The sequence below is a fragment of the Oryza glaberrima genome, chromosome 6 (assembly GCF_000147395.1).
Source record: "Oryza glaberrima chromosome 6, OglaRS2, whole genome shotgun sequence".
NCBI lineage: Eukaryota > Viridiplantae > Streptophyta > Magnoliopsida > Poales > Poaceae > Oryza > Oryza glaberrima.
This window is the reverse complement of record NC_068331.1, coordinates 28552007-28687521: the sequence shown is the minus strand read 5'-3', so window position 1 is coordinate 28687521 and position 135515 is coordinate 28552007. Positions and strand designations below refer to the sequence as shown.

Here is a 135515-nt window from a genome sequence, read left to right as displayed (position 1 = left end):
GCGGCCTGCGTGGCAGAGGGCTGCGCAGCGGGCGGCGGCGGGCGGTCTGTTTTATTGATTTCTATGTGAATTTCTTGATTTGTAGGTGATGTATATGGATTTATAAATTTGTGATGTGAATTTAACTATGTTCATTCTGTGAATTTATGGATGATTTTGTGAATGTAAATAATTTTTTTTGTTGAGTTCGGTTTAAAATCAATATGCAAAAAGCAGAAAACAATGGAAAAAAAACTTTTTAGTCCCGATTGAAAACACCAACCGGACCAAAGATCTATATTTAGTCCCAGGTGAAATTAGTCGCAGTTATTTCACCTGGGACTAAAGATACTCATCTTTAGTTCCAGATTCACGGTCCCGGTTTACAACCTGGGACTAAAGGAGTTACAAACTGGGACTGAAAAGGGTTTCTCCACCCGTGTATATAGGCCCATAGTATACATAATACATATAGTACTACCAGCACAACGTAAATTAATCAGAAAATTGCAATGATGTATATATCTAGAGTGACCTGTCCACATGTACCACATGTAAGATATTAAATCCATCGCCAGTTTATTGCCCAAGCATTTTAAAAAGAGAATATGTTTTTATAGGACCGTATTCTATACACACCAACTAACAAGCATACACGTATTTCCAACAGCAGTATTGCATATATCTATAAAGTATCAACTTCAAATTCATTATAATTTAGCTATAAAAAGTGATAGTTTTAAAACTATATGTCATAATTGTCATTTTTAGGCCAAAATTTCCATATGGGTGTAATATTATTGAAAATATGTGCACTACTTTTTTTTTATAAACTTGGGTGAACTTTGTTAGTTGGTGTGTACGAAGTGTGTACGGTAAGATCGTGTGTTCATAGTATATGTTCCTTCTTTTTTAATAAGTACATGTTTATAATTTCTTAGAAAAAAAATACTTCTCAGTTTGATAGATCCAATAATGATGCTATTTTTATCCATACTAGCATAAATTTTGACATGACATTTTTTTATGCGATCGACTACTAGCATAAAAAGAATACTTCTCAATTTGATAGATCCAATAATGACACTGTTTATAACTACAGCATAAATAATGACACTGTTTACTGTGGCATCGCGTGTTTTAGTAGCCAGTACATTGCATTGTCGGCAACTGGGGTACACATATGTACGCGCAGTTGCTCACACAGTGAGATCGATATCCTTGTGGGCACATGCACTGTGCAAACCCAGATCTTGGATGTACACGTAGGGTTCACTCCTTTAAAAATCTATTTTTGCATGATTTTCGTAGACGGCCAAGTTGAGCCATCCGCCTGAAATACACATTTTCGACGAAAAAAAATTCCACAGACGTCGTTTCTCAGCGGCGACAGCTTCCCAGACTCAACTCCAATTCTCATTCACAGTAATTCACAAATCCAAACACACAGAATCCCAAAGTTCCCAAATCCACAGCACAATATATAGCATACATATCTACGTTCGCAGTTCGCATATGAGCCTCTTAAGTAATCGTATATGATAATGGATCTTCATAAGCGGTCGACCATCAAATATTCAAATCCTCTCACACACCCCTATGCAGGCGGGTTTTTAAAGTTAAATATGATCAAACTGTATAGTGAAATGGGTCCTATGGTCGAAAATCGTTTTTCTAATAATGGTTTTCTATACAGCAACTCAAGGGGGGCATTAATACACACTCGAAGAACTGAATAATTTGTCATAAACTTCAGAATAAAATACTTGTAAACTTCTCAGAAAATAAGTAAAATTTGTGCTTAAAAGAACCATGGCTAATTTACATATTAGATATAGGCAGTTCGATCAATGAAGGTTTCAAATTGCTGCTGTTTTTAAGTAAAAGCTGCTGCTAGCTAGCGTGTGAAAACTACAAAATCCAAATTAACATATTCTCTCTTCCCCACAAAAAAGAAAAAAAATTCTTTTTAACAGAATGCACCTAATTAAGTACTACCGGTAAAAAACACAATAAGATACAGAGATGACGTCGTGAGTGCGCTACTTCATCCCTTAAAAATTAAATTTTAGTTCATATATATGTATTAAACACGAGATTATGCTAGCTTTTTAATAGAATTTAGTGATCATCATGTATTTATTGCCATTTGAGCCCTGTTTTTGTAGCATGCGTTTTAGTAGGAAAAAGAACTAACTACTTTAATTCGATGATGGCTAAAACCCTTCAACCAGTGAGTTAGGCAACCAGCTACGCCATCAATTTTGACCATATTTAAAGAATATCACAATCAACTATTGCTTGAAATGGCCGTTGATAATTAGTTTTACTGTGCAACTCCCCAAATTAAAGTTTCTGTTTGAGTATCTGACAGCAGAGGTCATATATATGCGGTCAAACGACACTTTTTTTTTTGGGTAAAAGTTGTCTCAACAGAGAGGTTCTAATTATCATCTTGTGAAATCTCCTTTTATCTTAAGCTAAAATATCTAGTAGGAGTACGTAGTACTGAACAGCTAGGCTGGCGTAAAACTTTCTTATCATTTTCTTTGTCTGAAAAAACATAAATAAATTAATATGCTTATGTTTTAATATGTGGGATCAATGAGAACTATGATTTGACCCACCCATTACGCACACCCCGTGAACTGAATAAATAAAGATCAGAACGTACGAGTGGTGCGTGAATTATTCACGTATATGAATTAAAAATCACGTCACGTGCAATCTGCCTCTCAAAATAACATAAAGAAATATCACATGCAATAAGTGATGGATCACGTAGTTAAATCGGTTATAAATTCAGTTGTATATATGTTTACATTTACAGTAGTCAATTTACATTTAAAAAAACATCTGAAGAAATTAATGATCACTAGAAAAAATAAATTCCATAAGAATATAGAAAATAATAATTATAAAGTTCTGAGACTTAATTACCGTGTATATAATTTTTTTAGAAAAAAAATATATATCTTTGAGAGATCACATCCACTATTGTCCCATAAAAGAAAGCATGGCCAATTCATATATCCACAGTGCCAAGCACTAAGTTTTCCATTTACATCAGAGCCAGCCAGTTATGGTGAGGGGGCCACCGTCCTAATGCTTCTTGTGGGCCCCATCACATTTATTTTAATTATCAATTTTCTTTTCCAAAATGGATCACTACAAATTAAATGTCATAGCAGTATCATGGTGTGATTGATGCCTAACAAGAGAATCAGGAGGGTGCACAAGTCATTCATAACCATAGTGTGTAGATATACTATACTGGAATAAATACATGGGTGTTGACAACTTGGACTATGCAATTGTTTTTAATTTTGGTTGTGCTTATGTTGGAGTAATCAATTTTCTACGGCACCTAAATCAACATGAAATACATCTAATTTATTACTAGTTCACATTTAATATGTATATAAATATCGAGTTTTAAATTCAGCCCACCAAAAAACTGACAAATTGTTTGCTTTTTATTTAGCACCATAAATGTGCACTAGAAAATCATATCCCTTGCAATCCAGAATAGCACATTTTTAATAGGATCTGCCGGGAATCTATTGTTGGTCTCTCCATGACTCCACTTTTAAATGGATCTGCCGGGAATTTATCGTTGGTCTCTCCATGACTCCGTTTATACGTGCGTGTGTTATAGTAAGGTACCTTTATGGGGGGACATTTAACTTTTTACCTATTTTAAGATGTGACAATTAATTATTTACCACTCGCTTTCTATAACATATGGATCTAATGATAAATTCTTTATCATCACTCGTATGCATGTCAGATAATTAATTATTCCATTTATAGGTGTGTGAGGTGCGGTGTGCATGTGTATTTGTTGACGTCTCTTTCTCCCATGCCATCACATAAAAAAAGGAATAGCGCAATTTTATTTTGTAGCCATTCCATGGTTAGACTGCAGCATGTATTGTTGTTTTTTAAAAAATGAAAAGAAAAAGGAAAAAAAAAGAGAGCTCCGGCCCTTTTTGTGTGGGGGGTAAATGGAGGCCGGCCCGGCCCATTTCAAACTAAATGTGGCCCATTAACCAAAACATTATCCACCTCGCCCACTTCACTTCCCCCTCCCATCTCCCATGGCAACCACGGCGGCGGCGTCGCCGCCGGCGATCGCGACCGCGCTCTCCGCCCTGCTGCGGCGACAGAGGAGGAGAAGCAGCCGTTGCGTGGGGGCATCGCACGCCAGATGCCTCGCCGCCGACGCGAATGCTGAGGCGGTGGCGCCGAGCCGGAGGGGAGGCCACGGTGGGACGCGCCTTGAGGAGGCCGTGCCGGCCGGCGAGGGGCGCTCGAGGATCGACGCGTGGATCTCCGCGAGGCTCGGGGGCGGAGGCGTCAGCCGCGCGCGTATCCAGGCGAGCATCCGCGCCGGCCTCGTCGTCGTCAATGGCCGTCCCGTCTCCAAGGTGACACGATTTCCCCGAAACCTCATTTGCTTCCAGTTAAGCTTTCATCTTTCTATTAGTTCAACAATAAGCGATGTCTTGAGCAAATTACAATTTATAGTTGCTAACTTGCTGTCTTAACTCAACCTAAGTTTGTGTTCTCATTCTGAAGACCGTACAGTAAAGATGTTTTTTTAGAGCAAAGATCACTATATTGTTAGGTTAGTTACAAGTAAATTTCACTTTTGGCCATCTTTTCTTACCGATGTTTCGCTTTGGACCACTCTTTAACCGATATTTTCACATTGGGCCGTGTAATCTTTGCATTTGTTTCACTTTAGAGCACCTCGACTCTCTTCTCAAGCATATGAATGACCTTGAGTACGCCGGCTCCTGTTCGTCAATAAACTCGCTGAGCTGTATGTAGTCCATTTCTTTGACAATTGGCATACAACAAATTAGATGTAGATGGATAAAAGAGTTGAGGGTAGTCAAAAGTGCCACAAAGGTAAAATTATCCGGTCCAAAATAAAAACATTTGTTGAAGGATGGTCCAAAGCGAAACACCAGCAATTAAAGGTGGCCCAAAGTAAATTTCCTAGAGTTATTGTTCTCTATCTCCCGTAGAGTAAAGATTTGTACAGAACATGGCACAAATCTTTCCAATTGCAAATATCAGACCATGAAGTAGTAGCAGTTGTAACTACATGTCAATAACTATCTGTTTGGTTCTCATTGATAGTATTCTTAAGCCGATTTTCTATTCATTGCGAAATGTAGGTTTCACATATGGTAAAAGGTGGAGACATTGTCAGCTGCACGGTGTCAGAGCTGCAGCCACTGAGAGCAGAGCCAGAGGACATCCCACTGGACATTGTTTATGAGGATGACCATCTTCTCGTTGTGAACAAACCGGCTCATATGGTATGCGCCATTTTTTTCTAACATTTGATTTTTGCCATATTTGCAGAATTTCAGTGATACTGGAGCAAGCTTTGGTTTCCTGGTTCTTATTTTCTCTGGATGCCAAAGCAACGCTTGTCTGAATAGGTTTTTTAAAGACTCTAAAGGACATTAAACTCTTTCATTCTAATGAATTGCTCAGTCGAAATAAAACTGAGTGGAGCCACACCACCAAAAAAAACATTCAAAAGCACTGCCACAAGGGCTAGAGGTTGCACATTCTATCTCACCAATCACCATTTCTAAACAAAACAAGCCATTAAGGTGACAGCTTCTGCTAGTTTGTTGCTTGATGTCTTCGGCATTTTGTTTGCTTTGCTCCGAGCATCAATCAGAAGCTGTACTTTACACGACTCTGGAGCCCTCTAGTCTGCTTTCTTCTATGAGAAACAGTCTTACCATTCCAGCAATTGCAGGTCCCACAAGTCACAGCTGCAAATATTTAGAGTTGTATATTCTAGTCTTGTATATTTGCTGATAATATGCCTTTACAACCAATAAGAGATTTTTTTGGGGTTGCTCCTACATCCTGTCTTTCTTTATCGATGCATTTTCACTTTAATCCTTAAACTCTTGTTTTGAATTTTCAATTCATGGTCGAAACAGTTGTTCCTGCATGGTGATACTTGTTTGTTGTGACTTTTAGGTTGTTCACCCAGCACCAGGAAATGCAAATGGCACCTTAGTCAATGCTATACTTCACCACTGCAAGATTTCAACATTTACCTGTTTAGCACGTAATTCAATTGATGATGAATGCCCTGATTCTTCAGATGATGATATTGATGTGTTTGACGTCGATCAATTTACTACTGGCGAAGTAAGTTCAGAAGTCCGTGAAGCTCTTGTGCGTCCTGGTATCGTGCATAGGCTTGATAAGGGTACAAGTGGACTACTTGTTGTAGCCAAGGTACTGACTGGTTCGTTCTAACCCAAAACAGAACACTCTTTTCCTTTTGTAAACTAGCACATAATTTATGGAATTTCAAGGGTTACTGCATTGAATGTAGATTCTTTTATTGCTACCAAGTTAGCATTAAGATCTTTTGTACTCTCCCCTTGTTAACAGGATGAGCATTCTCATGCACAATTAGCAGAACAATTCAAGCTGCATACAATACGCAGAGTGTACATCAGTCTTACTTGTGGTGCACCGAATCCGAATTCTGGCAGGATTGAAGTTCCTATAGCTCGTGATCCTAACAACCGGATCCGTATGATTGCCACTCCTGGATCAGGCCATAGATATGCACGAAATGCCGCTAGTAGGTGATTTATGCTTTTCACTTTTCCCTTTTAATTTGCTTGAATATAATTAATCTCAAGAACTGACTAAGCTAAATAGCTAACTAATCAAGCATCAAACTTTAGAAGTTATGCCACTAGGAGCAGTGTTATTTACATGGAGATGTCTATTATGTTGAGCTGTGTATGGATTACAGGAAACATAAAGGTTCAACTTTTCTTTGCCCCACAGTTAATGCTAGGACTAAGGAATGATAAAGGGAAAATTGGGTCAAAACAGTTCAAATATAGCAGATGTGTTAACTCCAGTCATAACCACCTGAATTTCGAAAAAGAAAAAGAAAAAAAAAGAGAGGGGGTTCCTTGTATACACTAGCTTTACTGGTTACAGCCTGAATTTGAAAAAATATGAATTTCAACTGGTCACAGAAATTAGGTTAGCACTTCATACTGGTAGGTGATTATATTTGTAGATATGGCGACAATCTTATTTTTATACAAGAGCTTGGCTTTTAAGTAAAAATCTGTCAAGTAGCTATGTTAGTTCTTAGTAGATGGCCTTCTAATCTCAAGAGATTCTACAGGTATAAAGTAAGAGAGGTCTTTGCTGGTGGTGGATCAGCACTAGTAGAGTGGAGATTGGAGACAGGACGAACTCACCAGGTTATTAGACCCCCCACAATATCCCAGTTCTTTAAGAAAGGATGCACCAATCCTTAGTAAAATACTTTCATATTATTTTATTTTATTAAGAAAATTTGCATCTTGCATAGGTAGTGCTTGGTTACATATCTATTGTATGGCTTGAAATAGAGGTACAAAGGATTATGAGCAACAGTTGAAATTTGATCTATATATGCTATAGTACTCCTTAATATTGGAAAATTCTATTCAAGGATACCTTTTTTTATCTTATTGATGAACATGCAACTTTAAATTTTTAGATTCGAGCACATGCAAAGTACCTAGGGATTCCCCTTCTTGGGGATGAAACATACGGAGGTACCAAAAGCATGGCATTGTCACTTTTGAGACCCAGAACTCCTTCAAGATATCATTGTGATCTTTCAAATATGATATCAAAGATAGACAGGCCATGTCTCCATGCCGCGTTGCTTGGGTAGGTATTATCCCAAATGCATTTCAATTCATATTTCTCTGCCATTTGAGTGTGACATTGTTCCTTTTTCAGATTTAAGCATCCTCACTCAGGAAAGATCCTTGAATTCTCATGCCCCCCACCAGATGATTTTACTGAGGTACTCAATGAACTTCATCAGGTTACACTGGCAAGTAATGGTAATAGTGGTGGCGGTGTTGCCCGCATTTGTGATTAGTGCAAGGCAGAAATCCACGAAAATGTTGCCGAGGAAATGGTATGCCTGCCTTTTTATCTGACTTCTGCACTCTGATCAAGGGGCAAGACTGCAGATACAGAATTGGAACTGATTATAAAGCTAGCTTCCCTTGTTTCATACTCCGAAGGGAGGGGCCAAAATGTTCTTAATCAGTAGGTCCTTGTGCTCTCCATATCTTCAACGAGTGACCAGGACTACACCAAGATGATGAACAAGTTAAAGTTAACAAGGAAGATGCTTTGAGGATTTTTTTTTTCTTTTACAAGACCAAGAAACAGAGCTTTAGCACTCGGTGTACACCTGATGTAGGAAAAGAATGTGATTCCTAAAAGTATTCTAGCACAGTTCGCTCTGTTGAATGTACAGATAACTAAAAAACGCCAAAACAAATCTGCTGTGCGGAAGGAAGAATGTTATCTGCCCTTTTGCTTTGTTTAAACCTTACCTTTATATACTATAATTTCCTACTTGACTGAACGGCCAAATCAGGCCGTAAGTCTGTAACTCAGGCCTGTGTTGGTCGCTGGGCTCAGAATTTTGCTGAGGAGCTCGAACAAGTGATTGAATACTCATGATAGCATATGCAATTGCCAGAATTTCTTATGCTGCAGTTTACATGTACCCCTCAAGTTGATATATCTTACTCATACAAGTTAATGGGCAGATCTGCATCTAGCTGGAGAAATACAGTGTGTTCAGCCTTTGAGCAAACTATTGTACGAGCAGCTAATTTCTTACAAATTCTAAGCATCATGAATCCAACGATAGGACGATCACATCTTTTCCAGATCAACCTTTTCCATTACAATTGGATGATCACTTCTGCTTCTTAGGTTTCTTTGGTGGGTTCTTAGCAGGTGCGTCTCCTTCATCATCAGATAATCCCTCGATGGGTTCATCAGGGACATCAGCGGGAGCATTATGCTTGGTGATGTAGCCCTTCAAGATCTCCATGCTCTTCTCCTTCATAGCAGCCAGCTGCTCCGATAGAATACCGGACTCTGAACTGATTGCAAATGATTCTGTTCCAAGAACCAAGCTGGCTTTCACTCTTGAATCAAGACCTGCTGCAGCAGCTGTTTGGTCTTCCATCGACTCTTGAACCTGCCAACATAATTCGCAGCTGAATGTGAGAACAGGTTTTGCTGGAATTTGTATGTGTAATATAGATAGGGAAATCAACGCAACAATTGGAAGGTGTGAAACCAGCACCAGTGGCAAAAGAAGGGTTGAACATAATTAAGTGCTTGAGAGCAGCAAGTACTAAGCATTTTGTGAAGATATGTAGAATCAGACGTTTCTATTTACGATCCTAGTACAAGCAGACCATTGTCCATGGAATTTAAAAACACACGAGTTAAAGTTCTGATGTTTTGCAGCTATAGTTAAATGAGTTCTATCTTGCCTATCAGTTCTAGTGCAAAGAAGGTGATTGCCTTTCTTAGTTGTTCTTCTTACACACTTCTTGGCAGGTAAAATGTCCGATAAAGATTCACCAAACTTGATCTAGAGTGATGCAGAGCTATGACCCATTGACCTCTCACATTACGACCAAATCTTCCCAAAAGAACACACTGTTGTTGCATTCTATACAGTTACACAGAAGCCTTAAGCTTGCACAAACAGGACAAGAGTAGTAAAATTCTTTGCAGAAGCTGCAGTTTGCCATAACTAAATCAAATCAACCAGAGGAACGAACCCTATACATCACAAGAAACAAATATTTTTTTCTTGCGATTTCACAAGAAACAATTGGGCACCACATGAATCAAAAAGGTTAGCTGCTCATACGCTAATTCATATTCGACCAACCAACCAAGTGCTGACCACCAAGATTAATTCTACCGAACCAGAGTAATAGGGAGAGTAGGATACCTTGAATCGTCGGGACGGCGGCGGCGACGCAGAGGAGAGGCGAACGAGACGAGCGCGCGGCGGCGGCGGCCGGCTTTGTGCTAGGGCACAGCTCGGTCTGTCTCTGCTTTGATTCTCGTGCTGGGCCGGCCCGTGTTTCGGCCCGCTAAGTGAATGGGCCTCACCTCATCTTGGTCATCGTCGTCATCGGCCATGGCGAATTGAGTTGGCGACAAGATGCAAAGCAAAAAAAAGTTAAAAGAAGAGGGAGGAGTTGACATTGACAAGGAGCCCTCTTCTTCTTCTTCCTCTGCATCCTGCCTAACAATGAAATGCAGAGCAAAGCGAAGGATTCAGACAAGACTCGCATCGATTCTGTGTCACCCATGGAATCACTAGTAGTAGTAGCTAGGCTTTCTTTCCATTCCATTCACCACCCCCAGGTCAGGTCAGGTCGGGCATGGATGGACGCCATTTTCTTGCAATTAAACATCTAACTTAGTGTGATTCTATTCCTCCACTAATTTAACCAGGCCGGCACCATGCATGATAAAAAGAATTTTAAAGCAACTGAAGGTTCGCTCGTGGTGAGATATCGAGCCTTTTCGTGTACTGGCTGCAGCTCTATCTTTCTTGTCCTGTGGATCGATCTTGCACACACTGATTGACACTTGTAGGGGCTGGAGTAGCTAGAACATCTCCTAACACTACTTGTTAAATGACAAAACACAAAAAAAAGAGCAGGTTAATGGAATATATATGTTCTTGATGGTAAATTCTCTCTCTCTTTTCTCAGTTTCTGTTGTGAGATGCTGCTGTACGTGCAGCCAATCCTTATCATCAACCTACACCTCTCTAGTCTCTACTCTCTACCACTGCCATTAGAACTACTGCTTTCTTTCTTTCTTTCTTTCCTCCACTGATCTGATTATTGAATGATTAATCATGCAGGTAAGTCTAGTTTAGTGGGCGGTAGCATTATGCTGTCGACCGTGTGTGGATGCCCTGACATGTCATGAAGCTGGACTTTGTGCTCTTCACTGATAATTGATTCCATAGTGAAGTGGAGTAGTAGTAGATTCTAATTACTTGTAGTTTGTTGTTTTCTCTTCGCTTTATCTCTGTATTAGTCCACTTTATTGTTGATACTACTGGTAGTAAACTCAAGTGTCAACGCCAACAAAATTGTAATGTTGGCAGACAGGTTAGGCAGCATCAGGTGCCAGCCAACAGAGACTAGCTACTAGTCGATATGTGCCCTATTTTGTCATTAAGACTTGTCGCTGTTACTGCCGATGCCATAGACCAAAACGCCTTGAACAACAAGAGAGCTGAACAAGCCATTGCTTTTTTTGTAACAGGAATTTTGAAGGATTGGATTTTCAATAATATAAGATTTAATATTTTGAAAAAAAATTCTTTACGTCTAGGATCTCTCTTTTGATTTATGTTTTCCTAAAATTCTAATTCTAATGTTTTCTCGCGTTCTATCCAAACAGTCGTTCATGTAGGTTTTTCGGTATTTTCTATCCATCGGATTTAAAAATGTCAAGACGCTCGAGGTCTACGTTTCGTTTCATGTTTTGAAAATACTGGGTTGCAAAAATATAAAAATACACAACTGCACTTAGGGTGTGTTTAGTTCCTAAAAAAAGTTGAAAGTTTAAAAAAAGTTATGAGTTTGAAAAAAAAAAGTTGAAAGTTTATATGTGTAGAAAAGTTTTTGATGTGATATGATGTGATGGAAAGTTGAAAATACGGGAAAACTAAACACGGGCTTGTATTGGAATAGGGGAGATATATAGTACTTCACTTGACTTGTCCAAAAGCATTCAAATGCCCAAGCAAATCTTCCAGCAGAGATCGAGCACCCTGACGAGTGATGAGCAGAGTGTACTGGAGAGGCTTTTGTGTGAGCTTCTTGCTTTGGCTTTACGCGAAGACTTGAGCATCAATCAGTTGATGGGCAGATGCTAGACGACCAGAGGCAGGCGAGTAGCAGCAGCCGTAGCACAGCACAGCACAGCACAGCTGCTGCCTGTTAGCTGTAGCAGTAGCACACATGAACACTGGCTGCAGCTGCAGATGGTGCTGTACTACTACTAGTTCACGCTAAAATTAAAAGTTTGGTTGAAATTGAAATAATGTTATAGAAAAATTAAAAATTTATATGTGTAGAAAAGTTTTAATGTGATAGAAAAATTAGAAGTTTGAAGAAAAAATTTGGAACTAAACCAGGTCTTGCTTGGAAAGAAGACCACTTGATTAGCCTTGCTTCCCTTCCCTTTCTGCTGATGCTTGGAGTAGGCTACAGTTCCAGTGCCAGTGGCAAAGCAAACCATGCATTGAGTTCAGATATAAGGGCCCTTTGAATGGCACGATTGAAAAAACTTATGAACGAAAAAAAAACATACAATTTTGATAGGAAAATAGAGGATCGTAAAACGCAGGAGGAAAAACACATCAATAATCGTTTGATTGAACTGCAAGAAAAACATAGGAATTGAATAAGAGAGATAGACTCAAAGAAAAGTTACCAAGAGGTTGAAGCTCTTGCTAAATTTTCTCCAAAATCTCTATAGAATTACTCATTCCATAGGAATTTCAAAGGATTGGATATGATTTAATCCTTTTGTTTTAAAGGGCTTCAAAGAAAATTTTCCTATAGAATTGAAATCCTCCAAAATTTCCATATTTTTCCTCATCTTAAATTGTGTCCTACTAGTACCTTTTCAATGGATCACAATCCAAACTTGTCCGGATATGTCCATTTCAATATGTGTGGAGTTGTAATTCAATACTACTCCAGGGAGTTGGATTACAGTTCTAGAAGAAAAAGAAAAGGAAAGCGGTTTCAGAATTGTTTTGGACAGCAGAAAATCGCCATTGACAGTGCAGTGCAGTGAGATGAGATCCGGATCACACGAGTTGCAGGGAGTTGTACGTAGTACCGTGTCAGTTAAGCTGGACCGCTGACGGATTGGTGCTGGTACGTTGCTGGCCGTTGGATGATCCACAAGCTAGACAAGCCACAACTTTTGTGGCAGGGCGACAGAAAGGCTTGCCAGTACCAAGAAGCACATTCAATTTTAAAAACTATTTTTTCTTTTAAAAACTGTAGTATGCATCTTTATAAAAAGATAACTACAGTAGCATATAAATTTATAAAAAGCTGTAATTTTTATTTCTCAGATAAGTTCATGCCTAAGTTACCAACCCAACCTAACAAATACCCAAGTCGTTGTAAAACGAGCCCACATGTCATCTACACGTAGGGGATAAAATTTTTTGCTATTAATGCAGTTTTGTGAAACACCTAGTTAAATTTGTACTCCATAGCAAAGTTAGGGTTCCATTGAAACACGTGATTATAAAACACATAGAAACAGAAAAAAGAACACGTAAATACGATTGAATTGCTCGTGTAAAGTTCGTAGGATGGCATTGCGAACTCGCTTGCTAGGGGAGAGCCAATTCCCGCGCTTTTGAAGACAACAATCCATTCTTTTTAAACCTGTATATTTAAGTAAAATTAGTGAAAAATAAGTCCTCCCACATTTCATTTTAATTTAAAAATGAACTAACCAACACCATATATTAGTGAAGGAGGAAGTATACTTTTAATTCTTTTGATCTGGTTATTATGGTTGCTCGATGAATTGGTTGGCTCGTTCCAACTCGAAGGAAAAAAGAAAACAGTTTAGAGTGAGTTGGTATTTTTTTTTCTATGGGTTGGATATGAAAATTTGGGGTGTGTTTAATTCACGTTAAAATTAGAAGTTTGGTTGAAATTAGAACGGTGTGACAGAAAAGTTAAAAGTTTATATGTGTAAGAAAGTTTTGATGTGATAGAAAAGTTAGAAATTTTTTTTAAAAAATTGGAAACTAAACCAGGTTTCCTACGATCGACTCCTGTAGTCGGTAATCCCCAGGATCTTCAATCCTTTTTGTCTTTCCTCAAATTAAAAAAAAGACCCTGATAGTTTTGACCAAACAATTTCGGTTTAGCTAAAAATTTGCTCAAAATCAAACGAAAGTTTAATGAAGTTTGATTAAAATTGAAAGTTTATGTGTGTAGGAAAGTTTTGATGTGATGAAAAATTTGAAAGTCTGAAGAAAAAGTTGGAAACTAGACCCTGTTTAGATGGGACTAAAATTTTTAAGTCCCTATCACATCGGATGTTTGGATACTAATTATAAATATTAAACGTAGACTATTAATAAAACCCATCTATAATCTTGGACTAATTCGCGAGACAAATCTATTGAGCCTAATTAATCCATAGTTAGCCTATGTGATGCTACAGTAAACATTCTCTAATTATAGATTAATTAAGCTTAAAAAATTTGTCTCGCAAATTAGCTTTTATTTACGTAATTAGTTTTGTAAACAGTCTATATTTAATACTCTAAATTAGTGTCTAAATATAGGGATTAAAGTTAAGTCTCTGGATCCAAACACCACCTAAGACCCTGTTTAGATGGGACTAAAACTTTTAAGTACCTATCACATCGGATGTTTGGACACTAATTATAAATATTAAATGTAGATTATTAATAAAACCCATCTATAACCTTGGACTAATTTACGAGACGAATCTATTGAGCCTAATTAATCCATAATTAGCCTATGTGATGCTACAGTAAATATTATATAATTATAGATTAATTAGACTTAAAATATTTGTCTCGCAAATTAGCTTTCGTCTATATTTAACACTATGAATTAGTGTCTAAATATAGAGACTAAAGTTAAATCCCTGGATCTAAACACCACCTAACTAAGGGCGAAGATGATCTCCGTGCTAGACTAATACTAGGCCAAGTTTAGATCCAAAGTTTTTCTTCAAACTTTCAACTTTTCTATCACATAAAAACTTACCTACACACATAAACTTCCAACTTTTTCATCACATTGTTTCAATTTCAAGCAAACTTTTAATTTTGGTGTGAACTATACACCCCTAGTTCAAACGTACTCCTGGTAAACAGCAGAAAGGCTAGTAGCCGCCCCTGGTGGCAGCAGCCCAGTAGCCCGCGATCAATCAATGGAGGAAGGGAAGAAGGGAAGGCTCTGTGTGTGTGTGTGCGCGCGCGCGCGCCACACACGTCTCCGGCCATCTCGTCCCGTCCCATCGTCTCCGCGCCCGGCCTGTCAGTCTCCGCCTCGTCGTCGTCGTCCTCTGGTATCTGTACATGCCGCATTGACCACGCCAACCTAACGCCGTCAGTGACTCCCACAGCCTCTGCTTCTGCTTCTGTTCCATTCCTTGCAGCCTGCAGGCCGCGCGCCCGCCTTCCTTTTATTCCCGCCACCACCCCGCCTCCTCCCCCTCCCCCTCTCACCATCGCATTTCACAATGCCTCCTACTCTCCTCTTCCTCCTCCTCCTCCTCCCACCCTCCCTCGCCTCCCCCGACCGCGACATCTACGCGCTCGCCAAGCTCAAGGCGGCGCTCGTCCCATCCCCCTCCGCCACCGCCCCACCGCCGCTCGCCGACTGGGACCCGGCCGCGACCTCCCCCGCGCACTGCACCTTCTCCGGCGTCACCTGCGACGGCCGCTCCCGCGTCGTCGCCATCAACCTCACCGCCCTCCCGCTCCACTCCGGCTACCTCCCGCCCGAGATCGCCCTCCTTGACTCCCTCGCCAACCTCACCATCGCCGCCTGCTGCCTCCCCGGCCACGTCCCCCTCGAGCTCCCCACCCTCCCCTCTCTCCGCCACCTCAACCTCTCCAACAACAACCTCTCCGGCCACTTCCCCGTCCCCGACTCCGGCGATGGCGCCTCCCCCTACTTCCCCTCGCTCGAGCTCATCGACGCTTACAACAACAACCTCTCAGGGTTGCTTCCTCCCTTCTCCGCTTCACACGCTCGCCTCCGCTACCTCCACCTCGGCGGCAACTACTTCACCGGCGCAATCCCGGACAGCTATGGCGACCTCGCCGCGCTCGAGTACCTTGGACTCAACGGCAACACGCTCTCCGGCCATGTCCCCGTCTCCCTCTCCCGCCTCACCCGCCTCCGCGAGATGTACATCGGATACTACAACCAGTACGACGGCGGCGTCCCGCCGGAGTTCGGCGACCTCGGCGCGCTCGTCCGCCTCGACATGAGCAGCTGCAACCTCACCGGCCCCGTCCCGCCGGAGCTCGGCCGACTCCAGCGCCTCGACACGCTCTTCCTGCAGTGGAACCGCCTCTCCGGCGAGATACCGCCGCAGCTCGGCGATCTCAGCAGCCTCGCGTCGCTCGACCTCTCCGTCAACGACCTCGCCGGCGAGATCCCTCCCAGCCTCGCCAACCTCTCCAACCTCAAGCTCCTCAACCTCTTCCGGAACCACCTCCGCGGCAGCATACCGGACTTCGTCGCCGGCTTCGCGCAGCTCGAGGTGCTGCAGCTATGGGACAACAACCTCACCGGCAACATCCCCGCCGGGCTCGGGAAGAACGGCCGCCTCAAGACGCTCGACCTGGCCACCAACCACCTCACCGGCCCCATCCCGGCGGACCTCTGCACCGGCCGGCGGCTGGAGATGCTCGTGCTCATGGAGAACGGCCTGTTCGGCCCCATCCCGGACTCGCTCGGCGACTGCAAGACGCTCACGCGCGTCCGCCTCGCCAAGAACTTCTTGACCGGCCCGGTTCCCGCCGGGCTCTTCAACCTCCCGCAGGCCAACATGGTGGAGCTCACCGACAACCTGCTCACCGGCGAGCTCCCGGACGTGATCGGCGGCGACAAGATCGGCATGCTGCTGCTGGGGAACAATGGGATCGGTGGCCGCATCCCTCCGGCCATCGGCAACCTCCCAGCGCTGCAGACGCTGTCGCTGGAGTCCAACAACTTCTCCGGAGCGCTGCCGCCGGAGATCGGCAATCTCAAGAACCTGTCCAGGCTCAACGTCAGCGGCAACGCGCTCACCGGCGCCATTCCAGACGAGCTCATCCGCTGCGCCTCCCTCGCCGCCGTCGACCTCAGCCGTAACGGCCTCTCTGGCGAGATACCGGAGAGCATCACGTCGCTAAAGATACTGTGCACGCTGAACGTGTCCAGGAACAGGCTCACCGGCGAGCTCCCGCCGGAGATGTCCAACATGACGAGCCTCACGACGCTCGACGTGTCGTACAACAGCCTCTCGGGCCCCGTGCCGATGCAGGGGCAGTTCTTGGTGTTCAACGAGAGCTCGTTCGTCGGCAACCCGGGGCTGTGCGGCGGCCCCGTGGCCGACGCGTGCCCTCCGTCCATGGCCGGCGGCGGCGGCGGCGCGGGGTCCCAGCTGCGGCTGCGGTGGGACTCGAAGAAGATGCTGGTGGCGCTGGTGGCGGCGTTCGCGGCGGTGGCGGTGGCGTTCCTGGGCGCGAGGAAGGGGTGCTCGGCGTGGCGGTCGGCGGCGCGGCGGCGGTCGGGGGCGTGGAAGATGACGGCGTTCCAGAAGCTGGAGTTCTCGGCGGAGGACGTGGTGGAGTGCGTGAAGGAGGACAACATCATCGGGAAGGGCGGCGCGGGGATCGTGTACCACGGCGTGACGCGTGGGACGGAGCTGGCGATCAAGCGGCTGGTGGGGCGCGGCGGCGGCGAGCACGACCGGGGGTTCTCGGCGGAGGTGACGACGCTGGGGAGGATCAGGCACCGGAACATCGTGAGGCTGCTGGGGTTCGTGTCGAACAGGGAGACGAACCTGCTGCTGTACGAGTACATGCCGAATGGGTCGCTGGGGGAGATGCTCCATGGCGGGAAGGGGGGGCACCTCGGGTGGGAGGCGAGGGCGCGGGTGGCGGCGGAGGCGGCGTGCGGCCTCTGCTACCTCCACCATGACTGCGCCCCGAGGATCATCCACCGCGACGTCAAGTCCAACAACATCCTCCTCGACTCCGCCTTCGAGGCGCACGTCGCCGACTTCGGCCTCGCCAAGTTCCTCGGCGGCGCCACCTCCGAGTGCATGTCCGCCATTGCTGGCTCCTATGGCTACATCGCGCCAGGTAACCACCCAAAATAATTTCTCCATATTATTTTTAGCCTATTTCTTACTACTATTCTTTTTCAATGCGAACCACTACAGTACTGTAGTACTAAATTTACCGAAATGAATCTGTTTGAAAAATATTGAATTCCAAGACCCAACAAGTTTATCCTGATCCATGTGTTGAAAGAACAAACTTTTTTTTCTGATCCATGTGTTGAATGAACAAACCTTTTTCTGTTTAACCATGACAAGGAACAAACTTTATATCTGGACCATGACAAAGAACAAACTTTTAATGTGCTTAAAATAAAGAATGGTTCTAACTATAACTAATATAATTGAAATGATCTGATACGATTATACGAAGTGTCATTGAAAAATTGTAAACTTTACGTCGAGGCAATAATAGAGGGGGCCCCTGCATGGAGATGCAGCCACGTTCCATCCACTGGAACTGCACTAGTACTGTACTGCAGCTTGTGCTTTCCTCTGAGCACAATCCTTGTTGCCTTGTGCACGGTCAACTGGGGAGAGGACAAATGTTACCTTTGGGCCAAAGTGTGAACATTTTTTTTTTCTGCAGACAGCAAACAAAAGTTACAGCTACAGTTCTTGCCGTTGCATGGCTGTAGCAGTGATTGTGATTAATGGTCAGTTCAGTTTTCTGCTCTGTTTCTTTGGATTCTACAGAAGCAGATCTTGCAGCCATATGTATGGTCAATGGCAGGCAAGGCAATTTGGCTACCTTTGGATTAATGGATAGTCTCCTGCCTTTGGAGTACTAGCATTCATATTGTGTCGTCTTGTTGCCTCGTGTGTGGCACACTGGCACTCTCTTGGATAATTGGAGGAGATACTGTTTTACTGTAGCTGTATCACGTTCGTATCTTGGCTGTATCTCCATGGTAGATCTGCTCCTTATTGACTTGTCAGTCCACTCTTAAATGGTGTAGTTGGTGAAGTACGTAGCTTCAGGATAACCTGTCTTTCAAACGATTCGAGTGTGATGCACTACCCTGAAAAATGAAAATTCTGTCTAGTGGCTGTGGTTACATTCAGTTATGCAAATGTGCAGCTCTAATGGCTGTAGTTACATTCAGTTATGCGCGTTGGGAAAGGATCGGTACACTAATATCTTTTTGATTGATAATCTAACAATGGTATGTTAGGTATCATCTAACTGATTCATCAATCCTATGTACTATTTGTGTTTGCAGAGTACGCATACACGCTGCGAGTGGACGAGAAGAGCGACGTGTATAGCTTCGGTGTGGTGCTACTGGAGCTCATCACCGGACGCCGCCCCGTGGGCGGGTTCGGTGACGGCGTGGACATCGTGCACTGGGTCCGCAAGGTGACCGCCGAGCTGCCGGACAACTCCGACACGGCGGCCGTCCTCGCCGTGGCCGACCGCCGCCTGACGCCGGAGCCGGTGGCGCTGATGGTGAACCTGTACAAGGTGGCCATGGCGTGCGTGGAGGAGGCGAGCACGGCCCGGCCCACCATGCGCGAGGTCGTCCACATGCTCTCCAACCCAAACTCGGCCCAGCCCAATAGTGGTGACCTCCTCGTCACCTTCTGAACCCCAAACTTAACGGTATTGTTTGCTGTTAATGTGTGCGCTTAATTAGCGGCTAATTAATTTTGGCTTAGCTGGTACTTTTGCCGCGTGTGGTTGACGTGTACAATAACAGGCGGATTACTACTGCTTTTCTGCTATGCGTAATAGCTAAATGAATATGTGCATATTAGTAAAGTTGAAGTTGAAATGTCTTATCTACAGGGCTAATGATCTGAACTAGCAGTTCTATTCGTTATTTCATTGTCATGTTTTTTTTTCTGTCTATTTTTCCATATCTAGGATCGAAGAATTTGACGCTAAATATGAGATGGGAATCCTAAAAGGGGAACGAATTTAGGTATGATAGTGCGATATGTGTAAATCAGTATACGTATCCGTCAGTGCAGAATCGAATCCAAAGCATGCGAAAGAAAGAACACACAACACCTAACCTGCCTTTGAGCCTTTATTCTTCTTTTCATTACTCATCTTGGATTTGACTCAGGAGGATATATTCCTGAGTCACTGCATTTTGTTTGCTGCTCATGCAAGTAGATGGCACATATTCCTTGCATGCAGATGCAGGATAGATATGGTAGACCCTGCTTTGAGCATTGCATTGCTGAAAGGCCTTTGTTTTCTCAGATAGTTGCTTGTGAAAGTTGATTAGTGGATGTAGATATATGTAAAGCTGCAGGAATCAGAATATGAGAGAATGTGAATAGGTGATGATGATGTGAAGTTGGGCTGGGCATCAACTACATCAGGGCAAGTAAAAGTCCTAGCGGATATTGAGCTGCGCCTTGTTCATTTCCCAGACAAAAAAATGGGCTTGAGCCCTAAGGGCATGTACAATGGTTATCAATAGTGGTCTCTTAGTGTTGCTAATTAGGAATACTTGTTGACATGGAGGAAAGCGAAAGAGGATAGACAAAACATCGTTATTATGCATAACAACGGCTTAACAACGACTCTTAATCACTATAATATGGAAATATGGTTGCATGGGGGTAAAAAAAAAGGAAAGAATATTAATGAACGGAATATTTTTGAGTTAATGATTAGAGCCTTTATCGTCTTAACTATTGTAAAGACATGGTCTCTAAATAATCATGTATTATTCAAGAGACTATACTCGTCTCTACCATTGAATATGCCCTAAGGTTATCTCCTTAATCCCTTATAAATCCATCTAAGAATTCATGGAAAGTCTGAAGATTCAACAAATTCTATTAATTAAGCGGTAGACTTTGTTGGTTGAGCCTTACTATTTGTAAATTTTTAGCTCCGTCACTGTCAATAATCTGTTTCAAATTCAGTCTAAGATTCTAACAAATTGGTGGGCGACTGGCATGAGAATATGCAAAAAGCTAGATTTTCAGTCCTCCGGTTCTAAAGGGTAGCTTATTTTCTGAATTTAAACTATATGGAAGCTGAAAATTACATTAAAAAAGCTACTCCCTTCATCTTAAAATATAGTAAATTTTGCTTGGATGAAACGTATTACTGTAAATCTAGACATGATATATCCAGATTTATATTATTAGGATGCATTTCATCCAACTAAAAGTTGTTACACGTAGTAATCATATTCCAAATGAAGCCTACTACTAGATCATTAACCAGATTACTTACCGCTTTGGGCATGGATGGATTGGATGCTGTTGCTATGGCCGCGAGGTTGCTTACTCATGGAGGAAAGCTGCTGTGGATAGGACGGCCAATATGGGCCCACACGTCAGAAAGATAAATAGCGTAGCTTCTCGTCAGCTCCCTCCACCGATATCGGCATCGGGTAGCGTGACCTCCTCGTGGGCCGGTTACTCTTCACCTAAAGCTACCCACCGACAGGTGGGTCCAGGAAAACATGGTCCACCAGTTAACACTTTCAACGGACCCCACAAGTCATTGACGAGAAGCATCGCCATAAATGGGAAAACTAACCACCCAATTAGTTAAACACAGCCATGCGGGACCCACCTCCCCCAACCGCGTGGGTCCCACCGGGCTCCGTCGCCACGTACGCGGCCGGCTCGCCCTATACAAGCGCCACGTCGCCGGCGAGCCGCCGCCCCTCCACCGTCCCCGGCGGCGTATATTCCTCCCCGTGGCGCGCTCCCATGGCTTCCTACTGCTACTACGGCAACACCTCCAACCCTAACCCTAACCCTAACCCTAGCCCGGCTCCCTCCGCTCCGCCGCTCTACCCCACGCTCAGCATGGCCGATCTCGCGCCCGTCCAGATAGGCCCCTCCTCCCCCTCGTCGCCGATGTCCCCGGCGTCTCCGGCCACCCCCTTCGACGCCTACGCCAATGCCCCGCCACCGTCGGAGGACGTCCTGCTCCGGATCCCGGGGGCGCAGCTCCACCTCATCGACCGCCACCGCAGCTACCCGCTCGCCGCCGGCGACCTCTCGCTGCTCCGCATCCGCTCCGGCGACACCTCCCTCGCCGCCATCGCGCTCCTCCACCCCATCCAGTGGCCGCTCGCGCGCGACGTCGCCTCGGTGAAGCTCGACCCCTGCCACTACTCCTTCTCCCTCACCGTGCCGCCCTCCGCCGACGACCCCAACCCCGGCCCTCTCCATTACGGCCTCACGCTCTCCCACCCCGACCCGCGCCTCGATGGCATCCTCGCCACGTACACCAGCTTCTCCGTCCAGTCCGTGGTCGGCGGCGAGGCGTTGGCGAGCAAGGTTCGCGACGAGGTGGAGGCGGCGGCGTACTGGACGGCGGTGGCGCCCAATGTGGAGGAGTACGGCGGGAAGGTGGCAAATGCGATCGCGACGGGGGCCGGGCACCTGGCCAAGGGGATTCTGTGGTGCAGTGAACTGACGGTGGACAGGCTCCGGTGGGGAAACGAGGTCCTCAAGAGGAGGATGCAGCCCGGCGACGCCGACGCCGAGGTCAGCCCCGAGATGTTGAGGCGGATCAAAAGGTAGTAACTCTATCTCACATTTTAGTTGTAATTGTGATTTGAATTAACCGATGTCAACCAAATTTATCCAGTATGATTTGGGATTTAGTTATCAGGGCATGAATGCAGTTTCAGGCTTTCAGTTCTCCATGGTTCATTAGTTTACAACTTTACATTGCTAAAGTGTGATAGTATTACCATTTCTGTATGTCTATCCAAAAAGGATGATACAATGTGCCTTCATTGTGTTTCTCTTTTATTTAAAGATTTTTGCTGGGTTACAAAACCATTTAAATAAATAGGTATGCTCCCTGCTTATTATTATTGCCATCACACCGACATCATGTTAGATTTGGATGGTTTTAGTGTCTATGAGAATAGACGTTGCAGGGAGATATTGTGTTAAATCAAGCATTAACAATTTTCCGCTTCAAGGAATTCATGCTTGTGATTGTTGCCAGGGTCAAGATGGTGACAAAAATGTCTGAGAAAGTGGCAACTGGAATACTATCCGGAGTTGTAAAGGTTACTGGCTATTTTACAAACTCAATAGCTAACTCAAAAGCTGGCAAGAAGTTCTTTAATTTGTTACCTGGAGAGATTGTTCTTGCTTCGCTTGATGGATTCGGTATGATTCTTTAACTTTTCTATTGTATCTGGTTAGTGTTACATAATGGGTCTGCTTGGCATTATTGTTTTTTTTAATGGTATAATGAGTGTTGATATGTTTGCTTTATTCAGACATGAAACCTGGTTTCATAATTTAATAAATTTATGTTATTCTTAAACTCACCTAGACAACACCTGTGTCATGACTCATGAGCAGATTTTTTTTCTGTTTCTAATTTGAATATCCCTGTGGGTTGCATTATATAAGTCATAATTATCTGACGTAGGTCAGGCTTTGCTTGGGTTTTTTGGTCGCATATATCCTGTGAATTTGCATAACTTGATGGATACAAATTTTTGCCAAATCTGAAGTTAGCATAAGAAGCATGTACTCTGGTGACTTAAATTTGGAATGAAATAATGGCTTGCAATTCTTTTTCTTGGCTCTCCATTTCCTCTGTTTAATTTGGCATGCTCCTTCTGGATCAGCTCATATTAAATCAGCTGCTGCCACTTTGTACTTCCAACCACTGATTATGCTATTTTTCATTTCTAATGCTGGTTGACCTTAGCTCAACATGTTAGATACATTTAGGGACATATTCTGTTTGCCGCCATGCTTTCCGATGAAATAGTACTTTATATCTCTTATGCGATATATCTACTTCAGTATAACAGTTAACAAAATATACAGATTTACCCGAACACATTCTTTGAAGCAGTAATTTCTTATGGTAATTTGGCTCGTTGGAGCTAATCACTTAGGATTATGGTAACATTGTCTTTCTTACATATCGTTAATTCATGCCAACAGGGAAGATTTGCGACGCAGTCGAAGTGGCTGGAACGAATGTTCTGTCCACATCATCAACTGTGACTACCGGTCTTGTATCCCACAAGTACGAGTTATTCTCCTTTCCACTCATTTCTCCTCTCTTTATATGTAGATTTCTACTACTTCTTACGTGTCCTACATCCATATCTGAAGCACATCATATGCACATCCTTTTTCTCTAATTCTTCCTTATGTAGTGGAATTGATCAAATGATCAATAGAGATTCTTCTTAAGCTCTTACATTGGGTCTGCTCTGCAGATATGGGGAGAAAGCTGCGGCTGCGACCAATGAAGGGATGGATGCAGCAGGCCACGCAATCGGGACAGCATGGGCAGTGTTCAAGATTCGGCAGGCCTTGAACCCGAAGAGCGTCCTAAAGCCAACCTCACTCGCCAAGTCTACCATCAAAGCAGCAGCTGCTGACTATCGTGCAAAGCAAAAGAAATAGTTCGTCCTCAACGATCAACCCAGTGTTGGAACGTTCCTGACTAATAGAAGCTCTGCCCCAATCCATCCCAGCTAGTTTTAGCAGATGTCTTCTCTTGTTTTCTTTTTTTCACGAGTCATGGGTGTGCTGCACTACTGCTACTGTTGCTTGTAATATATGTGCTGAAAAACCAAAAGCAACTCCTGAACGCTGATGATGTACTACCACTTTTGTGCTGAATGATGCAATGTACGGAAATCTGTGGTGTTGCAAAATTTGTTTCCGCGTCCTGAGGTGGAGTAAATCTTTCAGAGCTGTCTGCTACTCTGCTGTGCTTGCTTTGTTTGGTTATATAGATTGTGATGGTTAATATAGGCTATTAGTTCTTTTTTCCTTGACGACAATCGTGTGCTCTTATGCAGATACGCAATACTAGCCCCATGATTGGGGTTTAGGTGGTTGTCTTGGCTATCGTATTGAAGAAAGATTAACAAAAAAAAAAAACAAACAGTTCGATTGAAAAACAGAAAAGGTAGGAGAAAGGCAAGACAAAGAGTTCAATTGAAACACAAATAGAAAAGTAGGAGAAAGGTAAAGCAAAGAGTTCAGTCGAAAAACAGAGGAAAAGCAAAGGCATTTTTTTTTCAGAACAAAGGGTTCAATCGAAAAACAGAGAAAGTTGAATAGAAAAACAGAAGAAGAAAGGCAATTTTTCCAGGGGTGGACATTTCTTCCCTTTTCCACATCAAGCCATTAATCTCTCTTTCCATTACCATTCATTTTTCCACATCAAGCCATTAAGAGCAGGTACAATAACTAGCGATAAACCTGCCACATCAACTTTTACAGTGAGTTGGAGGTGAGAGAGTATATCACCGGGCGACTATTTAAGCGCTAGCTGCACTCGCGCTCCAACACAGACATGAGCAATTCAACCAATTAACTGCCATGCACTGCAACTTGTGTCAGGAGAGAGAGTACGGAACAAGGAGAAAAACAATAGTTTAACTAACAATGCATTTGCATTGATTAAACAATGATTTTTGCTAATATGAAAATTTTTGGAGTAAGCGGTGGGTTGTACTACTAACTTGCTATAATCTCTCTTTCCATTACCATGGCGAACTCTTGACGAGAAGGGCACCATCGTGATCAATCATCTGTCTGGTGGGCCCACCACCATAGACTCGGGAGGCCCAAGTTGATCCCAAGCCGCACGATCAAAGCCGATGCGCGTCATGATTGGATTTTTGCCCTTTGCCCCCTCGCTCCTCGTGGTGGGGTGCACATGACACGACTGCTTCCGCGTTTCTTCTCGGCGACGCACCCCACACACACACACACACACCTCCATTCGCTCCCCGCCACACAACACGAGAAACCCCCCACCCTTCGCTCGCCGCCTCCGCCGCCTCCTTCCGCCGCCTCGAACCGGACCAACCAACGACGGCTCGCTTCCCTCCGAGGCGGTAGGCCACCTCCTCCCGGCGGCTCCCCCATCTGGCCGCCCGGCGCCGAGCTGGGGATCCATCCGCCCGCGATTCCTCTCGCCGGTAACGACTCCCTATCTTCGCTGCTTGGATTTGCGAACGACAGAATCGAATCCAGATAGATCTCTCTCGGTTGAATCCCCGTCGCGTTTTAGTCATCATCATTCGTATCGTAGGTAGGGAGGATTTAGGAGGAGTAGGGGTTCCGAGTCAACAATTTTTGGTGTGTAATCGTGGTGGCTTTGTGACCAGGTTTGCTCTCCATTGCCAGCTGCCGGTGGCCATGGATGACGGGGACCTCGATTTCTCCAACCCGGACACATTCCTCTGCCCGGCCGTCGGTGGTGCTGACCCCGACGGCAGCTGCTCCATGGACAGCTATTTCGACGACATCCTCAAGGATACGGAGCACCATGCATGCACCCACACCCACACCTGCAACCCGCCTGTGCATGACCTCTCACACACCCACACCTGCGTCCATGTCCACACCAAGATCGTATCCGCCCCATCCGACACTCCGTCGGATGCTGCCGAGACCGCCGAGTCCCCGACGGAGAACAATGCCTCCAAGAAGCGGCCGTCGGGTAACCGTGCCGCTGTGAGGAAGTACAGGGAGAAGAAGAAAGCTCACACTGCCTCGCTGGAGGAGGAGGTTGTTCATTTGAGGGCTCTAAACCAGCAGCTCATGAAGAAGCTCCAGAACCATGCCACGCTCGAGGCAGAGGTATCCAGGCTGCGGTGCCTGCTCGTTGATATTAGAGGAAGGATTGAAGGGGAGATTGGGGCTTTTCCTTATCAGAGGCCAGTGAAGAACATCGATTTGGTTTCTAGTGTTGATCAGGGAAGTTATCTTGGTGGTGCCCAGGTTATGAACTCCTGTGACTTTCGATGTGCCGACCAGATGTATTGCAGTCCAGGGATGCAGGTGAGAACAATGGGCGAGGATGGCGCTGTGAGTGGTCAGGTGTTGGGGCAAGGTGCCTGTGATATTGCCAGTATCCAATGCCAAGGTGCAAAATCTGGATCTGCAAAGCTCCCAGTCTGTGGGGCTATGGGTACGATGCCTGTCGGCTGTATGCCAAATTCTGAAAAGAAATGAAGGTCAGTTATGTTTCCTTTCTGTTTTTGCCAATTTCATGTACTGCTTCTAACTATATATATCTAACATACTAAATGCTAGCTGCTACCTTTTGCCTTCGTTTCAGCATGGTTAAATCCTAGTATAGATGTAGACTAGCTATATCTGTCTAAAACACTAATTTGGCTACCAGCTACTGCTATTCAGTATGGCAACCTCATAATCTTCTGTTATCTATGGCGTTCTAAAAAAGAGTATGACTAGCTTGGTTAGTTCTCTTTTCCTTGATTTACAAACTAAATGCTTGTAAGAAGAGTCAACGTAGGATAAAATTTCATGCTCCAGAGCATGGTTATTACGGCATCCCTAAGGCAGTAAGGCGCTGCCAGGGTGTAAGGCGTCCACTCCGCCTTACGAGAAAGCTAGAGGAGAAAGGGCAAAAACAAGTGATAAACCCATCCTAGAGAAGCGGCGGCAGCAATAATCCGTAGTCATGAAGAGCGGAGGCAGCAGGGGAAGGGAGGGGAAGGGGGAGGAACAAAAAGATCTGACTAGGATATCACCGTTGCCGTCGTCCCCAACTGCTGGCGTTGCCCAGATCCAGCACGAGCAATGACAAGGAGCGGCAGCAGCAAGGGAAGAGAGAGTGGATGGAGGGGATAGAGGCGGCAGCCGGGGCAAGGGAGCGGAGGCGAGCAAGCGGCGGAGAAACAGGTGACGACGGGATTGGGGATTGGGATGGGTAGATAAAATATCTGTTGCCATATTCCATTTTAGTCCTTGGAATATGTAAATGTCATGAAAAAGCCTTCCATTTTAGTCCTGGACTCTGCAATTATTATGAAAAAGTCCTTTATTTCCTTTTTTTTTTTTCACTGCGTAAGGTGTGACCTTAAGGCATAAGGCGTGATGAGGGTTCCTTAGGTTTCCTTTAGCGCCTTAATAACCATGCTCCAGAGCCATTATTCTGAAGTTTAGTTCATCCGTTACAGTCTATTATCTTGTATTGGTATTTTGATGTAGTGAAATGACAGCTGATCTGGACTGAAATGTTTTGTTTTTTTTCTTGGGGAGAGGGGAGGGGGTGGGTGGGGTGGTTGTTTCATCTTGTCGAGACAATGATAGAATGCTAAACACATGTTCTTTTTGCTGGATATCTATGACCTCTTTGAATGCACTATATATCTGACTGATAAAAAAATCAATAATCAATAGCCTATGCACTGTATAGCATATTTTTCTGGTGAAAGAAACATGTTGATTTTGTTCTGCTGCTAAGCAAGTAGCAATGTGTTACTTGTGCGCTTATGCTTCATCAAATTAATGATTTATAAAAAAAACACTTCGTACAAACACCATATGCTTCCTCTACATCATTGATATTGTACCTATTACCTAAGCATTCAAGATGCTACCTGCATGCTTTGTTGATTGCATAGTATATTCTCCAGAAATGATAATTTGGAATCAGGACGTACATCATCTAGACATTTACTTTACCAGTGTGTGCCTGATTCATGGTTTTTTAGCCTGATACCCACGAAAATAGGTCCATGCAATACTACCTCCAGTTCTGTTGTTAGGAGAGATCATTGTTCATAGAAGCATAATGTTAGCACCACTAACTTTTGGAGAATATGGAGAATCCCTTTTCACGTTCTTCATTTCTATGAAGAGCTAATTCTGATAATGTGATTGTCACTTCAACCATTATTCATATACGACAGGAAGTGCTTTTAGCTTTTTAGGTAGTGGCAAGCTATTCCATGATATATGTCAACCTGTTTTTGTGGAGTTTTACCTCCACAATTTGTGAATGAATGTAACTCTTGCTCATCTCTGGTCATGAAACTGAAATCAAGAAAACTGTGATTGCTAATTTTCTCTTGATAGTCCTTGGTTGTATGTATATCCATACTTGTTTCACAGGGTTGTGTTGTGCACAGCCAGTTTTATTTATTGTCCTTTTGTGGTAATTTATCTTACTAACCTCAGGAGCTTATATTTTTAGTAATGGTGAGAAATTAAGGTTCAGAACTCAGAGTAACACATGCTACTTTCTCTTTTCAGGATCCCCATCGCCAAGACTTCAAGTCAGGGCATTCAAGAAACATCGCATAAATTGCTAGCGTCTATCTCTAGGAATGTGTGTGATTCTGTCGCCGATGATGCTTCCACAGTGCCTGAGGCGATTTAAGTTCGTTAGCTATGAAGCTATCAGTATGTCCTCTAGTTTGCTTAGCTTTCCCTCCGTTTTTTTCTTGATGTTGGAAATGGACAATATTGCTGCTAGTGACTCCCAAATGCTCCCTGATAAAAAACTTAAAGATTCAGCATCATTGTTTTATGCCAGGATACATGTCCAGATTTGGCTAGGCCTCAAGTTTTGATGTGAATCTCTTGTAAATACATCATGTATGAAATCTTTGTAGTAACATGGATTCAATCATTGTTTGGATGTTCCATCGATTTTTTAATTAATCAATATGTTGCGTTACTTGGGTCTAGTCGTATGCATATGCAGGAGCATCAGTTTGAGCCAGGAAATATTGTACATTTTTTGGTACACAGTCGCAATATGGACTTAAACTAAGTTTAATAGTATAGCCAACTACTAGCTTTAAAATTTGACATCTCATTTGTAGCTAATCCAATAGCCTAATGTATACTACATCATTAATATTTTGGTCACCTCATGTACAAACACTATTTTGGAGTCTTTGCTGCAGCAAATCTATAGGCAGCAAATCTATAGACCGTTTTCATCTCTTTTTCTCCTTTACACGTGCTTATAGCTTTCGGATAGGTGTTCTATCCAGTATCCACTGAATAATTCAGATCAAATGAAACATAAATTAAACTGTTTCATCTGGAACTTTTGACAAATTTTCTACAAAATTCATGTGTCCAAATGGGTAGCAGTTCTATACTCAAAAGCTTGTTGCATTTACTGGAACTATTTCTCATGAACTTTTCATCACAATCTTCAGGCTTTTGATTGCTGTAAATCTAATTGGAGAGGCCTCTCCAATTATTCTTAACCAGAGACACCCACGTGCTAGTACTTTAGAAGTTTTGGTTGCTATTAATCCATTGAGCAAGTAGGGGAAATATCCCTATCATCTATGCTTCAAATAAAATTTTCTCTTAAATTACTCATCCAATTTACAATCCGATTACACCGTTGTGTTCATAATAATTAAATCTTTACAACAAGATCTCACATAATTATATTTTGATGAAAAATCACAAATTACTTTTATGATATGTCTAAATTATTTTTAGATTTCACTAAGTTACTTCTTATACATATAAAAGTAAATTCAGTAAAGCCTAAAACTAATTTACATATATATTGTATAAATAACTTATAAAAAAGAAAGTAACTTTAATTATATATAGTTACTTTTATATTTGATTAAAATACTTCCTATGCATTCATAATGCTATGAGGTGATTACTTTTATTATTATTTTAGTTAATTCCATAATTTGTGCTGGTTAATTTAATTTCTAGATATAGTCATGTTTTTATCTCTACAACGGATTTACTTCAAATGACATGCTAAAGTTACCTTCGTTTTGTTCTAAGTTACTTCTATAATATATGTAACTTACTTTTAGGTTTTACTGAATTTACTTTTATGTATCTAGAAAGTAACTTAGTGAAATCTAAAAGTAATTTAGACATATCATAAAAGTAATTTATGATTTTTCATCAAAATATAATCATGTGAGATATTGTTGTAAAGATTTAATTGTTACGAACACAACGGTGTAATCGGATCGTAGATCGGATGAGTAGTTTAAAAGAAAATTGTATTTGAAGTATAGGTGGATGATGTCTCTTATAGATGAAGTGGTAGACAAACCAGTTACCATTAGCTGTGGAACTGCAGATGCATAGTACACTTCACTGTCCATTTAGTCCTGAGTTTCGAAGCTTGTGAGGCCCAACAATGTGAAAAGCCCAGCGAGAAAATAGCGTCCAAAGCACGGCCTGACCAGTCATAGGTCAACAGCCGTTGACTGACAGGTGGGGCCCGGACCCGCACGTTATACTTTCTGGCCCCACCTTGAGCTAATTACTTCATCCACTAAGCACGCCCGCACCGAACTTTCTAGCACATCCAGAGCCTCATCGACGTCGATGTCCCGGCCACGCACCAATCATATCCCGCCACGTGTCCGGCCCTTCAGGCACGCACGGGATCCCAGCCCTCCGAACCCCAGGTTCCCCGCATCGGACGGCAGAGACCACCCCCTCGCTCTCGCTCCACGTCAAGCTCGCCGCGCCGCCCAGTAAAATACTGCCACGTGGAGGACGCGCCACCCGAGCCGTCCGATCTTCCACGTGGCGCGATCGCCCCCGCGTGGACCGGGCGCACGGGGTCTCCGGGTGTGAGCGATTTAAAGAAGAGGGCATTCGCCTCCTTCTTCCTCCTCGAGTCGAGCCGCGGCGAGGCGACGAACTCATCACCTCCACTCTCTGCTGCAACACGAGTGAATCGGAGGCGGCACGATGCGCAAGTGGGCGCTCTCCTCCGCGCTCCTCCTCCTCCTCCTCCTCCTCACCACACTCCCCGATCCAGGCATGTCTCTGTCTGCCCCCGCCGCCGGAGGCGTTGTCTGATTTTTCGCGATTTTTTGGGTGTTTTTCTGTGGGAGTATAGTGAATTTTAGGTTGGAACTCTGTGATCCGTTAGCTCCGGAGGCGACCAGTACAGATTCGATCTCACTTGGTCACCCTTTGATTGACTCTGCTGTGATTATTTGGTGCCACTACTTCGAGTAAGGGAGTGAGATGTGATGACTGATGAATTGGTAGTTTTTTTTTTTTGAAATAGTGCTCATAGTTGTCTGATCCGTTTGTGTGGACATGACTTGTGCTTTGTGCGATCTCTGGTGGTGATTCTAGTCTGATTTTTTTTTTAGATCTCGCTTGTTGGGTTCGCGGCCACTTCGATCTGTTGTAATGGTAGGGTTTATTGCGATTTCGAGATTTAGCTAGTTCTAGATCCGTAATCTGCTATTGCGCACCGTAATTTTGTCCGCAATAGGGCTCATTATATGCGGGGTTTAAATAGGGTTTAGTCCTGAGAGTAATAATACATCTGTATCAAGTCAGTTCAGTGTAAATCTAGTGCTGATTGTTGTTGATCTAGCGCCCCCAACTTACTGATCTTAGTGATTTTTAAAGGCTTCTCAAGTCTAATTCACACACATTGCTCTACCGCAAGTCAACACATGATTCAAATTATTATTCGGTGCTGACCCTTCCTGTCTGCAGCTAAGAAGCTCCAAGTCAATGCTGATGACAGCACTGATGAGTTAGTTGATCTGCCGAAGGTAGAGGAGAAGATTGGTGGTGTTCCCCATGGCCTGTCCACGGACTCTGAGGTTGTTCAGAGGTGCGCACGATCTTCTGATCAATGCTGATCGTTTCCATCTTATTGTGTTGTTGATATCTGTATGAGCAATATGGAATGTGTGCAGGGAGGCTGAGTCAATCTCGAGGAAGACCCTCAGGAGCTCAGCGGAGAAATTTGAGTTCCAGGCTGAGGTGTCCAGACTCATGGACATCATCATCAACTCACTCTACAGCAACAAGGACATTTTCCTGAGGGAGCTCATCTCCAATGCTTCTGATGTATGTAGTTGTATTGCATTTTGACTCCCTTTTTTTAAGGTTATTAGTAGATGCTAGGAATTTAATGTGTGCTTTTTTTTTATGTGTAGGCTTTGGACAAGATTAGGTTCCTGGCTCTCACTGATAAGGAGGTTTTGGGCGAAGGTGACACTGCTAAGCTTGAAATCCAGGTATATTAAACTTCGTAGCTGATAGTCTTTTTTGTGTGGTATATCTTGCTTTGGAAATTGACTTCATGGCATCTGCTGTGGGCACGTGTAGATTAAGCTGGATAAGGAGAAGAAGATTCTCTCCATTCGGGATAGGGGTATTGGTATGACCAAGGAAGATCTCATTAAGAACCTTGGGACCATTGCCAAATCTGGAACTTCAGGTATTACTCCTTTGTACTGATTTCTCTTAAAGTTATGTGTATTCTCTTGCTAAAACTTTAGTATTATCTATTTGTTTGTAAAGAGAATTTTACCAAGTGCCATTTAACTTAAACTTGAGTGATACCAATTCCTTGAAATTTTTGCAGCTTTTGTGGAAAAGATGCAGACTGGGGGTGACCTCAATCTCATTGGGCAATTCGGTGTTGGTTTCTATTCAGTATACTTGGTTGCTGACTATGTTGAAGTGATCAGCAAGCACAATGACGACAAACAGTAAGACACCACTGAAATACAGCGGCTACATATTGTGTTTTTGGTTCATCTTCTTTTCCTTCACTGGCATGACAACCTACTTCATGTTCTGCTGTTGCACTTTTTCTCTGATAGGCACGTCTGGGAGTCCAAAGCTGATGGATCATTCGCTATCTCTGAGGATACATGGAATGAACCCCTGGGCCGTGGAACTGAAATAAGACTGCACCTCCGAGATGAAGCCAAGGAGTACGTGGAAGAAGACAAGCTAAAGGTATTACCATCATTACTGTCAATTGGCTTCATGCTGTGACATCAAATATGCGATATGCACATGATAGTGGTACTTGGTGTCTGCATTGTCTCTGTGCTTTATGCTTGTCACCTCGGAATGTGGATGTAGCTTTGCTGCAAGCTTCGGATAGGAATTGTCATTTCGCTTGTTTGCATATATGGCTTATGGTTAGGGTTGTTCAACAGCTTTTTTAGCATGAATTGCTGCCTTTGGTTGAAACCTAGTCTGTATAACTAGTAGGGACAAGAGACCTTTTCATTAGCCCTGAATGTCATTGCTTACAAGGAAGTTTAGCATTACCTTTTTGTAAATTCATTTCGCTGCATAGTCTGGCAAATTTCTGTTGAATAGCTGCTATTGAGACATTATACAAAGAAAATAACTTACTATCTTGAACATTTCATGGTCTTGCAGGATTTGGTGAAGAAGTACTCTGAGTTCATCAATTTCCCCATTTACTTGTGGGCAACCAAGGAGGTTGATGTGGAAGTGCCAGCTGATGAGGATGAGTCAAGTGAATCAAGTGAAGAAGAGGAATCATGTAAGTTTTCAGTCTATGTTTTTATATCTTTTAGATGATACGTAAGTTATTTGCACATAAGTGCTAACATATTAGCTTTTCTTGGCAGCCCCTGAGTCTACAGAGGAAGAAGAGACAGAAGAGAGTGAAGAGAAGAAGCCCAAGACAAAGACAGTAAAGGAAACCACTACTGAGTGGGAGCTTCTGAATGATGTGAAGGCTATATGGCTTCGTAGCCCTAAGGAGGTTACTGAAGAAGAATACACAAAGTTTTACCACTCACTTGCTAAGGTACACAGACTGCAGTGATGAATTTACAGGAGCATAACATTTTATGTAAGCCTTGCAGAAGAAAGCAAGTAACCTCATTTAATATCAAATTATTTTGTAGGACTTTGGTGATGACAAGCCCTTGTCTTGGAGCCACTTCACTGCTGAGGGAGATGTTGAGTTCAAAGCTTTGCTCTTTGTTCCTCCCAAGGCTCCACATGATCTCTATGAGAGTTACTACAACTCTAACAAGTCAAACCTTAAGTTGTATGTTAGAAGGGTTTTCATCTCTGATGAATTTGATGAGCTTCTTCCGAAGTATCTCAGCTTTTTGAAGGTACTAGATTACTATTTCATGAACGACACGGTATTCCATTCATTGACTTATGCAGCCTAAACCTATAAGCTATTATCTGTAGGGTCTCGTCGACTCGGACACATTGCCTCTCAATGTATCACGAGAAATGCTCCAACAACATAGCAGCCTGAAGACCATCAAGAAGAAACTAATCCGCAAAGCTCTTGACATGATTAGAAAACTTGCTGAGGAAGATCCTGATGAGTACAGCAACAAAGATAAGACAGGTAACAAGTTCTCTGTGGATCACAGGTCATATACTGTTATTTATGATGTAATTCTCACATAATCTTCTGTACTCAGATGAAGAAAAAAGTGCAATGGAGGAGAAAAAGGGCCAGTATGCCAAGTTCTGGAATGAGTTTGGAAAATCAGTCAAGTTGGGCATCATTGAAGACGCAACTAACAGGAACCGTCTTGCAAAGCTTCTGAGATTTGAAAGGTTTGTCTTCTATTCTAATGTCCACTAATTGCTGTAGTTATATATGCGAGGGATAATAGAACTGAGTTTTTATCTGTTTCAGTACCAAGTCGGAAGGCAAACTTGCCTCTCTTGATGAGTACATTTCAAGGATGAAGCCAGGGCAGAAGGACATCTTTTACATTACCGGAAGCAGCAAGGAACAATTAGAGAAATCACCGTTCCTTGAGAGGCTAACCAAAAAGAACTACGAGGTGTGTTACAGAGAGGCCTCATTTTTTTACAGTATCTTATGTCATGCATTCTATGTTTTTTTTTTTGAAAAGAATGTATTCTATGGTTTCTCCTTATGGTTTTTAATATTACACATTCATCGCATTGTTGTACTGTGGTATTTCTACTCATGTCTATTTACTCCCTCAAAAATAAGTAGGTTGATTTCTGGAATTGTTAGGCTTAGTGTTAGATTTACCCATTCAAGATTGCATAGGTCTATATGCCAAAGATTTTTGACTCAGGAATCATGAATCTAATGGACCATAACCCTGCACCGAGGTCACTGTACTATGTTTCAATACGTGTAATGGTACATATTATTTCTGATGTACCTTAGTTTTACCATCCTCTATATCGTTGATAAACCTCCACACTCCTCCGCTTTTAACCTAAAAATTGCTATGTAGTATGAATGAGGGTAAAATCACAGGTTTGCAGAACTTCATTCAGAAGCCGGGTACTGCACCACATTCATTGCTTTTTTATGAGCTCTTCCAATAGAATTACTCTGGATCCTTGGAGCTTAACTAATACTTTTGTTATCTTTTGTTGCAGGTTATCTACTTCACTGACCCTGTTGACGAGTACTTGATGCAATACCTCATGGACTACGAGGACAAGAAGTTCCAGAACGTCTCCAAGGAGGGTCTCAAACTCGGCAAGGACTCTAAGCTCAAGGACCTCAAGGAGTCCTTCAAGGAGCTGACCGACTGGTGGAAGAAGGCTCTTGACACCGAGAGCGTGGACTCGGTGAAGATCAGCAACCGGCTGAGCGACACCCCCTGCGTGGTGGTGACATCCAAGTACGGGTGGAGCGCCAACATGGAGAAGATCATGCAGTCACAGACCCTCTCGGATGCCAGCAAGCAGGCGTACATGCGCGGCAAGAGGGTACTCGAGATCAACCCCAGGCACCCCATCATCAAGGAACTCCGTGACAAGGTCGCCCAGGACAGCGAGGTACTGAAGCTTATTAGATCGACCAAAACCTCACTAATATTTATCATTTCTTTGCTTCCAAATACGTCGAAAAAAAAAACTTATGGTTTTGTGCAATCTTGATGCAGAGCGAGAGCTTGAAGCAGACGGCGAAGCTGGTGTACCAGACGGCCCTCATGGAGAGCGGCTTCAACCTTCCTGATCCCAAGGACTTCGCCTCCAGCATCTACAGGTCGGTGCAGAAGAGCCTTGACCTGAGCCCCGACGCGGCCGTGGAAGAGGAAGAGGAGGTCGAGGAGGCCGAGGTTGAAGAGAAGGAATCATCCAACATCAAGGAGGAGGCGGAGCCGTCGTCGTATGATAAGGACGAGCTGTAGTGATGTGTCGCCACCAACTGTTGTTTTTTTATCTAGCTCTTGTGTTAGGTTGTTTAAAAATGTGATGGTTTCGAGGGACGTCCATTTTTCCATGCGAAAATGCATAGTACCATGATACGGGGATTTTGTCGATGTACGTAGTTTGTGATACTCTAGTTCAAATTAATGGCCGTCTAATTTCGATCATCCAGAGCTGCCATGTTCATTAGTTTAACCGTTGTGCCCTGTCCATGTCGGGAATACTACCTTATTTCATGACGTGATTATTCAGGGAACGGACTTGGAAGTAGCAATAAATTTTGATGGTACCTCTGATCCGGTTTGGCGTCGGAGTCGGAACAGAATCAAAGGGCTGATTTCATTGGAGCCAAAATAAACGTTACTAAATTATAGTAAATTGATAATATTATCAAAATTTTAGCAGGATTTCTGATGTATTTAGCAAAGTTTGATAACAAACTAAATATAAATATATTTTTTAACAACTTAAAAAAAAAATGGCATCAATCTCAGAGGAGCACAGTATCCTGAGTCACGCGTTACAGTAGAAAAGGCGTAGTATTGAAATATACTGTAGAAAAGGCGTAGTATTGAAATATACTGTTCAAAGTTACTGTTTGGATATTATTGTAACATAATGTAGCAATCGATCTCGTTTGTTCGCTGCAGATCGAACGGCTAAAAATATCCCAAGTTGAAGCACCACCGCAGCATCAGCGGTGTACTCAGACTTAGGCGGTCAGGTTGTCACCATCTTTACGGATACAAGATCTCCCCGAGATAACTCCATTTGCTTTAACGTCCAGTTCTTGCCCTAAAGATTAATGTTTCATGCCTATAGTGTTTGCCGCCGCATGAAACTGGGAAACAGAAAATACGATACTTTGCTGTATTTATCTTTGCAAAATATGTTGGCTAGGAGCTTTAAGGCTCAGTTCAGCACCCCAGGTTCCCAACCCAAATATCCTGCACGGAAAACGGAGCAATCCATTAGCACGTGATTAATTAAGTATTAGCTATTTTTTTTTCAAAAATAGATTAATTTGATTTTTTAAGCAACTTTCGTATATAAATTTTTTTGCAAAAAACACACTGTTTAGTAGTTTGAAAAACGTGCGCACGGAAAATGAGAGAGAGGGGTTGGGAACCTAGGTGCCGAACACACCCTTAGATATTGCCTGAAGCCTACTTCCTTTTATGCGTGTGTGTTTTGGGCACTTTGTTATCTGACAGCTTCAAACTAGGGTTCAACCCTTCAAAATACTAGGTGAAACCCCGCGCATTGCTGCGAGAATTCAGTATGATAACAATAAAAAAAATAACGTGTAAGATAGCTAGATAACATCAGATTAAGTAAATTAATGTGATTTATGATAATTTAAATTTAAATAGTATGTAGAATGGTAATTCATACGTAAAAAGTAAGGTGGTATGACTTTATGGAAGAAGAAAAGTAGGGAGATAGTTTGGACCGCAGATTAATCATCTAAAGGCTAAAAATAATTGATGTGATATGACTTAATTAGAGAAAAAAAGGAGAGAGATAATTTGGATCATAGATTAATCATTTAAGCACTAACTAAGTGAGGATGAATTATATAAGTATATAGGATATCATAAAACATAATAAAGATATACATTGAAACATTATGTGAATTATGTTGGATGATAATTTAATATGTTTGTATTTGAAAAGCTTTTAAATTATAAAAACTATGAAGATATAGCATGTTTGCATGATGTTTAAATGTGATGATTGTTAGTGGATGATGATGTGGCATCTTGTTAATTAGTGAATGATGATGTGGCATCTTGTCAGTGGATGATGATGTGGCATCTTTGCATGTTAAGCTTAAGGAGTTAGTGGGGGATAACTTTATAGTAAGACAGGATGCCTATCGAGCCATCGCGAACCCGAGCGGCCTACCTCTATGCTCGGGTCACCGACATGTGGGACCCACTTGTCAGCTCCATCTCCTTCCGACCTGTCCGTCCCATCTATCTACTCTACTAGCTTGCCATCATTCATGGCGGACATGCGCTAGTTTCTTCTCGCTGGTAGCGCATTGAAGCCTCTCCGCAGGTAACAGAGATGCTACTAGATGGATTTCTTGATTGCCGATCGAATCTCTATCCTTCCCGATCGATTCGAGTTGGGTTCAAAATATGATAAACCCTATCCCTTGTTAAGTTGTTGTTACACTCTATCTAGGTTTCTCCCTTCCCCGTCTCTCCTCTACTGCTACTGCTAACCTGCGTCTCCCTCGCTCCCCCTGCAGCGTATGGAATGGAGTATCCGACGACCACCAAGGTGAGGAGGTTGGAGCACCACCGCAGTGTCAGCGACTCACTCAGGCCGCCGCCATCTTTCCAGATACAAGACCTCCCTGAGGTAAAACTCTAAATTGGGGTGCCGGGGGAGACGATCTGGCACAGGCGTGGTGTCCGTCAGGGGGATCCTATCTCCCCTATGATCTTCATCCTCGCCATGGATTCTCTGAGCTCCCTCTTTGTTAAGGCGGAAGAGTTGGGGCTCCTCCAGCCGCTGGGGATCCCTCACCGGGTCTCCCTCTACGCTGATGACGTGGTCGCTTTCGTCAGGCCGACGGTTGCCGATTTGGAGGCCGCCACAACAGTGCCGTGCATCTTTGGCGAAGCTTCCGGTCTCCACACGAACTTCAACAAATGTTCGGTGCTTCCGATCAGGTGCTCGGATGATGACCTCTCCTTGATTCAATCGGCGCTTCCATGTCCGCTATCTTCGTTTCCTTGCACATACCTCGGCCTGCCTCTTTCCATCTTCCGCCTCAAGAAGGAGGACCTGCAGCCGTTTGTCGACAAGATCGCTCGCCGGCTCCCGCACTAGCAATATGATCTTATGTCTCCAACTGGTCGCATCACCATGGTCAATTCGGTCTTAAGCTCGATTCCAATCTATTTGCTGATTGCCCTTGATGCACCCAAGTGGGTAATTAAAGGAATTGACAAGATAAGGAGGGGTTTTCTTTGGGCCGGCAAAGTCAGTACCCATGGTGGCAAGTGTCGGGTCGCATGGGGTGGTGTTTGTGCTCCAAAATGCTACGGCGGGTTGGGGGTATAGGATTTGGATCGCATGGGCATCGCCTTAAGATCGAGATGGGTCTGGTTGCAGCGCACTTCGCCGGATAAGCCATGGCACGGCCTCAACATCCCGGTTTCCTTGAACGAGCGAAACTTTGCGACGGCTTCAACAGTCTGCGTTCTGGGCAATGGGGAGTCCATTCTTTTTTGGGAAGACATTTGGCTAGAGGGTTCCTCCATTCGCTGCATCGCTCCGGCTGTTTGGGCGGCTGTCCCGGCACGTCTTCGCCGTCGCAAGACGGTCGCCGAGGCCCTTCAAGACAGGAGATGGATTAGAGACTGCACAGGGGCGCTGGGTTTGCAGGCTATTCTTGAGTACCTTCAGCTCTGGAGCATCCTGAGGTCCTCTGTGCGGCTCTCTGACCACCCCGACTCTTTTATTTGGAAGTGGGAAGCATCGGGAGTCTACTCTTCGCGTTCGGCATACCGGGCACTCTTTCTAGGTAGGGTTCCTTTCCAATCCGAACCCATCTGGAAGACCTTCGCCCCCCCCCTGAGATGCCGGTTCTTTGCCTGGTTGGTCACAAAAAGGCGCTACTGGACGGCGGACCGCCTGCGTTCTAGGGGGTTGTCTCACCCGGATAGATGTGTCCTTTGTGATCAACATGAAGAGACTATTGATCACATCTTGGTCGCTTGCCCAGAGTCTCGCCAACTTTGGTGGGTTGTCCTTTCCAGCATTGGTCTACCGCAGTGTCTCCCCTTGAATGAAGACTCCTTCTATCTCTGGCTTTGCAACTCCCGCCTTAAAGTGGGAGCGGCTAGCAGAAGGGGATTTGACACAATTGCAACTCTAACTGCATGGACAATCTGGAAAGAGAGAAACAATAGGGTTTTCAACTCTCAGCAAAGGCCCTGGTCAGAGATAGCCCGAGCTATGGCGGCGGAAGCAACTCTCTGGCGGTTGGCACATGCGGCGCTACCGGTGCTAATCATTTAGGTCTTGGTTTAGGTCGTTTCCATATGCTGGCGTGAGAATAGGCTTAAGATCTTTGGGTCCTTCTCCTATCTTCCCGTCCCCCTCTTATTTTCTTGTTTGGGTTCGTGTAAATACTCTTTATTTCTCTTGATACAAAGATGCGCATCTTGCGTATTCCCAAAAAAAACTCTAAATTTCCCTGACTTCTCTCTATCCGGGGTAAAAAAAAAAGTTCATTTTTTCCCCTATCATCTATCAACACCTGCCATGCCTTGCCTGCCTGTGTGATTTTTCACATAGATGAAACATTGGGCCTTATTGCACGGACGAGTTCTATTATTATAGAATCAAAGCACCTACAAATTGATTGAGCATGCCTTCGTTTGTTTTCTCTTGTAATGACAGGATATTCAGCAGCTTATAGTATCTTTTATGCCACTCAGAGATGCGGCTAGAGCGAGCCTTGTGTCAAGAAACTGGAGAATGCTCTGGACATGCCACCCTAATCTGTGCTTTGATGGCACCAAGCAGGAGCCTACTGATGAGGGTACTCTCAAAATTGACCGATGGTACTTCTCTAAGACAGTAAATCATGTTGTCCGACGCCACAAGGGAATAGGGTTAAATAAGTTCAGCATCAACTGTGACCTCAACAAGGATGAATTCAAACATATCGATGGCAAAGGTTATAGATGTTAACCTACAATCTCGGCACAGAAACAGATGGCCAACACGGAAACATCTGCTAGAAGATGTTTACCACTTCTCACTTGATGCTTTGGATGCTAAGCATGACCCTGCTCTTGAGTCTTTGTTCCTAGCTGTTGTATCAATAGAGGTACATCCAAATATTTCTGGTTTTACCATGCTCAAAAGGCTCGCGCTGCAGTATGTAAAATTAGTGGGGGATCTTCCAGACTTGCTGTCACGATGTTCTCTTCTTGAGGACTTGGATATCAGTGTGTGCACTGGCGTGGGTGATTTGGTAATACCATGCCAACTTGACAAGCTTCAACATCTGCGGATTTGGGGTACGGAGGTGCAGATGATTGAATTTCATGTTTCCTGTCTTACGCGTTTTGGGTATAGAGGGGAGGCAATCTCAATCATGCTTCATGGTTGCCCAAAATCAGTGAAGGCAACAATCGTATTTCTTGAACATAATCAACTTGACCATGTGTTCACTGTGCTTCCAAGTGCTTTACCTGTCAAGGAGCTTAGCTTGGATTTACATATGTACGACTATGACCTAGGACAGGTTTGTCCCTTTGTTCCAAGGAATTCATCTTTTGGTTTGCCTTTTTGTATATTTGTTTGCTTGCTTGGTAGACTGCCTTACCATTTGTTTGGTTGTCTTTCAGGTTCATACATTGACAAGACCACGCAACATGTTTATGCATTTGAGGCATCTGAAGTGTGAGGTATATGTCTTAACTAGTGCTCCGAATACTTATAAGGGAGTTGTTCAATTGGCGCACTACTTGGAATTCACTCCTCTACTGGAGGTGCTAGAATGGCATGTGAGTATTGATCCATTTTACCCAGTCATATTAAGTGCGCTATAATTCCTTTGCCTTCACTCATTTTCATTTGAGATTATGTACACCTGTTAAAATTTTTAGTGCGGTTTCAATTGCATTCAATCTATCTATGATATACTAAATGTTTTTTAAACCTATAATAATCAATGTTTGAAGAAAAACAAAAATGAATTGTGTTTTTCTGTCGTTCTTTTCCTTCATTGCACTAGAACCAGTGGGAATTAGATCAAGCTTTCATTGTTTGTTAGAGGAATAAAAACAAGAATCCAACTAAATGGAAATTCTTTTGGTAAATGTGTGACTTTTGATGCGTTAGATACTTTTAGGTAGTATTTTTCGTGTGATGCATAGATTAAACAGCTAGAGCTTTCATGTTTTTGTGCTTAGAGTTTACAATTATGCAGATGTATTATTACAAGAAGTACAAATGTCGGGTTCGCAAGACCAAGGTAGCAAGGGAGGACTATCGCTTGAGCCGCCATGATCACCTCAAGACGGTCTACATGAGCGGGTTTCGGTGTTACCGTCCTCAGGAGGAGCTGGTCTATTTCATCCTTGAGAATGCCGTTGCCCTGGAGTTTATGTCCATTGAACCCCACACAATATTGGCTGATGATGATCACTGTGATTTTTCCGACATTGCTGAAGACAAGAAGATCAGAAAGTGCGCACGCCGGACGTCAGCGTGCTTCGGTAAACAAGTACAGGTCAAGAAGAAGAAGCTCGCCCAGTATTTTACAATGTAATTTGCTTTAGTTTTTGAAATTTGTGAACATTTTCAGAAATAGTTTGATCTGGATCCGCATTTTCAGAAACAGTATGTTTTATATATTTGCGAATCTTGAAGCATTGTGCATTATAGTTTTAGCAGTGGATGAACCTGCTGCCTGCTCTGAAAGAATGAAGTTCTCCTCCAAGAAAAACTGGCAAAAATATGCTGCTAAATCTATAATCATGAATGGGATACATCACGCAAATACAATGTTTGAATTGACATCACCAAGATAGCGTCGATATCACTGAGCTGATGATCATCAGGAGGATCACAAGCGAATTCCTGCTCATCGTCAAGCTCTCTGCATTTCCAGTGAACGCCATTGTTGAGTAGGTAGGTGGCAAGCCTACTGCCTCAGGATTTCCACCAGATTTTAGGCTGCATCAGGTTGCAATCATCGCAACATTAGCAAATAAAAATGTACTTAGTTTTATATTAATTAACCATAATTGTAAACAGAAACTTTCTAAAAATTAATTGTAAACAGAAAAAAAAAATTTGGCGCCATTGTTGTAGCCAAAAACGATATATAAACTAGCCAATTCTGCAGACGACGCCCGAGTTTTCTTTCCCACAGAGACAGAGAGAGACACTCTGTTTTGTTCATACTAAACTTGTTCAAGTGATGCGTGGTGCATGCCAGCACTGGCTGTCACGTTCAAGTGATCGATGCACCAAAATGATTGAACTAAAAAATTATATCAGCAACTTGTGCTGCAAAACCAATCAGGAACAACACGGTTAAGATGGACGCAATGTCCCGATTGAACCTTATTTGGTTTAAAATTTTTGTCACGACCCTAGGCGTCTATGTCATCCAAATTATGTAATCTCGAGAAAAAGTTAATCAAGGCTTGATTAAATATCTGATCATTTTCAGGTTGTGATTTGTCATTCGAGTTCCTGTGGAGTCACAGAAACTAAAACTTATTACCAATGCCAACTAACCGAAGACACAGACGAACAATTTTTTTCTAATACCCAAAGCGTGTTTCTTTGATTAAAATTAGAAAAGCAGACAAAAAATATAGCCAGCAAATTTTTATCAGTGGATCAAGACATCAATTTTATAGTTATTAGAGTGAGAACCGAGAGGTCTCCCACCTCTAATCTCATGTACGTGTTAGATGGCGCATTCATAGAAGTGGTGTGTGCACGTATACGATTTCCGTGTAATCGAAAAGAAAAAAAAAATAAGCCTAGAAACGAGACGCCGAAGTCAACCTAGTCAAAAGCTTGGTGAGGATCCTCTACCATAATATCACTGTCAATGACAACACTGATATATCGGTCTCACCCTACTATTATCTTACACGTCAGTGTCTGTAGTAGTAGTGCCATTATGATAGAGGGTGTGGACCGTATAGGCTATGCCAAATGGCATGCACATGTACACGACGTGCCATTGTATAGGGCCAATGTGAAATTGAAAAAAAAAAGCACGCATGCATGCATGCCAAGACGTGCGTGCAGAAATATTTTGTGATCAATTTACCTGGACATGCCGGGGCAGAAGACGACGTCGTAGCCGCCGCCGGCGGCCGCGCAGGTGAACGTCGACGTCGCGTCGTCGTACGCGTAGCTGTAGGCTCGCGGGCACGCGCCCTTGAAGAACCTCGAGTACGCCGTCGCCGCGCACGTCGCCGGCGACCCGTGCGCGCCGCTGCAGCAGTACTCCGCCGTCCCGAACGCCTCGCACGCGCTCTTGCACGCCGCCACCGCCCTCCTCGCTGCCGACGCGGCCACCACCTGCAGCTCCGCCGGGCACGACTTGTTCAGGTCCATCACGCACCCCGTCACCTGGCAGCTGCTCCCGTTATTACTCGCCGCGCCGCTGCTCGCCGGCGGCGCCACAAGCATCGGCAGGTTGTACCCGTCCACGAGGCTGACGTCGTAGAAGTCATCGCCGCCGCCGCCGCCGCTGCCGCCGGCGAGAGTGAACTCCGCCAGCGTGGCCGGCGGGGCGGCTCCGCGGCCGGAGCACTCGACGGCGCCCGAGCCGCAGTCGCCGGTGGCGCAGGTGAACTTGCTGGAGGAGTCTTGGCCGCAGAGCGTGCGGCCCCAGATGCGGCCGGACCAGGCGGCGGCGACGGAGACGGCGAGCGTCTGGCCCGGGGAGAGGGCGAAGCCGGTGGTGGACGGCGGCGCGACGCCGGCGTTGGAGAGGATGCCCGGCCACACCGTGTAGCCGCACCGGTTGCTTATGGTGAACGTCGCAGCCTGTGCTCCTGGTAATATATTGATCACAATTGAGTTCATCTTGATCAGTGATTTCTTGCTTAATCAAACAACATTTCGAGCACTGAATTAGAGAAATTACAAGCAAATCATGTGAACAATTAAGCTTAAAAACAGATAGCTGCGTCGTCCACTGAATTAAATTACAAATGTGCATATGCTTGATGATTTTGTTTTTGAGCTAAGCTTACCTTGGAGCAAGGAGAGGAAGAGTAGTAGGGAGAGAAAATGGAGAAGTGCTCCCATGGATGAGAAGAGACAGAGGAGATAGTGAACAAATCAAATGCAAAAATTTTGATTGTTCATGTCATGATCAGCTAGATAACCAAGCTAGCTTCTACTGGGCTTCACTATTTTATATCATTTTTCTAAGGAAAATAGTTCGTCAAATGAATGGATGGGTCTTTCCGAGAAACCTACAAGTTGTTGTATAAAGAAATTAAAGAGTCAACATGCGTGTGATGCGTTGCAGAATCAATCAGAGAATCAGAGAGGTTAAGACATTAAACAGATAGTACAAGAAAGGTTTAGTTGCGAGTAGGTGAGCAGCAAAAATTGTTGTATACTCGATCGTTTATACGCGAGCAGTAGTTGTGCTCTGTCAGAGATGGAGATGTCAATGCTATTCTGTTTTGACTTATGATCTGTTGCGTCAAAAAAAACTTATGATCTGTATATGTGAGGTGAGCCGTTCATCAGACCTCACCTATATCTGTATAGTAGCTAGCTGTATAGTGTATATACAGTAGCTATAAACAACTGGGCTTATATAATTCAAGATGATTTCAAGTACTATCATGTTTGTTGTACTGCAGAATAATATTGTTCAGAACTCAGAATAATAGCATGCATATGGTCTGAATTAAAAAAGAAACTCTGAATCCGATCGATCTATATGCACGTGGCATCATGTGATTGGCTGTTGCTGACTTGCTGCGATGATGCGTTGTGATGCTGTCCTGTATCTTGGCATGGCAACGGCTACTGCTGGCGAATGAAACCGAAAAATTTGGTGCAAGAGATTTCAATTTGGTGTCATGAAAGAAATTCATGCTAAGGCCTGAATCCTGGTGGGCCGAATTGTAGGCCTCCCAAACAAGCCCGAGACTGCATCGCCTTCTGTTCTGTGCTAACAGACATCATCTGTGGATAGCACTAGCAGAATCATCACAAAATGGTTGTATTGGGATGCATTTATCCCATCTTATGGTTCACAGGAAAAATTGTCCTCCCAGTTAATCGTAATTTGCAGGTGTTCTTTACACAATCCTTTTGATCCTAAAGATGATTTCAAGTGAACAAAATCCCTTTTTATAATCTGGTCATACTCTGTTAAGTAGTAGGCGTATACTGCTTCTTCTTCAGCAGTTCAGTTCAAGTCATGTTTTTTTAATTTTTTGGAAACTAGGTCATGTCTATATTTTATCTTATTCAAAGTGCAGAATGGACAGCGTATCCTGTCTCTGACACTAGAAGTGATGCAAAAACTAGAAATGCTTATTCAGGTAACTGCAAAAATTAAAAAACTTGAATCACCAAAGATACACATTCGAGTGTTCTTCAAATTAGTACTCAACGATGATGATTTGAAAAGGAAAGAGAAGAAACAATAGTCTCTTGATCATTTACAGTTGAGAGAGACAGAGCTAAAACCTATTATATAAACAAGCTAATCAGCACACAAAAGAGTTCTCTAAAATTGCCTCTCTTCGTGTTACAGCATATACACAGGATTGTAGGAGAAGAACCATGCATTAGCGGTGTTATCCCCACGAAACGCCGGTGATCACCGCAGTACTCGCCGGCGCGGCAACACTTTGCTCCGCCGCCGCCGCCGCCGCCGCCGGCGGGATGGGGGTATGCTTGATAATACCGAATACTTGAGGGTCCCATAGGAAAACATCCGCACTGCGCCTCTCTTTTTGGCTCAATCTGCGCCGCACAAGTCGATCGAACGGCCGAGATGGTCGCGGGAGGACCTTGTTGACAATAGATGGTAAATGGAGGGCTCCTCTGCAAATATCTCGCTCCGCTTCCTCTTTTCCTCTTCGATCTGGGCCTTCTATGATGGATCCGACGGCCGACAGAATCCCACGTCACTCGCCGGCAAACCGCCGTGCCCGACGGAGCTCCGGCGGCGGAGAGCGCGGCGCAGTAGGGCAGGGAGCACCGGAGTTGTGCTTCTGCCCTACCAGCACTGGTCCGTCTCCCACGTCCGCCGCCGGAACGACGACGCAGGCGCCCGCCGGAACGCCGACGCCGCCGGGCCGGCCATGGCGCGGTCGTACCGCGCGCGCTCGTCGGGGTTGGCGAGCGTGGCGTACGCGGCGTGGAGCCGTATGAAGTCCTCGTCCCCCGCGGCGCCGGCGCCGGCGCCGGCGTCCGGGTGCACCTCCCTCGCCAGACGCCGGTACGCCGCCTTGATCTCCCCCCTGCTCGCGCCCGCCCCGACCCCGAGCACCTCGTAGTGCGTCCTCGCCGCCGGCGCCGCCACCGCCAGCGCCGCGGACGCGCGCACCCCACACCGCCCGCCGCCGCCGCCGCCACGCCGAGCTCCGGTGACGCATCCCCAAGGCGCCGCCGTGGATGCAAACGAAGCCATGTTTCCTTTCCTCTGTTCACTTCTTGAATTTCTTGAATAATTCGGAATGCGTCGTCGTCGTCGAGTCGATGAGATCAGAAAAGAAAAGAAAGGTGAATTATTTATAGGGAGTTTAGGGGGTGAGGAATTTTAGTGGTGCCACTTGGACGTTGAGTTCTTGATCTTATCTCTAGAAGAAATCATTTTTTTTTATTTTCTTAGAGGATTATGTGATTGTTTGCTGAGTCAGAGAGTAGTATGTGCATGTCCTTTTCTCCTTCTCCATGGCTGTTGCTTTCACAGTTTGGCGCCATGGTGGAGACCAACCTTCCTTCTTCCACGGTGAATGGTATCCATGGTGATCCATCCGTCCGATCCGAAATCGACGGTCAGGATCGTAGCCTCATAGTTTTCCCCAGTAATTTTCGCAGAGGCCAGCTGATCTCATGAGAGGCCAATGTGCTGTGGTGGATCAGATCATTGCTGGAGAAGGTGATGTTTTTGGAATGATTTTGGGGGAGGGTGATTTTCTTCTTCTTTGTGGTTATCTGGATCCAGTGCTTTTCGCCCACTAACCGGTTGAAAGTTATGTTTGTGATGACAAAGACATGACATTTTTTCTAGATTAATTTTACATTTTTTTTCTATTTGGACACAGGGACCATTTTTCTTGTTTATATATGCTTGCATAGCTATACCTCCATTAAAAAATTCATAGCTAAAAGCTACTTGTATATTTTAAAACAGATGTACTGCTATTGTCTTATTTAGAGAAATATAGAACCCCTATCGGATATGCTGCATGTTAATGTATTATAACTTGTTTAGAGCTGTCTGGGGTTATGCACTATGCATGCACATGCCTGACCTTGTACAATCCCATTAGTGTATCTTAGATTCTAGAAGGCTGGCATCTGCACCGACAAGATTCACATACAATATTTTCATTCTAGAACCCAATTGACATAGATGTATCATCATCATCATATACAGCATGGGGATCAATCGACAAGGGCCAGGTTGGAGAAAAGTTGCTGTCAATTATCCTTTTCCTCTAGAACAACTCTAGGACACTATTCATCTTACGGCTTTGGCATATTGGTCTCTTGGAAAGGAGAAATCCAAACGGGGTACTAAACCTGTGGGCTGTGGCCGTATTAATTAATTCGGCGGGCGGGTCGACGGCGACGGCGAGCGGCGGAGGAGGCGGTGGTCGGGTCTCTCTCGCCGCGTACAGGTGGGTGGTGGACATGGACGTCGCTGGAATGAGCTTGTGCGAGAAATGCTGCTGCTATATCTGCATCTGGATAAGATTGCTGAGAGACTGGAGAAAGATAATCTTGCTGGATAAACTTGTTGGACCCGGCTGCAATTTGTGGCCAAGACCTCTTCTCAGTTGTCAGCTTCATCGTTTCTATTTTGTTTGCTCTACAGCTATTATTAAGCAGTAAAAAAGATTTATACGAAACAACTACTGAAAATAGTTTATGAGTAAAATTTTTATGTTTGTTTTTATCGATCTAAAAGTCACTGTAAAAAATAAACTAAGATTAAAAAAACCCCTTAGAATCAACTTAAAACTAAGTTTAATTTAAATTTTAGTTGGAGTAATCTAAAAGATAAATGATGGGAGGCCAGCTGCTACAAAGTTCGGCCTGTTTGGTGGAGCTTAATATTCTGAGAAGCAGTTGTTGAGAAGCTAGCTGGTGAGAATCTGAAGAAGTTGGAAAACCTAGCTTTTGGCTTCTAATTCATTTTCTAGATTCTACAACTACATATTCTAAGAATCTGGGTAAAAAGCTGGACTGTTTGGGGGAGCTTCTGGTAACTGGAGATTCTATGAGAAGCTGCAGCTGCCAGAAGTGTTAGATGGATCTCCCTCCCCAACCCAACGGCTCAAGGTGGCCTTCACCTGCGTCCTGATCAGGGGCGCCCAGCCCAATGGCTGGTGGGCCCCCGTCATCCTGCGCCATATAAAGAGGGATGGAGGCCGGGGCGGCACACGACACGAGGTTCGCTGCCGCCGCCATCTCCACCCACAAACCCTAACTGATCGAGAGGGGGCGCAGCCAGTGACGGGAAGTCTCACCGCCGTACCACGTCTCGTCGTTGACTACGACCGCCACTGCCACGACCGCCATCACCGTCGAGCACACCGTTGCCGCCGCCCACGTCTAGCACGCGACAACAACGATGATGTCCGGCGCCCCTTCATCCTCCAACACCTCAACCGGTCGGTCTCTAAACCCTCTCGTTTCATCTCTATAATGTTGTTCATCCACCCAAGAGTACTACCCGACTAGATCTAAACCTAGGTGATCCTAGAGAGAACCCTAACAAGAAGCTCCCCCAAACAGGAGTTTGATAAGTAACACTATAGGAGGGGTCGGAGATCGGCTTGGCGTAGAGAGGCGCAGCCGATGGCAGCGGAGGCCGGCTCGGCGCGGGCGGCGGAGATGGAGACCGGCTTGGCGCGAGAGGTGCGGCCGATGGAGGGAGGCCGGACTGGTGCGAGAGGCGCGTCCGGTGGAGGAGGCCGGCTTGGCGCGAGAGGCGCGGCAGGCGGTGGAGGAGGCGACCTCGGTGCGAGGAGGAGCTGCCGGTGGGTGTGGTGCGGTCTTCGACGCACGAAGGCTGGCCGGCGGGGGCTGCCGGTGCAGGGGTCCCACATGTTGGCAGAGCTTGAGCGGTGGTGGAGCATCGGAGCGTTAGTCGTGGATTTGCAGGTGGTGAGCAGCGGTGAAAACCTAGCCCGGCCTTGACTGGACCGACATCGATGTTCCCCCTCCTGAGGGCGTTGTCGTGCTGTCTCACCCCTCAAGGGTGCTTGCCGGGCGTAAGCCCAGTCTTGGCTCCTTTGAGCCCCGACGGACGGCGGCGGTGGTTTTTCCGTCGCTTCTCTTCTTGAAGACGTCGTTTTGTCATCCCCTCGGGGGCGATCTCGTCTGTGTTCCTTTTGTTGGTCTAGTGGCGGTCGGTCATGCTTAGCGGCGGCCGGTCCGGTGATAGTTTTCTCCCGGACTTGTGTGTTGGCGCTGTCGGTGTGTGGGTGGTGGTTTTCTTTTTCTTGTTCCTGGTTACAACCCTCCACGGTTGTAATCTTGTAATTTTTTCCTGCTCTATCAATAGAACTTCGCAACGTCTCGTGCGAGTCGTTAAAAAAAAAAACACTATGATGTAGAATTTTGTGCTGAAACTTCCCCTTCACATTGCACAAATTGTAAGGCAAAAGGAGAGATGGGAACGAGGCATAGAGCATCACTTGTGATCTTGCTATATTTCCACTCAAACTCAGGGCTGTACTACTAAGCTATGTATATATGTACATGTAAGAGAATATATAGGTAGACCACACACATTTACAAGATATATATACGATCAATCAACCGTAGGAACACCAAAAGAATACCTATTTTTGTGCAGCATATACCTAACAAAATGTGGGGGATGTTGGGTGGTAAGAAGTCAGTCTATCTAACCCATCTATTACATCCAGGTCCATCGTCTTGTCAAGTTCTGAAGCTGAGTTCCTACCGAATTCCCTCGCCGGCGAGCTGCCATGGCTCCGGCATGAATCCCAGGTTCGATGTGCCTTCTTCCCTCTATTGGGTGGAGGCTCGCAGCTCTTGCTCCTACCGTAGCCCGTCCTCTTGAAGCTCAGGTGGTCCAGCGTCTCGCGTTCGGACTCCGACAACGGGCTCGAATATGTGGCGTTGTTCACTGGAGATGTGTTGAGCTTGGATTCAGGTTGAAGATCCATTCCCTTGCGGGATCGGGACGGGTCGTGCTTTGAGGACTTGCTCCCATAGCCTCTGTTCTTCACCTGGACAACTAAATGGTGGAGCAGCACCACCAGATCGAGCATGTATTGCTCCGTCTTTGCCTTATCGGCGTAATGAAGTGTCTGGACACGGGTGATACTGAGCTGGGAGCCTGATTTCTTGTTCATTTCGCAACTAGAAAATAGCAGTATGTTAGGTTATGTTGCAAGGAGCAATACTTGGTACTATTTTATCTCATGTTATATTATCAATGGAAATTCCAAGGTATATGATAAGCAAATCACGATTTGATACTAACCCAAGGTTTGCCCATTCGCCGACCCATCCAAAACCTTGATGTGCTCTGGTAAAAGTATGAAAACACAAAGGAATGAATTTTAGGGAGAAAATAACCCTAAGCTCAGAAGTCAGTAGGACTTTGCAACAAGTTCCGCCCACCTTATTGTATTTTCAGCAATCGGTAGAATCCAGCGAAGAGTTTTCTGCATTTCAGCTTTAATTTGAGCTACAGTACGCTGCACATAATGAAAACAGCATACATTTATCAGTTTGCGGGCTTTGGAGACAACTGGAAATATAAAGTCCTCAACTTTGTTAACATGATATATACAGAATTATTATCATATTAAGATTTCAATCTACATGGACTATTTTACTTTCACCTTTTTCAGGAGCAAAATATGCTTATGGAAACTAGCATGTAACAAGATCTTATTAGTGTTGAGCTAGTCATATCTAAATACTACTACTGCTTCCATGTGCATAAAGAATATAGGAAATGAACCGTTTTACCACCACAGGGCTGAAGAGAACACAAACCTCTTCTTGGGCATTAACTGATTGCAATCGCGATCTGAGAGCTGACTTCACTGTTACTGGCAGACCATGATACAGATTGTCCCTAGCACTAGGAGGAAGAGAGAGTGGTCTAGAAACCTGCATAATTACACATTGTTTTGAGAACTTTGACTCTATATAATCAATCAAGTATCAGCTGTAGTGGAGATTAAGGATTAAACATCTAGACTTTGGTAATACAACCTATGCACTATGGTGTTGGAACTAGTACTCAGTAGCTAAGAAACTAATAGATACTTTATACTGACCAAACATAAAATATTCATTACAACTGACTGTTGTAGTTAACTTAAGGAAAATGAATAAATGAATGATTCATCAACATAATCAAAACTTTATGCAAATGCTGAATATTAAGATTATATATAGCAAGCATGTGAGCTATGGAAGTGGGGCATATCCAGCAGACACAGTAGACTATGAGAGCACTGAGTCTTAAGATCAGATATAGCAAACGTGTAGACGGTGAAAGTGGTACATCCAGAAGGGACGAAAAACATGGGTATGGATCATCAAAAGTCAAAACAACTTACAATATTTTCAATTTGATTGATTATGTTCGCATAATGTAAGGCTAGACCGCAGGAACCTAGTCTTTTGTTTTGAGCTTGCTCTGAATTGAAAAGGTCAGCACCTACAGAAACTTTTTTAATTAGAGAGGTGTTAGCATATCGTCGCACAAATTTTAAGCTACTGCAAACCATCCAGCTGAGTATCACCTACCAGCTTCACTGAATGAATCCCGAATTTGCTTATGTAAAAATACGACAATATCAACAAGCTTCTCCACAATCTGGATAGACAATGACAGAATTCAGTGTTAGCATTCTTCAAAATGAAAATGTGTGGATATTATGAGCAGAGTATTCATCAAATCTCGATTGCTTAGCACTGGGACATAATCCAATAAATGCAAACACGTGGTATGAAGTAATGAAGCAACAGAGCAAAATGTGGCTTAAGGAATACCGTCTCTAAAGTTCGAGACCACAAAGACTTCTTCTTGAGAGTTTTCACAAGCTTTCTCTGGCGCTTTAGTTCACTATGCAAGATCATAACACTCTCTGCCAAGAACAAGAAGATTGAAAACAATAAGCATCACCATTTTCTATACTTTGAACAACATTGTGTGAAAGAAGCAAGCATAAAAAAGAAGACACACAAGGAAAACCACTTTGTGACCGAATAGGTTACATGATACGTCTGTCCATTTTAAGTATTTTAAAGAGCAATCTACAGCACGTCACTAATTAAGGTGAGTTAATGGAAAACCCTCTTGCTTAAATTCTAGCATCTATCAACAATATATTTTCTTAAAAATGACATCAGTATAACTGTACCACGTCTGGCTGCTGGCACTGACTCTTCTTCATGAAATTTTCTTTGAAAATCCTGCTCAAACCTGTCCAGCGCATGCAATTCATGATAGAGTTCCTGCAATTACAAAACAAGCCCATCAGCATATCCTTCCAACCAGCACCTCAAAACTGTGGTTCTATGTTATGCAACGAGACTTAGTTCTTCATGATAAGATATTAAGGCCTAATGAAAAATTCTTGAATCCTGATTCCTACAGCAGTTTAACCATTCAATAATTTGAAGGGAGAATAATAATAATAAATTAATGAATCCTACATCTTGACTCCATAAAAGTTATAAGTATTATCAATTACATACGGCAAAATACAGAAATTATCAAGTGATACATACAGAAGTATTTTGAGCCAAATTGATCAATTGCTGGATAGTAGTTTCCATATGCTCTTTTGAATGATCCTGAGGCGCAAAATCTGTCGTTAATCTGCACATCAGAATTCACAGCAACAGCATAGTGTTAAGTACAGGAAGTGCTGATATGATTGTAAATAGCATCTTAAATGAAAAGCATACTTCTCAGATTCTTACTTGTCGAAATAGCGTCCTAAGTTATGCCATGTTGGGTCTTTACACAGGTTACCAAATCGAATTACTTCTCTTGAAAAGATGTCAAGTTCATCCCTGTAGAATCCCATCAAATCCATGTCAGCCAATCGCATTAACAACAAAAAAAAAAGGAACGATAGGACAACTTCCTTCTTGAACCAATCATACCTTTTGTCAACATAAGCAGTATACAATAGTTCACTGGAATTTGAGGAGACCAATATTTGCACTCCATCTGAATGCAATATTTCTTCCTTCAATTCCTTTATACTCGTGTCGGAGCAAGATCTCCACAAATTGGAAGCTTTAGCTATTGTGTTTGCGACTTCAAATGCTAAAATACAGACTCTATTGCCTCGATTTGTTCCCCCAGAGAGGAATCCACTGCCATGATTTAAATTTGTCATGCTACTCCCGAGGGTATCTAACACCTCGACAGCAGCAATGCTGGCTCTTCCTAAAAGTGTACCTGTTTCTGGTACCTGTCACAACTTAGTATGTCAGAGTTAATATGAAAGGAAAAGACTACTCTTATCTTCTAATGATATAGTCTCCGCTTTTGCTGCCTTCAATTTCCAATAGAAAGACAACTAGTTATAGCACAAACAAAGCAAAAGGAAGAGCGAGAGAAACGTATTATCCCCTCTAAGAAGAATAATATCAGATGTTTCGTCGTAACAAAGAACCTAAGAAAGAAGGTATATTTATTTGAACTAGCAGTGCTTTTCCTGTCAATCTTATTGCAAAATTATGAAACAAGCCAATTTGAAGTGCAAGCTTTTCGATGAAAACATAGACTCAATGAATGAAACGGGTGAAATGAAATAAAATGGGGAGGTCACTCCTCTAAGGCTATTCCGTAGTCCTTTCACTTTGGGGGAGATGGCCTCCTTTCATTTTTCTGATGATATATAGACGATCACCCCTGATGCGCATTGGCCAGATCAAAGTAGGCTGCGCATTGGTGTATTTCTTAACCCGATACTTTAGTAACCATCTGTCTATATCTTTTTCCATCTCCAGGATGACTGCCGAATCACTGGGTGCCTGAATTATAACACTAGTAACACGCTGAGAGTACATAAACAAAGTCAGCTTCTTTCCAGTTATACAGTCTGTACTTTGTCTCACTTATTAGCTCCTGCACATTTAGTGTTTTCTTCCAAGTAGAAGCTAAGCAGATCACTCATGTCTTTGCAAGAAGAAAAGTGAAGGATGTAATTTCCCAAACTCCATGGTTGGCATGGAAAAGTGGTCAGCAGGAAGGAACAAAAGCAGAAGCTCATGGTTGGGTCGCTGGCTTGACCAGTCCAAGAAGTAGACTCAGGCTGACAGCAACGTGAACGTTAAATAAGCACGGCAGTTCTTCACTTATCTGAGCAAAAGGACGGAATCCTCCTCCTATAGGACAATAGTGCTTACAATATGATAAACCAAGGGCCGCCAAGATTGACTCTGCTGCATCCTACACGGACTTGATGAATTTTTGTGTGTGTAAGCTGTTGGTTTTCACTTGCTGTATGTATTGTTGTGTCCCTCTCTTTCCCCTGATCCGCTTAAAGAATTCATGCAAAGATGCAGTGCAGATTCCCCACGGTTTGTGAAATTCTGCATCCTCAGACCACTGCCAATCTAGTTTGATTTGAGTTAATCAAAGCGGAGACTGAAATACGAGAGAGCAGCTTCAGATGAAGTCCCCATGGAAGCCTTGACAGCGAAAGGCAGCTCAATTAAAGCTTCACAGTGATGCTCAGTTTGACGGCTTCTCTGAATTTCTGAACACGGCGGCGAGAGAAGAAACGCAGCAAAAAATAACATCAAATCAATAATACCCCCAACTTGTGATTTTGAGGAATTGGACGTGGAAGGCGGATTGAGATTTCGAACCCAAACAAAGCGCTCCGTTTGCGGCAACGCGTGTTTGGTGCATCAAGTCGTGGAGAATTCTCACCGGCTGGCTACCTAACTAAGCAGAAACAAATCGCGAAGTAGAGAGCAGCACATGCAGCTGTCCGATGGAAGTTGCAGGCAAGCAGGGCGGAGAGTTGAGCTGAAGCACATCTCGATGGATCGATGGAGCTCGAAAATTCCAACACATGCAGCACATGATGCATAGAAAATTACGGTGGTGGTAGTAGTAGTAGTAGTAGAGTACCTTGTGGGAGGTGAGTAGCTTGGGCGGCGGGATGGCGAGCTCGCCGGAGTCGAAGTCGCCAGGGCCGTAGCGACCCCGGCGCGCCTCGTAGGCGGCGGCGAGCGGCTGCACCGAGCGCGGCGCGGCGTCATCCCGAAACCGCCTGGAGCACACGCACCCCATAGCTCTAGCTTAGACGTACAGGTGCTACTAGTAGTATCTCAGCACGTATCAGCCTCGTCGGCGGAGCAGCAAGGTTAGGTTTCGCAGGTGGCGGAGGTTGGAGTGAGGGAGACGACGGTGGTGGTGGTGGGAATGGATCGGATCGGCGCGCGAGATTGGAATTGGAAGGGAAGAGCAAGAGGAGGAAGAGGAGGGAAGGAAGACCGAGAGACGAGTGAGTCGAGGAGACTAGTTGTGTTCTGTCGTCCTGACCATGCTGGTGGTGCTCGTCGTGTTGCGTTCGCATCCTTTGACTTGTTCTCTCTCCTGCGCCCACGCCACGCTCACGTACGCCACGCGCCTCCCCCCCACCCCCCCTTCTGTGTCTCTCTGTGCAAGGCCTATTCGGTTCTCCACTTCTCCACCACAGTTTACCGGGGAAACTATTTTCATCATCTCCTTAGATTACATGTCACTTAAATAGTTATAAAAAAATTAAAAAAAATTAAGAAGATATATTAACATGCGATATATCACTCTACAAACATGCATATTCAAATTTAGCTTCTACATCTCGCAACGAAAAAAATTTGCATGTTTGTAGAGTGATATATCACATGTTAATACATCTTCTCAATTTTTTTCAAATTTTTTCATAACCATTTGAGTGATGTGCAAACAACAAGAGGATATCCTCTCGAGGGGTGAAAATCCACTCCCCAGTTTACCACTGCACTAAAAATTATGGGGCTCTTTGGTTCTCTACCTTACTTCCTCCGTCCCATAAAAAACCAACCAGTACCGGATGTAACATATCATATCCAGATTCGTAGTACTAGAATATGTCACATCCGGTCCTAGATTCGTTTTTATGGGACGGAGAGAGTACCTACCAAATTCTTGGCATGTTTTGGTATTACCAATTTTTTTGGTAAGGTAGAGATTTATTATACATGTTTGGATTGCTACTAATATGTTGCCAAATGTTGATGATACAGAGAAGAAGGCTCTAGATTAGTGCCAAATTGATCATAGGCATAGCCAAACAATTTGGTTTCAATCCAAACCTATACTATTACTATTCAAGGTACCAATAAATTGGCAGGGCACATTTTGGCATCAATCCAAAATGGTCATATATCAGATTTACTCCTTCAGTAAAAAAAGTCTAACCTAAAATATCAAATTCGTTGTAATAGGATATGTCATATCCTATATTAGGTTGGATTTTTTTTAAGGAGAAAGTATCTACTTACTACTACTATTTTTGTTTTATATTATAAGTTGATGTTAAACTTCTTTGGATTTAACCAAAATTTTAAAAATATAGTAATATTTTTAATTAAAATAAACATAGACATATTATCAAAATGTATATTTAATGTTAGATTTGATGAAGTTAATATGATGTTTTAGATGTTACTATTTTTTTTTACAAACTTGATTAGAAAAATCAAAACAACTTGTAATATGAAAATGAATGGGGTAAATTAAGTCGATTAATTTCTTGACCATCATTTAGAAACTTCAAAATATTAATAGTAACCAATCTTTTGTTTCAAAAGCTTAATATCGGCCTGTAGCCTAGTGGTTACAAGAGCCTCAGTAGCACCTGAGGTCCTGGGTTCGACTCCCCGTGGGAGCGAATTTTCCAGGATTTATCGGCGTTGTGCTTTCAGTGGTAGGCGACGTACCCGTCGACAGCGAGGCGGCTGTGGTGACTTCGTCAATCTCTCCAGGATTTGCCGGCCCAGTCTTCGAAGATGCTCGTATGGGTAGGGTTTGCGTGCGTGTGTTCATAGGGGTGAGTGCACGTGCGTTGTGAGTGTCTGCGTTGTACTGTGTAATTCTAAAAAAAAAAGAGCTTAATATATAATTTGTTCTCATAGAATAAAAATTCTCTAAGAGATATTTTTACTACTACTGCATACTCCTTCCATTCAAAATTAAAAGAATCAATTTTTATTATAAATTTACACATAGTCTATATTTAGATTTGTTGTTGAAATTATTTTTTTTTTGATGAAGGGTGTACTGTTACAGATACAGCAAGATTAAAAAGTCTTGCTGTGAGTAATACTGTTGCTGAATGTTTTTCCTCTGTTATTATTAATTTATATTATTATTGTCGATGGTAGGATTAGACCACGTATGCTAAATTGCTGGGTTTAGTCTCCGAACGAAATGGTAGTTATGTGTGCATAGTTGAAAATTGGATTTGGCTTCTTCAAAACCGAAACACGCTTAATTTTGACCTTAATGCAGGTACCATCAATGGAAAAAGCGCACGTGTCCTTTGATCACAAACAAAAGTCATTGTTCTCCTACTATAAATAGGACTGCATATGCTTGTCAAATGTGTAAAGTATATACTATCGGTTTAGCTTTCTAAAATCTCATTAATACTATGATATTATCATTGTTATTACTTCCTCCATTTCACAATATAAGTCATTTTAGCATTTTTCACATTCATCTTGATGTTTTTTTTTTAGAAATCATTTTGATGTTAATAAATCTATATAAATATATATAATGTGGAAAATGCTAAAATGACTCACATTGTGAAACGGAGGAAGTATTATTTTAACCATCAACCCAACAGTACTCTCTCATTCTTCTGGTTTACTCTTCCTCATAAATTTTTCTCCCCATATTAATGAAAGCTATAGAAATTTTTAAATCCTTACCTTTTTTTTTTCTTTATGCCGAAGAGAGTATATACTGCAGAGTAGGAGTATGTCATGTTCTTTTTATTATGATTTTTGTTCTTAATTTAGTGTGAAATTTATTATACCCTCCGTCCCAGAATACAACAATCTAAAACCGGATGTGACTACGCTATATTATAAGACGGAGGGAGGCGTTCCATCCAGTTATTGGTTGCTATATCATATGACAGAGGGAGTAGAACAGTAAATTGATACGGATGAAGTAGCTGGCAAGCATGTATAGGAGTAACTAATTGCAATCAAAGCGTTTGTGCTTACCAACCAGTATTAGGCCCTGTTTTTTTCAGCTTGGGATTATTATAATCTAGATTACTGAGTCAGATTAGTATAAGCTAGATTGTTATAATCTGTAGTAGAATAAGCAGTTAATTGTTTCTTTCCTACATTATTAGAGCCTAGATTATTGGGTTTGCAAGTCTAAAGAGGGAGTGGGTGGCATGGTGGGTAATTTTTCACCCAATAATCTAGAAAAAGGTCATCTAAATGAGCTTATCAGATTATAATAAGCTGTGCTCCAGATTATAATAAGCTACTTCAATAAGTTGTCTGTTTCTTTCAGCTTACTCCCAATAATCTGGATTATAATAATCCTAAGTTGAAAGAAACAGTGCCTTAGAAGCCATTATATTATTCAGCACATATTAGAAATCGATCATGACAAGTGAATATATATTTGAACCAGCTCGGTCAGTGTCATTAGTCGCACGGCAAACGGAAGTTTAAACGAACAGAGATTATAACTAGCTAGGTCTAGGTGGGCACATGGACGATGTTCTTAATTAGGTCATTAGGTGAATCATCTCAAGAAGTTAAGTTAAGTCTGTTTATTTAATCCGGTCAAGGATTGCAACCGTAATAATGTGTTGACTACTCGTACATCCAGCTGCTAGCTTGCAAATATAAATTGTCGTGTCACATCCCAACAACAACCACACTCTGGCAGCAGCATCGTCGTAGAATTCAACATTGCACACTGCAGAGGTTGTTTCTTTTCGGTTTATTTTTTTCCCCATATGTAGTGGTCATACACAGCTGGTAGACTGATCTCGATATTTTGAAAAGGAAAAGGAGAAATATTCCATGCATGTAGTAGTTGTTTGTATGTACTATACTGTTGCAATAGTATATTGATTTTTCTCCCATTGGTGTATACAAATACGAAATTCATGTGTTTACTGTTGCACTATTATCTACAAAGGGCTACCAGAGCAGGTACAATAGCAGGCTATAAAGCCAGCTATAAACATATTTTAAGGAGATAAATGAGGAGAGAGAAGAGCAGCGGGCTATAGACTGTAACACAGGCTCCAAGACGCTGTATGTGTATGACATATGGGACTAGATATTAATAGTGTACTATTGTATAAATGAGCTATTAGATTGGCTATAGATGATTTGGAGCTAGTAGTTGGCTATACTATTAAACTTGCTCTCATTGTCGGGTTCCCAATCGACACTAGAATTTTAGCAATGATATGATAACTCATGGGAGGAGGAGCCTTATAGCTAGGTAGGTGTTGCAGAGGTCTTTTTAGTCCCAGTTAAGATTATTAACCAGCAAAGACGACACGTATTATTGCATGCTAAAACTATTAAACACAACTAAACATGTTGTATCAAGATAGATTTCCCATCTAAAGTATTATGGACACTGTAAAATCAACACTAGTCTCTCTAATCACTTTAGTGCCGTACCAAAAATAGGTTTCCCGTCTAAAGTATCGTGGATACAGTAAGACCAACACTGATAGTCTCCTCATTAATCAATGCCGATTAATACTGCCGACACTGATGGGGTATTATTAGTGTCAATCCTTGAACACATAGATAAGATTGGTTTTTTCTTTATGGAGTTGTACTTGTGACTTGTGAGACACGCACTCCCTCCATCTTAAAAAAATCAACTTTGTAATAGGACGTGACACATTCTAATATAACGAATATTAATATATAGGATATAACGAATATTAATATATAGGATATGTTATATTCTAGTACGATGTTTTTTTTTACGGAGGAAGTACGGTGGTGGGTGGACGTTATCTGTGCTGGTTTTATGCAAATCAGCGCTGGTCAAGCGGTCTAATTAGTGGAGTCTTGTGGATGTGTTGGAATCATCATATTTATCACCATCTCATGCATACATCATTGCATCCATGTCGATTATACTCCCTCCATTCACAAAAGTTACACCTATTATTTTTGTCACAAAAAACAAGGAGAAATTAAATCATTTTAGATGTTACAAAATCAAGAAGTGAATGCAAGCATGCAACCAATGAGTATTTAGATGATTTCTTGGATTCTAATCAAACATTTAATTTATCTTTTCATTTAAGTTTTGAATGTATAAAGACTATAAATAATAATAACTTATTTAGAAAAACTCAAAGGTGAGATATTTCTAACTTTTATGGATGATGGAGGGAGTATATTCTTTTCATAGCATCGATGATCAACGATGGCCATGTGCGTGCGTGTCAATTAGAGTGTGAAATTGATTAAGAAGCAGGAGTAATACTGTACTACAGATGATTAATTAGTGCATGTGAAAAGGACTAGCCCTTGTGCCGCGTGATCCGGGCCGTCCGATGCCGATCCCATCCCAATATCCATCGTCGATTGGTCAAAGTCGTTGGATTGACTAGTCCAGCCGGTATATGTACAAGTCAGCTCCGGTCTCCGACGACAAACCGACGTGGCCATGATGGCCCCTCCTTTTATATCCTTCCACGATTATTCTGCGATTCTGCATGCCATTGATGAGACCATTTTTAATTAGATAGCACGATTAACTTAATTTTACAAGTTAACATGGTCAAACAAGAGCTTTTATAGTAAATGTGATTGCCGGAAATGACGGAGCTAGGGTTTGGGCGACGCCCAGGTGATCGCTGGGCGGCGGCTATCTCCTGTGCTGTGAGATGGATTTGGATGGAGTTTATCTCCGATCTGCTAAGGAGGTCTGCAGGGTTTCCGCCTGCGTACGGAATATGTGGTGAGTTCTTGATCAAGTTGGATGGTCAGTTGATTTCTCGGTTGTTTTGGGAAGTATCTGCAATCTTTCATCTTTGGGAATGATTGGAATTGAGGAAGTGTGATCCGAGTCGGTTTCCTGGGGTGGTAATGATGCAGATTATGGACTCTGTTGAGAATCACTATATATATGAGGAAATAGGACGGCCAAAGGTAAGATTCAAAGATCAAAAGGTCCTTGCCAATCTAATCTGCAAATTAGGGCTATTCCTCTCTCCGCAACTGAAAGGACCCATGTCTACTGTCGCCAGTGGGGGTGATTTAGGGATCGTTGGTGAAACGATTGCCCACCCGAAGCCGGCGGATAGCACCATGGCTGGTTCGATGAGTGCGGCACCGGATTCAAGGGCGTTGTTTCCTGTGGAGGACGGCCATGAGGAGCAGGTTTCGTCACAGGCTTTGAAGATGGACACGGGCTCAGGAGATAATACTTTGAGGCCAGAGAAGTTTACTGAAGGAGAGATGAATGAGGAGGAGGAAGATGTAGTTGAAGTGATTCTTGAAGAAGGGGAAGTACAGGAGGCAGGACAGTGGACAATCCTTGCTAGATTCTACTCTCTGCGGGTGCCGAATCAGGCGGCTTTGTTTGATGATATGAGGAGAGCGTGGAGATTGCGGGCTGACATGAGTTATAAATCCTTACGGGATAATATGTTCATCATAACTTTCAGTGCTGAAGGAGATTATGAGTTTGTCTTGAAAGGTGGTCCATGGATACATAGAGGTGATGCTCTATTGGTTGCTAGGTTTGATGGTCTGTCGAGGCCATCTGAAGTTCCACTGGAGACAGTCCCTATTTGGGTCAGAATCTATGACCTACCTTTAGTACTGATGACGAAAGCAAGAGGTGAATTATACGGCAGCAAATTGGGACAAGTTCGGGAGGTGGATGTGGGTGACGATGGGCGGAACAAACATGATTTCTTTAGGATTCGTGTGGACTTATCTGTCAAGTGTCCGTTAAAGTCGAAGTTGGCTATAAAGATGTTAGCACAGGGCAAAGAGGTCACAAAGCGTTTTGATCTTTGGTATGAAAGGGTGCCGCATTTTTGTTTCATATGTGGATATCTGGGACACTCTGACAAGGAGTGCAATAGGAAAGGAGTCAACAATGACCAGCCCTTCAAGTTTTCGGCAGAGTTAAGATGCTCCCCTCTAAAACCCTTTGAGAGGAAGGTGAGTAAGGTGAAAGTACCATCATCTTCGGGGGTGGTGCGTAACCTGTTCTTCAGGGGGGCAAGGAGTGCAAGTTCATCGTCCTCACGACAGAAACAAGGAGATCAGGGGGAGGACTTGGTTCCACCAAGAGTGGACGCTCATGATGGTTTTGAGTCTGCAAAGAAGGAAGGGGACACACAGATTGATGAACAGTTGGCGGGCTATGCAGAGAAAATGAAGGTGGGGGAGACAGAAGTACAGAAGGTTTCTCTCCCAGGAAGAGAGGGAGCAAGCCATAAACGTGGACCTGAGATTCGGTTGGATGGTGTGGAAGATACAACTTCATTACCTTCTTGTGAGATGATACCGGCTATTAAGACTATAAGTCAGCAAGCTTCCTACGGTGATGAATTGTTTGAAGATTGCAGTGGAGAGGACAGGAGGGAACCTCAAACACAGGGTGCAACAAAGAAGTCAGGGAGAGTCATGCAAGTTCTGCTGGAATATCAGCAAACGGTGGAAGAAAGCAGCAAATCTGTGTTTGAATCGGGCGTTTCTTCACGGGCACTGAAGAGATCCAGGAAGACTGAAGGGGTAGTAACCGGGAAGGAGAAGGAGGCAACCAGCCCTGGGGCCGCTGGTCAACTGACGGGACCGATGGTCGGGTCCCGTCAGGAGCAATGAATTGCATGGCTTGCAACTGTCACGGTATCGGGAACGCTGCGACAGTTCGTGACCTTTGCGCCTTGGTTAAGGAGGCAGGTTCCCATATTGTGTTTCTCAGTGAGACAAGACAAAAGGTCGATAGAGTTAAACGTTTGCGATCAAGATTGGGCCTCAAGGGTTTTGTGGGGGTTAACTGTGAGGGGATGAGCGGAGGTCTTGCTTTGTTTTGGCATGAATCTATCCACATGGAAATAATTTCTATTAATGAAAGATTTATTGATGCGTATGTGCGTCTGTCCTCGGATGGTCCTTTGTGGCATGTGACTTTTGTGTACGGTGAACCACGAGTGGAAAATCGATGCAGGATGTAGGCTCATCTAAATGCTCTTAAACAAACTTCCTCTCTGCCGTGGCTTGTCGTAGGGGATTTTAATGAAGCTCTATGACAATTTGAGCATACTTCTGTTAGGAAAAGGAGTAATGCCCAAATGCAGGCGTTTAGAGATGTGTTACAGACTTGTCAGCTGGTAGACTTGGGTTTTTCAGGGGTACCTCATACGTATGATAATAAGCGACAAGGTTCAGCCAATGTAAAGGTTCGGCTGGATAGAGCTTTGGCAGATGAGAGTTGGAGGGATATTTTTACCAATGCACAGGTGGTCCATCTGACTTCGCCATGTTCTGATCATTCTCCCATCCTAGTTAAGTTTACAACCGGGAGTGATAGACAGTGCCGTGCTAAATGCCTGCACTATGAGATATGTTGGGAACGTGAACCAGCAGTCCAGGACATAGTTAAGGATGCCTGGGTAGAGTCAGATGAGATGTTGCATCTGGGGATATTAGCAAAGCTTTGAAAAGGGTTATGGGGGCTCTTCAGTCTTGAAGTAAGGTGAAGTTTAAGAACATTGGTAGAGAGCTAGAAAAGGCAAGGAAACATCTGGCAATGTTAATGGAACGAAATGCTGACAGTAGAGAGATCCATCAGTCCTCAGACCGCATGAATGAATTGTTGTATAGAGAGGAGATGCTTTGGCTGCAAAGATCAAGGATCAGTTGGTTGAAAGAGGGGGATCGCAACACAAAGTTCTTTCATAGTAAAGCGGTGTGGAGGGCAAAAAAGAATAGGATCTCCAGGCTCAGGGCTAGTGATGGTACTATTCATAATACGGCAACAACTATGGAAAAGTTGGCTACTGATTACTTCAAGGAGATTTACAAAGCAGACCCAAATCTCGATCAGGCAAGTGTGTCCCAGCTGTTTCAGAAGAAGGTTACTGCAGCGATGAATGAGAACTTATGCAAGGAATTTACAGATGAAGAGATAGCCGATGCCCTCTTCCAGATTGGCCCGTTGAAGGCCCCTGGGCCTGACGGATTCCCAGCGAGATTCTACCAAAGGAACTGGGCTACTATCAAGTCTGATGTGGTGGCGGCAGTGAAGGAATTTTTTCATTCAGGAATCATGCCAGAAGGGGCAAATGAAACTGCTGTTGTGTTGATCCCAAAAATTGATCAGCCTGTGGAGCTGAAAGACTTTCGCCCTATCAGCTTATGCAACGTTCTATATAAAATCGTCTCTAAATGCTTGGTAAACAGACTTCGGCCGATTTTGAATGAGTTGATCTCGGTTAATCAAAGTGCCTTCGTGCCAGGAAGACTGATAACGGATAACGCACTCCTTGCTTTCGAGTGTTTTCACTTTATCCAGAAGAACAAACACCAGAACAAGGAAGCTTGCGCTTATAAGCTTGATCTCTCGAAGGCTTATGATAGAGTGGACTGGGTCTTTTTGGAGCAAGCCATGTACAAGTTGGGTTAAGTGGATTATGGAGTGTATAACCACGGTGAGATTCGCTGTTAAATTCAATGGAACCCTCCTCGATACATTCGCTCCAACTCGTGGCCTACGTCAGGGAGATCCGTTATCGCCTTTTCTGTTTTTGTTTGTTGCGGATGGGCTCTCATTATTGCTGGATGAGAAGGTAAATCAGGGGAATTTAACTCCGGTTAAAGTGTGCCAATCTGCACCAGGGATATCACATCTGTTATTCGCTGATGACACGCTTTTATTCTTCAAAGCAGAAGTCGAGCAGGCAGAGACAATCAAGTCAGTTCTTGGCCAATATGCTGTAGGGACTGGGCAGTTAATTAACCCACTGAAGTGCTCTATAGAGTTTGGTGAGTCTTGCCCAGCAGATACCCAAACTGCGATCAGGAATTGCTTACAGCTTGGGAATAAAAGTTTTGAGGATAAATATCTAGGTTTTCCAACGCCAGAGGGAAGAATGAGTAAAGGTAAATTCCAAAGTTTACAGGAGAAGATTTGGAAAAGAATCATCATGTGGGGAGAGAATTTCCTATCAAGTGGGGGAAAGGAAATTATGCTAAAAGCAGTCATCCAAGCCATACCGGTGTATGTTATGGGCTTGTTTAAGCTTCCTGATTCTGTTTGTGAGGATCTTAATAAAATTTCTCGTAGTTTCTGGTGGGGTGCTGATAGAGGCAAGAGGAAAACATATTGGCGATCCTAGGACCAGCTGGTAAAACCTAAGCAAAATGGTGGTCTGGGTTTTAGAGACTTTAGATTGTTTAACCAAGCTCTCTTGGCTAGACAAGCATGGCGGCTGATTGACAGGCCGGAAAGTCTCTGTGCTCGGGTGTTGAGGGCTAAATACTACCCTTCTGGTTCCTTAATTGACATTGTCTTTGGGGGAAATGCTTCACCCAGATGGCGAGCAATAGAGTATGGTCTTGAGTTGCTAAAGAAAGGCATTATATGGAGGGTGGGTAATGGTCACTCAATCAGAATCTGGCGTGATCCGTGGCTGCCGAGGAATCACTCGCGAAGACCTATTACTGTGAGAGGTAATTGTAGAACCAAATGGGTTGCAGATTTAATGGGAGTGGATGGTACATGGGATGAACAGGTGGTTAAGAGGATCTTCTGGCCAGTGGATGCTGAGTTGATCTTGACAATCCGACCCTCGGTAAGAGCAGAGGAAGACTTCTTAGCCTGGCATCCGGATAAGTTGGGTATTTTCTCGGTGAGATCGGCTTACAAACTCGCTCTTCAGCTAGCAGCTATTGACAATGGGTCGGGGTCCTCTGAAGCTGAAATATCCAAGGCATGGAATTTGGTTTGGAAATGCAATGTACCGCAAAAAGTCAAGGTTTTCACCTGGAGAGCTGCAACCAATAGCCTTGCAACTATGGAAAACAAGAATAAGAGGAAGCTTGAAGCTTCTGGCACCTGCGGTATCTGCGGGGTGGAGGCAGAGGACGTTGCACATGCTCTCTGTCGATGTCCGCAAGCAAAAAAGCTGTGGGATGCTATGCAAGTAGCAAGGAAGGGAGCAAAGGACATTGCCGGAAACTGTACAGGAGCAGACTGGATACTAGATCAGTTGAAGATAGTTCCGCGGGAAGACCATGCTATGTTCCTGATGGTGTTGTGGCATATTTGGTATGTTCGTAACGAGATCACACATGGTAAAAATCCTCCCCCTGTTGGAGTGTCTAAGAGATTCCTTGAAAGTTATATCTCGTCCTTACTGGAAGTTAGACAGTGCCAATCGATAAATTTAATTAAAGGGAAGCATATCGTCCAGTATAACAGAATGCCGAAAATGAAGGATCCATCTGCTTCAACCCCAGCGATTCTGAGATGGGAGAAACCAAATCAGGGATGGATGAAGCTCAACGTAGATGGGTCATTTGATGCCAGCTCTGGTAAGGGGTGTATTGGTGCAGTGCTGAGGAATAGCCAAGGAGAAGTAATTTTCTCTGCCTGCGGTTTTCTTGATCGTTGCAGTGGTCCTTTGGAGGCGGAGCTTCTAGCTTGCAAAGAAAGGATTAATATGGCTCTTCAATGGACTCTTCTACCCATCGTTGTGGAGCTGGATTGTTCTGTAGCAGTGAAGCTTATTTCCTCGGTCAGTAAGGGGAGATCAGAAGTGGCGTTTATCGTCAGAGACATAAGTGGCGTTTATCGTCAGAGACATCAAACAGTTGATGTTTGGGAACAGGGAAATTATCATCAAGAAGATACACCGTAATCAGAATGGCTGTAGCCATATTTTAGCCAATAAGGGTCGGGTATTGCACCGAATTTTGGCCTGATGATAGTTGTAATTTTTTAGCGGCCCTCGTTAACGAGGAGCTAGTTTCTGAGTAATATAATCGCCTTGTCCCCAAAAAAAAAACTTAATTTTACACACACGTTTAACTATTCTTTTTATAATCTCGATCGAAATCCTCAAAATAAGACTTTATTCAGTTGTAAAATGCTAACGTCGTCGATTGAGGTATTATTTTTTTGAGAATACGCGAAAAAGAACTACGCTTCAAACCCTCAAAAGAAGCCGATCGATCGAGGCATTCTGATAGCTATTCCAACGTCGTCGTGGCATGCTGCATAGAGAAACGCCCAGGAGTCTTCCGTCTAACTTTGGGCTAGACGAACTAGGTTCGAAGCCTCACCCCTTTTAATTATTTGATATTAGTTTCTTTCCTAATATTCATGTTTTTTTTATGCTGCATGCCTGTAGGTGGTTCCAGGCTTTCCAAAGTTGCTGTTAGTTAGATCGATCAATATAATGCAACTTTAATTAATTTGTTGCTTTTTATTCTTCTCCTCCGGTCTCCTCCTTTTTCCGTGCATTTGCGTGTGTCTTAATCAAATCCTTCGATAGGTCACGCTAAATCTAGACGCATCCTTTTTATGTCTAAAATCAAAATTAATTAGAAGTTGGTTTTTATAAGATGAAGGGTTATGTAATGTGCACGGCCTACTCCTACTTGATAAGCCGTGTGGCAAATGGTCAAATTGATAATAATCGGTAGGAATTATCAATCTGATGACGCGCAGATGTTTTTGATGCTTGATTAGGAAAAGTTTGATTAAACTTGTCAAATTTTGGCCATCAATTTTATATTAGAGTATATGCATAAATATAATATATTTGTGATACTATGATGATTCTTTTCAAGCCAAATATAATTTATTCTTTAAAAACAACTTAAAATGTGAGAAATAAGTGATGGTCATAATTTCAAAAGTTTAATTAAATCATAAATATCTATAACCAGAAGAGCATGCACTAATATATATTTGTCGATCGAAATTAATTGAGCTGATGCATGATACATTGAGACGTGCGGTCAACTCGATCGATTATTGCATCATATATTATCGTCCTGCATGTGCTTCAGCGGTCAAGGCTGGAGGGCTAGTGTCCTAGCTACCAGCTTCCTACGCATGCATTGCCACATGGAAAACGAACACGTGTATGTAAAAAGATCTATTAACTTAGATTTCTGTAAATAATTACAGATATGTTTGACCACTTGTTCCTAAGTAATCCCTCCATTTGTTTCTTAAAAAAAATAATCCCTCCATTTCAAAATATAAGTGTTCCTCTAGTAGTAACTAAGACACATAAAACAATATTTTATTTTAATCATTTTTTTTAACAAAAGCATAATTTTTTTTATACATCAAAGCATACAACTGTGATACGCCAGGGTGGTCATCAGGGAGTAGGGAGAGGGCATAGCCCATCACATAAGAAGCTATAGTCTTTTAATCAATTCAGTGGTCAAAATTTAGATTTTGAATTGCTTAAATTTTCTTCTCAAGTATACAATCTGCTGAAGATATATAAATCTTTTTTTTCATTGAAATCGGTGTCCTAGACATGCTTATATTGAAGTAGTAAAAATTTTGAATACTAGAAATTAATGCTTATATCTCATGGTGTAGGGATGCCTCCTCCGGTCCTTCATCTAAGCTCGAAAAAACCCCACCATACCTTCCATCCCCCCTAAGGCTCAACCCCTTTGCCTCTTAACCTAGAAATCATTTCTTTTTTGTTTCTTTCTTTTCCTTTTGTGTGTTCGGAAAAAACCCATGGAATCTAACTTATTGTATTCATAGTTATATTATAATTACCATATTCAAGTCATTACCAGAGGATGAAAGGTGCTCATCAGAGAATAGGAGGTACATGAACTTCCATGTATATCCACGTTCGTGAATTCGGCTTGACTTTTTTTTGTTTGTTGGAACCATGCCACCCTATATTTGTAAAATTTGAGATATGCCACCCGTATCTCAATGACATGTAGGACCCACATGAGTCAATGACATGTGAGTCAGGGTGGCATATCACAAATTTTGTAAATTTTGTGTGGCATGGTTCAAATTGTCCTTTTTTTTTTAAGGATTACAGGTGACTAAAATCTAGCAATATCCTCTGCACTGGTTACTCTGGGAGTAGTTAGTTTCGCTTATTATTATTTTTTCGAATAAGAGTTTCACTTATTAATTAGGCCACGGCAATTTGGTAATGAAACTAATTATTAATCACGCGGAGTTTTTTGCTTCACCGTTTAATTAATTGGATGTCGATCTCAAGGATCTGATAGAGCTAGCACATGACGATGTATATACTACCTCTGTTTTTTAATAGATGACGTCGTTGACTTTTTCTCACATGTTTGACCATTCATCTTATTCAAAAAATTGACGTAATTATAATTTATTTTGTTATGAGTTGTTTTATCACTCATATTACTTTAAGTGTGATTTATATCTTATACATCTATATAAAATCTTTGAATAAAACAAATGGTCAAACATGTGATAAAAAGTCAACGGCGTCATCTATTTAAAAAATGGAGGGAATATATCGATGCCGACAAGGCGAGATGGATCAGATTTTCCAAATGTTCAGATTTGTGAGCCCCAGCAATTAATCATGCATATATATGCATTTGGTTTCATACGATACACACGTTGTCAAACACATGGATGACCCTGCTCCGGAACGCAATAGCAAAAGAAAAAAAAGGTCTCATTTCTTTCTTTATTAATGCTTTGAAGTTGTTGCGTCTTAGCCTAGATATATATGTAATTAAGTTGTCATAATTTTATTGTGCACCCAGATGGCAGGACTAATACGCAACGAAAGAGAAGTTGCAGGAGTTAAAAGGCAACTTGAAAACAATATAGGAGTATATGACCACCAATCAAACTTAAATCACTGAAATATCGCTTACCTTTCATACATTCATCAGTTGTCTGGATAAGAGTGGATAAAAAGAAAACCTAATAAATGTTAATGTGATGAATTTGATGACAATGACCCCCAGTTATTTTTTCAAAACACGGAAGATGCTCACATACATTGATGCACATACACGCGCACCACCTATAACCATACCGGAGAGACTGTCATTTCTCAAGATTGACAAATTTATTACCACAGATAGCAACAATAAAATTTAAAAAATAATTAATCGTAAATACGAGCACGCGCATCAGATATAAAACTTAATAAAAACTTAAATTGATAGAGTTACAGTTTTTTTTAACCCCGCAGTGTATACTTATATTAAAGGAGAGGAAGCCACTATATAGTAGCCTTGAGGCTAAGAGTTACCGTTCTAGTCAGGGGCGGATCCAGCGTGGGGCGGCGGGGTCTCGAGCCCCCACTACTACTGATGTAAAGACTATGAGAGCCCCCACAAAGACCCCACTAAAATTTTTTACATATATAACTCTATTTAGTTTGCTTAGACTTCATTGCTATTTCTTTATTGATCCGCCACTGATTCTAGTTCATGACAGCATAGGTTATCGATGTGATCCTAGTTCATGACAGCATAAGTTATGGATCACATCGATAAAAACATATGCCAGTTTAGTTCTCAACCGCTGTACTAATTCTTTAGCTGGTTTCAAACAAAATAGGACAAGCATATAAAGATGCGATGGAATTTGAAAACATAAGGGCAACATATCCTATGCACACATGCCCTCACGTGTACACACGTACACACCAACTAAAAAATGTCACCAAAAAATCTAGAAAAAATCATACACATATTTTCAATTGTATTACACCTAGGGTTAAAATCTTAACGTCAAATTCATTATATTTTAGCCGTAACAAAAAAAACAAAAAATCTGACAGTTTTAAGGTTGCAATTTTGTCAGAATTTTATCTTTTTTGTTATTCTCTATGTAGAATGAATTTGAAGATGCGACTTTGCACGTAGATGTAATACTATTGAAAGTACATGTATGAATTTTCCTAAAATTTTTTGTGATAATTTTTAGTTGGTGTACATGGTGTGTACACGCGAGGGCCTGTGTGCATAGGATACGCTCCCAAACATAAGATGCCAAGTGGCATATCTCTACTGTTTTGCCAGTTTGTCCACGAGCCAAAAGAAGGCTCCAATGAGAATTCCCCCGTACATGTCGGGGTGGCGCCACATGACAATGACTGACAGGCTGGCCCCACGTCCTACCTGGCTGGCCCCACCCCTCCTCTTTCTCTTTCTCTTCTTCCCTTTCGTCTTCGTCTTCGTCGTCGTCGACTCGTCGTGGCCGCCGGCAACTCACGCCCACCGCGCGCGCGCGCGAATTAATACAAACACATTAACACACACAGAGAGAGAAAATTGGCGCGCCTCGCGCTGTGCGCCTTCGAATTTTGGAGGCGACGCGCGGGAGGACGGAATCGGCCGGGGATTCGCTGCGTCGCCGCGCGAGAGCGAGAGGAGGAGGAGGAGGAGGAAGCCGGGATGGGGGTGTCGGACAACACGGTGGGGCTTTCGCTGGCGGTGGCGTCCAGCGCCTTCATCGGCGCCAGCTTCATCCTCAAGAAGATCGGACTCATCCGCGCCGGCAAGGGCGGCGTCCGCGCAGGTCATCTCTCTCTTTGCTTTGCTGCCTCATTCTCAGGTCAACCGTTGTTTGCTTCTTGGGATTGGTCGCCGCCTAGCTCAATTGGTCGCACGGCATCTCGCTTAGTTTGACGACGTCCGCATCTCAATCCCTTCTCTGGGGAATAATCGAACACTTTGGTGGATCTTGATTCGTATGCAGCAACACCTGGAATTATGGATTACGCAGAGCATTTTTGCAATTGGATCCCATCCTGTCCTGATGATTAGGGTGGTTTTTTTGTTTGACAATTCGTTGCTTACCTGCGCCGCCGCGATTGGGTGGCGGCTGCTGTTGCTCCGCTTCTAGATCTTGACGAGGCTGCGGTTGGTTAGTCCAAGTCGTAAGCCTGCTCGTGCGTGCAAATCAGCATCGCGGTCGTCGCCATTGTCGCTGTCTTCTAGATGCAAACGGAAACTCTTGCTGTTTCGTCTTGGAAGACCTTGTCCATTCAAATGCTTTTGGGTCGGATCTCTAAAATTTGAACCCAGATATCTTGACTTTCAGATGCCGTGCTCCCTATTTATCCCCCTGCGTTTAATTACCATGGTTGGCATTTTGGCAATGTAAAAGCAAATGTTTTTTTTTACTGTTTCATCTGCGTTGCCAATCTAAACATGGATTCTTTTTCTTTTTCTTTTTTTTTACTTACTCTGATGACTCTTTGTGGGTAATTGCCCTCCCATTTCATCTTACCTGCTTCTTTTCTAACACATTACAGGTGGTGGAGGATACACTTATCTTTTGGAACCTCTATGGTGGGCTGGAATGATGACGAGTATGCTCACTCTACACAACATTTACAGTTAGCTTAATTAAACTTGACAATGCAGCTGAATGTCATCTCTGTTGATTGCACAAGTGTTGCTTGGGGAGATAGCAAACTTCGTTGCTTATACCTTTGCACCAGCCGTACTTGTGACTCCCCTTGGGGCACTAAGCATAATCGTAAGGTGATTTTTTTCAAACCAAAGCCTTAAGTTCAGTAGTCAGCACTATCTTTGATTCTCCTATATATGGTTGACATACATTTTGTTTTTTTTCTCCAATTTGGACAGTTCATTGTTAGCACATTTCGTGCTGAAGGAACGGCTTGAGAAGCTAGGTGTTCTTGGTTGTGTATCATGCATTGTCGGTTCAGTTATTGTTGTTATACATGCTCCTCAAGAACATATGCCTAATTCTGTAGAGGAAATCTGGAACTTAGCCATTCAACCAGGTTAGTCACTGACACACATTTCTGCAACACTGTATAGGTCACAGCTATATAACTAACATGCTTTCTCTGAACATATTGTGGTTTCAACACCTCCAGGATTTCTAACATATGCGGTAGCAACCTTAGTAGTCGTGGCAGCACTAGTTCTCTTCTTTGAACCTCGATATGGTCAGACAAATATCATGATATATCTGGGCATCTGCTCTTCTATGGGATCACTAACAGTAAGTGTGTTTTGCTATTGGATGCACAATCTAGTGGTAGGCATATGTGGTTAACGAACCGTTGGTATTCTGTAGGTCGTTAGCATCAAAGCCATTGGTGTTGCTATAAAGCTTACGCTGGATGGAATGAACCAGGTTGCTTATCCACACACATGGCTTTTTGTTATCATTGCAATCATCTGTGTGGTTTCTCAGATAAATTACCTCAATAAGGTAACACATTTTCCTGGCTACCAATTACTTGGTGCAAGTATGTTTTGCTCGATTGCTTCCTCATGATCTATTTTTCAGTTTTTGAAAATCTTTGAAAAATAAATTTGTTTTTTTTACCACAAATGCTAAAAAACCTTGAGTGGTGCAATGTTTCTGTGCTATTCTGATCATTCAGTGTATCTCACTTTTCATGTAATCATGATTTTTTTCCCACTTTGCAGGCACTGGATACCTTTGATTTAGCTGTTGTTTCTCCAATTTATTATGTAATGTTTACGACTCTTACAATAGTGGCAAGTGGAATTATGTTCAAGGTAGAAACAAATATTTAAGGTTTAGTTAATTGAGACTGATCCCTTGGATGGGGCTCACGACTTAATTCATCTTACTATCAAATGCAGGACTGGGCTGGTCAAAGCTTCAGTAGCATTGCTTCTGAATTTTGTGGTCTGATAACAATTCTTACCGGAACAATTATGTTACACACAGCAAAGGAGGAAGAAACAGGCAGTTCTGCAGGTATCCCCTGTTCCTTGTTTTACCTTACATGGCACTTGTCAGAAAGAAAAAAAACTGTGCGCAACTGGATCATTTAAACCCTCTATTTCATGAAAGAAATGATAAATAAGGGCTTTCCTGCAAGTACTGAACATCTTATGTCATTCCAAATTTTCCTAAGCTATCATTTTCTGCTGACAATTGTGTGCGGAATGACAATATTGCTCTATTTAAAGCCAGCCCTAAGGCCCCGTTGAATCAGTTCTCTCGGGAAATCTTACTTAAGAAATACTCCCTCGGTTGATTTTCATACTAATCAGCCAGCCCTAAGGTCTGGACCAAAATTTATTGTCTAAAAATCATACCAATATACTTCCTACGGTTTCATAATTCTTGACGTTTTGGACAAGTTTTTTATCAAACTTTTATAACTTTGACTAACAATAACTTAAACATATTTATTTTTAAGGTACTAAAACAACATATATAGTTTGCCTTACAAAATGCTATAATGAAAATAAAAAAATATGTATTTATTGTACATATTAATATAAAAATATAGTCAAAGATATATTTCAAGATCGTGTTATTGTCTAAAACGTCAAGAATTATGAAACCGGAGGGAGTACTCATATTGTATGGGTATTCAATGGTCAAAGTTTATTCTCAAAAAGACAATGACTTTTAAATAAGATACACCTTACAAAAATCACGACGGAGGTAGTACGCTTTAGACCTTTTCCTATTTTGGAGCTCACTGGAGCCTTGATTTTTCTTTTCCTCCCTAAGCTGTAGAACAGTAGAACTATCATATGCTAAGATTTGTGTGTATTTTCAATAGATTATTGTAGCACATGGTTTAAATTTTGAACTGAGTATGCTTTCCTTATTTTGTTTCAGCTTTGCCATGGCCTTTGGATAGAGGGTCCATATCCTGGTGTATCAGTTTAGGGAGCGACAATCTACTGAAGAATGTCAATGAGGACTACTTTGCAGCACTGCAAAGTTCTCCTGCGCCAGTTTAATTGTACATTTGGAAGTAATTTCCTTTTACTTCCATTGACGAAGAAACTTATAGAGTGATGTACAAAATATCATGCAAATTGCACAGGAACCTTAGCAGTGCCAACATTCTGGCAGTTTTGTTGTAGAAGATTTTATCTGACATTCTTTCACTGTACATAAGGACTTGTAAAATTTGTGAAACCATTCTTGGAACCACACAATGTTAGGAAATTCTTGGAACCAGATTGTCCCAGTTACCTAATCTGTTTGTTTGACAGTGAGCGAGCGGAATTGCTCGCTGAATGTTGTGCAGTATGAATCAGAAAAGTGAAGTATGGTGCATGGGCAGCATGGCTGCTGTCGTCAGAAAGTGAAATAAGAGCCATGATTTTTGAATGTTGCAACTTAGTTATCTTCAGGATTCGTTTGAATCTCGCTTATTTTACTGATTCGATTTACAACCTCATCTTTTCGCTTATACTTATACTTATCAGTCAAAATTTAAATTTTCAACCTTAAATTTGGAGTTGATTTTGGAGTTTTTTCATCGAAGTTTATTTTTTAACTTTTGCTTTTAGTTCGCCAAGAACACATATATAAAAGTTTTATTCACATTATTTTTCGTTTGTAAATAAGCCAAACGATGGGGCCATTAATTTTCATCTAAGTTATTTTGCGTAGTCCTGATTTGTTTATACTTGCAAAAGGCATAGTCATGATTTATTTATACTGGTAAAAAGATGAAGGTGGTGAATGCCCATCCGACCATTCCCATATGTAATGAATTGTTCCCATATTTCACACCATCACTTTTTTTCACTTATATGGTGAAGAGTCGCTAGTCAATTTTATTAGTTTGTTTTTCATCGGGAACGGCGGAGAGTCGCCGGTCAATTTTATTAGATTGGGAGAGCAAAGTAGTACAAATATAACACAAGGTGCCACGAGACTTAGAGCAACAAAGCAAATCTAGGGAATACATCGTTCCCGTGGAGACTACACAAACTGTATGGCTACTGGTAAACAACAAATATACTGTAGCAAACGACAAGTTACAAAGTACCCAAAAAAGCATACAGTAAATAGTAAATGACTATAATAAGTTACAAAGTGCAAGGTGAAATTTCGTTTATAACTGTCTTGCTTCATGCACTGCCACATGGCTAGTATGGCCCATTACTAAGTAGTGATTTCTACCGCTGCCTGAAAATATGCATACATTCATTCCTTCTTGATTTAGCAAGATACAATTATAAGTTTCCTCATGGTGATCTACTAGGCAAATCCATCGTCCCTTGTGAATAGAGGACTTCAGAGCGTCGATAAACCGGCATCCAAATTTAGAGAGTAAAAACACATATGCTTAATAGGGTTCCTTTACCGTGTGTCGAATGTTTGATTCGGCCACCCCATTACTACGGATTGTTGGCCATCAACCATATTTCCTAACTAGTTAATCACATGAGGAACACCATAACAATTCTCACCATGTTCAAAAACTAGAATGAATTCTCACCTATCAGAGCAGGTTTAATAATATCATCAACTTGCTGGCTATAAAACAACCACATCATCTATATCCCGTTAGTATAGGCTGCTCATATAACTACGGAGTAACAACTAATATATTTTTTAATTGATATGGGTCCCACTAATTACTGCATTCTTCACCATTGTTCCAATCATGAACCAATCTCCATTAGGCTTATTTCTCTTTCTTCATTGTACCGCGTGCTACAGCTGGCGATAATTCTATCGTCGACTCGTGTTCTCTCTCTACCATTCCATCTTCTAGCACAGTAGTGAGGCTGACATGATAACACTATTGTAGGTCCAGGTTGGCCTACTAGACATGCTCTCATATATCATCAATATTTTGGAAAGGTCAAAAGAAATTTGCCAAATTTACTGTTTTGTGATGGGTGTGTTTAGTTCAAGCTAAAATTAGAAGTTTGGTTGAAATTGGAATGATGTGCCGGAAAAGTTTAAAAGTTTGTGTGTAGAAAAGTTTTGATGTGATGAAAAAATTGAAAGTTTGAAGAAAAAATTTAGAACTAGACTCGGCCACAGCGGCCACAGTGTGTTGGCTGTCCTAAAGCAAAACACATGAATCAGTGTTTGACTCATTTCTCCCTTTGTAAAAAAAAAAAAAAAAAAAACACACACAACTACAGAAGAGAGAGAGAGAGGGGAAGCGTCAACCTCCCGAATCCATCGCCGCCGCCGCCGGCGATGTCTCCGCCGGCCGACACCGCCGCGCTCGCCTCCACGTCCGGCGCCCCGCTCGCGCCCCTCGTCGCCGCCCAGCTCAACTTCGTCCTCTCCCAAGCCAACCTCCCCATCAGGGTGGGTACCCCCGCGCACTGCTTCTCTCCTCCTCCGCTCCCGCCTCACCCCCGCTCTCTCCTTCCTTGCAGGTGGGGCAGATCTGGTCCGGATGCCGCGACGGCCGCTACGCCGATCGCTTCACGCTCGCCATCCCCTTCTGCCTCGACTACGTCTACTGTAAACCCTCCCGCTCGCTGGCTCCAATGGTTTAGGGTTTCATGTCTCTGATGATTCTGCAATCGCAGGGGACTTCCTGTACAATGCGCTGTCGCCGAAGGTGGCGCCGGATGTGGTGTTCGGCCCGGACGACGAGGGGTTTCAGCCGCTAGTCGATTTCGATGAGACCGGGAGTGGGGAGAAGAGCTGCTTGGCAAATTGGGATTGCCGGGACACCTCGGCCCTCCTCTCTCTCATCAAAGAGCTCCGGTAAGGATAACTCTGTATGCTAGCGATGTTGCTCCTTAGTTGCTTACTGTAATCGCGCTTCGCGTGTGTGATGATTGGAGTCAGTTGGAGCTGAGAGTTGCAAACGCAAGGGAATTGTACGCGACGGCGATTGCATATGCCTTTATTGTGGATGATATATTGGGATCCTGGATTGTCAGTGTGGAAAAAATGTTCTGGAAGTTTTGATCCTAAACTCGCTTTTAAACTGGTTGCTCTTCACTTGATTTTGGTGCAGTGAATTTTATATTGAATACCAAAAGAAGCGGGCAGCCGAGGTTGATGACGCAAGACTGAAATTTGAAATAAGCACAGTTCTGTCTAAGGAGGTAATGCACTACATTCAGCACATCTTCCTTCCTATGGGCATTATGATTATCTAATTAATGCACCGAGCGTATATATTTTTTAAGTAGAAGACTAGCAGTTATTCTGGAATATTAATAACCCAAGAAGAACCATGTATTCGTAACTCATAATTGGTTGATCCATTCTACAGCTTATCGCCTCTTATTTTTGCCTATTTAACTTTCTTGTTTTATGATAATCGATGGTTCAGTAACAACTTTTTAAAATGGACACATTGAACAGGGGATTGAAGTCTGCACGGTATCGTCCAATGGTAGAGTAAGTTTACTAGTTTCCATATCTGTTCTTTCATGAAAATTGATGTTTGCTCTTACTTATTTTTAATATATTCACTTATAGCCAGATGAGGTGAAATTTGCTGTCCCACTTCTGGATCTGGACCTTGCCAAACTGGTTCCTGGATGTCCTTGGAAACTTCCTCAAAAGATCCATTTGCAGGTTAACTTCTAATGCCATTCCTTCCATGGGCATAGTTAAAATGGTAGCAGTGATGATGACGATGAATCCATTCAGCAAATTTTTAGCTGGTTATGATCTGTTGAAACTTGAAGTGCACTAAAGTAATGATTGTAGGAAGGCCTTTCGTCCATATCTTATTCTGGAACAGCACTTGGTAAATCTCATGTAGCAAAGATAGTTTCCATCTTCTCTAACAAGATAGTACACACAGACGGACTGTCTCTCTGTTATTATGGTTACTCCTGCTCTAGAATAGTCCCATCGTTGCATATTATACTGGGCAAAGCACAACACCAGTACATGAAATTCAAATTGATCATAAGTTTTCCTGAAAATAAGGATGTAAATTTCACGCTTAACAATCCCTTATATGTATTAACATATTTTAGAAATGAGTGTCTTGGTTGTTATGGGATCTCACTTGGATGTTAAAGTAGAAATACATGATGTGATTATCAAGTACTCAATATGCACGCTGCAAAAAGAGAAGTACTAAATATGCAAATGAACTGAAAATTCTTTATGGAAACTTCCCAATCAGTGCCAGCATATATTAATTTAGAAATACTCCCTCCGTCCCAAAATATAAGTATTTTTGGACTTCAACATGGTCTTTAAGATGCTACTTTGACCAATAATATCTACAAAAGTAAGATATTTTAACTAAAAAGAATTGTATATTATGATAGTTTGTTTAATGATATATCTAGTAATATCAAATATACATGATCAATCTTTTTTTTTTTGTTATTAATAGTCAAAATTTAAAAAGTTTGACTTGACACTATTCTAAAAATGCTTATATTTTGGGACCGAGGGAGTATATGATATGATTGGCAAGGGTTTAAAACGAAAATAAACTTGGTAAACTTCTAGCAAAGAAAAAAAAGGTTGCAATACACATCCTGTGCTTCTGTGGGGCACAACTGTTCACTGTATGTCTGTATCTATAGTTTGTACAATCTTATGGAACCTATTACTTTTCTATTGTGTTGAAAATGTGTTGGTTGCTATGCAGGCTGTTTTTCCAATTAGCAGAAGTTACTCCTCTGTTCCTTCTGCACCACGACTCAAATTAGTCTCAACCCCAGATTTGAAGTCATTTTTCTCAGTTGATGATGTTAAACTCCCTCCATGGTTAGATGGAATGTAAGCTTGCCAGACTTGCACATGAAGATTGTCTCTCATTGCATATATTATATGTCAGCACAAACCACACATATTTGCCAGTGTTTTTCTTCTTTCTGTTACAACATTTCAAAGAAGTAAAGTAACTGTCGCTGATGTGTGCTTCCTTTCTTGGCCTGAATTGTGAAGGTGCATGGCTGAGTATCTTCCTAACTTGGAAGAAAATCTTAAAATCCAGGTACTATAGCTTTAAGTTTTGCATGTAACTGTTGGTCTTGACTGCCTGCTCTTATTGTTGATAGTATTACTACTTTACATCGTAGTGTAGTTGTCATGTCAATGGAATGACTAATCATCCTTTGAAAAATAGTGTGCGGAAAATAAGTGAGGATTGAGGAATAAAAGAAAAGGATAGACAGTAGATCTGATGCTATTGTTGAATTGTTTAGGTGATTCAAGCAAGAAAAAATTTCCTGTATTTCAATCTTATTATTTAGTGGAAGTACCTTTATGCATAAAATGTACATCCTTTCCCATTATTTTAAGCATACTAGACTTACTAGAAACTAGCTACTACTGAATCATTTATCAGTTAGATGAGGTATTGCTAAAGGTAGCATGGCATAGCATTAATCGTGCAACTCGTGTCTGTTGTACAAAACTTATGTTTCTAATCTATACCGAAGGTTGTGGAAGCATCAGCTTCAATTGGTTCTAGAAGACGTTTCATTGAAGCATTGGCTCCTACTTTTGGAAGGCCATTAGAGGCTGATCCGGTACTTGTTTGCCATTGTTTTCGTATGTTATTGTCTGCTTTGCCAAATTGTCTACCAACCTGTCCACACTTCAGATCTTTTGCAGAAAAGCTACGATTCTTTCCATCTCAGGGATTTTCACTTTTCTGGTATGTCATAAAATTTGTGAATCTAGTGCTTTCTCTGTTTTTCCATTACATGACTGCTATCTGTTTTCCAATCTGACCAGCGATCTGATACAGCTTTAGAACTGTAATGGAAAAGTACTAGTGGAATATGACTTTAATTTTCTACCAGTTAGTATATTACTAACAATATATATCATGTAACTGCTGCAGGTCCACTTTGTCATTCCCCTCCAATTCCCTAAGCATCAACCTGTGCTGACATTAGAGAGTTCTCAGGTATTTATTTGGTTTGTCACTGCTTATTGCTAGTTGTAACTTACATGCTCAATAGAGGTCTTGTTGTTGATATCAGCATTTAGAGCTGGGTAGTCAGTAGAAGTGAACAAGGATGATACCTATAGCCCATCTACCCAAACAAAACACACAGAAACACAGACACATCGTTTTTCTTTTTTGGAGATCCTATGGGGAGGCAAAAATGAGACCAACAGCTGTTATACTATTCCATTTCATTTCACCCCTTCCAATTCACCTCTCTAATGGATGGATCATTTTCTTCCTGAAAATGATAAAAAAGTAAACATGCAAGACTATGATGTGTTAACCTTCTTTTGTTATTGATTGACTTGTAGTGTTGATTTAGCATCTACTGGCTAGAGAGGGCAGGTGTTGCCCTTGTAAGTTACTCTGTATGCTAAATTGTTCTTTCAAGGTGTGGGGAAATAACCTTTTTTGTGGTGAATCCTCCGCAGCACTTCAATGCCCAGGGGTTACCTATCATGTCAGCTCCAGTAAATGACTATCCCTGGAGCCCTAGATGGGATCCAACAGAAATGGTTGAACGCATCTAGTAAGTTTCTAGTTCTCCTATATTGCATCTACAGAAGTTTTCATGAGTCCAATTTGCTGATTTGTGCCAAAATTTGCAGTGACTTTTTGGTTGACGAGTGCCAAACTTTCAAGAAGTTTTGCAGCGATTCTATCCCTCAACAGAAGTAGCTGATAAGGTGATTTTATCAAGAAAGAACTTCTTGCTACTGTTAACCCATGTTCCTTTCACTGACTGCATAACTATAACCACAGACCGTTTTTTCTCATATGGTGTATCAGGAAGCATCTCTGTTACTGCCGGCTTGCTCGGTCTGCTCGCAAGTTGCAACCTGTATTCCCCAACCTGGCAAGTAAATTTGTAAGCTCAAGAGGAAGCTTAGTCAGGCAGTAGAATCCATAAGATTTGGATAGGTGCGCTTCTGTTTGACAAGTAAATTGTGTACACTAGAGCAAAGCTGGGCATATGTTTTGTTGGTTAACCCCATTGCTGCTGGTCCTAGACTCCTACCCTGTGATTGCTGGGATAAATGGCAACCCAATTGTTCCTGCCATGTACATACAGATACCGCACGTTTACCACCGGCCGTTTCTTTCACTGTAAAGTTTGATGCAAGTGACCTCTGGCTGCTATGGTTTACTGTACTTAATGATTTACTAGTACTACATTCATTTCGAATGGTGAACTGGCAACTTGGTCGCCCCGTTAGAATGTTCGTTTTGGCGTTTAGCCGCTTGCCTTACGAGTGAAAACAGTCGATCACTATTAACTTCTTCCTTGATTCGAGTAGTATTTAATTTGCTCATCAGTTCTGACTTCTGAGCTCGAATTTTTCCCTCTGCCCGAGTTGCTCTCTCTTGTTATTTTAATTTGGGTTAATTCGTCGCCAAGTTGCGTTTTTTTTTTCTATTCTACTAAAATACTAGTAGTAGTATGTATGCTCCACTTGTGCTATGATTTGGTTGTTTATTTGCTTTGTGGGGGTAAGTTGCTGTTGCTGCTAAGAAGGAAGTGCAGATGACGACATGTATATCCTGCTTGAGAAGCAGAAGCTTGGCTTATTTTTATTTTGCTAAGCTGTGTTGCTCGTCTTCCATGACTCTGATGCTCTTCTTCTCAGTAGCAGTATCCCTCACTGCTACCTCCGGTTTCCTTTCCTTTTTTTTTTTTGTTCCGTCTATTGGTCTTTGGCTCTCTAATCTGAGTTGATTCTTGATACAGACTAACAGACATGAGGCAGGTTTTGTGCACTCCTTCAGTTAAAGTTTTCCGGGTGTGGGATTTCTTGATGATGGATTATGGTTTATGGTTCTGTTTCTTCTTCCTGATTTTATATCTATAAAATTACTCCCTCCATTTCATAATATAAGAGCAGGTATTATAACAGACTATTAGCCAGCTATAAATATATTTTAATGAGATAAAAGATGAAAGAGAAGAGCAGCGGACTACGGATCTGTAGCCAGCTGTAGCACGAACTATGACATGCATGTATGCCATTAACTATGACATATTCTAAATTAAATTACTACCTTTTTAAATTCTTCTCTCACATTCTCTAACTCTATTGAATGCATGCATTATATTTATTAGGATGATCCAAATTATAAGATGATAATAATTATTTCTTTGTGTCTTATATTTTGAAATGGGGAGAGTAATAAAGAACAGATGTAAAAGTAAATAAGGTCTAATGACTGAACGTCAGGACCTGTTAAAGGCCCATTCAAAAGCTAATCAGAGTGTCAGGCCCGTTTACGGCCCAAGAAGGCGGACGTTTAGTTGCTCATTAATGGGCCTAATGCCGCGTGGAGTGACGTCAGGACATTAACGGCCAGTGACATCATACATGATGGACATTCTACACGGCGATTAACAAGCAGTTCCGTAGTATTGGGGATTTGTCAGATTCGTAACACGAATATGTTACATCCCTTCAAAATCACTTACTTCTATATGAGAGAGAGTGAGTATAGGACGGACGGAGGGAGTAGTTCTCGTCATTAGAAACGGAAAATTGAAAGAACGCAGGAAAGAGAGACATTACGGGCTGGTTTGGTTTGAGGTCTAAATTGGCCTTACCAATATTTAGCAATTTCAATAGTGTTAATTGTCTATTTGGTTTGGAGCCAAATTTTGGTTTGCCTAAGAAAATAGGCCATTTCAACAGTTAATTTAGGTTTGGCTTCAATCCAAACACAATTTTACCTTTGCCAAAATTAGCCATGCCAAAAGTTACCAAAATTTAACATTGACAAAATTTGGTAAGACCAATTTAGGCCCCCAACCAAACCAGCCCTACAAGCCAAGCCTATTACACAGTGGGTATATATAACTGCACCATACTCCACCAGAGGGAAAACACACACTCTTCATTCAATAGAAGCAGAAGCAGAGCGTACCACGATACAGACGGAAAACCAAAAACAAAAACAGCAGAGCGTGTATATGTATCATTCCAGTATTTTCTGAGAAAATCCCAGAGTTGACACTGCAAGTATGCAACTAATAAAATTTATGTGATTCAGCATCTCTCCGATCGAACTTATGTTATTCGGCATGTCACAGATCAAATAAGATCAGAGATCGCATCCATAGCATATACCTTGAACAAAACTGTGTTTTTCAAGAAAAAACTTTCATGTAAAAGTACACAACAAGGTCGAAATTTGGTGTCAACAAACATGTGCAGCAGCCACGAAACTACGGTTTAAAACACCTCCATTTTCTCATCTATCGTCTGCAAAAGTTACTTGTGAAGGGCTACACTCAACTGTCTCATTCTAGATCCTGAAAATGATTAACTAGAGTTCAAGGGCCTCCAATCTATTTCTTCTTCTTGGATTTGCTTCCCTGTGCAAATGCAGTGCCCTGCCACATCAATGAACTCAAAAGTTAATCTTCTGCATGGGGCTCACAATAATCGATCAATATGATGTTTGGTGAGCAGCGAAACAAACCTCCAGCCACTCATCCATGTTGGCATCAGTAGTTCCAGTTCCCAGTTCCACCTTGGGGGCCTTCTTTGTTTTCTACAGCACGCAGAAATGATTGATGAGATAAACGTACACAGCTCAAATGTCCAGCTAACCTGTATCGCAACAAATTAGAAACATACCTTTGAGAGCTGTTGTACTTGACCATATGCCCACAATCCGAAGAGACCAAGAAGGGCAACTCCAAGGGTAATAAGGAACACAGACTCAACGCTGAGTAAACCTCCAGCCTCAACAACCTCTACAGTGCCATTGTAAAAGACATTCTGGTATGGGTTCTGATCAATCTCATACACTATGTAACCAACTAGATCATATGCTCCAGGCTGCAAGGAGACAGGCATTAGGACGTCATGAATGCAAAATGTACACAGCTTGATCTTATACTTAAGATTGTTTCAATGGTTAGCGTTGTGAATTAACAAACCTGCAAGAACTTGCTCACGGCGAATGTATACGGAAAGGTTGCTTGTACAGAGACAGGAACTGATGCATTGAAGAAGTTCTGCAAAAAAAGAAACCACAAAATAAGCATAGTTATGAATTAGAACATAGCATTCCAAGAATGTGTGCTTGACTCAATAAATTGTGTGATTCAACTTCACTTAAAGACAAATAATATATAATACTACTGAGAAGCAGAAATACAGATATCTAATGAAAACATAACAGAACAAGATCCGAACAGTTATTTCTCGGTGTTCAAAGTTAAAACAAAATACATTATATCTCTAGAGCAGGCAGGATTAAATAAATTATCAATAAATAGGAAAGTTTGATGGTGCACACATCAATAGGTTAATTTCAGAAGTTCAGCTGTTCAGGTAGTAAAAACAAGAACACTCCCACATTTCCTCACCTGAACGGTAAGGTTTTGTCCATACATCTTATGGTCAAAAGGAAGATGGAGAGTTGAATGGATAGCAACAACATTCAAAGTTGATTCACCTGTAAACACAACATATGCAAAGGGTGTTTGACTCTAAGCAAACTAAGAACAAAACATTTGAACTAGCATGGTAAAAAGAATATTAAACTATTGAACTCAGAATCTACATTGCCAAAACAAGAAAAATTTGCTCGTTTATGAAAATGTCATGTACGGTAAACTAGTGATCTCTAACATATGGTTATTCCTTATTGGACCCACATATTCTTGGCAACAAAAGAACACACTAATATGGCTATGCATCTGCTCTGACGCATCAATTTACATGATATAGGAAAATACATGAAAGACACATTTGCATCAAAGGCAGCTGAAAAACTAGTGCTATTAAGGGACATGAACATATGCATCTTACAACTCATATTGCCCATTTGGTGATCTGTTATTAGTTAATCCTATATAGAAAACATGGCAGTTTCAACCAACCTAGTACATATTGAAACAATCTCATGACCTGGATATGATACGTAAGCCAAATGGACATGAACTTGCAATAACTTACTACACAGAAAGCAAATAACTGAGACAAATATGCATGGCCTGTTTAGATGAAGTGCAAATCTACTGGTCGATTTAAGATAAATAGAGATAGCCCAAGCCAAACACTAATCATAGCTAAGTAACTGAAGTGGCAACCGGGAATATTTCATGAAAGAAACAGCATGAGTTACCCTCGTTTTGCAGGCCAACCAGTAGTTCAGTTTCTTCACCTGCTAGCACAACTACAATAAAACAAGAAAAGGGAAACATTATTGCTTATTGAAGTCAACAAGGATATGATGCTGATTTTAAACAAAACATGTTTCCAAACATGGCATGCAAATATTAAGAATAGACAAGATCCTACAGATATGCATAGAATAGAATCCTATCAGATGAACAGAACTAGCAATTTAGTTTAGAATATTTCATATTAAACATTAAGGGAAATGATTGCAAATGAATTACAGTACTAGCGAGTGAATTTCAAATAAATGATTTTGCTGAGATTGTGATTTGACACTCACTTTTGCCAGCGTTTTTGGGAAAAACACATACTGTCTCCACACCAGGAGCCGGACTTAGAGGCCCATCGCTGGAAACTTGTGTATCATCACTGACGATTCCTAGATCAGCCCCATCAACAACTTCAGCTGTAGCAGCTTCTTCCTCGGACTGAGCTCTGGCAACTGCAGGAAAATTCAGTTCAAAGGAGCATAGCAGAGAAAACAGTACCATTTTCAGCCCTAGAACCTCATCGGTAAATTTAGAATATACGTCATCACTTGGTTGGCTATTCTAAACAGAGATTCTGCTAATAATACATCCCAATTTTCCAATTATGAAAGAGCTTGTCGGAGGCTTGGAGCAGCATGGTATTCTCAATTTTAACCAATCTTAAATGGCATGGTTCCAAAATTTTACAGTGTTAAAAATTACCATAGAAACCTATCCTACCAATCTACCATCGTTAACCATACATGAAAAACCCGTCTCAATTTCAGAAAGCTCCAGCCTCAGATGGCTGCGTTACTTTGATAACAAACATGCAAACGCAGAAACATTTTTATCATGAAAATTGCACACCAACAAACTCTTCCCAAGACGTCGCGTCTAGAATCCCGCCCCCACACACCAATCTATTCATATAATACCCACCTAAACTTGCTCCAAACATCAACCTCCTCCGGTGCAACACCACAGAGCCCGATCGGCTCAATTACCACACCCGCGGAGGGGCAAAGCGCGCAGATCTACCGCTGCCCCGCCGCGAATTATCGAGATCGGCGCTCATCTACGCGGCCCCGGATCAACGCGGCGGGGCGCGGGGCAGAGAAGAGAAAGGGAGGGACGAATCGGTGCGCAACGAGGGTGTTTACCTTGGACGACGGGGGCGGCGGCGAGGAGGAAGGCGAGGAGGAGGGCGGAGAGCCAAACCCTAGTCGCCGCCATGGTTGGCTCTGGCTCAGATCGGATCGGGTCGAGGCGGAGGAGGAGGAAGGGGTCGCGTGGGTTTTGCGCGGTGGCTGCGTGTGGCTCGCAGTACAAGTAGTAGTAGTGAAGCCGTCGCCTACTACCCTTCACCACCACGAGGTCCACGACTTGGGTGGGGCGCTGCGCCGCGTGCCCGCGTAGGCTTCAGGGTCGAGTCGCAGCTGGGTTTGTTACTGTACATGGATTGTTTGTTTGGCACATTCAATTACGATGGTCTCGTGATCCGAGCTGTAAAGCGTTTATAGGATTAATCTCTTCATCCACTGATCCACTGACAGTGGGGTCCACAACCGTATAATTAGTTGCAAGATCACTTCAGCAACCAGATGAAAATGTAGCTGGAAAGATGCAAAATATACGCGACAACTTTCACCCTGATGGAAATGCAGCGCAACTAGAGCAGATTCGATGAATTGCAGCTCATTTTTCAGAGGATTTATGGATTCGGACAAATGTGCCCTGGTTTTTTTTTTTACACAAATTCCAAGTTACAAGAATACAAAGATGTCAGGTTTACAGTCCCAACACATCACACCTACATTAAGGTAAACAATTTGTTTGCAGCAGCAGCAATCAGAGTGCCTGGAACGGACTCGCCAGCAGTTGGCACCATTCGTTGTTTCGCCACATCTATCTGGGGCTCTTCTTCTTGTTGCAACGATGTAGTAACGGTAGTTTGTAAGTGGCATCATTGAACAAGCGTAACAGCTTGTCATATGTATCCAGCTAGTTGGGACGGCTCAGCGCCATGAACTTGCACTGCTCACTCATCGCCTGAAGCTGCGCTTCCTTCTTATCAATCATCGCACGTAGCCTCACATTCTCCTCCACCACCTTCTGGACTTCGGCTTCCTTTTGTGCTTTCTCACTCTCAAGTTGGTTGGTTCTTGCGACTAGCCTGTTCACAAGAACACAAAACTTAATACCGAATTGATTGTTTGGAATGAAAGGATTGGATACCACTTGCTTCACCAATTCATAAATCACCCATGAGTACGTACTTATCTAGGCAATTAACAGAAGGAACACTTTAAGTCAATGCTATGTTATGTTTACGAATATGTAGTTTCATATGCGACTGTTAGGGAACTTTTTTGAGGTATCATGTATTCATGGGTTTTACGGCAGCCTTCTCTGCATGATTCCAAGACCATGAAAAATGTTTATATCTGTATCAAGTGGAAAAAGGAGACAAAAAGATGAGCCTACACAGCATATGATTTTCCCCTCAGCCCAGAATGTAATTTCCTATGTTTTTAATCATTCATGAGCATCTCCTTAACATGAGAACATTAGGATGAGCGTCACTCAAATCAGAAGGTGAAGGAACTGGAACTACATGTTTAGAGAACAGCAAGAAAAAGTGCTTTGGGCTAAGTGCTGAAACCAGTAGAAAACATACTGAGACTTAGTCAATTCTATATCCACAAAAGCATGCATCATTTTGACAACTGAATATCCATACAAAATTTTGGACATGATCAAAACACACATTTTTTCTGCAGTTAAATGTGAAGTTGGGGACCAACTCTTAGACTTGATGATTCGATTTATATTACACTAACGCAACACCATATCAGCTGAAAAAGTACTTAAATACTCTAGATGAATCATTTCAACGATATTTAGCATGATTAAAAGCAACTATCAACAAATCTGACAAAACACTCTTTACCATTGATCAACACAGTGGGGATAGGTGTTACAAAAAGGAAGGCTTCTGGAGATGCAGTGTAAAATCTAATTTATAACAGAATAGATGTAGCTTTGTGCCTTCAGGATAAACCGTAGAGCTCTCCTAGTCAATGACAGCCCAACGTTATTACCAAAAGACAAACATTTGAATGCGTGACACAGTTTATGTCAATCATATATGCCAGCAAAAAATAGGTTTCCATGCTGTATTTCAACAATACTGGTGTATATGCAGTGTTAGTTTGTCACAAGGAAAGTTCAAGGCCTGCAGAGCAGTTGGTTTCATGAGCTGATGAGCATATCATTAAGACCTAAGTAACCGACTCGTGTTTTACAAAATGCATTAGAATAAGAAATGTTGTCTTAACAGTTTTCTCAGCAGCATGTCCTAGCATGAAGGTGTTGGTAGCATCATCAATTTACATGACGAATAGGGATTATAAGTGCATTTGCAGGATTTATTGTTCAATTAAACTACAGCAGCATGCCCTAAAATGATGATTTTGCCAGCAGCAGTGTTTACATAATGAATAATACTACAGTTGCATTTTCAGGATTGGGAAGATGAAAGATATTTTTCCGAAGTTCTGAAAAAGCATATAAAGTTTGCACTCAGAAATGAATCCTGTACAACCCACTTCGTACAAATAATAGTTACTAAAAATATCATGATACTTGTGAAGTTACCTGTCAAAGAGTTTCTCCATTGTTTCAAACTGCTTCTCTGATGAAAGAAGAGTTTCTCTGACATTAACGAGAGTGCCAACATAGGTTCTGAGAGACTCAAAGTCATGCTTCACACGACTAAGCTCCTGCTCATTTTCAGCCGCACGTTGCCTTTGTCGAGTGGTCTCCAACACCATGTCTTCAACCCTCTGCCTCATCTCATTCAGCATACCATTCGTACCAACCGCAAATTTCTCCATTTCCTCAACTTTGGCCGACATGGACTCAACCTGTATGGTCTTCCTCCTAATCTCTTCCAGACCCATCCTCACCTTCTCTTTCTCGTTAGCGGCTTCCGATTCAGCAACAATCACTCTCTTCACAAGGGTCTCCATGACATCGGTCACCACATGTATCGATTTCAGAATGTCTTCGACATCTACATCCCCCTCATTGGCATCGCCGTGTTCGGCGACACGACTACTATCCGCCGAAGTTTCATCATCTAAACCCTCGCAGGAAGCGGACTCGCCGCCCTTGGACCAATCAGCCAGCGGCACCCCGTTCCTGTCGACGTACCCCACGCCGTCCTGGTGCCTAATCCCGCAGGACGTGTGCGCGAGGTGCGGTATCGCCATGATCCTGGCCTTGGATTTGAGGTAGGCCAGCAGCGTGGCGATGGTCTTCACCCTGCGGCAGAGGTGATCCAGCTCCTTCCTCGAGTCCTCCTCGGAGCACTTCATCCCGACCTTGACGTCCACGAGCCTCTCGCGCAGCGCGTCGACCTGAGACTGCTGCTGCCGCAGCTCCTCCCTCCATTCGCTCTCCCCCTCCGCCACGCCACTCCGATCAGCAGCGGCACGCTCCATGAAACCCTACGGAATTCAAACCCGCCCTTAAAATTACATGTAAAATCGGCTAGAAATGGATCTATTCGTCCCCCCAAATTCGAACGGATAATAAACGCGTAATCAGACGGATTTGCGAGCGAGACGGTGGGGATATTGGGGAGCCATGTACCTTCGGTATAGGAGGCAAGGAGCGCGTCGCCGGCGGCGAACTCCCGCTGCGGCGGCGCTCCTCGCTTTCTTCGCCGCGGGTTGGGTTGGGTTGGGTTGCGCTCTCGCGTCGCGTCGCGTCTCGCGAACTAGTCGCTCGCCTTTCCCCTTTCTTCACCCAACCCAAACCAATGAAATGAAATCATTTTGTTTGCTTATTTCCTAATCCGATGATTAGATTAGGTGGGTACGCTAATGGCAAAAACAAAGATTAATAAATGCGGACGCGCTAAAGCATCCGTATGTGCCTCGTTGGTGGGCCTCGATAAATGTGCTGTGATGGGCCTCTTCTGAGCTTTTTCATGTGATCTAGGGCATGTTTAGTTTCCAAATAAACATTTTCACGCTGTCACGTTAAATGTTTGAATATATGTATGTAGTATTAAATATAGGAAAAACAATTATACAATTTATCAGGAAATTACGAGACAAATCTTTTAAGCCTAGTTGCACCATGATTTGACAATATGGTGCTATAGTAAACATTTACTAATGATTGATTAATTATGCTTAATAAATTCGTCTCCCAGTTTCCTAAATTTTTTTGGGAGTACCTATGCATCTTTCGAAAGATTTTTATGATTGTATTACACGGATTTTTAATTTTTGGATAAAAATCCGATAGACACATTAAAAGGCAAAAAGCAACTAAGAAACACCATAATGGACACTTAAATTACCATATCTTTAAGAAAAAGACCAAATCCAATACAAATTTCAAAACTTGCATGCGAAGATTAAAAAATTACACTGTAACTTACAAAAGTTATAATGTAAGTTTAATAAATTACAATGTAACTTACAAGAAAATACACTGTAAATTTAAGTGAGAAAATCGAGTGAGAGATAAGAAAAAAATCTTTCGAGTGAGATATAGCAAAATCAAATTTTTTTTGTTATTATACTATGTTTAATACTTTAAATGTGTGTCCGTATATTCGATGTGATATGTAGTGGCAAATTTTTTTTTGCCAACTAAACATGCCCAAAAAAATTTTGCCAACTAAACATGCCAAAAAAAATTGAGCACATTTGTAACACAAAAATCAACAAATTGTTTTTGTGCCCGTCAAGCATTGTCACAGCACAATAATAATGGCACCCACAATGGTTATCTATAGGCTCTCTATAAAAGATCCATGTCAGCATATTTTCCTACTTGGAAGAGATTAAATGAAGAGAGAGAGCAAAGCTATCTACTAACCTAGAGATAGTCTATAGAGAAAAACGAGACAATGTATTAGAGAGCTATAGATACCCATATAGACATACTATTGAGGTGGTTTACTATTAATCTAGTCTATTGTTGAGATGTACATATTTTATATAGCACCTTACTTTACCATTTACGGCTGCTCTAACAACTGTAAAAGAACAATTATGAGGGCATTATGGCTGCCGACATCTAAAAATGACATGCATTAATTTGGCAAACAGAAAATTTAAACCTGTTTTTTTTTTCAAAAGTGTTTTGGTTTGGTACTGTACGTCTCAGTGGTTAAAACTAAACCGTGAGATAAACCGGTGCTTTAATTAATTTTGCACCCCCAATATAAGCAACAACGAACTCCTACGTGGCGGATGGTCGAGACGGTCATGGCCAGCCTCTAACTCCCCACCAACTGCCGCCTCTCGTCGCCTCGCCTCGCCGGCGCCACCTCCGCACTCCGTTCCGACCAGCCGATCGGTTTCTTCCTCGCCGTTGCAACCTTCGAGCGCGATCGATCGAGGCGGTTGACCGCCGATTTGCCGCGCGGCGTTGCATTGCACGCGGCTTTCCAGTTGATAAATCAATCATCATCGATCCCCTTGATCGATGCGAGTGGCGTTCTTGTTCGATCGAGAGGAGGAGATCGTGATCACGAGCGATCCGGGCGGGGCGGCGCGCCATCGATGGCGAACTGCGTGCGGTGCTGCTGCTGGCTCCTGGTGTTGATGCTCATGGCGCTCGCGATCACCGCCGCCGTGGTGTTCGTCCGCTACAAGAACGGCGAGGGGGTCTTCCCCTTCCCCGGCGTGCCCGGCGCCGTCGACCACAAGTACGCCGACGCGCTCGCCGTCGCCCTCCAGTTCTTCCAGGTCCAGAAATGTAAGGAATTATTCTCAACTTTGCATGCATTTTTTTTTTGCGTTTGATCTCGATCATGGAAGTTGTTGATTGATGAAGCCGGGAAGCTGGTGAACAACACGATCCACTGGAGAGGCGACTCGGCGCTGGACGACGGCAAGGAGGCCGGGATTGATCTCTCCAAGGGGATGTACGACGCCGGCGACCACATGAAGTTCGGATTCCCCATGGCGTTCACGGCCACCATGCTCTCCTGGTCCGTCCTCGAGTACGGCGACGCCATGCGCGCCGCCGACCAGCGCGACTCCGCCATGGACGCGCTGAATTGGATCATGGATTACCTCGTCAATGCCCACCCCTCCGACGACGTCCTCTACATCCAGGTGATCATCGAATGATCTTATAATTTTATCCAATTCTTGGTCATGGAAATTAATTAATTTCTTCTGGCATTCTGATCTCCAGGTGGGTGATCCTAAAGCAGACCACAAGTGCTGGGAGAGGCCGGAGAGGATGAAGGAGAAGAGGCCACTGACCAAGATCACGCCCAAGTCCCCCGGCAGCGACGTGGCGGCGGAGACGGCGGCGGCCATGGCGGCGGCGTCGCTGGTGTACAAGCCGATCAACAAGACGTACTCGTCGTCGCTCCTGGACCACGGCGAGCGGCTGTTCGCCTTCGCCGACAAGCACCGGGGATCCTACACCCGGACGTTCCCGGAGCTCAGCGCGTTCTACAACTCCACGACGTACCAGGACGAGCTCCTCTGGGCGGCGAGCTGGCTCTACCACGCCACCGGCAACCACAGCTACCTCGCCTACGCCACCGGCAAGAACAAGGACTTCGCCGACCTGGGCAACCCGAGATACTTCAGCTGGGACGACAAGCGCGCTGGAACCGAGGTGGGTGATAATGACCGTGACACCGCCATTGATTCAACTCCACTGTTCATGGCAAATTTTGAAATCTTGGGATGATTATGAAGTTTAATTTTGTGGTGTTTTGTTTGAATTTCAGGTTCTTTTGTCGAGGGTGAGCTTCTTTGCTTCGCAAGGATCAGACGTTGCACAAGACGATGTCCTTGGGATGTACAAGCAGACTGCTGATGCCGTCATGTGCATTCTCCTGCCGGATTCAGAGACCGCCGCTTTCAGAACAGAAGGTAAATTCACAAGATTCAGAAGCTAAAAAAAAAAAATCATCCATTGCAATCTCAGCTTCACGATTTGTGTAAGATGGTTTGCAACGATTTATTTCAGGTGGTTTGCTGTACGTTGCCGAGTGGAACTCACTCCAGCACCCGGTGGCATCGGCGTTCCTCGCCGCGGTTTACAGCGACTACATGCAGAGCTCCGGGAAGACGGAGCTGAGCTGCAGCGGGCAGGGCTTCTCGCCGGCCGACCTGCGCAAATTCGCCAAGTCCCAGGTAGTAACAAGATTCAGAATCATCCATGATCCAGAGTTCACGATTGTTCAGACTAACATATGTTCAGAGAGAACAGAAATGTTCAGAAATACAGTACGTAACTTGGATGTGATCACGCACTGATCATCAGTGATCTTTGTTCTTGGCAGGCGGATTACTTGCTGGGCAGCAACCCGATGAAGATTAGTTACCTGGTCGGGTACGGCGACCGGTACCCGGAGAAGGTGCACCACCGCGGCGCGTCCATCCCGGAGGACGTCGACACCGGCTGCGACGGCCACAAGTGGCTGGAGACGTCCAAGCCCAACCCAAACGTCGCCACCGGCGCGCTCGTCGGCGGTCCGTACAAGAACGACAGCTTCGTCGACGAGCGCGACAACGTGATGCAGAACGAGGCCACCACCTACAACAGCGCCCTCGTCGCCGGCTTGCTCTCCGCCCTCGTCTCCACCACCTCCCTCGCGCGATCCTTGTCATGATCTGCATTGCTCGGATTCTGACGGTTTACCACTCATTAGATGGCATGCAAATGCTGGCTCAAACTGATGAAGAAATGGTAGGGAGGATGTTGTATCATGGATCGAAGAAGTCGGTGATCTGTATGTGAAAAGGGTAATTAGTACTGTACTAGTACTTATACTTACTAACAAAAATAATCATTAGAAACTACTTTTGTTTGTTCAATTGGTGCTCATTATACTATCATTGAACTCTGAATCATTTTAGCACATTCAGTTCTCTCTGTTACACTTAAGATGTTACATATATCCCAAGTTCAATTGACTGAAGAAAAATAAAAAGAACGAAGCATGGTTGGAACCTGCACGGTGAGATGAGATTAACAAGGAATTCAGCATGCAGGAGTTCTCGCACCCACACAATTCCCAGCAGAAGATCTGAACTTTCTAACTCCGAATTGTGCACTGCAATTTATACATTCTGATTCCTCGATCAATCTTCGCCAGCACAGCAACAGTAGTTTACATCCTCTGCATCCTCGACCAAATGATCCACATTTCCTTAATCATACGCTACACTAGGTTACTAAGAACATGCAAAAAGTGAAGATAACCAGGGAGGAACACAACAATTTCCTGGTTAATAATTGTAGCAAGATAGCAGGAATACTCACACCCACAATTCGCAGCAAAATATCTCAAACATTTTAACTCCAAAATTGTGCAGTGCAATTTATACATTCTGATTCCTCGACCAATCTTCGCCAACACAGCAACACTAGTTTACATCCTCTGCTTCCTCGACCAAATGATCCACATTTTCCTTAATCATCTGCTATACACTAGGTACCTAGAATCTAGTAGAGTACTCGATCTCGATGGTAATCAAGAACACGCCCCCGGCGACGCGCTCACGGCGAGCCGGCGAAGACATCGGTGGGCGCGAGCGGCGGCGCGTCGAGCTGGTAGAGGCCAATGGAGGGGCCGACGAAGCGGAAGAGGATCCAGGCGCCGACCATGATGAAGATGGAGGCGTAGGCGAACTTGTTGAGCCAGAAGAGGAGCCCCTTCTCCCCGACGTACAGCTCGCCGGCCTTCTCCGCCATGCTCATCTCCTCCCACTCCTTCCTCCTCGTCTGCTTCTCCCTGCGCGTCGCCGCCGAAGCCGAAGCCGACGCCGACGACTTCGACGCAGCCGGCCTCGACGACGACGACGACTTGGATTTCATGGTGATCCCCAACGGCGCCGGCGGAGTGACCTCCTGGACGCGGCGAGCTTGGTTCCTCGCGCGGAGGCGGTTCTTGACGCCGGTGGGCTTGGCGCCGGAGGAGGGAGGCGTGGCGGACTGAGCGTCCGTCGGAGCATCGGCCGCGGTGGGGGAGGGGTCGCCGGATGATGCCCGGGGGATGGATGGGCGGCGGCGATGGCGGAGGAGGAGGAGGAGGGGTTGGGAGGGGCGGTGGGGGAGGAGAGGGAGCAGGAGGTGCTCCATGGCGACGATGGCGAGGTGAGGCTCTGGAAGGAAGACGATGGGGTTTGGGTGGCGCGGGAATTTCAGGACGGGATGATCAACTGCACGAGCTGTGGACCGTCCGATGGCCAATTCAACGGTTCGGATTAATCCACTGGTATGGAAAATCGTAACCTATTTTATCTGATGAATAAAATACTTTTTTTTCAATTCCAAATACTACAAACTAGAAAGTAATAAAGGGGATTTGTCCTATTTTCATTTATTTTTATCTTTCTTTTTTCTTATTTTACAAACTTATGGTTATATTATATCTCATGACACAACTTGAAAATATATTCCATTTCCATTATTCAAAAGTTACAAACTAGACCCCCGTATAATGCAGACATGAGCACGTACTTATCACTGTAAACTAATATAGGCAATAATATGCTTGTGGTGACTTCGTTAATTCCAATATATGCTGGGCTAGTCTTTCAAATGTACTCATACGGATAGATGTGCGCGTGTGCGTTTAAAGCGGAGAGTATGCAGGAAGGATCAAAAGATCGATTTTCATCCTTAGGTTAGGTTCTTCGCGCACGTTAATTGTCATATGACATGTTCTCAGTTCCGCTTGAGAAAGTTTCTCAAAATTTTTCCTCCAGTTTTATAATTCTTGATGTTTTACACAAGGTTGAGGTAAAACTTAATTCTAGCTTTAACTGGCAATAACTAATATTTAGTTAGAAGCGCTATAATAACATATGTTTTGTCTTACAATATAATACTATAATAAAACTATAAATATATTTATTATATATATTATAAAAAATATAGTTAATGATATATTTTCAAGACGTTATCATTATCTAAAAGATAATGTGAAAGCATTGCATGTGGATGCCACAATTGTAAAGACATGGTTTGGTAGCAAGAAGAAAAAGGGAAATATTGTTTATTCATCTCAATGTTATGCTGGTTTCCTCACCTTTAACATATACTCCATAGTAGTAAGTTATATCCTCTTTTTTATTTGGAGTAGTTTGAACTAGGGGAATTATGTTTCTAGAGTTCTAGTACCTGAGTAGTACTAAGTGATTAGTTAGTTTAGACACGATGGTCAGCTAAAACAGCAGAATTTCCGGGGTTGCTTGATGTGATGTTAGCTCATGCTAGGTTGGATTGGCACCTTCTACCGACCGTGCACGTTCATCATCTCCAAAAAAGAAGAACACAAAATGTCAAGTCAACCAAGACCAGATCCATTACCCTCATAAAGGACACTTATAAAAGAGTGCAAACATTTTATCTTGGACCATGTGTAAATATATCTTTTTAATAACTGTTTTACATTCTATTTTTCAGAATTGTGTAAATATTCTCCAGCTCTGTTGTTTACTTGCTTCACCAACATATACCGCCTGATATATCCCGTGAAAACAAAAACGGTAAAACGGAAATTCAGAAAATCTTTCAGGGCGATTTGATTGATGCTGACCATCTCACCTCAACCGTCGGATGCAGATCGTACGGCCGAGAGAGAGAGAGAGAGAGAGAGAGAGAGAGAGAGAGAGAGAGAGAGAGAGAGAGGATACGATGCATCAGCAACAAAAAATGGTCAAGAAATAATTCCTGCATCAACGAGCTAGATACTAGTAATAGTAGTAAAGCGAAAGCGAACAAAAAGGGAAAAAAAAAAAGAAAAACAAGAGCGCCGTGTCGGAGACCACCGCCGGACCACCACCGCGACCCCTCGATCCCGGCGATCCCACAGCATTGGTCGGTCCCCGTCGATCCGGCCGCCGTGGGGTTTGGTCTGGTACTCTCTGGTGGTGGTCGCCGTCGTGAAGGATTCCTTTTTCTGCTTGGATTTTTTTTGTTGCTTTTGGTTGTTGTGATCCCTGTGGGGCTCGGGTTCCGGCCGGTGTAGGGGAGGGGAGATGGATTTGGAGTCGGTCAACCCGGAGCTCGCCGAGATCGACGGCCAGATCGGCGACATCCTCCGCGCATTGCAGTAAGCTCCGAATCTTTTCCGCCGTGTTCTGAAATCCGTTTCTCCATTTTTTCCATTTCAAATTTCGATCGCTTCGCTTGTGGTTTATGTGTGTTTTTAGTAGAGGTAATATTCATTGGATCTCTTGCTTGCTTGCTTGCTGTAATGTTTGCTTATGAAATGCGAGCCTGGAAATCAGACTGTTAACCTGCAAAAAATAAAAATAAAATCTTTGTAGTGTAATGCGGCAAAAAGACGGGTTTGACTTAGATGATAGATTGATAATTAATCTGCTTCATTTGTCCACAGAAATGGGTTCCAGAAGCTGGATAAGATCAAGGATGCCAATCGACGGAGCAGGCAACTCGAAGAGCTCACTGATAAGATGCGGGATTGCAAGAGGTTATCCATTCTTTTCACACATATTACGCTGCTTAGTGTAGAACAGCATCTTTTGTACAGAATGTGGGCAGTTGAAAACTATGATTACAAATGTGTCACTTGGAAAGAGTTGAGATTTGGCCATAGCCATTGCATTACTGAATTCAGTATTATACAAGTTCTGATGCTGATCAGTATCTCCAAATGCAATTGATTTTTGTTCTTTTGGGAAAGGATGGATCTAGCAGTGGCGGCATACAATCATACAGACATTTGGTTGCTTAATTTTCTCTGTATACATTTTTAGGTTTATCAAGGACTTTGAGCGAGTTGTCAAAGATATGGCAGGAAGTACTGATCCTGAGACTGCTAGGATGCTTCATGATAGGAAACAGTCAATGGTACCACCGCAGAACCTTATACTATGATATAATTTTATACATTCAGCTTTCCTGAGTCCTCAACTCCCTCTTAACCTGACTCTTCGTGTTTTGCAGATCAAAGAATTGAACTCCTATGTTGCTTTGAAGAAACAGTGAGTTTATACCTATCCCGTGATGTGAAAGGCTCATATTAATGGACATGAACCTATAAGGGGTTGCCCTTGAACTAATAATCACTTCACCAAATTAGTCTTTATTATAAACTTGACAGATACTGCTTTGGCTAACATTACATGATACTTACATGCAAAAGATCGTTTGGATTTCAGATATGCAAGTGAAAATAAGCGAGTTGATCTTTTTGATGGCCCAAGTGTTGAAGATGGCTTTGGTGAAGAAAATGTCCTGTTAGCATCAAGTAAGTAGCAACTCTAGAGCCCTTTTAAGTGCATGTGGAGGTGGTCTATTTTTTCTCAGGTGAAATGATAAGAATATTCTGGCGGATATGCCATCACTAGCATGAATATATGCACCTCTTTAGATTTAATGGTCAATTATTTCTTTTGTAGATATGACAAACCAACAGTTAATGGATCAAGGAAACCAACTAATGGATGAGACTGATCAAGCTATTGCAAGATCTAAACAGGTTATCTTTACTATGTTGTGCAAGATCTAGACAAGATCTAAGCAACTTGATATATCTTCGAAAGAGAAGTGCATAATTTTTTTATTTCTTATTGGATCAACTAGGCAATTTCTTGCATTTAGTATGATGTAATTTTTCTGTGTTTTGTCCCTCCTATAGGTACAAAATGTAGCTTCTTTCAGTTTATATATATGGCTTCTAACTGAGCTTGTTGCATCATTTTCCAACTTAGCACGTATTGATCTTTTTTTGTTATTTCAGTTCCTTTAGCTTATACAAAAACTCTTTATTAGGGTGTAATTTTAAGTCTTACAGCAAATTGATGTGCTCTTTCCCACAAACTAAGTCACATCATTGCTTTCTGGCACTGATTTGTTGCTGACTTCTGCAGACCGTCCAAGAGACCATCAATGTAGGTACAGAAACTGCAGCTGCTCTCAAATCACAGGCAGGATTTCTTTGTTCTTCTCAAACCAGCCAATCATGCTGTGTAACCTGGATATACCAGAGCTAACTTCGGTTATTTCTTATTGACCAGACAGAGCAAATGAGCAGAATTGTTAATGAGCTGGATTCCATTCATTTCTCCATTAAAAAGGCATCACAAATGGTGAAAGAAATTGGTAGGCAGGTAAGTACCCTCTCAACGATATCTATTTAAAAGGCACCGATAATCTGTCAACCCCATTATTGTTTATTCATACTGTTCTTAAATGTAGGTTGCAACTGATCGCTGCATCATGGCCTTGCTTTTTCTCATTGTTGCTGGAGTCATAGCAATAATAGTCGTTAAGGTGAGTGCTTAGATTTTCCATATATCTGCTTACCTGACAGTTAATTTTGGCATTCCATTCTTCCACTCTTGGAATCCCTTCACACAATCTTACCATTTCACTGCTTACTATATATTTTTTTTAAAAAAACAAAAACAAAATGGCGATAGAAGTGTGCCAATTAAGCAGTTCATGGCCCCACTGTCAGCTATGGAACAGACATTTCCATTTATTCTCAATATAAAGGTGTAAGGTTTTTAGATGAGATCAGTCAACCATTTCTCGATCAATTTATCCTTGGTGAACTTCCCTTATCATGGTGTCTATCTCCGTCCTTTGTGGATTGAACTTTTTTGTACAGTTAGTAGTAAACAAAGAGGCCATAAGGCGAGATGAGGGGATGAGAGAACTACCCTTGCATCAATATTATTTTTGCTTTGGTGAACAGCTGTTAGCCCTCCCCTAGTGAGAAGCTAAACAAAAACCCAGAAAGGAAAAATAATTTTTGGCCCTCTTCTGGGTTTCTTCTGGTCGGAATATTCAGTTTTTATGGTGAATGGTTCATGATCATAGTGTTTCACTGCAGATTGTAAACCCACAGAACAAGACTATCCGAGACATTCCTGGTCTCGCTCCACCAGTTAGCAGAAGGCTATTGAGTATTGTAGAAGACATCTGAACTTCATACATGTGAACAAATCAACCAAGAGCAGCTTGTGCTGTTTAACTCGAAGGTCGCAACTACTACTTGAACATGATGCACAGTGTTGTAATACTATACCCATGGGATCCGTGTGCGAGGTACTGTAAAATTGTACGAGTATGTTATGACTCTGACAAGCAGGTTTGCTTGTAAGAACTGTATTCTGTGAACATTCACATATGTACACGAGCATATCAATCTTTTTTAAGAGTGACAGCAGCGTATGGATCATCCAATAATACAGCGTTTTTTGCAAATAGATTACAGGATATCGGTGTGATATGTATTATGTTTTTGTTACGATGGGTTTCGATTATATCGTCGTTTCCATACCCTTCTCATCGGATTACCAGATCGGGTACTTTACACAACAGATTTGTTAGCAAAGTGTAGCTTAGTTAGGACGTTCATTTCTGTTTTAGGATTTCTACTTGCCTCTCCTTACTATGAAAACTACGCATAGGTAACCTTTGTTTCAAATTTACATAACCTAGATTCTCTTTAACACAGCTTCCAATCCAAGATTTCTTAGAGCTGAGTATTACTAGCTTCACAAATACAAATTCATAGATCTAGTTTGCGATTAGCATTTGGATAAATCATTTCACTCTATTTTAGATAAAATTTAAAATTTTAAACCGCTATAATTTAACATAGAAATATCAAATCTACAGTTGATTTGATCTGGAGCTATGCCATACAAGGCCTTATCTCCTATATTTCCCGAATTGTTTCAGCACAATATTGTAGGAAAATAGAAAACATTCCAAACCATTGTAAAGAACTGAAAAGAAAGTGATTAGGCACAAGAAAGCTCACAACAGCAGTAAAATTAAATCGTACCTCCTTCCAATAAATCAGCACTAATAAGTAGTACATCAAGAAAAAACAAAGAATTACTAACAAGTGTAACAAGAAGAGTAAGTTGAACATGCAAACTATTTCTCATTTATTACTCATCTATTTCCTGTACACCAAGTGAGCACATTTTACAGTGACAAATCCATTTATCCATTTTACAGTGAACATATCAGCAAAGAAAAACCTTAACTCATCTGTGTTCTGGAAAACAAAGGTGCTTGCTAAAAATAGCACCAACCGCTTCTGGATTTAGCCGTAAGCAAAACTCTCACAGAACTTCAAATATGTTTCTGGGACTAAATTAATTAGAAATGTACTGCTGTGACTGGACAATAGTAGTCAGCTGCTTGAGGTTAGCTAATACATGCCTCGGGCCAAGACTTTCAGCACCAATGTGATTCAGAAGTTGTTCAATATCCTGCAAGGAAACAGAAGGGGAGGGATGACCAAATGAAAAATAACCATGCACAACTTTATCGAAGTTGCAAGAATTTTGATAACCAATTACGTATAGGAATTACATAGCTGACTCAGAATTACTCACATGAAAATTCCAATTTTAAACTGCTAACTGCATTATCGCATAATGATTTGTTATTAAAAGGGTGCACTGATATTTTTGTTCTTCAGAACTATGCATGTTGTCATACAACAAGCCAAAATTTTCACAAGCTGACACTTTTATTACTTTCTTATGCTGTCAAATTCATTTGAGCTGATCATTTATCCTAATTAGATCAACATAGCAAACACAACTAATGGTTTCTTAGGAATAGGATTCTAAATCACCAACGTGAAGCTAACTCAAGGGCCTTAGAAAATATTCTCTTAGAAAATAGACTTACATGCGACTTTTCACAAATAATCTTCGCTTGATTGTAGTTAGCCTCCAATTTTTCTAGTGATAATGTGATATGGTGATTTGGGAAAACAATTTACAGATCTTCAATAAGAGGGCATCAAGGGAAAGGCATATCTTTCCTTTTGCCATTTTACTCCATCATGGTTATAGCTATTCATGTTAATCAAACACTTTTTCATTAAATAAACGCGCAACTTAGCAAGAAGACCAACCTTGTTTAGCAAAAATATTGCATATGCTGATCTTGTTGTCTCCTGGCTTTCAAAAAACAGAGGGAATTCCATTGTTCGCATGGTTGTGCTCAGAGGAGCAGAACTTATAGCAGAAGCTAAGGACGATGACTCAACTGAAGGCGCGCGATCAAGAACATATGACCGTGAACCTCCCAACCGCAGCGGATATCGAAGAGGAACATCAAGATATGATGCAATAAGGGACACTGCCTATGATCCAAAAATGAATGAATAAAAAAACAGCAGTAAGTAAAAAGAATTGCATAGCGTAGTGCCACGTCTATCACTGTAAAATTCTAAAATGTGTATGACCAGCAATATTGGGTTATATATATGTCAAATTGGTCTAAATGTCTCTTCATCCTATCAATCTATAACAGAATATAACCTACAAAATTCAGAGAACTTATAGAAAGAAATTGGAATCAAATTTGAATGCCTAAATCAATCTCCAATGGACATATATTTCAGTTTCAATTATACATACATGTGCAACATAACCCAATGCGGTGGCAGAATTCTGAATCTCAGTCTTGTCACTAAAGTAGCCAGTCTTTTTCATCGTAAGCTTCGATAGTTGGAGACCCAAAATTGCCAAAGGTGCCTGTCCATTTTGAGAACCATTCGGAGCCATTGATTCCGCATCTCCTGCAAAATTCTGATGCATTCAAATTTTTGACAATAGTTTCAAGATTACCATCTCATACCGAAGAATCTAAACATTTTGCTATGGGAGAAAAAAGTAAGTGATCACTCCAAGTCTTCAGCTTGTTTGGCTAAGGCTCATCCATTGTAGAGTTGTAGACTAGTATAGTTGCCAGAAACTGGAAGCTAAAAAGTGCAAATGACTTCATGTTTGATGTTATCAACAGGTGATATCTCAACAAAGGTAAAATTGGTTTTCTATAGTTATCTTCACATCAGAGATACAGCCAGTAGCCTAGCAACGAAAATCTAAGGACTACTTCATGACTAACCACCAATGATACTTATTTCTAACATATAATGGCATGCATTACAATAGTTCATGGCAGACCTTAATTCTGGTTCTTACTACTGAAAATGAAAAAGGGCATCTCAATTGTTTTAAAAAAAATAATTTAAAAATGTGTGACGACGGGCCTGTGTGTGCAATATTGTTTGGACAAAATTAGTAATCAGACAAATATTCTCAAAGTGCTTCAATGCTATTCAACGATAGAAGAAATATGAATCTAATGTTGCAGCATCAGGTGATGAAGAACATTGTCATCATACAGAGCATGTCCAAATAAATCTGATTTACATCAACTACAAGTGAATGTTCTGGATAGCAAGATTCTGATGTTATCAAGCATAGGCAGCATTGGATATAAAGCAGGTATACCAACTTGACAGAGCTTGGAAGTTGTAACAGGAAAAGGTAACATACTGGTTTTGAGAATACTGGAGTTCAAGAAGCTAGGCTTGTTAGCTGGAGATCGCTCAATCAAGGGTCTCACAGGATATAAATGTGCTACTTGTGCTGTCATATATTGCTGTCTTGTGCGCAACATCCTTTCCACAGTTTTAAGACGGACATGGAGACCATTTTCCCCTGACAGCAATTTATCAGCTTCCTACAAAAATAGGTTCAAGAAAAATTAGTTAAACAGAAAAAGGCACATCATATACAGTTTAAAAGCACATCGTATCTTTCTTGTTCTATAAACCACACATTTAGATGTGATAATTCTTATATCATAAGGAACAGTCATTACTACTAAAGGGCACTGGGACAATATGGATGAAGAGGAGGAATTAAGAGAAAAAGGAGATGATACAGCATTTGAGGAGAAGGATTAATTCATTGTTCTTATAGCTTAATCATAATGAATACAAGAGTTATACCTATATAGAGGATGAACTAGGATGCCTAACAGGAAACCAACCTTAACAGTTGATATTCAAAATGCATGTCACCAATCTAGCCACTGATCCATCTCCTATGTGGAAAGTAATTGTACCTTAAGTTTATTTTGCGCTGTGCTAAGAGTATTGCTTGTTGTTGACAAGGTTCGGATCTTGATGCGGAGTTCCTCTCTTCGATCATCCACATCCTCGGTCATTTTCTTAGTGTGCATTTTCAAATCCCACATGAAATCAGCACGTGCTTGCACTCTTTCCCTGATTTCCGCCAACTCATTATCCTGCTGAACGGAAGCCTTCCTTGCCTGCTCAAAAACACATAGCAGGTCATACATCCATGCAAGGACTAGTAACCGCAATACAATCCATGCATCCATAGCATCTCATGAGACATGTAGCATCTAGAATTTAACCCTGAACTCCTGATTAACAATAATCGTAACACGACACCAACATTAAGAAAAGAGCACCACGCAGCAGCACAGCTAACAAATTATCCCCCAGAGACTACTACTCGAGAACATTAAGGTAAATCATCGATCGTTCCGGTTCCAGATCAAAGTTAGAAGACACCTAGGTTTCCTACTATCCGCATAGAATGTGAATTCGGAAGCTATAGAACGCGCCCAGTGATCCGCCCATTCCATCAGGAGTTATAAACCCAAATTAATCGAGCAAATACCTCGAGCGCGGACTGGAGGCGCGCGGCGAGCAGCGCCTTGCGTTCCCTGGCGGTGGCGAGCGCGGCGGAGAGGCTCCAGACGCGTGCGAGCTCCTGCTGCAGGTCCTCCCAGTCGATGACCTTGGGCGCGTCGGCTCCCGGGACCTCGCTCGCCGGCACGACCACCCACCCCCTCCCCCCCTCCTCGTCCTCCTCCGGCGCCGGCGTGGGGTGACCCGCGCACGCGGACGACGGCGACGGCGACGAAGGCCCCGGCTCCATCGGCGGCCGCTGCGGTCATGCCAGCGGGCGGGGATCCGCGCGTGAGCTCGCCATGGGCGGCTGCTGCTGCTGCTGCTGCGGCTAGGGTTTGGTGGCCGCGTCGTCTCCGACAGCGGAGAGGGAGATCGGCGGCGACTGCGGATGCGGGGAAGGTGGAGATGGTTGGGAAGAATGGAGGAATGGTGGATGACGTGGCGTGACGTCACGTGGATCCATGCGTGTGAAGAGGCCGGCCCAGCCCGGGAGCACCGGGCCCGTTGAATTCAAATTGGGCCGAATTTTGTAGCGATGCGTGTCCGGCCCATTAGCAGGAGAAGGCCTAATTGCCATCCGGAGATGTAGACTTGTCCTTCCCCGGCAAGCGCCTCAGGGGTAGAGACGAAAGTGGGTCAACCCACAAACCTATTTATAGGTCAAATAAATAGTAACTGGTGGACTTTCGTTTCAAAGTCTGGTTTGCCGTACCGAGTTGACCTGAACTCACTTATATCAATATATTTTTTTAAAAAAAATTAGCTAATAATTAATTAATCATGTATTAATTCATAGTTTTGTTCTTCGTGTGGAGGGGACGGGTTTCTTTTGGAGAACATAACCTAAATATATTAGGGAAAAATAGAAGCTGAACAGATAGGAGGAAAATATTATGAAGAAAAAAATTGAAAGGTGAGCCGATAGGGAGGGAAAAAAGGAAAGGTGAAAGGATTCGATGCACATATCATATAAAAATATTTTTTTTCTAACATTAAATTTAAAAAGTTATTAAAGATAATGAAATTGCACGTAATGTTCAACATGGGCATATTACTAGTTAGTAGTTAACTCACCCGTCAATTCGTGGGTTACCCATTATTTTTTTTTAAACCCCGGGTTACCCACTAAATATGTCTATAAGTAGATTGGCGGGTTAGTTCCCATGCATCCCAGCTCAAACCGCAGGCGTGGTGGTGGCCGGCAGAGCCATCGCGGAAGCTGCCAGAGTCCGGGGGGACGACCAAGGCGGCGGCCGGAAATGGCGTGTCAACATCGCTGCAACGTCTTCTCCGGCAAGCGTATCCATCGGTGACAGTTGAGTTTCAAGGTTCTATCGTTGAATCATTGTATCTGAAGAGAGAATTAAGAAAGGATAATACAAGAAGAAATTGGCGATGGATCGAGCTCTGAAGACGACGAGAGAATTGTCAGAGTTGTCACCAAACTCACCGTACCACGCTTTGCCGCCGGGTTCTACATGAAATGAGTAGCACAAATGGCGACCGACGACAGCTCAGGGGGATGGTCCTCGTTGCAATCTCCACGGCGAATATTCTTCTTTGGTTAATTAGTGGCTTATTATTCGCCGTCTTAGAATTAATAATCACATCCTGTAATTAAATGGCCAAAGACAGTACAGTACACTAGTACTACTGCTCATGACACAAGTCTCAACAAGTCGGCAAATCTTGTTTGCATCGTCCACTCCACCGTCGTCTGGAACGAAGACCATATGCCATCTTCTCCTATGACTACTTTCTTCAGCTTCAATTAGCATCTTACTCACTACACTAATCCCATCAGAAGAAGGTTCTAATGCACATTAAGGAAAAAAAATTATTGGATCACCAAGTTGTTGTAGGGGAGGAAATCTAGAGCACTGATTTTTAATCTGGTTCGGTGGAGATGTGGCTGTAAAGTAAGTTCAGCAGGTCATGGCTTGATGGTGACTTGTCTGAAAAAAATCTGTTTTTCAGGAGGGTTTACTTGTCTGCTTCTGTAACTGCAAGCACTTGAGGTTCAGACGATTGGATCAGGTTGAGGTTCCAACTGATTTTCAGATCATGTGGGACTTTTGGTTGCACCATGACCATACTACAAGGTAGACTAGTGAATGCTATTACTTTCGATGATATTAAGATGATGATGATGCGGCAAGTGCCGGCTACTGCAACTGAACTCTGAACACTGAAAGATGAAGATGTGCCCTGCGATTACACAGGAGTTTTATAGGATTTTTCACGTGAAATCATTCTACTTTCCAGTGTTCCAAAGGACCCCTAAGGTAGTACAACTATGATTCAGACATCTTTTGAACAATATTAGGCCCCAAAATGGTCACAATTTACTTGGTCAGATACAAATACCATGTTTCATTTGTTATCCTTCAGCTTCAGCTATAAGGGTTTTGTTTTGAGCTTCCTTTACCTATTGTTAGCCAAATCGAATTGCATAATTGATTTCAGAAAAAAAATGAAAAAGAAGGTGCAGAATTAGTGCGACGTGTGGCCTCGAATTCTTGAGCGCGCCAAGGACGGTGATGATGTGAATGAACGAAACGAGCACAAGACTGTCCACATAAACAAGTCAAGCTGCCAAGTTGTTTTCGTCCCCGATCGACAGGAGAAGATGACGACGATGGCGAGAGTGGCGACAAAAAAAATTCAATTCTGCTGGAAGGATCATCAGCTACATCTCCTACCGTTTCACACCTCGCGTCCTTGGTTGCCGCTTGTTGAATCAAATCCAATTTTCCATTTTGTCCCAAGCCTGGTCAAAAATCAGTTTTGCAGGTAAAAGATCAACATGCACCTTCCCTTTCCTGTAAAGAGGCATGAGCATATTTTGCACACTCAGCATTTAGATTGATGGCCCCTTTGTTTCTCAGGTAGAAGAAAAAGCTTTTGGTTTGACCATTTCAACCACCAACAAACACTTTGAATTTTGACCCAAACAGTTATTACTACTACTGCCGAGTTTAGTTCCAAAATTTTTCTTCAAACTTCCAATTTTTTTATCACATCAAAACTTTTCTACACACAAACTTACAACTTTTCCGTCACATCGTTTCAATTTCAACCAAACTTTCAATTTTGATGTGAACACGTTGAAGAAAGAAAGATGCTGATATGCAGATATGGAGCAATGAATCAGGTGAGGTAAGTATATTCATTCCTCCATGCTATGTTGATTGTAACAATAAATCTCCTTATTATTTTATGATTTTATCCTAAGAAAAAAACAATTAAGAACAGTACACTCTCTCTTCATTGATCTTGTTGACTGGTGTACAGTTAGTGTGATGGTACAAGTAGGAGACGCGGCGTGTGCGTTGGGATCGCCGCGAACGAACGACGCGGAAGCGAGGCGAGGCGAGGCGACGGTACGTGTCCTCTTTTCTCTCTCGATTGATTCCACGCGAGTCGTCTGCTTCTTCTTCTTCTTCTTCTCGCCCCCCACTTGTTCATGGATTCCAACCACATGATCCATATGACGTCGTCGTCTTCCTAGTTCCTCCTCGTGTTAATTTTTCCATGCAATTTTAGCTGTCTTTATCAAAGCTAATTTGAGCTCTCTCTCTCTCTCTATTCTATTTGTTTCCTTGCTCTGCTCTCTGAATTTCTTCTCTACTTCCTTCTACCTTCTTAATTTGCCTCTCTGAATCATACCATCTCGTTTCTACTCCATGAACAGCTTTAGCATCTTGTCACTGCTCACTGGGATTAAAAGTGTCTCCAATTAGTAGAGTTCTTGGTCTTTTTTTTGGGATGCTACTCTCCAAAGATTTGGTTCTTGGTGTTTTTAATCAGCAAGGAGGCCTCCTCTCAGGTTTAATTTGCTAGCCCATCAGATATGGGGTGCTTCGCGTTCAAGAGCAAGGCCAAGAACCAGCGGGCGGCGGCGTCGGGGGCCAGGTCGCCGGCGCCGACGTCGGACGGGCAGAAGAGCAAGGCATCATCGGCGTCGACGCCGACGAGGAGCATCCAGGAGCTGTCGGACGAGAGGGGCGCGCAGCGGCTGCGGGTGTTCGACCTCGACGAGCTCAGCAGCGCCACCAACGGCTTCAGCCGCGCGCTCAAGATCGGCGAGGGCGGCTTCGGCTCCGTCTACCGCGCCTTCTTCCGCTCCGCCGGCGGCGGCGGCGGCGGCCGGGTCGTCCTCGCCGTCAAGCGCCTCAACCAGCGCAGCCTGCAGGTCAGTACAGTATCAGTTAGCTGTACTCCCATCTCTCCTCCCTCTGATTTGCATTTGCTCCTCTCGAAAATTCGCCATGGTGCATTTGATTTTGGCTAGATTTGTCAAAACGTACCGAATTTGTTCATCAGGACGATTGAATGGCAAAAGAAGAACTTGAAGATTTTGTCTTTTCAGCTTGGGCACTGACCACATGGCTGCATGTTTTTTCAGAGTTTCAAAAAAGAACTTCGCTTTTACTTTCTCTAGACTACATTCAAGACTCGTAGCGTACAATCTTCACAGAAGATTCAGAAAGACGGCATGCACTTAAATATATATTTTTCGGATTCACACATTTTGGTATGCTAACACTACAGATTTACTACTGCTGAAAATGTTCTTCAACCAGCAATAGTTACCAACAAGCGATCCTGATTTGGATTTGGATCGAGACCTAAAATCAAACTCAGGATATTGTTCTTTTGCACCGAAATCATATGAAATTCTTAGCCTCGTGACAATTCCAACAAATAGATAAACACATCCCGTAGGACAAGGACACCCACACATGTCAACTTCAACCACAGATCACACACCAAACCACGTGAACAATGGTCCGGACAGCATCCCAAGTCAACCTACTAAATTCCAGAATTCAGAATCACGTTATAAACAACGTACCAAGCTTAATCACGCCAAAACTTGATGCCAGATTGCCAGTGCATAGGACAAAATCCATGCAACTTTCAATTGTTAAATCAAAGATTGCATTTTTTTTAAATATCAACAGATTGAAAGTTATGTTTTTCTTTTTTTTTCTGATTTCAGGGGCACAAGCAATGGCTGGCTGAGGTCCAATTCCTAGGTGTTCTTGAGCACCCGAATCTAGTGAGGCTTGTTGGCTATTGTGCAGTGGATTCAGAAACAAGCAAGCACAGGCTGCTGGTCTACGAGTTCATGCCCAACAAGAGCCTAGATGATCATCTGTTCAACCGAGCTCATCCTCCCCTCTCGTGGAGATTGAGGCTGCAGATCATGATCGGCGCCGCGCGGGGCCTAGACTACCTCCATGAAGGCCTGCAAGAAGTTCAGGTGCCCTCCAAAGCATTGTCCTCCTCTCTGAATCCATAAAACTCAAAATATAGATGCCTCACAGGATACATTGTCTGAATTCTGAAACTCTGAACTGAACCATTAGTTTAGCACCTGCGGTAGCTAGTAGTAAGCCTTGTCCTATCTGAATTCTTTAATGTTCAAGTATGATATGATCAATCTGGCATCTTCCCAATATCTGAATTTTGAACTCTGAAACTGTGAGCTGGACCATTAGTTTAGCACCTGTAGCAGCTAGTAGTAAGCATTGTCCTATCTGAATTCTTTATTGTTCAAGAATGATATGATCAATCTGGTATCTGTCCCAATATCTGAATTCTGAACTCTGAAACTCTTAACTGAACCATTAGTTTAGCATCTGTAGTATTGCTACTAGTAAGCATTGTCCTATCTGAATTCTGTTAGGTTCAAGAACGATATGATCAATCTGAAATCTGTGCCAAATATCTGAATTCTGATCCGTAGTTTCTTAGTCTGGCAGGTGATATACAGGGATTTCAAGGCAGCCAATGTTCTTCTTGATGCCGATTTCAAGCCAAAACTTTCAGACTTTGGGCTAGCAAGAGAGGGGCCAACTGAAGGAAAGACACACGTCTCCACCGCGGTAAGTGCAAAATCCATTGCGAACAATCAATTCATCCCATCCGATCCATGAGCCCGAGTGATGATGATGATGATGGCGATCTCGCCGGCGGCGATCAGGTGGTGGGGACGCACGGGTACGCGGCGCCGGACTACATCGAGACGGGGCACCTGACGACCAAGAGCGACGTGTGGAGCTTCGGCGTGGTGCTGTACGAGATCCTGACGGGGCGGCGGTCGCTGGAGCGGAGCCGGCCGGCGGAGGAGCAGAAGCTGCTGGGGTGGGTGCGCCGCCACCCGCCGGAGAGCCAGAGCTTCCGGTCGATCATGGACCCGCGGCTGGGCGGCCGGTACCCGGCGGCGGCGGCGCGGCAGGTGGCGCGGCTGGCCGACCGCTGCCTCGTCAAGAACCCCAAGGAGCGGCCGGCGATGAGGGAGGTCGTCGAGGAGCTCGAGAGGGTGCTCCAGATGGAGCCACCGACGACGACGGCGGCCGACAAGGACGGCGACCGCCGCCTGCCGCCGGCGAAGAGGTGACGTCAGATCAGTCACCGGAGGAGGCTGCGGTCAACGACGGTCAACCAGTGCGTGAGGAACAAATTGTGGAGAGATCGATCATTGATTCATTTGTATTGTAGAGAGAGATGATGATCAATGCGAATAATTTGGAGCATGCAAAGTGTTTCGATTGCACAAGATTTCCCAGTTTGCTGCAAGATATAATCTTACAGTTCTGTAGAGTTCTTATGAAAAACCTATAAATCTACGTAAACCGTGTGAAATTCGTGCAAACCATGTGAAATTCATGCGAACTTGAGGGGAAGTGGGAACATTCGTTTCTACGCACACTTTTGAACTTTAGGGAAAGTAGGAACATATAATGCATAGTAATTCGTTTCTAGGACACTTTTGAACTTCAGGGTGTTTTTTAGAAAGCTTTTCTCAAAAACTTGAATAAAAAAAATTTCCCCGAAAAAAAAAGAAAAAAAAGGTAATCCCAATCCTGTGGAGAGGTTGGGCCGGCCGACGGCCCAAATCGCAATGGCAAACCGATCGGCCCAACACATGGTCTCCCCGTGGGCCTTAACCCCAAAAGCAAGCAAACCCCCCTCGCCGGCGACCGCCTCCCTGGGAAACCGACGCATCCGCCGCCGCCGCCGCCGCCCGGCTCCCTCCCGCGCTTCGCCGCTTCAGCTCCTCTCGTGCCAGCGATGCCGGCGGCGAAGAAGATCACGCTCCTGCAGACGGTGGCGTTCGCCGGAGTCTTCTCCGCCGTCTCCTGCTGGTACCGTGATTGATCTGTATACTATCCCGTCGTCGCCAAAATCTGCGTCCCGTAGGTTAGCAGCGTCTTAGATTTCATTCCACCCCTCTTTCACCGCTGCAGGTATGGATTCATGTTTGGGAGGGAGTCTGCGCGGCGTGAGCTTGGTGGAATCATTGAAGACCTCCGCAGCGGCGGCGGCAGTGGCTGCTCCACCAACTCCGCGGCTTCCCCCGATTCTGACGCTCATTCCAAACCCTAGCTCGGTATGCTGCTTTTTTTCTTTCGAGTAAATTTCATAAAACTACATGTTTTATGATTCAAGTTGCATAAAACCACACATATTTTGACACTTGGCACTTAAGTACATATATTTTGGTAGTTTAGTTTCACAAAACCACATTATCGATGAATAGATTCATCCGTGAGATGACGTGGTTGTTCCATCTAGAATGAGGACGTGGCATCCCATTAATTTTGTGCGATGGCTGGTAATAGAATGCCATGTCCTCGTCCTAAGTGAAACAGCCACATCATCTCGCATGTGAATCCATTTATCGATAGTGTAGTTTTGTGAAACTACACAACCAAAATATATGTACTCAAGTGCCAAGTTTTAAAATATGTGTGGTTTTTTTGTAACTTGAACCACAAAACGTGTAGTTTTACGAAATTTACTCTTTTCTTTTCTTTTCCTCGAGATTCAAGAGTATGGATATGCCTAAATGTGCTCAGATTTTTCGGAGTGATCTGCTAGTAATGTCAGGGGTGATCTGTGCATCACTCTTTGGGATAGGGTATTTGAGTTTTAGTTTTTTTGTATAATGCCTACATAGCTCTACTAAGACACATATATGGACTGCAATAACAAGGTGTAGATGCAGTAGGATCTAGGTTTTGGTTCATTCATGCTTGCTGCCTTTTGTGGGTGCGTACTGAGTAGTGAGCCTAACCAATTTTTTGCTCTTAATTTAGCGATATGTTTAGGATGAAACTACAACTTTACATGGTAACATTTTGAACTGGGACCTAAGGGCTTGAAAATTAAGTTTGGGATAATGGCATTGTGATGGACAAGCATGGGAATATAACTACATACAAATTAGGATCTAGGAGAAGAAGTTCAATCAAGTTGGGTTTTGATATGTGTGTTCTTGTGGCCAATAGGACCTCAAAAACTGAAAAAACTCAGACTTGTAAGAACAATTGCTTGGTAATTAGATCTAAGGTTTGCTTGTGGTTATGATTATTAGGGTGGTAATTTGTATGACTTCTAAAAATCACTAAGGATATTTGATGTTCAACATGTTAGGTTAGGGTTACTCCAGCTTATTCAACATAATATTTTGCTTCCATAAGTGATGCAGATTAATAAAGAGTAAAGACTGCTAGAGTTTACAGAAAGACTAATTTGGTCACTTTTTTATGTTTACGAATCCTGTTTCACAATATCCAGAACAAGAATGTATGTTCATCATAAATGACTAGGTGAGATATCAGAGGAGATTTTTAGGGAGGAACTCTGTTAAAGATTTAATCAAGTGAACTTCTGTTATCCTGTTTAGTAGGTTTCTGTTTTACCATGGCTGTTCTTCAAATGCCTGAAAACAAGTTATGATTTAAGGGATTTTAGGCTTCTCTATTTTGTCCACAAATCTAAGGGATTTTAGAGTACTACTTTCTCAATCCATCCAACCACTGCATTTATTGCTCACCAGTAGTTTCATCCTTAGGCGTGATCTTTCCCAATCAAGTAAACTCCTAGAGGCATCGAAGTAATTCCACCTCAACCTTAAACTCTGCTAAACAACCTAGAATCCATTATATTTGTGGGAAGAGGGGGGGGGGGGGGGTAAGTAATTAAATATGAGGTTCAACCCTTTCCTTCCCTGTGTAATAATGATGTACATTCTCTCTTCAGGTATACCAGAAGTACTGATGAGTTGTACTGCTAACTGTGACAAGATTTTTATGCCTATAAGTTTGTTGAACTCCTCACTCTGATCATGAGGGCTATCTCTTCTGCTAAGAACTTGACTTTGATGGTGCATTTTTTCTGTTTATTGAAGTCCCATCTGTCCATGGCTGCCTACACAAGCAAGAATAATTTTAGTATGAACAAGCCATCCATAGGTCGAGAGATATCTTGTAAGTACCCGCAATCTTTTTTCTGTTCTATGGGCTGTACCCTTTCAAATACAGATCTTGTCTTCATGACAATAATTTGATCTTCTTACTCAGTTTCTTGTGTAGCTAGTGGAGCTTGGGAATTTTGTTCTGATTCATGCTCTGTGTACCTTTTGGCATCTTTCTTGCTGAAGTGTTTTCCTATGTGCTTGCTTGAGCTTGCCAGTTGGACTTGTATGTTGTAATTGCCACAGCCCACATGCTAAAGCCTTTAGAGATATAAGTTGCCACTGTTATGATTTGGACCATTGAGTGCAGATCAAACCGGCATGGTTAGCGGCTTATCAACTAGTAGGTTACAGCCTTACAGGAATATATACTATATTCCCATGGCCCATGTTAAAAGGACCTTTTAGTCTTTGGAACTTGGCCTTTGGTTAGGAAATGGACTAGAATCAGGGACCGAAGCATCTAGTTGCTTGTTCATTTAGATCTCTGAACTTATTTGAAAATTCTAGAAAAATTGACCATGTTGTGGCAATCCTAGCCACAGAAATCCAATTTGCCTTATGTTCCTTGGATAATTTCATGATTATACACCATTTTGAACAAATTAAAACAGCTGAACAGTGCTGAAATTTTCTGCTCTGGATAAACATATCAGTTCTTATCTACATCGTTTTCTCTTGGATTAGAAAGGAGCTTGACTGGGCCAGAATTGGATGGGTTGGTACTGAATAGAGCAATCTTGTGTTACCTTTTTATCTTTTCCCTTTTGGTTTTGGCCTCATAATCCTAAAAGCGCATGATTGTGTCCTGCTCTGCTGTTATTGTTTCATTGTTCATCTGTTATATATCAACATGTGTACCACTACCACATTACCATATAGTTTGAAAAATCTTCTAGCTAACACGATTCTCTCATGCTTTCTTCATACCTCTCTTTTAGCATACATTAAGAACTGGAGTTCTGTTGTCAACACACACATGATTAAAGACTATGAGAGATATATGTAAGTTAGAGAAACTACAGGCAGTAAGTAACCTAGTTAAATCTGATTACAGAGAACGCGTGATACTTTCTGAAACTTCTAGTTCTTCTGCACAGTGCTACAGAATCCTAGAATGGGACTACCACCAATGAAGAACCCTCAAATGTCCCTCTCTTGAGGTGATAACAAGGCCAACCAGAGATAACCACTTCATAAGAAAAGGTTTGAATAAAGAGGACATAGCTATCAGTAGAGGAATCTCTTGCTCTTTAATCTCTCTCTCTCTCTCTCTCTCTCTCTCTCTCTCCCTATTGATGTGCACTTTCAGTCCTCTCCTTTTCAAGCACTTGATACAACCTTGATAGGCTCTCTTGTCCTTCTCATGGTGGTGAGCTCATGTCAGGATGGGCCCTTGACTTTGCTCTTTTCTTGCAGTCACACTCCATCTTTTGGAATAATCTCCAGTGCCGTGGCACTATGCAGAATTCGCATATGTCACTAAATATAAATTGTCAATGGCCCATCAATTTGTGATCTAACTCTGAAGCATCCATGAGACCATGACGCATTCCGTAACCTTGTTTAGTTGTATCTGCTTCTGGGACTTCCAGTAAATATATGGTTTCTTCTCCTTTCTTTTGTGTGTGTTTGTTGAGAGTTCATTGTCTTCACTCATTGGCTACTAGGATGTCTTGAATTAGACTATTTTGGATTATGCATAAGATTAATCAGTTGCCCCCAGAAAAAAAAGAGTACAAAATGGGTGTGCCACTTACCTATTATTTTGCTGCTAATTTGTGCATGGAATTCTCTAGTCAAAACCCAAAAGTGCAACTGGGCAAGTAATAGGATCATGAACGTGTGTTAGTTTTGTTCCATTATCTCTTCCGGCACAATGATTTATTGTGTTGACTGCCAAAACACTGGAAAAAATTACTCTCCTAGGATTTCTTTGGAAAAACCAAAATGACGTGCTAAATAGTCTAACTGATGGATAAAACATGATGTCAAAAGGAAGAAAAAAAGTGCAATTAGCTAGATAAGACATCAACTCTACCTCTGCCCATGTTATTGATTGCTCTAGGCGATGGGACGTAAAGTGTCCTCTCTGTTTTAGTTTTTTTTGGAACATGCAAGTCGTGATCATGAAATGGCTGGTTGGAACATGCAAGATTGCTCTCTGCTTAATCAGTTTGCTGCAAAATGAAGGCAACATGATGCGTATATACGCAACTTTGGTATCTCGTACCAATAGTACCTTGATTGCAGAAATATCTTGGTGCCCTCAAAGATGATGAGTCATGGGAAAGTAAGGACATAAAACACTGGCAAATTGGATGTGAAGTCCGGGAGAGAACATGACTGTAGAGTGGAGACTAGTCTTCCAACATAAGCCTTAGAAAAAGTGACCAAGTTGTACGATAGTTCTATGATAAAGTTAGTTGGCATCGCCCGGACTTGAAGGCCAAGTGTACTGTGCCATCTCCATCCTTAGTTTGTTGCATAATAATCGTACTTAAGTTGATCAAGAAATGAAAAGTGAGAAGAGCAAGAACTTGAGGAAAACAAGAGCAATCTTGATCTCATAATCTCTCATAGCGTACAAAATTTAAGTTGATGATTTGTAGTAGTATGTACAAAACGAATAGTACATGCAAGTTAGGAGTTGCTCCTGGTAACATGCATGGATGAAACAGTCTCTATGATCTGCACACATATCGATCAGACCACGTCCAAGATTACAAGTTGTTCATACAACATGTCCAGTTATTCATCTGATAATCTCTCACCGTAGCTGTTGCTGCAATTAAGTGGTAATTTCATATCCCTGCAGATCTCTCTTCCATCTATCTGAATATCTCGTGTAGAAGAGAAATTAACAAACCCTGCATATGTATATGCAACTATGCAAGATCTGATCCCAAAATCTAATTAACAATTTACCAATCCATGGCCGTAGCTAGCCTCAACTGATCACACATGGAACCGTGTGAAAACCACAAAACAAACAAAATGAAGATGGCAAAAAAACACGGACCTATGTAATATTCCATGGATCTACAACTACCTAGGCTACATACATATATATATGCCAATCCACACTGTTTAATTTAACTTTGGCGTTTGATGATGATGAGCGATGCGTGCATGCATGCAGTTGATCATGAACGCAGCGGCAGATTCATCTCTCGACCATGTTAGTATAGGAGTACACAACACTAGCTGGTGGCGGCCACTGGAGTGCGTGCCGCGAAGTTGGCGATGGTCGGCCGGCGGTGCATCATCGGAGACCTCGCCGGCGCCGCCGCCGCTGCCTCGGCGGAAGCCGGCGCCGCCGACGAACGGAGGCGATGGCGGCGCGCCACCGCCTGCAGCGCCTCGTCCATGTCCATCTGCTCCTGCCTGCAGTCGTCGCTGCAGAACGCTGCATCCCCTCTACACATGCAAATTAATCAAGATCAATTCCTTGTTGAACTTTGAACACACAAAATTTCTGTGAAATTTATTAAGGATATATATCAATTGAGTTGCGAACTGAATTACCTGTACATGAAGATGTCGCGGTCGCCGGCGATGCTGCTCTTGCAGAGGAAGCACGACTCGAGGAAGTGGAGACGGCGGCCGCCGCCGCCGCCGCCGCCGGCACCGGGCTTCACGCGGTAGAACCTCGACGCCACCTCCACATAACTCTCCTCCTCCTCCATCGCCGGCGGCGAGCCACCACCGGCGATCTCTTCCATCTCTAATCAACTGCACGTCGTAGCTAATCAACCATGCAACCAGCTCTAGCTAGCTTATTAATTTAGCTAGCTAGACATGGTGATCTCTTCCTGTCTTGTATCGATCGAACTTGCACATATGTGTGTGTGTGTCAGTGTATTAAATCGTTAATGGTCCTCTCCTGGTAGCTAGCGAGTTTGTTGGCAGATGGAGGCCAAATGCAATGAAAGATGTGTGCATATATATGGGTATATATGAGCATTTTGTTTGGCACATAGCTGATTCGAGGGCCGAAGGTTTGAGAGAAAACCGTGGGTGGAGTAGCAAATGGGCCCTTGGAACCTGTTGGCTGGGGCTGGATGTGTGCGAGTGACCTTGGCCTAGGGGGGACTAACCTACTCTGCAACTGCACCCAACTTGCAGAAATATCATTTATATATGTATTCATATAAATATCACAACATCAATTAATAATGCAAAAGTAATCACTCTCCTGTGCGTGGAAAATGGAACCAGATTACTGATTAGCAGTGTTATTAAAGTATTTTCTGGGTCGGTCATGCGAGCTCTGCAGGTGCTTAACGACAAATTAAGCTTTTATAAACTCTGCCTTTGATCCTTGCGATAGAAAAATGTTTTGTACCACATCGGCCAGCGAGGCGGCATGGGCACGGCATATAGCCGTTCTCATGCGGCATCCGTTTGTACGACCAGGGCCCATCACCATCTCTCGCTGCATTTACAGTTTTTTTGGGCCAAATGTAGTGATCCATCTTTTGGCCCATATAATTCAACAAAGAGAGGCCCATGTGATTCCACTGCCCCATGAGAAGCGCTGCGCGATGCATTCGCAGATTTGGGCCGTAAGTTGGGCCACGGCTATCATTTTGGGCCAAATTTGGATTGCAGACCAGACCATTGGTAGCGATCGCATTTTGGGCCAGATTTGGGTTTAGTTTTGGGCTCCAATTTCAATTTCGATTTGAATTGCAATTTCGATTTTACTATAGTTAAAACTTCGTCATATGTAAATATATATAGCATCATTGTAATTATACGGTAACTTTCATATAATTTAATCCGTTAAATCGTTAGATTCATTTTAAGATTCGTGCAAGCGAGAAAGGAAAAAAAAATCATAGTGTCCGTACGTACGGGTGAGGGCTGCTCGCTTCATGAAAATAGTGGGTTTGCCGTACAATTTTTAAAAGCTACATATAAGTACGTTATATGCAATTTATAATACAATTACATTATAATTATAGACTATATTTTACATCTATAAAATTTTTAAAGAAAATTTTGTCCACACATATACAGGTAGCGTGTGACGTGTGCGTCTCCGACTCCTCCGGCCGGTCCATCGCATCACAGCCACACATCACGCCGTAGTAGGATTAGCCAAGCCAAGCGATAAGCCACTCGTTTCGTCGCCGTGTCCCGCGTGGCTCGCCGCCATGGACGCCGCCGTCTCCCTCCACCTCCACGGGGCGCTCCCGCTCCCCGCCTCGCGCGCGCTCCACCATCTCAACCCGGCCTCCTCCGCCGCCGCCGCCGCCTCGGCCAAGCAGCATCAGCAGCCGCGCGCGCGCCTAGCTGTCACGACCGCGCGGCCCAGCAGCAGGACACGCGCGCGCGCCGCGGCGGCGTCGGCGCCGCCAGTTCCCCCTGTCGTTCATCAGCAGCACCGCCTGTCGTCCAGCCGCGCGGCGACGGGGTACGCGGCGGCGCTGGCCGACGCGTCGCTCCGAGCCGGGACGCTGGCCAGTGCCGCCCGCCACGCGCGCGCGCTGCTCGTCTCGGACGCCGCCGCCGCCGTCGACGTTGCTGAGGATTCGCGGGTGGTCGCGCTGGTGAGGATGCTCGTCGGCAAGGGCAAGGCCGCCTTGGTCGCCGACGTCATGGCCGAGTTCGTCGCCATCTGCGACCGCCTCCTCCTCCTCCCCGCGCGCCCCCACGCCGCCACCTCTTACTAAAGAATTACATTACTCTGTCAGACTCTGCTACGCTGCAATTAAACCTCGCATGTTCAGAATTGCTGCTTGTTCATTGCAACACTTGCATATTGCCAATTCATTTCTCAGTAAAATATCAGCTTAAATCTCTACTCTCTTTTTTTTTTGTCGGGCCATACATGCTACGTCCCAATATATAGTAATCTAGGATCGGATTGGATATATCTCAATGCTACGAATTCTAGATTGATGTATTTTAGAACGAATGGAGTAATTTACATAATGTTATTCCTGAATCATCATACATCATGTACCATGACCTTCAATTCTAAATACTACCTCCGTTCCAAAATAAGTGCAGCCGTGGATATTTGTGCCTAACGTTTGACCGTCCGTCTTATTTGAAAAATTTGTGAAAAAATTGAAAATATTTAGTCACACGTAAAATACTATTCACGTTTTATCATCTAATAGCAATAAAAATACTAATCATAAAAAATAAGACGAACGGTCAAACGTTGAACGTGAATAATGCATAACTGCACTTATTTTGGGACGGAGGGAGTATGTTGTACTGTGGTTCTGCAGTTCTTCTGCTGCAAAACCGCTGCCAACCTCTAAATAATTCAGGGACCTTGATCTTTATTGCACAGAAAAAATTTGAAGCTAGCAAGCTGTTTCATCTGTCACAGCCTTGGGGTTTATAAATGAGTTCACATAATAAAAAGGACAATCATATATTGGTTTGGATGATGCACTAGCCACATTATGCATAATGCCAAACTCATAATTCTCAATAGAATAATTGAGTCATAAAGTTGTGGTTGTGCAACCAACTGAAACAGGAAAGCAGAGGAACGTGAGACGCCATGGGAGATTGACACTGCCGCAGCGTGATGGAAAGTACGTAGTAGCAGTTGAGAACCTGTACTATATATTAATTGAGCAGTTGAATGATGTTAACGCACACGTAATCCATCTCTGCAATGTACTACATATTGATTGAGCAGTTGAGCTATAAGAATATATATATACAGTAGCGTAGCATGAGCTGCATATCCCTGATTTCATTGGATTAACTGTTGTGCTTCTGTAAGACTTGACAAATGGAGTATCTTTTAGTTGTATACATACGCTGCTCATACACTATTGATCCTATGAAAACTGACATAAGGCATGATTCATGAAGCACATAACAAGCACTAATTGATGGATATATGTATGTACGCGAGTGCAAGTTCATGAAAGGAACAATCAATCTTGAAAGAGTAACAGCAGTGCTCCCTTTGCTTGTGACACACTACTAGCTTAGCTATTAGCACGTACTCAGGTACTCTACAAATGAATGATGAAAGGGAGAGTACATATATACAGGAGCAAGAGAGCCACAACCTGTCTACCATTAGTAATTAGTAATTAACCCCCATGACTGACAGCCAACAGGAACTGATCTTTTCAATCTTGTTAAGTTAATTGATTTGCCGCCTCCGATCGAATCCATTAAGAAATTAATGGAAAGACAATATACATCCACAGGAGCAAGATCAACCCCTCCTCTCAACCACTCTCCTCTACATCTCCAATCTCCATACGCCAGCATCTTAATTACTCTACAATAATCAATCAATATCAACGCATGCATACCGCATACGTGATCTCAGAAGAAAGGTACAGCTCCATATAAGCACACAATACCTCGCTCAGCTGTGCATAGTTTGCATACTTTGATCAATCAATCAAGCTAAGCAAGCTAGTGATTAGTCCATTGATAGATATCGATGGAGGAGGAGGATTATGTGTTCAAGGTGGTGGTGATCGGAGACTCGGCGGTGGGGAAGACGCAGCTGCTGGGGCGGTTCACAAAGGACGAGTTCTTCATCGACTCCAAGTCGACCATCGGCATCGAGTTCCAGACGCGGACGGTGGAGATCGGCGGGAAGCGGGTGAAGGCCCAGATCTGGGACACCGCGGGGCAGGAGAGGTACCGCGCCGTCACCAGCGCCTACTACCGCGGCGCCCTCGGCGCCATGCTCGTCTACGACGTCACCAGCCGCCGGAGCTTCCACCACGCCGCCCGCTGGCTCCACGACCTCCGCGCCCACGCCGACAACTCCATCGTCGTCATGCTCATCGGCAACAAGGCCGACCTCTCCCACGCCCGCGCCGTCGCCGCCGACGAGGCCGCCGCCTTCGCCGAGGACCAGGGCCTCTTCTTCTCCGAGGCGTCGGCGCTCAGCGGGGACAACGTCGAGGAGGCCTTCCTCGGCCTCCTCCGGGAGATCCATGCCATCGTCTCGCGGAGGTCGCTGCTGGAGATGGACGGCATCAACGGCGACGCCGCCGCCAACGCCAACGCCGCGCTCATGCTCAGGGGCACCAAGCTCTCGCTCTCCGACGAGCTCTCCATCATGGAGACCAGCGCCATCAAGAGAGTGAGCAGGTGCTCATGCTCTTAATTACTTACTTTAGACGTCATCGGCTCATCGCCATCGAGAGAGTACTCATGCTCTTGACATCATCATCATCATCGCAAGTTCATAATATACATGGATGACAGATATTACTGCAGAAGCTGAGACATCTTGGTTTCCAAGACACATAATTGAAGGGAAAAGTATATATTAATTCAGCTCTTGGGTGACAAGCAAGCGTTAGTTTCATCTCATCGTGTATCTATTTCAAGTCACAGCAGAGTGCTCCGACAAAAAAACAAGAAGATTGTTTGTAAACCATGCAAGCGGGCCTTTCTTTTCTTCGTTATGTATAGAGTCTACCCTAAAGTAGTTTAATTAAATTAAAATACAAGGTGATGATAACAAATTTCACAGAACCATAGAATCCTGACTCGGGCCATATAATTCTGAATTTAACTTATAACATCAGTGCAAAGCATTGCCAGCTGCCATTAACTTCAAAAACCAGCGCAGCCTCGCGACGCTAAATGAATCCATACAAACCCTGAATCTTGCAAGCTGCATTAGAAAACCTAACGATATCGAGGTAATGCCTGCGCTTACTCCTTTGGATTTTCATGAGATCTAGCAAAAGGATTAGATTAAGGTGAAGATGGCTCTTGCGGTTCCGACTGACTGTTCTGAACTATTCGAGACATCAGCTTAGATATCTCAAAAATTGCGCTCTGTACCTGATCGTCTTCTGAATCAGAGGGCCGAATCCACACCGGTGACTGCAACCCCGTAGATGTTCCATTCGCAGCCCTTTTCCCCTTTCTAGACGTTGATAAAGCTTTCTCCAGATCCGATTGCCTCAAGGGTCTTGGTTTCTGAACCAGCAATCAGGAGGCAAGATAGTCAGAACCAACATGTAATGGGCAATAATCAATCTGATGTTGTTTCAGTTATTACTGTATCATTAAAGTCCAACTAGAAACTGTAAATGAAATTTGACCATGAAATCCAATTAAACAGAATCAGCGGCTATGCTGGCACAAGTGGATTCATGCATGAGGTTTGCCGTTCGCAAGGTCAACTGGTGTAGACAAACATTACCCAAAGGAAGTAATAATGAACTAATTAATGGTGGTAGTAATACTAAAAAAAATCAGCAGTGAACACAGTAAGCAACAAGAAGGAATGAATACTCACATCTGCTTTTCGCCCATCTTTCTCATTGTTCAACAGCTCCCTGATAGGGTAGAATGCTGCTTGCTTGCACAGTTCTAGAATGTCTGATCCAGTAAATCCCTCGCATAGACCGGCGATGTAATCGTAATTAATGTTAGGCTCGACATTTTCTCCCTTCAATACAACCCTAAGTATCTTGCTTCTTTCACTCTGAACAGGAATCCCAATTTCAAATATCTGAGTAAAGCGCCTGAGGATAGCCTCATCTAGCTCAGAGGGTCTGTTAGTAGCAGCAAGGACCATAACACGGGCATTTTCTGCAAAGCCATATAAATAAATCATAAGATGTTGCACAGGAGTAACCAGGAAACTTGTTTGCTAGTTACAAAATAAGTTGCTCCCTATGTTTGAAGAGACTATGTCTGGCACCCTAAATAATAAGACATGATCAAAACAAATTACGACAGTTGATACATCGATTTCTATTTCTTGAGAGAGAAGGCATGTGACCGTCCGTGTATTGTAAAAAAAAAAAAATCGTTTTCTCATGTCCAGCTTAGACATAATTAGTTATTTCAAGAAAAAAACAAAAGCTAAAAAGATTGGAAAAAGGTCCAACTCAATTAATTTCGTTGAAGTTTATATGTGTTGATTTCACCAATTTGACATTATATTCAGATTGCATGGTAACTCTATACACTAACGGTCTGCCACTTTGGGTGCATGGTTATCACAAGCAATTGATCAGATTACAACAATGCCCATAATAGCAGGGATATGTGGTAACTGGAATAAATTATTAGTACTAACTTCCAGTTCGAAATTCTAAATTGTAACAATTGTTTCCCCTTATGAACCACTGCCACCTGTGCCTGCAGGCAGCGATTTTCAAACTTTCTTATAAAAAATCATCCCAATTAACAATATTGTGCACAATACATCATTGTATGTTTGTAAGATAACCTATCTAACAATTAACTTAAATAACTTACATATGTTTGAACTAATGCGCAAGGTTTAAGAAGAATATTCTGTGCTGAATGCCAACAATGAAATATGAATTTGTTCAGACTTCAATGTAACAAAGCATTAAGCATGTTGATATTCTAACATAAGAAAACTTGAGCATAAAATTGAAGGTTATGAGAGATAAATTTATATATAGGTTGGAAATGGGCTCAAGTTTGATACAACACGGAAGTAAAGCTTTGGACAGCACTGTTTAGCAAGAATCCATATGCGATGCAAGAAACCCGAACTAAATAGCATATCGATGTCACAATGCACAGTGGAATGTCATGCGGCATCATATGCGAGCTGCATAGTGCACTTGTGTGTTGCAACATACTTTTTCTCTTAGGTAATGGAGCACACTGAACAGTATTCCAGACTATACATGGTCTTTTTGATATATCTTATATCTACTAATATAAAAATCGAATGTAGATATAAGTCCGCGTTGTGGGGAATCAGGGGCATATTGAGAGAACGAGTAACATGGAATTCTAGAACCAACCCTCGTGGCCGCCAACCCAAACATTCAAAGTGGCAAAGGTATATCATTACATAATAAAGAGAATAGGATATTTGCATAGTTACTAGCAATTTGGACATGGAATATGTTCATGTATAAGTTTGAAGCAGAGTGTGTACTTACGATCAGTGGTGAAGCCATCCCAGAGGGACATGAACTCAGTCTTCATATTAGTCATAGCTTCGTGGTCCGTTGTCCGTCGCTGGCCCAAGAAACTATCGACCTCGTCGATAAAGATAATAGCCGGCTGCAGCTTGTGTGCAAGACTAAATACAGCAGACACTGCAAGATGTTTCATAAATCAGCAGCGATTACAACAAACAAATGAAAAGGAGCGGCAGTTAAACCGAAGGATTTGCGCGCGGAGCTGACCGAGCTTCTGGGCGTCGCCGAACCACTTGCTCATGAGGTTGGAAATCCTGACATTGATGAAGACGGCGCCTGACTCCTTGGCGATGGCCTTGGCGAGCATGGTCTTGCCGGTGCCGGGGGGGCCGTAGAGGAGGACGCCCTTCTGAGGGCTGAGGAGCTTGCCGAAGGTGAAGAGCTCGGGGCGGCGGAGGGGGAGGATGACGAGCTCGTAGAGCGCCTGCTTGACGTGGTCGAGGCCGCCGATGGAATCGAACTCGACGTCGATGTGGTCGGGGTTGATGACATCGCAAGCAATCACATCCTAGGGTAGAGTGAGATTGCATAGGTGAGAGAGGAGAACCCTAGAATCGAATCGATGGATTGGGGATTGGGGGTGGAAACAATCGAACCTCGTAGGGGGTGGTGGAGACGAGGGGGCGGCCGAGGCGCTTGGCGATCTCCTTCTTGTGCTGGAGGGCCTTCTGGGAGGCGGCGCGGTTGGGGTCGAGCTGGCGGAGGCCGGCGAAGAGGACGAGGCAGCTGAGGGCGGCGCTGGCGGCGTAGAGCACCAGCTCCTGCACGAACCGCGACGACTCCGACGACCTCATCCAATCCAATCCAACCCAATCCAATCCAATCTGCGGGCGGCGGCCGGCGGCGAGGGAGGGAGGAGGGAGAGGTTCTCCCCCCACACACCGGATGGATCTGCGGCCGCCGGAGCCGGAGCGGGAGGAGGGGAATCGATGGGATGGGAAAAGAGGAAAAGGAAGAGGAAGAGAAGAAGGGGGATTAGTCGGTTTATCGGGAAGGCGTCTTGGGGAAGGGGTTTGTGTTGCCTTTGCCTCTCCTCCGATGCTTCTGGTCTCTCGTCTGTTTGCCGCCCCTCAACCTTCACGGAAACGAGTCGCCTTGGGCCATTGGATTGGATTACGATTACACCTGTCCTTTTTTTTCTCGAAAGAAGATCACACTTGGTCTCTAATTCCGTGGTAGATTAATAGTTAGTTAATTGTATGTATCCTTTTTTTTACCAGAAATACAACAAAATGGTAGTACTCCCTCCATCTACAAAAGTTACACCTATTTCACATTTGATTTTTTTTTTCAAATAAGTTGTTCCTATTTATAGTCTTTATGCATTCAAGACTTAAATGAAGAGATAAATTAAATGTTTTATTAGAACCCAAGGAGTCATCTAAATACTCATTGGTTACATGCTTGTATTCACTCCTTGATTTTGTAACATCCAAGGTGATTTAATTTCTCCTTGGTCTTGGTGTTAAAAGTAATATGTGTAACTTTTGTGGATGGAAGGAGTATTACAATTCAACGAGACAACTTACATCATATTGAATCTGATATCTATAGGGTATCATATTTGGTATCGAATGTATTAGATCGGTATCTACAATATCGTGCTGACATCAACTATTCCGTTACAACCGTTCTGAAGTCTTTCTCTTATTTTATACTTCTATTTTATGGATAGGACAATCAAAAGTTTAGACTCGTAGTATTATATGCATATATAATAGTCTATTCAAGTATTTATGTACATTTACTATATATTTTAGGAGAATAGAGTATTATGTCCTTACTAATACTACTCTCATGTAACATAATAGAGGTGTGCAGAGTATATTTTGTTTGTGGTCTTATAAAAATTTGGCAAGGATAAAACTTGAAAATTATGCTCCCAAGTTCAGATTTTCTACAGGAATAACATCAGTTCGAGCGATTTTGAAGGGAGAAAAAAAAATACAGTGTCAGAGATGACACTGGGCCGGCCGACGACAAAGATGCAGATGTGCTCCACGTCGGCCCAATATGGCCGTACAACCGAATAAACAGAGGCCCATGTCCGCTCACGCCATCTCCAAGACATCCCGATGGGCTGATTGGGCCGTTTGATCTCCAACTGCACCGGCCTAGCCAGCAACGGCCCATTAAACGCCAAGCATAATCAGCCGTACAGCATATGCTGCATCTGTGTGGCGTGTAACATTGGAGAACTACGAACATAAAGCTCATGCTACTGCCATAGCAATAAGTAGCATGATAGAGCAGCATATACATTTTCTGGACAGGAACGAAAAGAACAACAAAAACAGAATCCTAAGTTACTTAGGACTCCCTTCGTCTCATTTTAAGTTCATCCATATTTATTTTTCGTGTATAACTTTAACCGTATATCTTATTTAAATTTTTTAAAAAAATTTTAGAAAAACATAAGTCACATATAAAGTACTATTCATATTTTATTATCTCATAATAATAAAAATACTAATTATAAATTTTTTTTAATTAAGATGGATGATTAAAGTTGGGTACGGAAAGTTGTACTTAAAATGTGACGAAGGGAGTAGTACAAATTTCCCATATATATATCTAGCTACTGCCTAGCTAGTAGCTTATTCGATATGCGATTATTGGTCTACTTAATTAATTGGTCCAGTACAATGCTGATCGAATTGAATTGAACTTTTAACCACAAACCGTTATGGAATCATATAATCATTCAAGCTAGCTATAGCTAGAGTACATATGACATTACTGATCGCGTACTGCATTCGATACTCGCGAAGACGAAGAAGAAGAAAAGAGAGGAAATCATCATCTTGCCAATTGGTCGATCGAGAATAAAAACGGACAGACGCCCAGACAGGCCATGCAATGCGACATGCACTCTCCAAAAAAGCAGTTCGATGTCATGTATGTAAGGACAAACAGCTAGCAGACCAGGGGAAGAACCCCATCATTTGCGTCCATCTAGCTAGCTAACCCTTTGATTGCCAGCCAGCCAATTAACTGCCTAGCTCTTGATTTCTTGAGAAAATAAACACCATCAATTAATATTAATTGTTGCTTTCTGAAAACATGTTTTGTTTTGCATGCATGTATGTAATGATCATTAATTGCAATATTAATTCCACGCTCTCTCTTCTGAAAGAAAGAAAAACAAGAATGTCACATTTTCAGTAAAGGAATTCGCTATACACGATATATAGACTGAAAGTCTCTGAAACCCAACTCCTGCTGAGAACTGAAGAATTAAACTACTGTTTAATTAATTTATCGCGGATTTTAATAGGGCGTAGGATTGCAACCTCTCTGATATAGTACACGTCTGTGATCGATCTATTTCAGGGTCTTTGCATTCCTTTTGAGACGAAGCTAGCGCATGCAGCTGAAACATTGCTAAACTGAAAAGGAATTGTCAAGTCAGCCAGCAGAGCATATATAATGCCCGTTTTTTTCCTGAGGTACTAGTATCAAGCGATGCATGCGTTCGTGATGCGGCGAAAGCAAGAATCTGGTGCCGAATGGAGTACAGATTCTACTCCATTATGATCATACACAGCCTCCTGCATGCAAGAAATTCACCTGTAACCATCCATGCACTGAGTCTGATCGATGCATACATTTCAGGCAAATTAAAGTGTGGCAGCAGCAGCAGCAGCACGTAGCAGCATGCATGGCATCCAGTGCAAGGGAAGAAGGAGATCGATGGACGAGTGACTCGTGAGAGCAGCTGGCCTAGCTCTGAATGAATATACTACTGTATATATCTGCAGCATGCTGCCATGAGAGGAGATAGCTAGCTCTGAAACGAATATATTTATCTGCACACATATCAGTATATATATATATATGCTCGTGTGTGAGCAGTGCAAGGTATGGCAGTTTGGCATCAGAGCGAGTTTGGCATCTGCATCAGGGGGGCTGCGTCGCATGCGTTGAAGTGGCAATGGCGCCGCGGCCAGCTCGCCGGCCGGCCAGCCGGCGCAGCAGCGCAGGCATGGGGCTTCGTCCTGCGTCGTGGTCACATCCATCAACTTATCGATCGATCAGTCTCTCTGACGGAAAAAACAAATTTGCTTTGCATTTGCCATTGCGTATTCCCGTTTCTCTGCATCTGAATGCCTCGTCCGAGAAGAAAGCGATAGAGATTGCGCTTTACTACTCCATGTGTGTGTCTTCTCTCCTTTTGGTCCACGAAACCACGAATATATTTCTGGAGTACAAAAGAAAAAACATGAGAAAAATTGGCAGTAAGATCATGCAATACCCGGCCAGGCCAGGCCATGGCCATGGCGTCCTGCCCCTCCTCGTCCTGTCTTTTACTGCTTCGTCTTCTTTCCAACCAGGCACAGGCCCAGCCGGCCCCCCCACACACACACCCAAATACTCTTCTCTCTCTCTCTCTCTCTCAATCATGTCCTTCATCATAAACTCTGCATTTAAACTTGTGTCTCAACTCTGAAGAAACAGTAGAGGGATGGATGAAAAGCTAGAGAAATGGATGAAAAGAAAAGGCTACACTAACTTTCTCAAGTGTATAGTATGTGAGTCATGGGTGCATGTTCCCTCTCTTGCTAGCTGCTGCCATGGATGGACCTCATGGTGATCTTTTTTTCTCTGAAACCTTTTTCTTGGCCTGTCTGACAGGGTGGGGGTCAGGCATGGGGTTAGAGCTTGAAAATGTGCACTGATTACATATAGCCTTTTTCTCTAGGATTAGGAAAGGTTTATATGTGTAGACTGTAGAGTAGAGATGCCTTTTTTGAATCTTGACCATTGATTGCGTGGCGGTCAGCAATCATCCATCCCCCAAACAAATGACCACAAGCTTCTAAGCTAGCTAATCCTATGGTTGATGCAAACAGGCGATAGTGATAACATTTCTTTCTTGGCTTTTCTTAATTACAAGTGGTATACATACTCAAGATTAGTCTCAAGTAAGTGCTCCATTCATGGAGTTTTATAAGACATATATTTTAATCGTAGAAAGTCATTCTTTATTGATTTTCACCAATAATTCGTTGAATTGTAAAGTACATTTACTTTATAAAAAAAATATGCTGGTAGATTCATATTTCAAAATACTTTCACAAATTTGGCTCTAAAGCTATTAGGAAAATATTTTATGAAAAACTAAAACCAAATCTTGATGTTGAAGACTTTTTAAAAATAAAATGTTTCTTATAATCAAAATCAAGAAACCACCATTGATCATGAGGCAAAGGTGTATATCCATGCATCATATATCTCGCGTGTGTTTGAAAGTGATGATGGATGATGAACTATAGATGAAACTAAGTGTTTGACAATTTTTCGAGGGGCAAAAACGAATGAATGAAAGATTAGAAAGCCGACAAGTTAATTTTTTTTAGAAAACAATCTAAGAACTATTGGTAAAGAAAAAAAATGCAAAAAAAACCCACACAGTTTAATTAGGAGTTTAGGAAGCATGTACATGGTATTCTAGTGGTATAATCACATATATGGTGTTGAGAAATCTATTTAATTGTGTTATTGAGGGAGTTCTGGTTCCTACAAAATCATGTCTTCATCATTGAGTTCCTACAAAATCCATATGAGAAATCCAATTTCAGACAGGCCTAATTAATAATTCCATCACTTGTAAATTTCAACACATTAGGTTTGTAAATAGTGGAATAGTAGACAAGAGAAGAGAAAGTAGAATGGAAAATGCATGGATGGTAGGCCGGCTTGGGGGTGGGTAGGTGAAGATAGCAATTCTTGTGGGCAGAGGTCCACCATAACTGCCCCAATTAAAAGGCCATTGATCCCCTCCTCCCCAAGCAGCCACAGACACAGCCACCACACTAGCTTTGGACACCTCTACCTAGCTCCATCTGCAACCATATGCATCTCCACCCTCTCCATTTGGAACCAGAAAACCATGGCTTCTTCTCCTGCATGCTCACTACTCATCCCTACACAGAAAGCTCTAGCTGCTGCTAGTTTCATTCTAGTAATGATCCAAATATCAAGAGAAAAAGTGAGAGTCAAATAGAGGTGTGAGGTGAGGAAGATGCTGCAGGTAGAAGAAGCTGAGAGAAAGATATGATCAAGCAAGCAAGCAAAAGTCATCTAGCTAAAGAGGGAGCCTTTTCATTTTGAGGGGAATGTTGTCTGGCTCGGGGCTACTTTTAATTTCTCTCTCTTTTGATATCTTCTTTCTCGATCTCCTAGCTTGATCTTTTTTATCTCTCAAATCGATCTCAAGAAAAAGATCAGTTAAAGAGATGAGAGTAGATGTCTGTAGATCTCGGACCAGGCTTCATTCCCCCCAAACAGAAGGGCTCCCCATGCATCGATCATGAGCTAGCTTATTACCCCCTGCTTTTGCCTCTTCCAAATCTGATGAACTGGGTAAGTTAAACTGAATATTGCTTAACTAATCAGCTTTTTGTTTCATCTGATGGATAGATAGGAGGAGTAGATCTTGGTGGTGGCATGAACTGCATGAGATGCAGATTGGTGTAATGATGGGGGGAAAGACTGCATGACTGTACAATTGCACACTTATCAGAGCTACTTGGGATCTCTTCTCTTCTCTTCTCTCTCTGCAATAATTAGCCTTTGATGAGATGAAGGGTGATGAGGAAAAGGCTGTCATCATTAAAGGCCTTTGTTCCATGCAGATCCTATCCTTCATGGTTGGAACTAGCTAGTCTGTATTCATCAGGTACAAATACCTTGCTTAATCTTTCTTCTTTCATATGTATGTTCATCTGATCTTTACCTTTGCTTGGGTATCACAACTCTTAGCTAGCTTGACTGATCTAAAAAATGCTTATTTTTTTTATAGTTTTTGGTGATCTATTTTTCATCTTCGTTTTTCTTCATGTTCTACCTTGCCAGTTAGTAGGATAATGAAACATGAAGTACATATATCATGCTCTGTAGTACACTCCGGGAGAAATATATGGATATTTACTTCATGTTAATTTGTTGCTTGGAGTAGATCTAGAGAGAAAAACCAACTCTTTGCACTGTGCGTGGATTCTTTACCTTTTTCTCCTTCAATTTTTGTCTCTCTCCAAATAATGTTGCATTGGGACATATTAATTTGATTCCAGTTTAAGGGAATTAATAGGTAGCTAGTAGATTTCCATTTATACTTTGGTCACTGAGGTTAATTAATTAATTGCCTAAATTGTTCCGAGAACTGATTCACGCTGTTCAGGAGAAAATATTGTGCAAGCTAGATTCATATTCTTCATTCATGGTCAAATCATGACAAGGGCTTGAGATCAGCAGAGCAGATATATCTTTATTAATTTTGGGTGGTAACTATATATAATTTCAGCTAAACCGGCCAAGTAGTTAATTACTGTGACATTTTTTTTTCTCTTCTGTTTACTTTATGATCCAGTAGCTACCATAAATGCTGTAGAAACAATATACTGCAAAGGGCACGTAGATTTTTACCTTCTAATAAATGAAATAGAACCGCGGGAAACCATTCTAAACTCTCGAGTGGATGTTCCCTCGTTGTGCATATATACGAGATCATGATCTTCCCAAACAATGACAAGTTCATAAGATGTGCATTTCTATGACAATATATATACCACATATTGATTTTTATATAATTTACACGCTACATTCATGCTGATCATGATGATGAGAGGTTTAATTTTGTTCATTCAATTCTTAGAACACTAATCAAAAGTGGACTTTTGATTAATCTGAAAACTTAAATATTATTCGATCTAGCTACAGTATATGTTTGTCAGGGCACTAGCTAGCTGATTCTCGATCAGCTAGCTGCAGGGGAGTATATTTGACACCAGTGCATTGGTGTTGGTGTAAACCTTGTTGTTATGTATCAACTCTGAGTTGTTTCCTGTTTGAAGCCTTGAGCTCTAGCTTCCCCACACAGTACTACACCCATTATTTTTTGTGTCGAGATGCTCATACATTGAGTTATGTAGTGCGTGCTGCATGTACAAAATGGTGTTTCCAATGATCCCAAATCCCTAAAGATTCTCTTGTTATGTTGTGCATTGGCTTTGATTGCTCTTAAGTTTTAATTGCCCCCTGTTTATTTCTTTCTGGATCTCTAATGTTTTCAGAAAAAGGAACCTCCCCTTTTGCCTCTCTGTTGGCAGTTTTGCTCTCCTTTTTCGAGTTCTTCAGACGGCTAGCTGTACTACTGAACATATATATAGTTCAGAAAGAAAAAAAACGCAATCCTTTTTGTAGCTATTGCAACATAGGGTAAGAGCAAGTTCAATAGTATAGCCAACTACTAGCTCCAATTCATCTATAGCCAATCTAATAGCTCATTCATACAATAGTTACATACTACACTATTAATACCTAGTCCCACCTGTCATAGACACACTGTGTCTTGTAGTCCGTGCTACAGCTGGCTACAAATCTGTAGCCCGCTCCTCTTCTCTCTCCTAATTTATCTTTTTAAAATATATGTTTGCAGCTGGCTTATAGCCTGCTATTGTACCTGCTCTAATATGAATCAAGAGTGGTGTTTTAATTAGCCACGCATACTTCCTCCGTCCAATAAAAATCAATTTAGTAACTGATATATCACGTCTAATTCTAGATTCTTTTTTTAGACGGGCCAGTATATACTTTGTGCAACTTGATATAAGCATATGCATGCTAGCTAGGTAGCTAATACATGTAGTTGCAAATTAATTAAGGGGACTACGCTAAATCATTCAGTCCAAGGCGGATGTATATATAATCGCGATCAGAAAAACCAACTAATTAATCTAATATTGAT

At 42.8% G+C, this 135515-nt stretch overlaps 22 protein-coding genes across 30 annotated transcripts; 12 read left to right on the top strand and 10 right to left on the bottom strand.

The window, feature by feature from the left end:
- The first annotated feature begins 4061 nt into the window (after positions 1-4061).
- Positions 4062-8479, top strand: LOC127777957 (RNA pseudouridine synthase 2, chloroplastic). The gene is made up of 7 exons (XM_052304579.1): positions 4062-4409; positions 5169-5312; positions 5998-6261; positions 6421-6620; positions 7181-7259; positions 7541-7716; positions 7789-8479. Exons 1-7 carry the CDS (start codon positions 4080-4082, stop codon positions 7931-7933), a joined length of 1338 nt encoding a protein of 445 aa, XP_052160539.1. The 5' UTR covers positions 4062-4079; the 3' UTR covers positions 7934-8479.
- Positions 8480-8512: 33 nt separating this feature from the next.
- On the bottom strand, positions 8513-9961 carry LOC127777958 (uncharacterized). The gene is made up of 2 exons (XM_052304580.1): positions 9830-9961; positions 8513-9058 (listed from the first exon to the last, which is right to left on the bottom strand). The coding sequence occupies exon 2, from the start codon at positions 9044-9046 to the stop codon at positions 8771-8773; it is 276 nt and encodes a 91-aa protein (XP_052160540.1). The 5' UTR covers positions 9047-9058; positions 9830-9961; the 3' UTR covers positions 8513-8770.
- A 5185-nt stretch (positions 9962-15146) lies between these two features.
- On the top strand, positions 15147-19548 carry LOC127777772 (leucine-rich repeat receptor-like kinase protein FLORAL ORGAN NUMBER1). The gene is made up of 2 exons (XM_052304389.1): positions 15147-17788; positions 18990-19548. Exons 1-2 carry the CDS (start codon positions 15169-15171, stop codon positions 19352-19354), a joined length of 2985 nt encoding a protein of 994 aa, XP_052160349.1. The 5' UTR covers positions 15147-15168; the 3' UTR covers positions 19355-19548.
- A 1767-nt stretch (positions 19549-21315) lies between these two features.
- On the top strand, positions 21316-24400 carry LOC127777991 (protein EARLY-RESPONSIVE TO DEHYDRATION 7, chloroplastic-like). Its single transcript, XM_052304617.1, has 4 exons — positions 21316-22271; positions 22712-22878; positions 23674-23758; positions 23955-24400. Exons 1-4 carry the CDS (start codon positions 21454-21456, stop codon positions 24142-24144), a joined length of 1260 nt encoding a protein of 419 aa, XP_052160577.1. The 5' UTR covers positions 21316-21453; the 3' UTR covers positions 24145-24400.
- A 1045-nt stretch (positions 24401-25445) lies between these two features.
- LOC127777403 (basic leucine zipper 19-like) lies at positions 25446-29157 on the top strand. 2 transcript variants are annotated; one of them, XM_052303987.1, is made up of 3 exons: positions 25446-25676; positions 25885-26717; positions 28765-29157. In XM_052303987.1, the coding sequence occupies exon 2, from the start codon at positions 25897-25899 to the stop codon at positions 26713-26715; it is 819 nt and encodes a 272-aa protein (XP_052159947.1). In that variant the 5' UTR covers positions 25446-25676; positions 25885-25896; the 3' UTR covers positions 26716-26717; positions 28765-29157. The 2 variants fall into 2 exon arrangements, with proteins under 2 accessions (XP_052159947.1, XP_052159946.1); XM_052303986.1 differs by having other exon boundaries at positions 25448-25676; positions 25866-26717.
- Positions 29158-31128: 1971 nt separating this feature from the next.
- LOC127776487 (endoplasmin homolog) lies at positions 31129-36611 on the top strand. Its single transcript, XM_052302874.1, has 15 exons — positions 31129-31285; positions 31984-32104; positions 32190-32343; positions 32433-32513; positions 32605-32716; positions 32864-32990; positions 33105-33243; positions 33679-33805; positions 33894-34075; positions 34176-34391; positions 34474-34639; positions 34716-34854; positions 34937-35087; positions 35665-36069; positions 36177-36611. Exons 1-15 carry the CDS (start codon positions 31216-31218, stop codon positions 36423-36425), a joined length of 2439 nt encoding a protein of 812 aa, XP_052158834.1. The 5' UTR covers positions 31129-31215; the 3' UTR covers positions 36426-36611.
- Positions 36612-42821: 6210 nt separating this feature from the next.
- On the bottom strand, positions 42822-45512 carry LOC127776532 (pathogenesis-related thaumatin-like protein 3.5). The gene is made up of 3 exons (XM_052302941.1): positions 45210-45512; positions 44276-45008; positions 42822-43158 (listed from the first exon to the last, which is right to left on the bottom strand). Exons 1-3 carry the CDS (start codon positions 45262-45264, stop codon positions 43002-43004), a joined length of 945 nt encoding a protein of 314 aa, XP_052158901.1. The 5' UTR covers positions 45265-45512; the 3' UTR covers positions 42822-43001.
- Positions 45513-46572: 1060 nt separating this feature from the next.
- LOC127776533 (chaperone protein dnaJ 11, chloroplastic-like) lies at positions 46573-47700 on the bottom strand. The gene has a single exon (XM_052302942.1). The coding sequence runs from the start codon at positions 47618-47620 to the stop codon at positions 47207-47209; it is 414 nt and encodes a 137-aa protein (XP_052158902.1). The 5' UTR covers positions 47621-47700; the 3' UTR covers positions 46573-47206.
- Positions 47701-50834: 3134 nt separating this feature from the next.
- LOC127776531 (protein PSK SIMULATOR 1-like) lies at positions 50835-56745 on the bottom strand. Of its 2 annotated transcripts, none has more exons than XM_052302939.1 (12): positions 56318-56745; positions 54331-54644; positions 54145-54237; positions 53950-54040; positions 53580-53673; positions 53209-53303; positions 52963-53032; positions 52773-52882; positions 52201-52317; positions 51820-51896; positions 51680-51724; positions 50835-51555 (listed from the first exon to the last, which is right to left on the bottom strand). In XM_052302939.1, exons 1-12 carry the CDS (start codon positions 56477-56479, stop codon positions 51030-51032), a joined length of 1794 nt encoding a protein of 597 aa, XP_052158899.1. In that variant the 5' UTR covers positions 56480-56745; the 3' UTR covers positions 50835-51029. The 2 variants fall into 2 exon arrangements, with proteins under 2 accessions (XP_052158899.1, XP_052158900.1); XM_052302940.1 differs by having other exon boundaries at positions 52773-52873.
- A 15623-nt stretch (positions 56746-72368) lies between these two features.
- LOC127776732 (probable magnesium transporter NIPA6) lies at positions 72369-76206 on the top strand. The gene is made up of 9 exons (XM_052303260.1): positions 72369-72769; positions 73509-73565; positions 73650-73740; positions 73846-74006; positions 74103-74230; positions 74306-74443; positions 74665-74757; positions 74845-74962; positions 75842-76206. Exons 1-9 carry the CDS (start codon positions 72646-72648, stop codon positions 75964-75966), a joined length of 1035 nt encoding a protein of 344 aa, XP_052159220.1. The 5' UTR covers positions 72369-72645; the 3' UTR covers positions 75967-76206.
- A 1872-nt stretch (positions 76207-78078) lies between these two features.
- LOC127776730 (uncharacterized) lies at positions 78079-83065 on the top strand. Of its 2 annotated transcripts, none has more exons than XM_052303259.1 (14): positions 78079-78292; positions 78364-78451; positions 78520-78700; positions 78957-79047; positions 79310-79345; positions 79427-79525; positions 80565-80695; positions 80864-80912; positions 81361-81450; positions 81525-81578; positions 81768-81833; positions 82310-82407; positions 82487-82564; positions 82641-83065. In XM_052303259.1, the coding sequence occupies exons 1-13, from the start codon at positions 78179-78181 to the stop codon at positions 82554-82556; spliced, it is 1167 nt and encodes a 388-aa protein (XP_052159219.1). In that variant the 5' UTR covers positions 78079-78178; the 3' UTR covers positions 82557-82564; positions 82641-83065. The 2 variants fall into 2 exon arrangements, with proteins under 2 accessions (XP_052159219.1, XP_052159218.1); XM_052303258.1 differs by having other exon boundaries at positions 78080-78292; positions 82668-83065.
- Positions 83066-84884: 1819 nt separating this feature from the next.
- LOC127776463 (translocon-associated protein subunit alpha) lies at positions 84885-88364 on the bottom strand. Its single transcript, XM_052302842.1, has 8 exons — positions 88191-88364; positions 87339-87500; positions 87003-87053; positions 86242-86330; positions 85810-85887; positions 85505-85708; positions 85347-85418; positions 84885-85257 (listed from the first exon to the last, which is right to left on the bottom strand). Exons 1-8 carry the CDS (start codon positions 88261-88263, stop codon positions 85213-85215), a joined length of 774 nt encoding a protein of 257 aa, XP_052158802.1. The 5' UTR covers positions 88264-88364; the 3' UTR covers positions 84885-85212.
- A 345-nt stretch (positions 88365-88709) lies between these two features.
- Positions 88710-91868, bottom strand: LOC127776462 (uncharacterized). Its single transcript, XM_052302841.1, has 3 exons — positions 91687-91868; positions 90688-91541; positions 88710-89203 (listed from the first exon to the last, which is right to left on the bottom strand). The coding sequence occupies exons 2-3, from the start codon at positions 91533-91535 to the stop codon at positions 89032-89034; spliced, it is 1020 nt and encodes a 339-aa protein (XP_052158801.1). The 5' UTR covers positions 91536-91541; positions 91687-91868; the 3' UTR covers positions 88710-89031.
- A 1439-nt stretch (positions 91869-93307) lies between these two features.
- Positions 93308-95979, top strand: LOC127776084 (endoglucanase 18). Its single transcript, XM_052302411.1, has 6 exons — positions 93308-93813; positions 93892-94175; positions 94258-94692; positions 94808-94952; positions 95050-95216; positions 95366-95979. Exons 1-6 carry the CDS (start codon positions 93618-93620, stop codon positions 95693-95695), a joined length of 1557 nt encoding a protein of 518 aa, XP_052158371.1. The 5' UTR covers positions 93308-93617; the 3' UTR covers positions 95696-95979.
- A 377-nt stretch (positions 95980-96356) lies between these two features.
- Positions 96357-97210, bottom strand: LOC127776091 (uncharacterized). Its single transcript, XM_052302423.1, has one exon. The coding sequence runs from the start codon at positions 97165-97167 to the stop codon at positions 96586-96588; it is 582 nt and encodes a 193-aa protein (XP_052158383.1). The 5' UTR covers positions 97168-97210; the 3' UTR covers positions 96357-96585.
- A 1562-nt stretch (positions 97211-98772) lies between these two features.
- Positions 98773-102279, top strand: LOC127776089 (novel plant SNARE 11). Its single transcript, XM_052302421.1, has 11 exons — positions 98773-98950; positions 99062-99145; positions 99434-99526; positions 99813-99906; positions 100003-100040; positions 100218-100306; positions 100458-100537; positions 100929-100985; positions 101076-101168; positions 101257-101331; positions 101897-102279. The coding sequence occupies exons 2-11, from the start codon at positions 99072-99074 to the stop codon at positions 101987-101989; spliced, it is 786 nt and encodes a 261-aa protein (XP_052158381.1). The 5' UTR covers positions 98773-98950; positions 99062-99071; the 3' UTR covers positions 101990-102279.
- Positions 102280-102840: 561 nt separating this feature from the next.
- On the bottom strand, positions 102841-106974 carry LOC127776086 (vacuolar protein sorting 38). The gene is made up of 6 exons (XM_052302414.1): positions 106539-106974; positions 105955-106161; positions 105381-105567; positions 104457-104617; positions 103949-104179; positions 102841-103292 (listed from the first exon to the last, which is right to left on the bottom strand). The coding sequence occupies exons 1-6, from the start codon at positions 106797-106799 to the stop codon at positions 103176-103178; spliced, it is 1164 nt and encodes a 387-aa protein (XP_052158374.1). The 5' UTR covers positions 106800-106974; the 3' UTR covers positions 102841-103175.
- A 2448-nt stretch (positions 106975-109422) lies between these two features.
- LOC127776088 (probable serine/threonine-protein kinase PBL19) lies at positions 109423-113122 on the top strand. Of its 5 annotated transcripts, none has more exons than XM_052302420.1 (6): positions 109423-109711; positions 109847-109935; positions 110404-110747; positions 111558-111821; positions 112324-112446; positions 112545-113122. In XM_052302420.1, exons 3-6 carry the CDS (start codon positions 110406-110408, stop codon positions 112959-112961), a joined length of 1146 nt encoding a protein of 381 aa, XP_052158380.1. In that variant the 5' UTR covers positions 109423-109711; positions 109847-109935; positions 110404-110405; the 3' UTR covers positions 112962-113122. The 5 variants fall into 5 exon arrangements, with proteins under 5 accessions (XP_052158380.1, XP_052158378.1, XP_052158376.1 ...); XM_052302418.1 differs by having other exon boundaries at positions 110363-110747; XM_052302416.1 differs by having other exon boundaries at positions 109424-109711; positions 110382-110747.
- A 5612-nt stretch (positions 113123-118734) lies between these two features.
- Positions 118735-119806, bottom strand: LOC127776093 (FCS-Like Zinc finger 1-like). Its single transcript, XM_052302425.1, has 2 exons — positions 119352-119806; positions 118735-119243 (listed from the first exon to the last, which is right to left on the bottom strand). Exons 1-2 carry the CDS (start codon positions 119546-119548, stop codon positions 119027-119029), a joined length of 414 nt encoding a protein of 137 aa, XP_052158385.1. The 5' UTR covers positions 119549-119806; the 3' UTR covers positions 118735-119026.
- Positions 119807-120838: 1032 nt separating this feature from the next.
- LOC127776092 (uncharacterized) lies at positions 120839-121640 on the top strand. The gene has a single exon (XM_052302424.1). It carries the CDS (start codon positions 120986-120988, stop codon positions 121502-121504), a length of 519 nt encoding a protein of 172 aa, XP_052158384.1. The 5' UTR covers positions 120839-120985; the 3' UTR covers positions 121505-121640.
- Positions 121641-123162: 1522 nt separating this feature from the next.
- On the top strand, positions 123163-124215 carry LOC127776090 (ras-related protein RABA3-like). The gene has a single exon (XM_052302422.1). It carries the CDS (start codon positions 123262-123264, stop codon positions 123937-123939), a length of 678 nt encoding a protein of 225 aa, XP_052158382.1. The 5' UTR covers positions 123163-123261; the 3' UTR covers positions 123940-124215.
- Positions 124216-124310: 95 nt separating this feature from the next.
- Positions 124311-127798, bottom strand: LOC127776085 (uncharacterized). 2 transcript variants are annotated; one of them, XM_052302413.1, is made up of 6 exons: positions 127363-127798; positions 126974-127274; positions 126725-126883; positions 125089-125384; positions 124629-124766; positions 124311-124521 (listed from the first exon to the last, which is right to left on the bottom strand). In XM_052302413.1, the coding sequence occupies exons 1-6, from the start codon at positions 127558-127560 to the stop codon at positions 124513-124515; spliced, it is 1101 nt and encodes a 366-aa protein (XP_052158373.1). In that variant the 5' UTR covers positions 127561-127798; the 3' UTR covers positions 124311-124512. The 2 variants fall into 2 exon arrangements, with proteins under 2 accessions (XP_052158373.1, XP_052158372.1); XM_052302412.1 differs by having other exon boundaries at positions 124311-124766.
- Positions 127799-135515: the final 7717 nt, after the last annotated feature.

Coding starts and splice junctions, on each gene's coding strand:
- LOC127776092 (XM_052302424.1), top strand. CDS start 120,986: ATGGACGCCGCCGTCTCCCTCCACCTCCACGGGGCGCTCCCGCTCCCC.
- LOC127776487 (XM_052302874.1), top strand. CDS start 31,216: ATGCGCAAGTGGGCGCTCTCCTCCGCGCTCCTCCTCCTCCTCCTCCTC. Junction 32,105..32,189: donor GACTCTGAGGTTGTTCAGAG/GTGCGCACGATC, acceptor GAATGTGTGCAG/GGAGGCTGAGTCAATCTCGA. Junction 33,244..33,678: donor TGGAAGAAGACAAGCTAAAG/GTATTACCATCA, acceptor ATGGTCTTGCAG/GATTTGGTGAAGAAGTACTC.
- LOC127776732 (XM_052303260.1), top strand. CDS start 72,646: ATGGGGGTGTCGGACAACACGGTGGGGCTTTCGCTGGCGGTGGCGTCC. Junction 74,231..74,305: donor CTTCTATGGGATCACTAACA/GTAAGTGTGTTT, acceptor GGTATTCTGTAG/GTCGTTAGCATCAAAGCCAT. Junction 74,758..74,844: donor CAAGTGGAATTATGTTCAAG/GTAGAAACAAAT, acceptor TATCAAATGCAG/GACTGGGCTGGTCAAAGCTT.
- LOC127776093 (XM_052302425.1), bottom strand. CDS start 119,548: ATGGAAGAGATCGCCGGTGGTGGCTCGCCGCCGGCGATGGAGGAGGAG. Junction 119,244..119,351: donor CGCGACATCTTCATGTACAG/GTAATTCAGTTC, acceptor TTGCATGTGTAG/AGGGGATGCAGCGTTCTGCA.
- LOC127777957 (XM_052304579.1), top strand. CDS start 4,080: ATGGCAACCACGGCGGCGGCGTCGCCGCCGGCGATCGCGACCGCGCTC. Junction 4,410..5,168: donor ATGGCCGTCCCGTCTCCAAG/GTGACACGATTT, acceptor TGCGAAATGTAG/GTTTCACATATGGTAAAAGG. Junction 7,260..7,540: donor AGACAGGACGAACTCACCAG/GTTATTAGACCC, acceptor TTAAATTTTTAG/ATTCGAGCACATGCAAAGTA.
- LOC127776089 (XM_052302421.1), top strand. CDS start 99,072: ATGGATTTGGAGTCGGTCAACCCGGAGCTCGCCGAGATCGACGGCCAG. Junction 100,041..100,217: donor TATGTTGCTTTGAAGAAACA/GTGAGTTTATAC, acceptor TTTGGATTTCAG/ATATGCAAGTGAAAATAAGC. Junction 101,332..101,896: donor TAGCAATAATAGTCGTTAAG/GTGAGTGCTTAG, acceptor GTTTCACTGCAG/ATTGTAAACCCACAGAACAA.
- LOC127777772 (XM_052304389.1), top strand. CDS start 15,169: ATGCCTCCTACTCTCCTCTTCCTCCTCCTCCTCCTCCCACCCTCCCTC. Junction 17,789..18,989: donor CTATGGCTACATCGCGCCAG/GTAACCACCCAA, acceptor TTGTGTTTGCAG/AGTACGCATACACGCTGCGA.
- LOC127776084 (XM_052302411.1), top strand. CDS start 93,618: ATGGCGAACTGCGTGCGGTGCTGCTGCTGGCTCCTGGTGTTGATGCTC. Junction 93,814..93,891: donor GTTCTTCCAGGTCCAGAAAT/GTAAGGAATTAT, acceptor TGATTGATGAAG/CCGGGAAGCTGGTGAACAAC. Junction 94,176..94,257: donor ACGACGTCCTCTACATCCAG/GTGATCATCGAA, acceptor TCTGATCTCCAG/GTGGGTGATCCTAAAGCAGA.
- LOC127776090 (XM_052302422.1), top strand. CDS start 123,262: ATGGAGGAGGAGGATTATGTGTTCAAGGTGGTGGTGATCGGAGACTCG.
- LOC127776088 (XM_052302420.1), top strand. CDS start 110,406: ATGGGGTGCTTCGCGTTCAAGAGCAAGGCCAAGAACCAGCGGGCGGCG. Junction 110,748..111,557: donor TCAACCAGCGCAGCCTGCAG/GTCAGTACAGTA, acceptor TTCTGATTTCAG/GGGCACAAGCAATGGCTGGC. Junction 112,447..112,544: donor AGACACACGTCTCCACCGCG/GTAAGTGCAAAA, acceptor GGCGGCGATCAG/GTGGTGGGGACGCACGGGTA.
- LOC127776462 (XM_052302841.1), bottom strand. CDS start 91,535: ATGGAGCGTGCCGCTGCTGATCGGAGTGGCGTGGCGGAGGGGGAGAGC. Junction 89,204..90,687: donor ATGGAGAAACTCTTTGACAG/GTAACTTCACAA, acceptor TCTTGTGAACAG/GCTAGTCGCAAGAACCAACC.
- LOC127776086 (XM_052302414.1), bottom strand. CDS start 106,799: ATGGAGCCGGGGCCTTCGTCGCCGTCGCCGTCGTCCGCGTGCGCGGGT. Junction 106,162..106,538: donor GCCTCCAGTCCGCGCTCGAG/GTATTTGCTCGA, acceptor GTTTTTGAGCAG/GCAAGGAAGGCTTCCGTTCA. Junction 103,293..103,948: donor CAATATTTTTGCTAAACAAG/GTTGGTCTTCTT, acceptor GTTTCCTTGCAG/GATATTGAACAACTTCTGAA.
- LOC127776532 (XM_052302941.1), bottom strand. CDS start 45,264: ATGGGAGCACTTCTCCATTTTCTCTCCCTACTACTCTTCCTCTCCTTG. Junction 45,009..45,209: donor CTTCCTCTCCTTGCTCCAAG/GTAAGCTTAGCT, acceptor ATATATTACCAG/GAGCACAGGCTGCGACGTTC. Junction 43,159..44,275: donor TTCTGCCCCGGCATGTCCAG/GTAAATTGATCA, acceptor AACCTGATGCAG/CCTAAAATCTGGTGGAAATC.
- LOC127776730 (XM_052303259.1), top strand. CDS start 78,179: ATGTCTCCGCCGGCCGACACCGCCGCGCTCGCCTCCACGTCCGGCGCC. Junction 81,579..81,767: donor CAGGGATTTTCACTTTTCTG/GTATGTCATAAA, acceptor TAACTGCTGCAG/GTCCACTTTGTCATTCCCCT. Junction 81,834..82,309: donor TGACATTAGAGAGTTCTCAG/GTATTTATTTGG, acceptor AATCCTCCGCAG/CACTTCAATGCCCAGGGGTT.
- LOC127777991 (XM_052304617.1), top strand. CDS start 21,454: ATGGCTTCCTACTGCTACTACGGCAACACCTCCAACCCTAACCCTAAC. Junction 22,272..22,711: donor ATGTTGAGGCGGATCAAAAG/GTAGTAACTCTA, acceptor GATTGTTGCCAG/GGTCAAGATGGTGACAAAAA. Junction 22,879..23,673: donor TGCTTCGCTTGATGGATTCG/GTATGATTCTTT, acceptor TCATGCCAACAG/GGAAGATTTGCGACGCAGTC.
- LOC127777958 (XM_052304580.1), bottom strand. CDS start 9,046: ATGGAAGACCAAACAGCTGCTGCAGCAGGTCTTGATTCAAGAGTGAAA.
- LOC127776463 (XM_052302842.1), bottom strand. CDS start 88,263: ATGGCGGCGACTAGGGTTTGGCTCTCCGCCCTCCTCCTCGCCTTCCTC. Junction 85,888..86,241: donor GACAAAACCTTACCGTTCAG/GTGAGGAAATGT, acceptor CTTTTTTTGCAG/AACTTCTTCAATGCATCAGT. Junction 85,258..85,346: donor ACATGGATGAGTGGCTGGAG/GTTTGTTTCGCT, acceptor TTGATGTGGCAG/GGCACTGCATTTGCACAGGG.
- LOC127776085 (XM_052302412.1), bottom strand. CDS start 127,560: ATGAGGTCGTCGGAGTCGTCGCGGTTCGTGCAGGAGCTGGTGCTCTAC. Junction 126,884..126,973: donor CGGCGACGCCCAGAAGCTCG/GTCAGCTCCGCG, acceptor AACATCTTGCAG/TGTCTGCTGTATTTAGTCTT. Junction 125,385..126,724: donor GGATGGCTTCACCACTGATC/GTAAGTACACAC, acceptor ATGGCTTTGCAG/AAAATGCCCGTGTTATGGTC.
- LOC127776533 (XM_052302942.1), bottom strand. CDS start 47,620: ATGGCTTCGTTTGCATCCACGGCGGCGCCTTGGGGATGCGTCACCGGA.
- LOC127776091 (XM_052302423.1), bottom strand. CDS start 97,167: ATGGAGCACCTCCTGCTCCCTCTCCTCCCCCACCGCCCCTCCCAACCC.
- LOC127777403 (XM_052303987.1), top strand. CDS start 25,897: ATGGATGACGGGGACCTCGATTTCTCCAACCCGGACACATTCCTCTGC.
- LOC127776531 (XM_052302939.1), bottom strand. CDS start 56,479: ATGGGGTGCGTGTGCTCCAGGCGGTTTCGGGATGACGCCGCGCCGCGC. Junction 54,238..54,330: donor ACTGCTTATGTTGACAAAAG/GTATGATTGGTT, acceptor GGGATTCTACAG/GGATGAACTTGACATCTTTT. Junction 51,897..52,200: donor CAGTTAATGCCCAAGAAGAG/GTTTGTGTTCTC, acceptor CATTATGTGCAG/CGTACTGTAGCTCAAATTAA.